Source organism: Ipomoea nil, unplaced genomic scaffold, assembly GCF_001879475.1.
Source record: "Ipomoea nil cultivar Tokyo-kokei standard unplaced genomic scaffold, Asagao_1.1 scaffold1834, whole genome shotgun sequence".
NCBI lineage: Eukaryota > Viridiplantae > Streptophyta > Magnoliopsida > Solanales > Convolvulaceae > Ipomoea > Ipomoea nil.
Genome location: NW_017618262.1, coordinates 1 through 135,536, shown reverse-complemented (window position 1 = coordinate 135,536; position 135,536 = coordinate 1). Strand labels below are relative to the sequence as shown.

At 33.9% G+C, this 135,536-nt stretch overlaps 9 protein-coding genes and 2 long non-coding RNA genes across 23 annotated transcripts; 7 read left to right on the top strand and 4 right to left on the bottom strand.

Moving 5' to 3' along the window:
- The first annotated feature begins 3,099 nt into the window (after window positions 1-3,099).
- On the top strand, window positions 3,100-5,556 carry LOC109193121 (calmodulin-7). The gene is made up of 2 exons (XM_019343944.1): window positions 3,100-3,268; window positions 4,824-5,556. Exons 1-2 carry the CDS (start codon window positions 3,193-3,195, stop codon window positions 5,195-5,197), a joined length of 450 nt encoding a protein of 149 aa, XP_019199489.1. The 5' UTR covers window positions 3,100-3,192; the 3' UTR covers window positions 5,198-5,556.
- An 8,362-nt stretch (window positions 5,557-13,918) lies between these two features.
- On the top strand, window positions 13,919-14,578 carry LOC109192803 (zinc finger protein ZAT2-like). The gene has a single exon (XM_019343510.1). It carries the CDS (start codon window positions 13,919-13,921, stop codon window positions 14,576-14,578), a length of 660 nt encoding a protein of 219 aa, XP_019199055.1.
- Window positions 14,579-29,269: 14,691 nt separating this feature from the next.
- LOC109193123 lies at window positions 29,270-32,815 on the bottom strand. Of its 4 annotated transcripts, none has more exons than XR_002056208.1 (6): window positions 32,623-32,815; window positions 32,389-32,452; window positions 31,972-32,259; window positions 31,340-31,397; window positions 30,773-30,883; window positions 29,270-29,867 (listed from the first exon to the last, which is right to left on the bottom strand). It is a non-coding gene; the product is annotated as an uncharacterized LOC109193123 (long non-coding RNA). The 4 variants fall into 4 exon arrangements; XR_002056209.1 differs by having other exon boundaries at window positions 31,972-32,247; XR_002056210.1 differs by having other exon boundaries at window positions 29,270-29,876; window positions 31,972-32,222.
- Window positions 32,816-46,181: 13,366 nt separating this feature from the next.
- LOC109192992 lies at window positions 46,182-62,983 on the top strand. The gene is made up of 3 exons (XR_002056183.1): window positions 46,182-46,192; window positions 48,369-48,371; window positions 62,871-62,983. It is a non-coding gene; the product is annotated as an uncharacterized LOC109192992 (long non-coding RNA).
- LOC109192989 (COP9 signalosome complex subunit 2) lies at window positions 53,431-61,190 on the top strand. Of its 2 annotated transcripts, XM_019343731.1 has the most exons (13): window positions 53,431-53,592; window positions 53,707-53,799; window positions 54,575-54,653; window positions 54,868-55,057; window positions 56,729-56,969; window positions 57,045-57,119; window positions 57,198-57,332; window positions 58,543-58,730; window positions 59,961-60,029; window positions 60,165-60,255; window positions 60,333-60,467; window positions 60,684-60,796; window positions 60,886-61,190. In XM_019343731.1, the coding sequence occupies exons 4-13, from the start codon at window positions 55,023-55,025 to the stop codon at window positions 60,974-60,976; spliced, it is 1,173 nt and encodes a 390-aa protein (XP_019199276.1). In that variant the 5' UTR covers window positions 53,431-53,592; window positions 53,707-53,799; window positions 54,575-54,653; window positions 54,868-55,022; the 3' UTR covers window positions 60,977-61,190. The 2 variants fall into 2 exon arrangements, with proteins under 2 accessions (XP_019199276.1, XP_019199275.1); XM_019343730.1 differs by lacking the exon at window positions 54,868-55,057.
- Window positions 62,984-81,205: 18,222 nt separating the features above from the next.
- On the top strand, window positions 81,206-85,947 carry LOC109192990 (CBL-interacting protein kinase 32-like). Of its 6 annotated transcripts, XM_019343737.1 has the most exons (15): window positions 81,206-81,455; window positions 82,184-82,193; window positions 82,464-82,673; window positions 82,792-82,854; window positions 83,118-83,189; window positions 83,317-83,424; window positions 83,554-83,634; window positions 83,899-83,952; window positions 84,040-84,165; window positions 84,249-84,338; window positions 84,521-84,643; window positions 84,748-84,855; window positions 85,095-85,208; window positions 85,329-85,460; window positions 85,586-85,947. In XM_019343737.1, the coding sequence occupies exons 3-15, from the start codon at window positions 82,503-82,505 to the stop codon at window positions 85,658-85,660; spliced, it is 1,317 nt and encodes a 438-aa protein (XP_019199282.1). In that variant the 5' UTR covers window positions 81,206-81,455; window positions 82,184-82,193; window positions 82,464-82,502; the 3' UTR covers window positions 85,661-85,947. The 6 variants fall into 6 exon arrangements, with proteins under 6 accessions (XP_019199282.1, XP_019199281.1, XP_019199279.1 ...); XM_019343736.1 differs by lacking the exon at window positions 82,184-82,193 and having other exon boundaries at window positions 81,206-81,453; XM_019343734.1 differs by lacking the exon at window positions 82,184-82,193 and having other exon boundaries at window positions 81,207-81,455; window positions 82,452-82,673.
- Window positions 85,948-86,465: 518 nt separating this feature from the next.
- LOC109192991 (protein kinase 2B, chloroplastic-like) lies at window positions 86,466-89,442 on the bottom strand. The gene is made up of 6 exons (XM_019343739.1): window positions 89,236-89,442; window positions 88,059-88,366; window positions 87,841-87,976; window positions 87,617-87,753; window positions 87,405-87,528; window positions 86,466-87,072 (listed from the first exon to the last, which is right to left on the bottom strand). Exons 1-6 carry the CDS (start codon window positions 89,294-89,296, stop codon window positions 86,687-86,689), a joined length of 1,152 nt encoding a protein of 383 aa, XP_019199284.1. The 5' UTR covers window positions 89,297-89,442; the 3' UTR covers window positions 86,466-86,686.
- A 2,658-nt stretch (window positions 89,443-92,100) lies between these two features.
- On the top strand, window positions 92,101-95,220 carry LOC109192986. 2 transcript variants are annotated; one of them, XM_019343725.1, is made up of 2 exons: window positions 92,101-92,597; window positions 92,714-95,220. In XM_019343725.1, the coding sequence occupies exons 1-2, from the start codon at window positions 92,516-92,518 to the stop codon at window positions 95,095-95,097; spliced, it is 2,466 nt and encodes an 821-aa protein (XP_019199270.1). In that variant the 5' UTR covers window positions 92,101-92,515; the 3' UTR covers window positions 95,098-95,220. The 2 variants fall into 2 exon arrangements, with proteins under 2 accessions (XP_019199270.1, XP_019199271.1); XM_019343726.1 differs by having other exon boundaries at window positions 92,531-92,597; window positions 92,689-95,220.
- Window positions 95,221-95,497: 277 nt separating this feature from the next.
- LOC109192987 (stomatal closure-related actin-binding protein 1-like) lies at window positions 95,498-102,367 on the bottom strand. 3 transcript variants are annotated; one of them, XM_019343729.1, is made up of 13 exons: window positions 102,096-102,367; window positions 101,324-101,617; window positions 100,816-100,944; window positions 100,090-100,182; window positions 99,855-99,995; window positions 99,457-99,525; window positions 98,886-98,969; window positions 98,140-98,320; window positions 97,909-98,025; window positions 97,684-97,742; window positions 96,763-96,897; window positions 96,263-96,412; window positions 95,498-95,881 (listed from the first exon to the last, which is right to left on the bottom strand). In XM_019343729.1, the coding sequence occupies exons 2-13, from the start codon at window positions 101,603-101,605 to the stop codon at window positions 95,843-95,845; spliced, it is 1,479 nt and encodes a 492-aa protein (XP_019199274.1). In that variant the 5' UTR covers window positions 101,606-101,617; window positions 102,096-102,367; the 3' UTR covers window positions 95,498-95,842. The 3 variants fall into 3 exon arrangements, with proteins under 3 accessions (XP_019199274.1, XP_019199273.1, XP_019199272.1); XM_019343728.1 differs by having other exon boundaries at window positions 101,324-101,622; window positions 102,100-102,367; XM_019343727.1 differs by having other exon boundaries at window positions 102,100-102,365.
- A 13,445-nt stretch (window positions 102,368-115,812) lies between these two features.
- Window positions 115,813-117,303, top strand: LOC109192802. Its single transcript, XM_019343509.1, has one exon. The coding sequence runs from the start codon at window positions 115,813-115,815 to the stop codon at window positions 117,301-117,303; it is 1,491 nt and encodes a 496-aa protein (XP_019199054.1).
- Window positions 117,304-123,841: 6,538 nt separating this feature from the next.
- Window positions 123,842-128,032, bottom strand: LOC109192801. Its single transcript, XM_019343508.1, has 6 exons — window positions 127,851-128,032; window positions 127,077-127,758; window positions 126,834-126,978; window positions 125,507-126,739; window positions 124,276-125,429; window positions 123,842-123,880 (listed from the first exon to the last, which is right to left on the bottom strand). Exons 1-6 carry the CDS (start codon window positions 128,030-128,032, stop codon window positions 123,842-123,844), a joined length of 3,435 nt encoding a protein of 1,144 aa, XP_019199053.1.
- Between the last annotated feature and the right edge of the window lie 7,504 nt (window positions 128,033-135,536).

Below are 135,536 nucleotides of genomic sequence, written 5' to 3'. Positions count from 1 at the left end.
GTATTATTGAAAACATTTTTTAATAGTATTAATTGTGATATTTAATTTATTATTAAAAATGATTTTCAATAATACTCAATACAATCATAGATTCTATCTAGTGTTATTAGAATGGTTTACAATAATAGTAGGTACCATTGAAAATCATTTGCAATAATATTTGGTAAAATCTTGGATTGTAACATATATTATTAGAAATACTCCTTAATTTCTAATAGTGCCAATTAGAATTAGATGTGTGCGTGTGTCATTAGGCTGCCCCAACAAAGTGGAGAAGCAACCTAGGAACACATGCTCATACCAAACAAAAGTCAAAGGGTGCAACTAGTTGAATTGACTTAGACACCGCACCTAGGGACTAAGCACCGGGTTAATGATTGAAATGAGAAAAAATGAGAAAAGAATGACAAAGAGGAAGGCATCACTCTTCTGCAGCGGATGGGGATATTGGCATTTTCCTAACTATGCTGGCATCCTTCGTCTCCGCCTTCGTGGAGGAGTGCTGCAGGAGTGTCGCGCTGAGCAGGCGATGCCGGGGATAACGTCGAAAGACAACGCCATTTCTTTAACCAGAGCCAGCCAAAGAGAACTTGTATGAGGAACACATTTCTCTTTAACCAACAATAAAAGAAAATATTTACAGAAATTTGAAGAAATTCATTTGGGACATACGTTTTTGTCAAAGTATGTCCCAAATGAGTTTTTCCCTATATTGTTCACTTTTTAAAATCATCACTTTTTTGTCACTCATTTCTAAAAAGTTCATATTTCAGTTTTTGACCCCTAAGCACCTACCAAGAGGTATAGTAGTGAGCAATCAAAGTACTAAGTCATAATTACACTTAGGCTACAATTATGTATTAAACGCATAATGATCCACAAAATCAACACATTGTAATATGAACTAATGGTAGTATAAATACCTGCTCACTTATGAGAAAAATGATGGAGAACCAACTTTAACTCTCTAGCAATTAAGAACATCCTCATTTGTGTGTGTGTTTTTTTTTTTTTTTTAAAGCCAAGATGGAGGGGAGAGATTCTGAGATGGAGGAGAGAGTGTGTAAGAAAGACAAGAAATTAAATTTGCACTAAGTTGAGTTTCTTTTTGTGGGGCCCGCTCGAAGAGCGGAGGGAAAGGGAATGCCAATCGGCGCGTTAAGCGCACTATGCACGCTCAGTCGCTCAGATGGCGCGTAATTAAGCATTTTTGTCCTAGCATTCAACATGTTTTTTTCTCCATTGCTTTTCTCTCTCATCTCTAGCCATGTAATCATGACAAAAATATGAAAAGGTCATCGCTATTGATGTCCTAGATGCCCTAAAGAAAACTATTCTTTAGTAAAACACGGAACACATGATGGACTTTTAGGCTATGTTTGGCAAACCTAGCTGACAAAATAGTTAAAAGATGAAAAGCTACAAGCTAGAAGCTGAAAACTGAAGAGTTGTTAAACTAGTTGATCATGCTTAAAAGTGTTAGATAAAATTAACTTTTTGATAAGCTAATAAATGTAAAAAAGATTTAAATGGACATCTTCATAAAATTTAAATAGGTTTAAATTTAAATAGCATTATGAGTACGCCGCTATATGATATCCTTCATATCGCAATTGATCAACCTCAGGGATGCACGCTACTATATGAGTACCATCCATACATCCAACACAATCCTAAATAATAATAATAATAATAATAATAATAATAATAATAATAATAATAATAATAATAATGCCAAAATGATTTTAATTGGGAGGGATAAAGGATGTCATTTATTTAAAATAATAAAAATAAATATAAAAAAAAGTTATGAAGCAACTAGACTCAATCTCATGACCTTCTATATGAGAGAAGCACTACATGCCAGAACACAAGGTGCTTGGCATGTAAATACACACTTCGTTATAGCATTAAATTTATTTGGTTGTTAACTCAACACTTTGATTTGACTAAACTTGTCAATACACACAATATAATCTTTATAATCTTGTAATGTCATGTTATCTTTCAAAAAGGTAATCTTATTGCTCAAGGTAATATCACATGAATCAAATTAAATGCCTCCCCTACGGTCCTACCCCTACCCCCTCCCTAAGGGTAATGCTTTCTCGTATTGGAAATGTTGTCACATCCTAATCTCGTCTAAAAATGTGTTTGTGTCATTTCATTTAAAAGGTAAAAAATGTTAAATACATTTATGGATTTTTTATAACAAAATAAAAGTAAAAATGTGATTTTTAGATCAAAATAAAAAGAAATTCAGTTATGGTAAAAACTTGAAAAATCAAGATTCCACAAAAAATATTAAATTTGCCCGTTATTATTATTATTATTATTATTTTTTTTTTTTTTTCTCTCCCTCTCTCTTCATTGAAGCTAAGATATACTATTTCACCTTTTTATAATTCCACAATTTTGGTGGAAAATGATAAGTGAATTTTTAAGAATAAAATTATTACCACATGTCTTAATTTGATTGGAGAAAAAAAAATTACAACTTATTTTTTTCCTTAATAAAAAAATCATGTAACTAAAACATATAAAATAGAAATATGTGGAACATTTCTCATTTTGGCAAGAAAACAATTGAAGAGGCCTAAACCCAACAAAATCACGAAAGCCAACTTAGATGTTTTTGTTTTGTTTTTTATTTAATTATTTGTTTGCATTTTAAGTGTAAACGTAACATAATCTATCTACTATATAATCTACAAAGTACAAAGTTCGAGAGCCAATAAAGTTAGGTTTCTGATAGAAATTAAAAAATATTAGTGTAATTGTTGGTTGAAATGAAAAGTTGATACGAGTATTATTTTAATTTTAATATTTTTTAATTATTTTTATTACTTTATTTTTTTATTATTAAAATTGTGATTTCGTGCCTAACTTATGAATTAAAAATGATCACGTATATAACTCAAGAATTGAATTTATACTATGAGTATAACTGAAGGATCAGAAATGTAATTTTTCTAAATATAATAATAATAATAATAATAATAAGAAAAGAAAAATAGCGTTGGAGAGAATCAGGTTAAGGTAGCGCACTAACACCACCACCACCCCCTTTGGAAAAGCTGCCCCTTATAATACACAATCCCTCATTTTTTCATCTTTCATACAAAACGCTTCTCATTTTCACCTCTTTTTTCTGGTCTCTCTTTCTCTCTATCGCTCTCTCGCGCGCTAACAATGGCGGATCAGCTCACCGACGATCAGATCTCTGAGTTCAAGGAAGCTTTCAGCCTGTTTGACAAGGACGGAGATGGTCAGCTTTCCTTTATATACCGCTATTGTGTTTCTCCTCATTTTTATGTTTGAATCCCTGATCCAACTCCTGCTTTTCTTTGACCTTCTTCCGTTTCATCTTTTCCTGATTATCTGATTCTGATCTGGGATTGCATGACGCAAAAAGCTCGGATTTTTTCAAATCTGTATCTCTGTTGACCTAGATTTTGCTTTATTTATGTTTTGATGATTCATTATTACGTTCATGTTTTTCGAGGGTCGCGGCATGGTTTATAATGAAATTGAGTTTATGGTCGATCAATTGGAATTTGGTCGCTGTGATGCATCTGCAGTAAAATCTCTCAATTGGGTTTCTCTCAGGTCTTTGATGTCTTTGGTTTTGACGGATGGGAATGTTGTCTCTTACTACACAAATGTATATGGATTTGTGCGCGATATTTGTTTTGGATCAAAGTTTGCAGTGATATAATCGTTTAAATGCGATTTCTACAATTAGCGGGCTCCCAACATTTAATTAGAGTTAGATAATAGTGACCTTGATCCAAATGTTTGGGGGAATAAGAATTGGATCCACATTTAGGACCTCAAATTTAACTATGTGCTTTATTTTAAGTGATGGCTTTATTTATTTATTTTGATTTAAAATGATTGCTATATATATGTATAGCTCCATAGCAATCCTTAAATTGTTATTATAGCCATTTGTGTGGTTTAATTTTCCAATTTTGGTGGATGTATGCTTTAATGCTTTTAATGTTTGGTTTTTAATTTACTTAATCATGTTGAGGCATTTTGGTAATAAATCTTTGTTTCATGGGGAAGGATTTTGGTAACCTCATAGCACCTTACTGCTATAAAAACATGGCTAAGTTTTTCCCATTTTAGAAAAAAATGTTTATATGTCTATGTCTATATTGTGTGTCATATTTGTTAGTACATTTATTATCTATTTAAGTATAAACTGTTTAATAAATGAGGAGTTTGTATACCATACTGCCCAGGAATATAAATTTGTACTGCTTGTGCCACGTTTCTGCGGATTATATTTCTTAGTTATAATGCCAATTTGGCATGCAACATAAGCCTAGGAAAGCCAATGCTTATTCCTAGGACTAGGAATATCAAATAGTTTACCTACAAGTTTGTATATATATTTGCTAATAATTCAGGTCATGGGCTCATGGCTCTGTGTTTGCATCTAAAGATCAAATTTGATAGGAATATTTTGATGCTTTAACTGTTTAGAAATGGACGTGTCTTATAAGAAAATCTTTTTTTTTCTTTCTTTTTTTTTTTTTTGGTGTGACATCCCCTCCCCCACCCAATAAGAATACTATAATTAGAACATTTTACTGTTGACCTGTTTGCTATATATACTTTTATCATTGATTCATTTAACTTTCCCTTTCGTTTCCTTTTTTATGTGAATTCCATTTATATTCTTAATGGTATGGAATTTAAAGTCTACCTTCTTCCTCCACTTTGAAAATGCAGAAAAAGGAAGAGCAGGGACATGTATTCTGTTAATTATAATTGTTTCAGGTTACAACTTACAAGATTATAATTTCTTTCAGGTTGCATTACTACCAAGGAGCTGGGAACAGTTATGCGGTCATTGGGGCAGAACCCAACTGAGGCTGAGCTTCAGGATATGATCAATGAAGTTGATGCTGATGGGAATGGGACAATTGACTTTCCAGAGTTCCTTAATCTCATGGCACGTAAGATGAAGGACACTGATTCTGAGGAGGAGCTGAAGGAAGCTTTCCGGGTGTTTGACAAGGACCAGAATGGGTTTATCTCTGCTGCTGAGCTTCGCCATGTGATGACAAACCTTGGTGAGAAGCTTACTGATGAGGAGGTTGATGAGATGATTCGTGAGGCTGATGTTGATGGGGATGGGCAGATCAACTACGAGGAGTTTGTGAAGGTCATGATGGCCAAGTGAGAACTGATCAAACCTCAAACTTAATCTTTAGAAGTAAAAGGGGTACAAAAGAGGGAAACCAGGGCAGCAGATAAGTTTGAGATTTCAATTCTTGTTAGGATGTTTCCTTCGGTGTTATTTAACTTTGTTTCCGTGCTTGCATGTGTTCCTATTCGCATTGTTTCCTAATGCTACTCTTGAGTATCTTGTTTGCTCTTTGCTATGTTCCTTGTTTTTGTAGATGGGGCTGTTAGTGACCTCTGGTATTTATTCCCCAATTATAGGTAGTATGAGCCTGCCATTGGAGAATTTGCTTGTTTTTCCTCATGAGTGACTAGTTTTGTTAATATTCTAAATTCCAATTTTTGCCTGCTCTCAAATATCATGCAATTTACTTCCCTTCCCCAATTCTGTTATCTTTTCAACTGCATACAAATCATGCACTGGTGGAAGAGGCATTGGTTTATGGTTCTCTCTTACTATGTGGATTGCAGTAAGTTTTTGATCCACATTGGAAATCTCTTCATCCACTTGGGAAACCATTCTCCTGGCCATTATTCTATTCTGGCAATGCACTACACTACATATTCTATCTGGTTCATTCATCTTTGCTAATTTTCAGTTTTGGTCACACAAGTTGGGGCATTTTTACCTACTTGACTATCATTTTTTCTATTCTTTTCTTTTCATTATTAGTCCTTTCAGTGAGTTTTTCAGCCACTTCTGTGCACAATGCTGATTTCAGGTGATGTTTGGCCAAAAAACTCGCCGGAAGGACTAAAGTTGTAAGAAAGAAATTTTGAAGTTGGAGAGACTAATACAGAAAAAAATGATAGCCAAGTTATATAGGTGAAAATGTCATTGGGTCAAAACTAATAAAAATAACTCTCTTCAATTGATGTCTACACTTTGGGTCTTTGGTTGAATAATGGGTTTGTTGAGACAAATCTTCAGAGTGGGAAGGCCTAGTTTCATTTCATCAATTAATGGGCCTTTAAGGCCCATGAATGCCCATTTCCATCCAAAGCATACATTTGATCATTTTATAGTCAATTATTATACCGTGAATCATGATCTACATTGTCAGATGAATTATTGATATATATGACCATTTTTAGTTTATTACATGTATTCTTTTTTGAAGATTTATTAGTACATTAACTAAATATAAACATATAGTTCATTAAAAATAAACATGTATCAGTGATCTACAATATAATTTTGAAAATTTATATGTAATTTATTCTTCATTTTAATTCTAGGTAGCAGGCAAATAAAAAATATAATGAATAAATAAATAAATAATTTTGTTGGGGGGTTTTATTAAATATAGGTGGGAGCCTATATATAGAATGATGAAATAATACAGGTTTTGTATTATTATGTACAGATTTAGGCAGAACAGTATGGTAGGAAGGAAAGAATCCTTCAATTTCAGTTTCAAAGGGAAAGGGAAAGGGAATGGCAAGAGAAGACGCAAAAGAGATGCACTGCGCCGCCAGTGCTCCATTTTATAAATTATTATATAATTGTTGTCCGCATGGACATTTTATAAATTATTATATAATTGTTGGGAAATATAAATTATAATTCTCCCCTTACCTTACCTACACATTTCCAACTTCATCGGTCTCTCAATAATCTGTAATTTGTATTCCGTTACTCTACTTAGTCTAGCCGCATACCCCAAAAAAAAAACAAAAAAAAACGTGTAATTCTCTTCCCATATCAAAGTTGTAACCATCTATCTTGTGAAAACAACATATGTATATATAGATATATTAATATTAGCGGCGTAAATTTCATGTCCGGCATTAAATCGTAATTTGCAATCTGATAAAGATACTTTCAATTGAACATGTGCAGCACGTAGATGCAAACACGCTTAAGAACATTCTCAATAGTTAGTTTTTTATTAAAGCACTGAGACAAGGCGGATCAACGCTAACCAACTGCGCCACCACCCCACAGTTAGCTTGGGAGAAGAATAGTTAGTTTTTTGCACAAATTTTAAGATGCCAAGTAGGAGAGGAGGGAGGGAAAAAAACAAGAAAAATGAGTTTTCAGAAAGACAAAAAAAAAAAAAAAAAGAAGCCATGGTAACGCGCTGCACGCGCCCGACTGGGCACCGTTGTTACGCCTCACCTGAGAAATGGCATGCCTTTTTCATATTTGGTGGGGCTCACTTCAAGACCAAAAATCAATTCTTACACGAAGCTCTCACCTCTTCTCTCTCCTCATTCTCTCTCACTTCAGCCAAAAATCTCCTCAAAAAATGAGCAAAAATCATTATTGTGATTGCTTTAAGAGCAACACCATTAATTTGGTTTTCGGGTGAGTTTTTGCAGGGACACTGTGCGGTAAATCATTTCAATTTACAATTTCAGTGGGGCCTACAAAGAATTGGTCATTGCAGGAGAAAAAATCATTAAAAAAAAAAAAGAGTTCCTCGCCCATTTGTTTAAAAGTCATGCTATCAGTTTTTTAACCTGCAAAAATCTTTCAAAAAATGCATAAATGGAGTTGCTCTAAGAGCATCCACATATGTGGATTATTCACGATTTTTAAGAATAGGAGTGCCAACATGGAGGAGAGAGGGGCAAGAGAGAAGGTTGAAGTTCACTCTGCAAGGATGTGGTTTTTTCAGAGATGTGAGACCCACAACAAAATTACTCTAATTGTGACAGCCACACATGAAGTTCACTCTGCTAGGCGCATTAGAGGCGCCGACAAAGCTTGCAAACTTACCTTTTAAAAAAAAAAAAAAAAAAAATCAGGTTTGTTTTTTTCTTTCTCTTCCTTCCCATATTCTCTTTCCTAATCACACTTACAAAAACTCCTCAAAAACCACAACAAAAACAATGTTGAAATTATAAAAAAAAAAAAAATCTGATTAGATGGCGAAACGCGCCCAGCTGGTGCGTGCAGTGCACACGCCTCGCTGGGCGCGACTTTGTTTTCCATCGACATTCAATGCTCAGTTAATTAAACTGCTGGGACCCACAAAACTTGATAAAACCAATGCCTTGCATGATGTACTTTTTTCCTCTCTTTACACATTCTCACTCATCCGCATCACTTTATATTTCTTAAAAATCTGTGTATAAACTTTGCATAATCTTCTGATGTAGATGCTCTAAGAGCATCCACAATAGAAAATAATTTGGGGAGAATGAAAGAACAAATAATTTTTGTTGAAAATAATAATTGATGTGGGGATGATTTAATGTGGGAAGAATTGGCCTGCAAATAAAAGAATTGGACTGCAAAAAAAAGAAGAAAGGAGCAACGCTGTGCGCGTTGGGCGCACAACAAGTCCACAGCCGGCCGCGCGCACTGCACATCAGGCGCGCCTGACATTCTTTTTTTTTTTTTTTTGGTTTTGGTTTTTTGGTTTTGATTTTTTTTTTTGTTTGTTTTTTTCTCCCCTCCCACATTCTCTTTCATAATCACTCTTACATTTCGACACTAATATCTCCACGGATAAGGATGCTCTAAGACCAACATGTAACTTTTGGCAGAATTTACTGGATATGATGGGCCCATGTTGATTGATGGAAAGTCATGTGGTGAATGCATTACTTATATGGAGTAGTACCCGGGGCAAATTAAACATCATAGTAGCCTTTTAGAATTACCTATAGGAAGTCATCTATCCCAGATTTGAGAATATGAGGGTTCAAGGTAATTTTGCTTATGACTAGGAACCAGATCAATCAAGTCTTAGAAGACACAAGGGAAAATGCAAAAAAGGACAAAGATCAGAAGAAGAGGTTAAGGTTAATTACGTTGAAGATGTTTAACTAGATTATCAGTTGAGCATGTACATTTTTTTTTAAAAAAAATCTTGTTGTATATGTGGACATACTAACAAGTTTGCTATTGAATGAAATTTCTTAAATTTTTGCCTAGTTTAAGTTTTCTTTCAACTTAGGATATATTGTCAAATTTCTTAAATTTTTGCCTAGTTTAAGTTTACTTTCAACTTAGGATATATATATTGTCAAACTCATACAGCTGCAATATAGTTAATTAAAAAAAATGATCTCAAGATAATTTTATTAAGGTTTTTTTTTTTTTTTTTTTTTTTTTTTTTTTTTTTTTTTTAAATAGCGTTAATTGAGCTAGTAGAGATTTTGTCATCCCAAAAAAAAGAAAAAAAAAATGTTAGAAATAAGTTTAAAATTAGATTTGGATGATACAATGTACGAGTTAGGATAGAGTTGGAAACCCCTAAAATTTCGTTGTAAAATTTGTCAAATCTTCGCAGAAATTTTAAAAAAAAAAAAAATTACGTGTGGCATTATTCAAATTTGTCTTCCGCCAATGGAAACTTTTGAAATTCAATATAAATAAGAGTGTAGCCAATGAAGAAAGATACAAGAGATACGAACAAGAAAGCAATCTAAGTATAGAGCATTCAAACATTCAAATGTATTCTTCAAGTCAAATCCAGTCACTTAAAAGACTCCAAGAGCTTCAAGCTAATTAATCAAGTTCTACTCAGTGTGTTTTAGTTTGAGGAAAATCAACTTTGGGTTGATAATGTTTTACATCCAAACACGTGGTCGGTTGTGTGTTAGTTTTGTGATCAAATCACAAGTTTGGATTCACTTGTAATTTGTACATTAGACAAGATTACTAGTGAATTTCCTCCTAAGTGAAAAAGAGATTAAATAGTGGAGTAGAGAAGTTACACTATCGCTGAACCACTATAAAACTTGGTAACATAATTAGTTTATCAGCTAATTACTATTAGTTTTTTGGGCTTGTTTGGTTAATGGCGAATCCACCAAAATTTGACCGAATCCGCCATTTTCAACGTTTTGACTTCGATCAAAACATTGAAATTATTATTTGACAAATGGCAGTTTGGAGCAGCGGATTTGCTCCAAACCACCAAGTTCCAACACGCTGCTATTAGTGACGTTTTGGGGAAAGAATGGTCTTTCGCCAAAACACCTCTATATATTCTTACAAAATATTTTTTTAACTATATATAGAGCGATTAAGGCTCCTTAATTACAGTAGCCTTTTTGCTCTTTAACATTAAAAGAGAAATTATGTTTCTCTTATATAGAGGAGCTCATTTGAGCTCCTCTTCTTGATGAGTTACCGATGTGGGATCAAAATCACACATCTGTAACTCCACTGTTTTTTTAATTATTTTTTATATAAATTTATTTTGTATAATAATAATAATAATATTATTATTATTAATAATAATAATAATAATATTATTATTATTATTATTATTATTATTAGGTCATTTTACATGTTAACCGCTAATCTAAACAGCTAATTTCACCAAACACTTTTTTTACAAATCGCAAACACAATTCGCTAGTCAAACCCACTAATACAATCCGCTATTTGTTAACCGCTACCGCTAATCGTTAACTGTTGATTGCCAAACAAGTGGCTTGGTTAAATAATCAATATGAGTATTAGTTTAATTAGATTTTTGTAACAACATATTGCTCCAAAATGATAAAATTCAAAATGCTGCTCAAAGTAACTTTTTAGTCATTTTGCATATAATCAGCTATCAACTAACAACTAATTTACCAAACAATTTTCTACAATCAGTTAATGCTATCAATTAGTCAAACTCACTAACCAAATCAGCTAACATATATTTACCAAACACCCCCTTTGTGTCTTTATTTTACGCATTTATTTTCTTGCATGCATTTACACTACTTGTCATTTTCATACCTACAAAATGTGCTAGTATGCCATAAATATTATTCGCTATGCACTATTTAGTTAAAGTTTCAACATAATATTTCTTAAGTATTATTGAGAAATCTCTATCTTAATTAATTAGTCAAACATTCAAGTTTGATTTATTTACTTTCTAAAAAGTTTTTAAAATCTTAATAAGTCTATTTATCCCCATACCGACTTATTCTTCTTAAGTGGCACCATCACTACTTCTACGAGTAGCAAAGACTTCCAAGCAAAAGAGATCTATATATACAAATACAATAGAAGTTTGAAAGTAGTAAAAGTTGATTAAGCATAGGCATGTTGTAGAAAGAGGAAGAGTAGCAAATTCGTGGAGTATTGTGAAAATCTGAACAAACTTTGTGCTAATTTAGTGATCATCAAAGCATAAGTTTGGACTCGTATTTTATGTGGTAAACAAAAGATACTAGTAAATTTTTCTTTTAGTAAAAAAAAAAAAGAGAAAAATGGAATAGATAAATTACACCATCTTCGAACCACTATAAAATTTGCTCTGTCATACTTTTACAATTTTATGCACTTTAATTTGTTGCTTAGCTTTAATTTTCTTTAGCATTTTCATTCGTACAAAACGTGCTTGTGTGTTTATAAAATGTTTTTTATTGTGCTTTAATTTGTGATAGGTTTTTCTTGACTATTTTGTTAAGTTTTCAACATAACCTTCATCATAGGTAATACCTAATTAGGTATTGTGAGAAACCCTAGACTTATTCTTTCAAAATTGGACCATCAAATTCTTTTTTTAACAGCTAACATTTCATTTTCAAAATTTCAAGTTCGTACTTTAAAAAAATTGAATTTATTTTATTGGAATCACAACTGAAATTTTGGAGTAATGAAGATAATTAATTTCTGGTATTATTGTAATTATACTAGAACTCTGTATATCTAGTATATATTATACTGAATGATATTAATAAAAAGTGATGATTTTCTATATATCTCTTGTTCTTCTTTCTCTACTTTATTTTATATTCTTATATTTATTATATTTCTTTCCAGAGATGAGAATGATACAACGATTCACGTGAGAATATGATTTGATTCACAATAAAATTGAATTAATATTATAATTTTGAGATCTTAATCTCTTTGAAACTATTTTTGTTAAGTTTTTTCTTTTAAAAAAAGTCCAAATTTGAGATCAGATATAGAAAATTATTACGGGGATAAGCTTTAATTAATATAATATATATAATTTTTTTTTTGAAAACAATATAATATAATTAATCAAACCCAAAATTTCGAAATTTCTCCGTTAGTCAAACATATTGTTATTGAAAATATACTTTTAATTAATATTGCATCATTAAATCCCATTTGACATTATGACTGTGCCTTTATTTAATCCTCAACTACTTTTTTTTTTTTTTTTTTTTTTTTTATTGACAAAAAATCCTCAACTACTAATTCGACTAATATAATGGCCTAGAGATGCTTGCCTCTCATTCAAATCCACTCATCAAAATGACCTTGTGATCGAATGACATGATGTGTCTTTTTTAAATGAGAAGTCATGGGTTTAAGGCTAGGGTGGTAAGATTATTAAAAAAAAAAAGTGTTATTTCATATTTAATATATATATATATATATATATATATATATATATATATATATATATATATATATATATATTACTTTGATGGTGTTATTTAAAATTTGTTTCATACTTTTTTTTCTAATTAAATCTCAAAAATTAATTTCAAAATATATGCTTGTTGGTAAAACTTCATGATACTAATACTAATCAAGTTGAATCTCGGTTCATTCAAGAGGAATTTTCAAAGCACACAAGGGTTTGATTGATAAGGTGTGAACTAGAATCGAATGTAATCTAAAATCATATTCCACATATTTGATCACCATTTTAAGAAAAGTCAAACTTTCTCCTTAACTACCAAATGAAGAGGTTTAATGGGCCTACAAAAACCACACACTTTATAGTGGCAAATTATTCTGTGAACCCGCATCTAAAATATACAATTTACATACTCAATGTTTATAATTTTGTAAAAGGTAAATTGTAAACACTAACAGGGCGTTTGGTTGGAGGGATTTTAAATTCCCTTCCCACTTAATTCCCACCTAATTCTAAAGGCCATTAAATTCCGTAGTTTGGTTGGAGGGAATTGCAATTCCCCCATTTTCATGAAATTAAAATCCTATGTCCCCCCTGGTATTTTAATTCCTGGGAAAAAAAGATAGTGATGAGTCAAAATTACCCCTTCCTTTTTTAACCTAAAATTAATATGTCTAACAACAATAATGGACATTTTTGACTTTATACTACTTATTCCCTTTCAATTCCCGTGTATACCAAACATTGGAATTGAAATTCCCAATAATTCTATTCCTATCAACCAAACACTAAAATTTAAATTCCCACTTTATTCTCAGTAATTCAACTCCCATGAAATTACAATTCATTTCCCACATAATTCCCCCCTCTAACCAAGCGCCCTGTAAGTATGTAAATTGTTAACATTGAGTATGTAATTGTGTATATTGGACTCGAGTCTCCATTACAAGGTGGACCCTGATCCATGGTATAACAGCTCGTTTATATTTGCTCCTGATGTGACTATTTTTGTCCGGTTAATTGTTTTTTTTTAATTTTAAATTTCAACTCACCATAAAATGTCACATCATGAAGTTGACCACTTGTGTGTGAGTGGTAAATGTAGGGGAGCGTAACGACTTCCAGGTCTAATACTCTTTGACTTTTAATTTAGTGAAATTTAATGTGATTATGTGTTTAAATCTGCAAAAAGACAAAATCAATTAATTCAATCTGCAATAAATTATGATGCCTTGTGTTGTGAATCTGTCCATCCTCCCAAAATCCACACGATTTTGTTTCAAGATTTATTAATTTTGTTGTTCCTATTTCGTCCTTTGGCCCCACCACACCCTTATATATCTCATTTTCTTCATCATTTGTGATATATTATATTCCTCATTTTGCTTTTCCTTTCATGCATGGAGACGATAATGGAGCCTCCATTTTTCTGCTTCTGTGGCAAGCAGTTCAGTAGTGGGAAAGCCATGGGAGGCCACAAAAAGGTCCACTCGCAGAAGCTAAGGAGAAGTAGCGAAGATGACGACGGTCCCAGGAAGAAGAAAAACCCGATTCCGAATCTGAACAACCTCAAAGGCGGCGCCGTCATCTCTGCAAGAACTGAAAATGGAAAACCTAATGTGCCGCCGAAGAAGCGTAAAGTAATAATGGAGGACGGAGATGAGAAGAACTCTCAGAGCACGGCGGCGGGGGAGCGTTATTTTTGCGGCGTTTGCGGCGTTTATTTCAAGAGCCATCGTTCACTGGCCGCCCATAGCGGCCATCACACTAAAGCAGCTCGGAAAATGCTCTCCAGTAAAGTCGATGAATCTTCTTCTTCTTCTTCTTCTTCGTCTGATGATGATCACGACGATGAAGATTATGACGTTAACGAAGATTCAGATTCAGATTCAGAAGAAGAGGCAGAATCTGAAGCGGAGAAGAGGATGGCGTTCAAATGCCCTTACGATTGCGAAAGGGTTTTCCGGAGTGGGAAGGCGCTGGGTGGGCACAAGCGACATTGCAGAAACAGGGCCGCCGCCGCAGGCGTCGCCGGAGGTCATGGCCGGGAAGCCGCCGGCGGCCGCAGATGAGGACAGAAATGGTGGTGGGGACAATAGAATTAATAGGCTTGGATTCGATTTGAATGAAATCCCAGATTCAGATGATGATGATGAATATAATGCTGCAGAATAGAGGTGAAGATCGATCAAGAAATACTAATTTAAGCTTTTCTCCTGCCGGCATTAATGAATAATGATCATACTTCTGAAGCTCCATATGTTGTTTGATTGAATATAATCTATATATGGAAGTGAGCTTCAGGAATATAATTATTGTTTCAAGTTTCAACCTCTCTTTACAGTTTATACTATGTGTTGAGTTTTTATATCAAGGGTATAGTACTTTGAATTAGTACTGGGTTAGACTAAATAACCAAATGGTATTTAATAGGTGAAAATATGGCAAAAGGCCCATTTTGCAATAGGAAAATACTACTTTGACTCCCAAGTTATATTCTCTATTTTTACTCTCTTATTAAAAATATTGATGTTAACATTTTCTTTAGGGCCAGAGGTGAAGATATATTATCATTTCTTACCACATATGGAATAAAAGTAGAAGATTATAAATTGAGAGTCCGTAATAAAACTCTATATAATAAGCCTAATCCGAGAACTCTTAACTACCAAAATTTCTTCAACTATCATATTTTTCATGTTGCTCACACGCTACCAATCATAAAGGTGATATTTCTTTATATACCGTCATATAGGGTGCTAAAAAAAAAAAAAAAAAGAAGAAGAAGGAGGCGTTGCCACCTCCGCTCAGATTTAGACAAAGGAGGTAGTGCCTCCCCATTTTTCTGCCAACCTCCTAGTTCAATTATCATTTGTTAAGATCAAACGTTTACCACTATTTCAAAAACTATACCTTATAGGAAATGCAAAACTTTATTTCTTTATATACCATCACATTTTCAAGAGATAGGGTGTTAGACTTGACATTTCCAACCTTCATCCAACAATTCCCTAACTACATATATGATGTTGGACATGGCCCTTCACTTGCCTCTGCCTAACACATGGCACTACTTCCTTCGTCTAGGGATGGTGAGGGAGGTAATGCCTCCATCATCAGATCTGGTCAAAGTGATCAACCTTGATCATATTAAACAGTGGATGCATTGTTTAATTTCATAATCAACTAAAAAATCTTAAATTCATTTCATGTCCAAAAGTTTTTTTTTAATTTTTTTTTATTTTTTTTTTAATTTTTTGTTTTTTAAAATAAATTTTGAGTCAAAAATTTAAAATCTAGAAAACTAAATTAAGAGTTAATTCTCTTTTTGGTCATACACTTATAGTGACTTAGACAATTTAAAGTCTATTTGGTAGAGCTTATTAGGAGTTTATAGCTTATTTTAAGTTATTAATAAGCTATAAGCTCGGTTTGTTAATGTTCTCAAAATAAACTTGTGATGAACACTGTCAAGATGTCTCCGACAGCGAAATTGTTTTGAAGGAGAATAAACTGAATTGACATAAATATCTCTCATTTAGACTAACTAACGAGATAATTGACGGAGGACCAAATTTGTCCTGATCACAATAAGTCTGTCCAAAAAGTGACAATTTTTTTTTATAAAGAACTAAAATTGTTCAAGCCAAAATCTAGGACCAAAAAAAGGAATTAACTCCTAATTGAAACTTAAAGTTTTACAGTAAAATTTCTTTATCATTTTCGCCGACTAATTCCCAGCTCCCTCTTCAGTTTTCTACTCCTGAGACAAATCTGACGGCAACAAGTGAACAACACATACCGGTAGTTGACAGTGCAAGAAAACTACCTTCAAAATTTTATTTTTCGGGTCTAAAAATGAAGATGCTAATGAAAATATGAACAAATTAAACTAATTAAATAGAATGTTAAAATTTATAAATATTTTGGAGTTTAGAAATTAGACATTGCGTTATTATTTCGGAGTTTAAGAATATTTTTAGAGTTTAACTATTTGTTAGTACATTATTTTTATTTATTAGTGTAATAGTTTTAACCATCAAAACTATTAAATAGTTAATATTCATGTATATTTAAGATAAGAAAAAAATATTTGTAAATATATATTTATATTTTTTATTTTCATATATATTTTGTTTCATACATTTTTTTTTTTTTTGAAAATGTTCTTTCCATCTTTCCCCTTTTCCTACATTTCTTGTTTCCATATACTAATTAAGAGCAAGCTCAACATCTTGAATTTTTCTTCAGATTTTTTAAAATCCAACAAGGAAATAGAGGAATTGAAAGAGAAAGTAGGGGGGGAAAAGAAGACAAAAGACAAAAATTAGTTAGAGTGGCCAACATCCAAAATTCTCATACCTTATAGTTGAATTAATAATCTGATTACCAGTTGCTTTATGTGGGTGGGTTAAATTAATACTTTGTAAGATATACGAGAGAGTAATATTAACTCACAAATACGGAGTATTAAACAGCTACATAAAATTGTGGCTAAGTCATCCAATTGGGCTGTTAAAAATTGAGTCGCTAAATTACCATATTTATCTTTCCACTATCCTATTGTATCAAGATGTAAGAGCTCTAGGTGTTAAGGAATTTCGCTTTACTGGGGGTTAATTGATGTTTAATTAGTTTAATTAAGTTGGTTAATATTCATTAATTTTTTATTTACTACTGTTTCAATCAATGTCCCAGTAAGGTCTAAATATGTGACTTCCTATTTGGAAGAGTTAGATCTCATTGAGCTACAAGCTTCTTGGCAATTGTTTCAAAATATTATTATAAGAATATATATATAAGTGTTGAGAAGAAGAAGAAGAATATATATAAGTATTATATTATTATTATATCATATGATTCAGAAGACAATACATACAATTGAAGCTTTTGAACATGTATTGCATGCTGATATGCGAGCTGTAAAAGGCAGGGATAGCGGCATCAAACTCCGGCCGGCGGGTGAACCACACCGCTGAGGCAACCAGTGCCACAAGTGACGCTGTCGGTGCCGCAAGCGGTCAGGCACGGCAAGGAGTCGAGCACGGCGGCGGCGGAGCACTGGAGGGTGCAAGCCATGGTAATCTGGCTACAGGTGACGAGGCACTGCCCTAGCTGCGCAGGCTGCGGCTGCCCTCCGCCTTGGTGCACCGTCGCCAGAAGCAGCAGCACCATTATTGTCGCCGTCGTTGTACTGGCAGAATCGATGTGAAGAAACCCCATTCTAGATTAACGATGAAAATGATTTTAATTAATTAATTAACTTCTGTGTGGGGTGCATGTGATGATAATATATATAAGCTGAGAATGGTGATTATATTGGTGAATATATATTATGCAGTGCTGTTCATTATAATGTGTATATAAAGGTGGTAAGGATGCAGGATTGCAGGCTTGAAGCAAGGAGTAAAGTGATGAGCTTTCTGTTAGGAGCAGCGTCATCTATGCATGTATAACGTGCAGCCCGGCCGGTGTCCCAGATCCAACGCTACAATTCATGCTCCATCTGGGAACCCAAACTGGGGGTGTTTAGAAATTAGAATATAATGGCCAATTAGCTCAAGTCTGACTTGTTAATTTGATCGGTAAAACAACTTTTTTTCTTAACTTGCCAATAAGCTGAAAATTAAAAAGCTATGTTCATTGCCTAGTTTATTGGTGTCAATTTATTGCATTTTCGTTTTAAAAGTCTAATTACTCGTAATATATAATTGTTCACCACACAAAAATGTAATATTATTTCACCTAATATAAGAGTCAGTTTGGCAGGGGTTATAACTTATTTTAAGCTACCAAGGACCTTGTAATCCATTAGTATCCGGTTGCTCCTCTATGTTGGAGGTCTATGGTTCAAAATGTGGGGCGAATTCTGGGTGCGAGGAAAATTTTGTGAGCGAAAAACCGAAATTTGAGGAATTTCTTTAGGTGGGTTACGTTAAATTAATGTTTTTTTTTTGGTACTAAATTAATGTTTACTTTAAGTTGGGCAATATTCATCAATTTTGTACTTTCTCTGTCCCATTTTGCCTGTCTTGTTTACTATTTATTGGTCAATCCAACTCTTTCTTTATTGCTTATTTTCTTTAATAATTTTTAATTATTTTTAAATTTGATTTTTTTATGTTTAATAGTTACTTTTAATGTAGTTTCTAAACATATAAATTTTATATACTAAAAATAAACTTAATATATGAAAAATTGAAGTAAAAATAGCTTCAGTCAAGCCTCGCTAACCGAACCAGACAAACAAAATGGGACGGAGGGAGTATTTAACGAAAATGCTTAACAGATTAAGTACAGACTAGGGGTGTAAACGAGTCGAGCTAAGTTTGAGCCTGGGTTGGCTCGAGCTCGAGCCCATTAAGGAAGGCTCAGTTCGAGTTCGACAATTGATGCTCGAGCTCGACAATTTTCGAACAGAGCTCGAGCAGCTCGATTGTTTGAGCTCGAGCTCAGGTTCGATGGGAATTCGCGTAGTTTCGTCTGTTCGTCGACAGCAGCTTCGTTCGGTCTCGACTAGTCGACTATTGTGCAGCACTACAGCAGCTTCGTCAGTTCGTCATCAGCAAAGGTGGAGCCTGGTGATAAGGGTCGTCGTCGTCGGTCGACAATCTTCCGATGTTTCTGTATCTTGTCTCTGTGTCGTTGTCGATAGTCTTTCATACTCCAGAGTTAGGACTTGGGTGGAATGGGGGCAGGAGTGCGAGACTGCGAAAGTAGTTAAGTAGAGTAAACCTTAGAAGGGAGTAAAATTTTAATTATTATTATTATTATTATTATTATTATTATTATTATTATTATTATTATTATTATAAGGCTTGCGAGCCGCTCGTCGAGCCACGAGCATAGGATATGTGAGCTTGGCTTGAGCTCGATAAGTAAACGAGCCGCTCGAGTTCGGCTCGAGCTCGAGCTGAGCTTTGACCGAGCCGCTCGCGAGTGACTCGACTCATTTACACTCCTAGTACAAACATAAAAGGAGGGTTAAAAATGTAAATTAATATGGGCATTTTAGACTATGCATTTGAATTGTTTCGGAATATATATTATTATACGAATATACATATTAATAGATATATTGCACATGGAGCCGAACCGTCCCGAAAAGGCAGAGTGCGGAGGGTCCAAGCGAACCTAGGGCTCCGAGGTAGAGCCCCGTGCTCGACCCAGGCCGCCTCAGCACGAGGTCTCGGCAGAGGCGTGTATGAGGCATCGGCATGGGGCCTCGGGTAGCCTGGTCAGCACGTGATCCAGGTCTCCGGACTGGGCATAGTCAAAGCAGAGACGCAACCGCTCTCCCGATTTAGGAGGGTGGTTAGGAGGACCATAGTGTATAAATGGCCTCCCCTTTGTCCCGTTAAGACACATCTTGTTCGATTGTCCTAAATTATAAGTCTGATAGTATTGTTCTACCATTGTAACATCTTGATAACGTTATTATCTAATACAATATTTGGTCCCCTACAACCCTACAACACACATTTGTCATATTTTCCCTAAGCACTTATACTTTCCTTTATTAATCGGGTTTGTTAATTCAGATCACTCGAGTTAATTAAATCCATCAGATATAAATATTAATTATATTATTTATTATATCATATATATGATTCAGAAGACAATACATATATAGCAAGCTAGTATTTGAACATGCATGCTGATATGCAACATAATGAACATATAAAAGACCAGCTAGCTAGCTAGTAGCTAGCGCCATGAAATTAAACTCCGGCCGGCGGCTCCGGCGGGTTAACACCGCTGAAGCAACCGGTGCCACAGAATACACATAAACTCATAACAGAATACACATAATCTAACATAATACATAATACACATAAACTCATAACACAATACACATAAACTTTTAACTGAATACACATAATGAGTTTGGTTAACATAATACACATAAACTCATAACACAATACACATAAAATTTTAACTAAATACACATAATGAGGTTTGGTCTGTTCGAATGGACGGAGTGACATCAGCATGACGTCAGCATGAAACGCGCACGTTTTGTGTCTGGGCATTACCGCTTATTAATATCAGTTTATTGCATGCATTTTCATTTTAAAAGTCTAATTACACGTATAATAGTTATCCACCACTACAGATATGTAATACTACGTCACCTAATATAAATTGCCTTTTTAATTAGTGCCATAAGTATTATTTTACGGGGATATATACTATATTACTTTTGTATATATTTTTTGAAATAGATGTATATTCGGCAGTTACACACCTAACTGTTAGTTACGTTGTATATATTACATTATTAAATTTTTTTAAAAAATTTAAGTATTAATGTATATACGGCGGTGAACCATCGTATATACTATATTATAATTTTGTTTTTATTTTTTCAAAAAGATGTATATAGTATACGGCGGTTACGTTATATATGAACCTAATCGCCGTATATACTACGTTGGATTTTTTTATTTTCTAAATATTAAAGTATATACGGTAGTTATAAGAGCAACTGTTGTATATATTATTATATTATTATTATTTTTTTGAAATAGATGCAATGGCGAAGACACATATACAATGCAAGGGGCCTTGCCCCCCCCCCCCCCCCCCCCCCCCCCGAATTTTATTTTTTATTAATATTATAAGATTTTTTTAATTTTTTTTTTTTTGTTGCCAATTAGCCCCCTTGTCCCTAATTACAGTGTTTGGTTGGGGGAATTGCAATGAAGGCCTCAATTAAAATATTTGGAAGGCATTGTAATTTTTATACTACTTTTTCCTTCACATCCCCAATAATTCTATTCATTCTTACCAAAGAATGTAATTTAAATTCATACGTTATTCATACCTTATTCTTTTCCCACCGAATTGCAATTCATTTCCTTCCTCCCAACCAAACACCTCCTTAGTGTAAGCTTTGAAAAAAGTTCATCTCCAAAAGCTTCCAGAGTACTCTTTACTCCAAAATTCAACCTCATTCTCATCCAAAAAATTCAGCTCCCCATCCCCACCCCCACTCCCATAGTCCCATCCAAAAGCTTTAATAAATTTCAACTCTGTTATAAACATATTTAGTGGACATCATTTGTAACGGATGTAACGGATGCTTTGATTGCTCATTATGTATATTTATATCCTTTGTAATGGACACACCATATATGATGGTGTGGAGATGAATGAAAAGATGATCCTGACCTTTCCCTCTCCACTCTCTATCTTTTATGTTTTAACACGTTATCAGCATATGATGCTCTACCCAATAGATTTTTGTTTATCTCTTGCGCCGTTCTTGTCTAGGGGAGCACTTATTCACGATATAGGATGTTGCACATCCATTATCAGTTTCGGATCGAAGATTCGCTCGCCAACACTGGAAACCTCTTCCACATGGCGAAATCCGGTGATAGCGTACCTTCCTCGTCGCCAAGGATTTCAATTATGCCTCCAGGTCAAGATCGGAGACAAGGGAGAGGCTCGGCGGAAAGCGGCCGGCGGCGGTCTTTGAATCGACGATCTGCTCCGGCCATCCTCTCCGCCTCGTTGACGCGCAAACAGAGTTGACCTCTCGTTGCAGTTGTTCTGCAACATCAGATCGCCATTCGCGATGATTTGTCTAGAAAACGGAGTGATCGCCCGGTGGAAGACGCATGCCAGACCCGTCGTTTTTCTGCAGCAAAGTATCACTGCCATCTGCCGGTTGTTTATGCTCGCTCTGTTCCAGTCGCCGGAGGCTGGTCATCAACCTGAGTAGCGGTGAAGGATCGTGAGAGTGAGCCGAGACCACCCCTACCAACAGTTCGACGATCGGATGGCTGTACTTGCTGCGGTTTCGAACCTTGATTACGATCGAATGATCACAAATCATTGTAAATCGCCAGGAGGTGTCGAACCTTGATTACGATCACACTGATCAATCTGATAGTGATAAGCCTGGAGCACCTGAGGCTGATCGCCGGTCGTTAGACGTGAAATTGCCGGCGGTGGAGCAGAATATCCGACTCTTCGCAGATCTTCCAAGAACCGCGCAACAATTTGATCGGGAGTTTCTTGGGGGACTGGAGGTCGACCGCAATAGATCCAGTCGTGCCGTCGATCTCCTTCGAAGCCGACGAGTAGTGGGAGGATGGATCCGATCCACCGCTGCTTCGCCGGAGGGGAAGACATCAACACCACCGCCGATCCGCCACAATTCATTTTTTGGCCAAGATAATACGCTGGCTTCAGGTCGTATTGGTGGCTATGATGATACCCTGAAGCAGTTGGCAGAAATTTGTGAAACTGGTTACTGGAATACTTCCAGCATACCTGCAGGGATTATAAGGTTGAATACGTGCAAACACAACCTCATCTTCTTCCTTTGCTAATCAGGTCCCTTTTTCTCAATTCTCCCTCTTTTAAAATGCTTAGATAACTGCTATGCTTTGCTGATGTTTTCAATTTATGCATGCACTTAAATATTCAAGCAGTATGCCCAGTTTTTTGCATGCACTAGATCCAAATATTTTCTCAATAGTTTGTGCTCCAACTTTTCAACGCAAATATGTCAGTTGATAAGGCTTTTGTTGTCATTACCTATCAATATATATGAGTTACCTCAATTTGTCAATGATAATCATGAAAGGTGCACTTTGTTATGAACTTGCTATTTGACACTTTGATTGCAAATTAGTCAAAGTTAACGCTTTATTCTGCTTGAGCTGTGCATTCTTTGAACTTGCCTATTACCAAAAGAAATTTGTTATATTAAACTGACTATTATTTGCTATAGGCCATATTTAATGATGAGATTTTTCTTAAATCTTAATCGGAATTTGTATAAATGCATGTAATTTTTGCCTAGAAATGAAGCACTTATTATATGACCGTCCCTGAAGGATCGTCTTGATTAACAAGTGATTATAGCCGAAACACTAAACATAGTATTGCCCAGAAGGCGAATTCATAGCGCTAGTTATATGATAATAGCACTATGACAAGTTATGTGACTAATGTCAAATTGATTTAATTCTGATTTGGAAGTCGATGATTATTTGTCCAAATTCATGCATATTGATGGTACTAGTCTTTATCATAAAATTATATGGCATGAGTCTTGAATCTTGAATATCTCAAATTTGAGTATCTGAACAAAATAATAGTGCATTTTTTCAATATAGTTTTGCCCAGAAGGTAAATCAAGAGCACTAATTTTATCTGTCACCTGTTATCTTGGCCCAAGCACTCGATTATAGATATTTGATCTAAAAGGATCTATAGACCCTAAGTCAATCCCTGAAGGATATTTGGTGTATGTTATTTGGTGTATGCGGGTCTCATTGTCAATGGTCGTATTGTACTCTAGTAGTAGTATATGACAAAATTATGCTAAGTGTTTGGTCATTGGGCTATTTTTAATAAGGTCTGGAAGACCCTGAATGTGGATTGATCTTTAAAGTGACTAATGACTTATGAATGAAGTTTGCAACTTCTATTTCCAATGCTATGATACTCTCCGAAAGTCAAAATTGACTCGCATCATGTTGGTTTGCCTGAAGCAAACAAGTTGTGTTTTTTTTACACATAGTAATCACTGCCTGAAAATTCTGACCGGCGCAGTTTGAAAATTAAATTCGTGAAAAATACTTCTTGAACTCCTTTTGGCATGAATTTTTTTCTGGAGAACCTAGACTCGTGGTATTTGATGTCTATAAAAATATTTTGTTAAAAATATGCTTTGGTTATTCCAGAAAAAATTGTATAGTTTTGGCAGTGTGCTGCCAATTATTTTTCTGCCTGGAGCAATGTTGGAAAAAATCTTGGGAAAAATACTTTTACACCTTGGATTGGCATGAAAATTTTCGTGTACGTTCTATACTTGATGAACTACATATATGTAAAATTTTGTGCCAAAATGTGTTACCATTTTTCCCCAAGAAATTTCTGAAATCCAGGTCACAATTCTGAAAATTTTTGCCGTTTTCAGCTTGTATATCTTGCTATTTTGTGATGTTTTCATGCTTGTATGAAACTATGAGATAAAATGAGAGCTTGCTTGGAAAAGTACTGTTTTTGACTCCCAAAATAGGAATGAATGGGCCCGGCAGCAAACATGTGCTCATTATTCTTCGGCGAACGGTACTTCTCTCATTTTTCTATTTTATGAATTAATAAGAATATCTCTTGTCATGTCATGCCTTGTGTGTACCAAATATGATGTGCATGACTAAATTGAGTTTTTGGTGTCCAAGACATAAGGGACAATTATATCACATATTGCATGTGCTTCTCTTTAATTGACAACATTTAACATATAATCTCTTGATTATGTTCATATAAGAGATTTTGTTATTTCTCTTGTTGGCAATTTATGATTTGCTATAGGCCATAGCTATTGAAATTCATCACACAACTTATAAGTGGGAAAATAGCATGAATTCTCAATATGGTTAGGTTGCACCTGTCGTTGCTAAACCTTAACTTGCATGTGGTAACAATTAAAGACTATGACATGTTTACAGTGCTAGTTTCTGCTATAGAAACTCTTTGACATGAGATTTGGGCATATGATATTTAAATTTATAGCCCTCATTTTTTTATATTTATTTGCCCAGAAGGTAGACTAAGGACTTTAATTCTCTAAGTCACCTATTAGGATGGACCTTGACGATAATTTCAAGACAAAAAATGGTCCACCTATCCCATCAATCCCCGAAGGAATGCTATGACGTTACTATGAGTCAAGTTCTTTTTACCCAAGTCTAACTCAATGCATATCACAAATCAATCCCTCAAGGATTGCTATTCCCCCTTTTTCACCTAGTACGTGGTTTCAGAAGTAACATTTCCCTATCTGCGTTATTTTATTTGCGCAGTCTATTTTATATCACCACCACAACGTACCTCTAAAAGGGCTATCAAAGAAACCCCCGTCTATTGATTAAATACCGAAAGCCCATGATAGGGGATCAATACATATAATTGGGTACGTTGACTGCATTCCTAATGAAGATTGTTTCTCGGCATTAGGGGGAGATAATATACTACTCCGTAGCTTTTTGGAATGCCAAGAAATTTCATAAGAATAAAAATATCTTCATTATTTAAATTCATGTACTAGTTAGATTGAACTGGAAGTTCAAAAGATAATCTATTTGCGATTTTAGCAAATAATCTGCCAAATACATCTATTGATCATAATGATTATAAAAGAAGTGACTAGGTCCTATATCCTTGGACCAAACATATCTATTGATACTCCTTGACACTAGAAGTGTAGGAGATCTATCGGTGAAAGAGATATGGATCATAATACTAGATCTAGTAAAGAAATATTGTCACTCTTGAAATAGCTTGAATAATTATGTCCTGCAGACGTTCGTCCAGATGACGAAAAAAACCCTGGTAAGACTTATGGGTGCACCAAACAAACGTAAAACTAGGGATGCGGAACGACCAGATCAAAATATCTTTGGGAAATGTTTAGAATCTGGTTGTTTTATAAATTGCCATTACATTTACATATATGGGATTTTTACAAAAAGGTTATAGTTGTCGACAACACAATTGCCATTACAAATTGCTCGTTATATAATAATCTGGATCCAGAGTTAGGCACCAGAAGTGCCATGACTATTTAATATATAAAGGAGCAATTAAGGCATAGCTCGACTCGCTAATATGAATAAATTCTCTTTATAACAACACACCATTAAGTGTTAACCCTGAAGGTTACAAATGGGTGTGTGCATGAAAGAGAAATAAGAATAACAAGGTGATATGATATGCAGCGAGTCTGTAGCCTATGGGTCCACGCAGAGACCCTTAATTGATTTTAGTCAAATATACTCTCCCACGGTAAATGGCATTAAGTTCCGCTACATAATACAATTGGCAGAATAATAAATTCAGATATGCAGTTAAATTTATCTTGAGAAATCCTTGATGGATTCATAATTCTCGAAATGAGGATTTTGAAGTATTATTATGTGTCATTATTTACTCTTTAAAGGGTTGCGAATGGAGTTAATATCCTCATTGAAGGAATAATATGTACCATTGTGTGCTCGATAAAGGGTTGATAATGAACTTATTTCTCAGTCAAGATTGATGGTGTAAACATCAATGAAATATATAAAGAGCTTGATAATAATGTCAGTTCATGTTTAAAGACTGAGACTTTTGAAATAAAAAGCTTGTGAAAACTATAAGTATTATCTCGACTTGAAGATCGAGTTTTTCTTTGAAAATTTTTTTATATACACTAGTCAGCCAACATCTAAAATTGCTTTTTCACATGTCTATATATGCATATAAGTGTCATGTTTTTATCAAACTAAAGGTTGCCTAATAATCTCTTGAAGCAGATAAGGAACCTTTTTGGACTCGAAGTCCCTTACTTCATTATCGTTGGAGCACCATTATAGAACCAGAAGTTCCATAATCGCAACATATTTGCGATGAAATTGCTAGCAAAATCTAGTGTTCCCCCTACAAATGAAGTACTTGAATAATGATTAACATATCCTCCGGTGTCTTCGAGATACAACGACATGACATTTATGTAAGAAACCATGATACGGTTTTAATAGGCTGCTTGGGTACTGGCTGTTTTGTTTGATCCCCGCAATGCCAAGTCCAAACTGGTTATACAAAGAATTTCCCTAAATGTTCAAAATGTGGACAATAACACTTGTGTTGCACAAATGTTATATGAGCTCCAGAAGAGCCATAAGATTATTAGACATTTACTCTAGTGACAATCCAGAAGATTTGTCCAATCCATTTCTTCAAATTTTTAAAATATATGTAGAATTGAAGATTGTTATCTTCAGGGGGAGACGGGAAGTACATTTACTCGAATCAATCCGGAAGATTGAATGTAAAATCCTGAAGATTATGCGTGAAGGCTATTGGTTGTACTCTTTTTCCCTTAGCTAAGTTTTTCCCACAGGGTTTTCTTAAGTTAAGGTTTTTAATGAGGCGACCAATACAATATATGTTTTACATATATCATGTACTCTTTTCTTCAACTAGGTTTTTTCCCACGTGGTTTTCCTAGTGAAGTTTTTAATGAGGCATGAATATATTTTCTATTGTACCTTTTCTTGTCTAGGTTTTTCCCACAGGGTTTTCCTAGCAAGTTTTTATCGAAGCATGATTGTGGACAAATAATGTCCAAGGGGGAGTGTTATATACATATTTAGTGGACATCATTTGTAACGGATGTAACGGATGCTTTGATTTGCTCATTATGTATATTTATATCCTTTGTAATGGACACACCATATATGATGGTGTGGAGATGAATGAAAAGATGATCCTGACCTTTCCCTCTCCACTCTCTATCTTTTCTGTTTTAACAAACTCCAACAAAAAGATCTTGCCTTTCTGACAATTATCTCTCTATCTTTTCTGTTTTAACAAACTCCAACAAAAAGATCTTGCCTCTCTGACAATTATCGTGATTGGCCCCCCGCATTCCTAAATCCTGACTCCGCCCTTGAATCTTTATATCTTCTTTATCTTTATCTTTATATATAATAAAGCAGAATCTTTTGGCCACAAGATTTTGGCTCCAATTCCCGCCAACACAATACTGTGTCGTTTTGGAGCCTGACTTTTGGGATGCATGTGTTAATTATGGGATAGATTTATTGTAAATGACTGAATTTAAAAGGAGTCTGTTCAACTGCCATGTAATCCTTGGAAGATGAAATGTTTTTATTAAACATCATGTCTCTTTGGGACTCTTTGGTATCCACAAGATTTGCATTAATTACATATTCTATAAATACCTCTTCTAATTGTAAACAAACCTAGCAGTTCATTTGTAGTACAAACACTGTAGCGGATATATATTAGAGTATTTTCCACTTTTGGTCCTATGACTTTAATGCCTCCGTCAATTTAGGTTCACAACTTTCGTTCCTGACATAAGTAGTGCTTGACTTTGATTTTGTTTCCACTTTTAGTCCTTCCGGTCATCTGAGTGACTACTTTTAATTGGAATAAATAAATTGTCGTTTATATTTATATTTAAGAGGGTAAATAAGTCATTTACCATCTCTTAAAAAATAAACAAAAGAAAAATAAAAATAAAATTAAGCTATGTAATTATCCTCTTCTTCCCGTATCTTTTGATTCTTCTCCCTCTCTTAATGGACGGCTCTGGTTCATGTATTTTTGAATCCCCTGTCCACCATTGCAATAGACTTGAAATATACTTCCTCCAATCCTCAGAACGTATCCTTGGACTTCAACCTCTTCAGTTACGCTTCTCCTGGCGACAAAAACATCTCCTTGTTCTACGTTACATCCCGGTTTCATTGGTTTCCAACCTCTTGAACTGTAACTCGACCGGAAATGGGTTCTGGTCGCCCAGTACAGGATTGCCCAATAATAATAACATCAAGTGCGGGTTTGAGATCTTTGTTACTATCACTCAAGAAGCTTTTGAGACTTTAAGTAATGCTTCTAGTATCATTCCAGTATTTTTGTATATATTGGAACGATATGGTGAGAGCTAAGGCGCATTGGAAATGGTGATCATGAAAATTGAAACAGTATCAAGAGAGCTCATCAAACCCTCTTCTTCTTCTTCTTCAAGATTCCATAAACTGTGTCTCCTTGATCAGATAGCTCCCCATGGCTATAATCCCAAAAATACATGAACTAGAGCCGCATGTGCGCTTACAGTAAGAGAGGGAGAAGATACGGGAAGAAGAGGATAATTACATAGCTTAATTTTATTTTTCTTTTTATTTTGTTTATTTTTTAAGAAATGGTAAAGGACTTATTTACCCCTCTTAAATCTAAATATAAATAACAATTTATTTATTTCGATTAAAAGTAGTCACTCAGATGACCGGAAGGACTAAAAGTGGAAAAAAAAATCAAAGTCAAGCACTACTTATGTCAGGAACGAAAGTTGTGAACCTAAATTGACGGAGGCACTAAAGTCATAGGACCAAAAGTGGAAAAAACTCTATATATTATTTACAGATACACTATAGCTCCAAAGCTTCATCATCATTGTCCCTCTATACATTCTGCGCATTCTGGGAGACGCTGAGGGAATCTGTGGAGTCGGAGCCAGGCTTTGAGGAGTTTGTCATATTAAAGATCACAGAGTAACATAAGCTCTCTGAGGCTACAATTAAGGGAGAAGCAAGAGCTCTCACAGAGCAACATAAGCTCTCTGAGGCTGCAATTAAGGGAGAAGCAAGAGCCCTGGCAGGACTACAACTGAATAAGGGGATCTCATTTGCGGATATAATAGCGGGTAAGCCTTCCACTTCTAATTTTGATTGAATAGCGAATGAATGTGTTTACTCATACTGATCATAGTGTGCACCAATTGATTGTATAAATGAAATGGGAATGTGGGCGTACCATTGACTGAATCTGCAAAACCTAACAATAATAATTAATACCTGCAAACTGTTTGTGAAAGGTGAATTCTACAAATAATTTGGTCAAGGAAGGGAAGATGCTACAATTAACAAATTAAAGAAGCTATGTTGCAATGTGCTGCAAAAAGAAACACATTGCTGCAAATAGAGGTAAATTCCAAATGCATACCTAATTTCGATCCTTAATTCAACTTATATGTTATACTTATTTCAATTATGGTTGTTACCTCTTATTGAAATCTTCTTTCTCATTTTACCATTTGTATGTTGAAAAAATTGCCAAACATAGAATAGATTGTTAGTTTCAATTTTTTAAGAAAGTTTTTCAGTCATAGTATATAAACATTGTGTTTTGATATGTATTGAAAAAAATATTAGTTTCTACATGTTCATTCTTTATTTTGTGATTTATATATAAGATGCATTATATACAAGTTTGAAATTATTTAAAAAGAATAGAATTAGCTATGCAAAGTCACATAGATATGTCACACTTTTTAGATCTCATGCTGCTATGTTTATCGTTACTAATAAAAACACTGTTCGCATCCACTAAGAATCAGAAAAAGCACAAGTCATTAGAGGACTTAATTTTGAAGACAGTCCTAATGTTGAGGTATTAATATCTATTCCTTTGTATTATTGTTTTCTTTATTGTTATAGGATTTCTTTGGGTTTAATGATCATGATTGTTCAGCTTGGTGATACAGTTTGGTGAGTCTGTCTTATAAATTTATTAATAGCTTATAGTTTACCAATAGGCAAGTAGTTTGTCACAAATTTGTGGCAGTACACATTGAACATCATGCCAGCAGAATGAGGAATGCAGAGCAGTCAATTACCATTGGAAGTAAGAGAAAGTATTCTGCTATCAATAGAGGTATGGACGAAATTTACCTGGAATTTGCTTCCTATTAAATTTGTTTTTCTTTTAACTTATAGCTTTTGCCATTTGGTAGAAGTGGATTATAATTGTCATTTTGCATTCCTGGCAAAGTGGCAAGGTTCCTGTGGATCAAAAAAATTAATAGCAGTCTTTTGGATTCATATTGTTAGTCTTAGAATCTGTTAGAAATTTCTTCTAAGAAATTTTTACAGATTTGTATCCTGATACGATTAGCTTATCTCTATTTAAATTAAAATATAATGTTACTTTATAAAATTCAAATCAATACCAAATACAAAGAGAATATAGAGAAATCCATGCGATTGTGAGAAAAAAATAATTTTATGGGTTTTGAAAATTGTATTTTTAGAGATCCATACATATAGATTGCATGCATGTTCACAAAAAAAAAAAAAATTGTTTAAAAAATAGCTTTCACAAATAAGTAACTTCATACATTTCTGAGAGAAAATAAATATATAACATCCGAAGATAATCCATAGAAATTCATATGAATCACATTCATGGTCAAGAGAAAGAAGTTGTAGATAACTGTTTGTGCAAAGATGTAAAAGTACCTCTTGGAACCCGAGATTTGAGTCACCGTAATCTGGATTGATGAAGGTTGTCCATCACCTATGTGCAAAGATGTAAAAGTAAAACTCTTAACCAAAAAAAATATTTGATACATGATTTCAAGTTTGCATTTAAAAAAAAGAGCACTAGCATCAGAATAAATATTTCATCATATGCTTGCGAGTGAAAATGAAATCATAGTGGCTTGGTGCATCAGAATGCAAAGTATATATGTCAAAACAAATTGTTTGGGCATAGAATGACATTTTCATCATATGCCTTGAACCTGGAAAAACAGTGTTAGATTCTCTCATCAATGTTCATTTAAAAGATGCCCCACATGACTATAATGTTTAATGTGGAGAAATATAACTGTCAAGGAAAAATGTATAGTCATCCTATAAATTACAATCAACAAAATTTGGCGCACTGATCATTCTGGCAGGACAACTAAAAAGCCAATGACATATATAACACTGAAATATAACTGCCCAGGAGTTACACAAGAGAAAATCATAGTGAAAAGAAAACTATGAGGCAAATAGTTGGCAAAGTGACTATTGGGACTATGAGGAAGCAGAACAGCAGCACCAAATGTATTTCACACATAGAACTTTTCAATTAAAAATTTTACCAGCAAGAGTCCATGTATTGATGATCTTAGAATTACAGTGTTGATATACATTGCACAACTTCGTCTGCGAAATTGAAATACTCTGATCGGATTATCTTTACAAATAATTAGTTATCTTTCAATAGTCACTAGAATAATTGATAGGAAAAATCTCTTTTTAGTACATTGTAATTAAATCTACAGACTTATCTGAGATATGAGACAACCAGGTAGATTGTTTGAACCTACGCATGCAACCAAATAATCCACACCTGCTAAGGGGAAATACACAGAAGTCTGACAAAATCCCTAGGTCAACATAAATTTAAAATGAAGCAATTTTTAGGTAAAATTAGCCAACCATTAATTTGCATGTTTAGATCGAATGCTTAAAATTCAAATTAGAAAATTGCAGTTTTAGATTTGACAACAAATTACCTCTGCTAAAGTCAGAAACTCTAAATTTGGAGTTTTAGATCTTCGAATAGTTAACATCCCTCACCTAAAAAATCGAAAGAAAGAATAAAACTTAAATTCAAGCTTATAATTCAATTTTAAAGCTGTAGATCGGAGAAAAAAATGACATTTAGAAACCCTTAATTGATAGTTTTAGATCTTCGAATACTTCAAATAATTTCACGAACAAAAGAAGAAACAGAATTAGTAACTTACAAATATAGATGCAAGACTTCATCTTCGCTTTTTCGCTTCTGAAAAATCTCTCAGGTAACGCAAACTCCGACTAGAGTTTCCAAATCGGTACTCGAATAATAGTCGAAATTGACTCAATTAGAGATGATGTAAGTAGATTACGTAGAGACGACAATGGATTATAGATTAAGGAATGCGAATGAAATGCGAATGAAATGCGAATACTCATCCTCATCTACCCGTTTCCTCATCTTGGGATTCTTTTATTATTATTATTATTATTATTATTATTATTATTATTATTATTATAATAATAATAATAATTATTATTATTATTATTAGAATAGATTATAATTATAATAATAATAATAATAATAATAATAATTATTATTATTATTATTACGGAGTATTATTATTATTATTATATTATTATATTATTATTTTTATTATTAATTAATAGAGAGTTGAACATGTAAAAGTTAAAAGTAGTGTTTCAACTGTTTATCATTAACAGGCCGTTTGGTTGGAGGGGGGGAATTATGTGGGAAAGGAATTGTAATTCCATGGGAGTTGAATTACTGGGAATAAAGTGGGAATTTAAATTCCAGTGTTTGGTTGACAGGAATATAATTACTGGGAATTTCAATTTCAATGTTTGGTATACATGGGAATTGAAAGGGAATAAGTAGTATAAAGTCAAAAATGTCCATTATTGTTGTTAGACATTAATTTTAGGTTAAAAAGGGAAGGGGTAATTTTGACTCATCACTATCTTTTTTTCCCAGGAATTAAAATACCAGGGGGGGACATGAGATTTTAATTCCATGAAAATTGGGGAATTGCAATTCCATGGAATTGCAATTCCCTCCAACCAAACTACGGAATTTAATGGCCTTTGGAATTAGGCGGGAATTAAGTGGGAAGGGAATTTAAAATCCCTCCAACCAAACGCCCTGTAAGTTTATAATAATTTATATTTTTTTTTTTGTTTGTACTCAATTTTAATATTTAATAATAAAATTATTGTTTTTAATATTTTCACAATATGATAACATTTTCAAATTTAGTTGTGTATTGCATAGAGAAAATGAACGAAATGTAACACTAACCTTTTTATTTAGAATTTTTAGACATATCTATAGATCTAAAAGTAAATCTCATATATTTTCAGATCTGTGTATACCCAAACATATTAAAACGAAAATTAGTCTTATTTAGAAACATAAAACCTAAATAGTTAAGTATCATCATAAATGAAAATCAATTAGTCTATCTCATGAATTACCGGTAAAATCATCAGATCTAGATAATGTATTTGAAAAATAAAAATAAAAAAATTAGTACAGAGATCAAACTAGGTCAGTACATGTTTTTTTTAATTATTCAATTTGTAATTAAATATAATTTTATAATTATTATTTACTCCTGTATAAAAATAATAAATTAAATTAAATTATAATTATTGCACACAATTCTACTATCCTATTATATAATAAAGTCATAAGATTTCGGCCAATCACATTGCTCCATTATCTTACTGCTTAAAGTCAACTTAAATTTGCCATATCAATTAAATAAAACTAATTGAATCCCAAGAAATTAACTTCGAATTTATAAGTAAAAATAGTCATTGCTAAAGAACTCAACTTATAGATCTTAGAAGTTAATTTTCCAAACTGAGTATGTTGTGAATTAATGAATGTTTAGAAAACTGAGCAATGATACAAACTTTAAAAATTAAGTCAACTTAAAAATTAGGCACAAATCAATTAAGTAAAACTCATTGCATTCCAAAAAAAAAAAAAAAAAAAAAAATTGATGAAAAATTGTAATTTATACATGGCTGCTTCTCGGGTTAACAATCCAGATGGTCTGAAATTATTGATAGTAAAAAACTCAAGTACAACTACTACATCAACCACTAGCGTTGTATATCATGAAGTTTTCAATAATTTGTAATTTTGTAAATCTTTCTTTTTTTAATACCATAACATTAATTTCAACTATTTATAATATACCATTTACACCTTTTTTTTTGTTCAATTTCCAAACACAGTTAATTTAGGAATAAGGTTCAAATTGGCCACTGAACGTAACCTAAAAATGCAATTAGGCCACTGAACACTCCAAACATGTGCAATTTCACCTGATAGCAGGTTACCCTCAATTTTAGCAGGTTATCTGCTTACGTGGCAGCTGAGTTGGCATTTTTAATAAATTTTAATTAATTTTTAATAAATTTTTATTAAAAAAAAATTTTTAAAAATAAAAACGACTTTATTTTATTTTTTATTTAATTTTTTCCAATTTTTAATAAAATTTATTATTAAAATTAATTATTAAAAATTATTTAAAAATTATTAAAAATGCCAACTTAGCTGCCACGTAAGCAGGTAACCTGCTAAAATTGATGGTAACCTGCTATCCGGTAAAATTGCATACGTTTGGAGAGTCCAGTGGCCTAATTGCACATTTTTTTAGTGTTCAATGGCCTAATTGCACTTTTTTTTTCGTTCAGTGGCCTAATTGCATTTCCAGATTACGTTCAGTGGCCAATTTGAACCTTATTACATTAATTTATATATTATAAATTATAACCTCATTATTGCACACAATTTATAATATAACATCCATAAACTTAATACTTTTCAATTTATATCACGTGCAATGCACTGGACAATTACTAGTAGATGTATATAAGGCGGTTACACACTTAACCGTCGTATATACTACATTAGATTTTTTAAAACTATTGATGCATATACTAGGGTTATACGGGCAACCGATGTATATATTGTAATATTTTTTCAAATAGATGTATATACAACATTTATACACCTAACTAACGTATATACTACATTAGATTGTTTATTTTTTAAATATTGATGTATATACGGTGATTATACGGACAACCGCCATATATACTATATTATATATTTTTTAATTTTTTTGAAATAGTTGTATATATGGTGGTTATACACCTAACCGTCATATATACTACAAATGAACTTTGTTTTTTAAGTATTTATGTATATGTGGCGGTTATACTGGCAACGACCGTATATACTTTATTATAAATTTTTTAGAAATAGATGTATATATATGTCGGTTTTATTCAAAACCTATGTTTTTTTTGAAAGTTACTAGCTCTATTACATTGTAGTATCTGTTCATATACTTTCTCAACCTACTGAAACACAAAGAACCAATAATGCCTCCACTGAGGCTCGAATTCATAATCTTCCAAATGGAAGTCCAACCTATGTAATATATATGTTTTTTAAATGTATAACAACTTAATTATACCCAAAACCCTCCAAACACACTTACAATTTTCAATATCTAAAAAACCTTCAAAAAATATCGCCATTGTTGCGCTGCTGTTGAGATAATACGTAGATTGCGTTTTGCTGCAAATATCCCATGGTATAAAAAGTGAACCAAACATAAGAATATATTTATTGCAAATGTCACCTTAATGAGATATAAATAATTAAGGACTCTTGTCATTACCCTATAAAATGATATTTTCACAAGCAACCAATGAATGACTCTCATTAACTATGTTCCTCAAACCGTTATTATTCTATTAAAGAGATAGCTCATGATATAGATCACCTACAACTCAACAGCTAGGCTTAAAGTGATCCCTAGTCTAAATTGATAGATCTATTGGTTTGTTGGGAATTTTAATCAAAATTTATTCCCAAAAATTCATTTACAATATTAACAAAAATAATTCAAGGTATGTCACACTCATATTTTCTTTAAAATGAATTCACTTCTTCATGATATATATATATATATAGTGCTAGGAGCATTGATGAAATTATTTCCTAGGATACAATAAATTACGTACCAATGTATATATTTGAGCACTCAAATATGAATGGTCTCGGTGAACTTGAACAAAGATAAATATTTAAAAATTTTTATGGAAATGTTGGCAAAATTTTAGAAGAGTAATTAAATAGAGTTCCGTAGGAGAGAAAACTAATATTTTTTGGGAGGTGTCAAAGGATTGAAAAAATTATGCTCAACAAAAAGTATTTATAGGAGAATATAATTCATTAGCATACAAAATATCAAATTTATCCTCTCAATTATGAGAATTTAAATCTACTTTGATCCGACTCAAATCAAAAGTTGACCACATATACTCATACACGCTGGTTATTGTAGTGTTTATATTTATTCAAATTTACATTTTTAATATCATTAGAACCGCCTAGATCGGAGCCTGACATCTGAATTGAATTGACTCCTGACATCAAATATGTTTTTTTAAAAGGAATATTTTAAATATGTTATGCCATGAAAAATGATATTAAATTTGGCAACGTAACGTTTCCTAGTCTCAACCAACCCTAGCTAGCTAGCTAGTTTCATTTTCTTTAATTTTTTTCCAATCATTTATCCTACATGACACTTTAAAAATTGTAAAAAAAAATACTTTTACTGATGTGATTACTCTAAAAGAATCATTTTTTCTCTCTCTCTCTCTCAATTTCTTAGCCCGCCACCTTACAAAAACCTCATAAAAAATAAAGAATATTAAAAAAATAAATAAATAAAACTTGTTAAAAAGAAATAATGTGGAGATGCAATATAATGCTCTAATAGGAGATGAGTTGGTCACCTCTTAGAGGATCAACCGCATCTTGAGTTCTTTTGGAGTTTATTTGCATTGTTGGCGGAAAGAGGGAATGATCATGACTTGGAGGAGAGAGGGAGGAGAAAAAAAAAACACACACACACATTTATAGTATATATGGTTTTTTGTGGACCTTAAGAAAACTTTAAAACAAAAATTGTTCATGTTGGTGTGCATTTTAATTAATTTGCACACTAGGTGGGAGCGTGCTTTCCGGCGACTTTTGGCCTCTTTCTACGGGAAATCTCGGCGACGATTCCAATCTGCGTGCATGGAGCGAGGATCGGTGACGGAGGCGGTCAACATATTGGGGAGACGGTGGGCTGACGTCGTCCTTGACGACGAGGAGGATGAGGTTTTCGTACCTCCCGGAGTGGCGGATGCTGAGCAGCCGGCTGCGGCAGTTCAGGTATGGCGGCTAGTTGGCAGGTTTTTGACTACTAAGCTTATTAAGACGGAGTTCATGAGCCAAGTCATGGCTTCGGTATGGCAGCCGGTTAAGGGGGTTCAAGTTTCAGAATTGCAACCGGGGCTTTTCCTGTTTGTGTTTTTCCATGTAACAGATATTCAATTGGTTCTTGAGGGAGGGCCATGGTCCTTTGAGAATCACACGTTTGTTTGCAAACAAGTTCAGGATGGGGTTATTCCGGGCACGGTACCGCTGGATACGGTTGATATGTGGATTCAGGTACATGACTTACCACTGGGTTACACATCTGACATCATTCTGGAGCAGGTTGGAAATTTCCTTGGAACGTTTATTAAAGTTGATGATCGATTTGCGAATGCGCCATGGAAAACATTCTATCGAATTAGGGTTTCCATCTCAGTTTTGAAACCGCTAAAACGACGTATGAAATTCATGAAGAGGGATAAGTCAACTTGTTGGGTTAATTTTAAGTATGAAAGACTGCATAATTTCTGTTACTTTTGTGGTATGATGGGGCATCTACATAAGTATTGTCTGAAAGCAAGGGATGCAGGGCTTCTGATTGATCAATATCCGTATGGTGAGGGCTTACGTGCGGGCTTTAAGAAGGGTCCACGAAAAGTGGGTGCGTCATGGCTGCTAGACATGAACGGCAAGCCTATGGCGGGATCCCCCTTGGATATTATGCCGACGGTGCGGGTTGAGGACCATGGTGATGCTACATCCGACCCTACACGGGTTTGTGGCGAGAGTGTTGTAGTTGAGGCTGCAACGAAGAGGAGGCGTGCGGATTTGAATGGGAATGATGAGAACAGAGTGAGGAATGGTGATGATGTTGTTATGACAGAGATCCAAAAAAACTTGTCTGCGGCGGGTACTGGTTCCCAGACCCGCCCATCATTATGAGTACCATCAGCTGGAACTGTCGTGGCTTGGGCAATCCACGAACAGTTCGTGAGTTAACGGACCTAGCGTCCCGTAAGAAGCCTGATTTTATTTTTCTTATGGAAACCATGGTGGAACGAATACATGCTGAAAGGATTCGTGTCTCCCTTGGTTTTGATGGTCTTTTTTATGTTAATCCAACTCCACAAGGCGGTGGTGGCCTAGCACTACTGTGGCGTAAGAATGATACGGCAAGTCTCTTGAGTTACTCTAAAAATTATATTGATATTGAGGTGAATATGCCCAGCTTTCCCAGATGGAGGATGACGTGTTATTATGGCTACTCCCAGCGACATAGGCGCATGGAGGCATGGGACTTGATAAAATCCTTCGCGCAGCGCTCTACTCTACCTTGGGTTATGATCGGGGATTTTAACGAGCTGTTATTTCAGCATGAGAAGAGGGGGGGCAATCCACACCCCGATAATCTCCTACGCGGGTTTGGGGAGACTATTGATCAATGTGGTTTGACTCAGTTGCCTATGGAGGGGTACCGTTTTACTTGGGACAAAGGGAAAGGAACATCAAATTGTATTGAGGAAATGTTGGATAAGGTACTGGTGTCTGATGATTGGCGAGAGATTGTGCCGGGGGCCAGGCTTGTTAATAATCTGATGCGGAAATCGGATCACTCCGCGTTATTTCTGAGTATTAATGACACGTTCCAGGGAGGAGGGCGAGGGAGGAGGGGCTTTCGGTTTCGGTTTGAGATGGCTTGGATTTATGATGATGGGTGCAGGAAGGTTGTGGAAAAGTCATGGGAGGAGGGAAGGCGTGATGGGGTCCAGGACTGTATAGTGCATTGTGGGAACCGGTTAACCAGGTGGGGTGGTGATCGGTATCATAAGTTTGGGGAGAAAATCATGCTCCTGCGAAATCAGCAACTGCGTCTGAGGGGTCGCACTGACTCTACTTCTTTGGCTGAATTCCAAAGACTGGAAGGACTTCTGTGTAGTATGGAGGCCCAAGAGGATGTTTACTGGAAACAGAGAGCTAAGCAACACTGGCTCAAGAATGCTGACGCAAATACAAGATTTTATCACAGGTACGCCTCTCATCGTAAGAAGAAGAATACTATTTATAAGCTTATGAATGATAATGGGGATTTGTTGGAAGGAAATGCTATGAATGCAATTATTTTGGATTATTTTACCCATATATTTTCCTCTGGTGGACCTGTGGATGGTGATGTGTTATTCTCTGGGATAACCCCCCGTGTGACCCGTACTCAGAATGAATCCTTATTACGACCCTTTGAGCTAGCTGATGTTAAAGAGGCTCTGTTTGCAATGGCCCCAGACAAGGCACCTGGTCCGGATGGTATGAACCCAGGATTTTACCAGCACTTTTGGGACATAGTTGGAAGTGATATTTCGACATTTACTCTAAACTGCCTCAATAATCGTGTCTTCCCCTCTGGTCTAAACGATACGGATGTGGTACTCATTCCGAAGAAGAAAACCCCTGAAATGATAACGGATTTTCGCCCTATAGCTCTGAGCAATGTGATTTACAGAATTATGGCGAAGATGATTACGCAAAGAATGAAACCATTAATGGCGAAGATAATATCGGGCTCTCAGAGTGCATTTATTCCAGACAGGTTGATTACTGACAATATCCTTGTAGCTGCTGAGGTAGGGCATTTCTTGAACAGGAAGCAATGTGGTGCTGTAGGATGGGGAGCACTTAAATTAGATATGGCCAAAGCCTACGATCGCATGGAATGGCCCTTTCTCCGCGAAATGTTATTAGCCCTGGGTTTTGATAGCAGGTGGGTTGAATTGATTATGTTATGTGTCACTACTGTGTCATATAATCTTCTGATTAATGGCTCTCGTAGTTCTCCCATTACACCCACGCGTGGTCTCCGCCAGGGGGATCCATTGTCCCCGTATTTATTTATTATCTGTGCAGAAGGGCTGTCAGTTCTATTGCAGAGAGCGCAAGATAGTGGATTAATACATGGATGCAGGGTTGCTAGAGGGGCACCTCCGATCTCTCACTTATTTTTTGCAGATGATAGCCTACTGTTCTTCAGAGCGAATACGCAGGAAGTATCTGAAATTAGAAATTGTTTGTTACTATATGAGAGTTTCTCTGGCCAAAAGATGAATTATCATAAATCCAGCATTTGTTATAGCAGAAATACGGGGCAGAATGATAGGGATATGGTAGCACAAATACTAGGTGTTAACCAAGCTCCAAGTTTCGGGAAATACCTAGGACTACCCTCCTTTGTGGGCAGAAATAAAAAGGCGGCGTTTGCATATATAGAAGATAAAATAAGGCAGAGAATTGGGTCCTGGAATAAGAGGTTGTTAACCCAGGCTGGGAAGGAGATCTTATTAAAAAGTGTGGCCCAGGCAATGCCAACTTTTTCAATGAGTGTCTTCCTACTACCTATATCTACTTGTACAGCTATTGAGCGGGTTATGAATCGGTACTGGTGGGGGTCAGGAACCGAGCGGGGCATACACTGGAAAGCCTGGGATAGATTGTGTGTCCCAAAGAAATATGGAGGCATGGGGTTTAAAGACTTAAGGGCATTTAATTTGGCAATGTTGGGAAAACAGGCGTGGAGATTGCTCACTAACCCAGACTCATTGGTAGCCAGGGTTTATAAGGCCAGGTATTACCCAAAGGATACTTTCCTAGAGGCAACTATAGGAAATAATCCAAGTTTCTGCTGGCGGAGCATTATGGCAGCTAAAGATTTAATATGTGGAGGTGTACGAAAGCGAATTGGGAACGGGGAATCTACCTTGATATGGGAACACCCTTGGTTACAGGATGAGATTGATCCTATGATTCATACGGAAATGCCACAACACCTGTCTGGAGCCAAAGTGGTAGGATTAATTGATCAGGATACAAAAACATGGGACCCGCACATACTAGCTGATATTTTCCAACCAGATGATATACCTAGAATTCAGAAAATACCGGTTGCCCCTGAGTATGAAGATATATGGTATTGGTATGATGATCCTAACGGTTATTATTCAGTCAAAAGTGGATATAGACGAATAGTTGGAAACTATGAGAACAATTCTAATGGGATTTTAGTGAATGGCTTACCCTATGGAAACTAAAAATCCCACCCAAATGGAAGACATTCTTATGGAGGGCTATTTGTGATATCCTCCCTACTACCAATAATTTGCTTATAAAGAGAGTGGAGATTAACCCGATGTGTGCCATGTGTGGAAGAATGAGTGAGGATACCATGCATGCATTAGTTTTGTGTGACTATGCACACTCCATATGGGCTAAATCCAACCTTCCAATCCCCATTATTATGACAAATGTTTTCCATGAATGGTTTAGTGCAATCTTGAATGTTCTAGACTTTGATGGAATTATTTATGCAGCTGCAATACTTTATCATTTATGGAGGGCGCGAAACGGTGCAGTGTGGGATGCCTGCCTACCAACGCCAACCAAGCTATTATTGACTGCAACGTCCACGATGAAGGCGTGGAAAATGGTTCACCACCGTGCGCCACAGCCGGAACGGGGCCAAGGAACCGCCGCTACTGCCCGTACCGCCGCTGCTGCCCATACCGCCGCTACTGCCCGTACTGCCGACCAGCCTCCGCTGCCGCCTACTGCTGGACCGACTGCCGCTTTTCCACCGCCGCTGCTGCCCGTACTGCCGGACCCGCACCATGGTGTATCACCATCACCGGTAAAATGCTACATGGACGCCAGCTACCACCACGGAACGAATGCCGCTGCTGTTGGGGCGATCCTCCTCGACGCCAACGGCCATTATTTGTCGGCTTTCACCGCCCCATTGATTGGATGCCACTCCCCGCTATCGGCTGAGGCTATTGCATGCAAAGAAGTCTTGTCATGGCTCAAGAGGCGGGATGAATTATCTATACAAGTATTCACGGATTGCCAAGTGCTACAGTCCTATCTATCGGGACCATCAATAACACCACGGTCATACCTGGGCTATGCTATCGACAACTGCAGAGCTCATATATCTACTTTTTCGTATTGCTCAATTATTTACATTCCTAGATTACAGAATTCATTAGCTCATACTCTAGCTTCTACAGCTTTCACGTTTGATACTGCTATGTACTGGGACAATGTCCCTCCAGACTCTATTTTACCACTTCTATAAATACAACCTCCAGGTTGACTTTCAAAAAAAAAAGGTGGGAGCGTAAGCTGAGCCTTTTTTTTTTTTTTTTTTTTTTTTTTTTACTTCTTCTATTTTCTCCCTCCTAGTTAACCTGCAAAGATTGTAGAAACAACCCCACTCTTTGGGTTGCTTAGTACCATATACCATGCTTATGAGTTATGCCCACTGACTTATATTGGTCTTTAATTTAACCTTAAATGTAATAAGTTTTAATATTAAGTAATTTTCATTTTATAATTAAATTAATTTTTTTTTTTTTTTTGTGTACAACATCCCGTATTCTCAGACCTTATAGTTAAATTGATAATTTGATAACCAATATATTGTTCTATATATGTTGGTAGGTTAAAATAAATATTTTTTAAAATATACGAAAGATTAACATCACAAATATTAAACAACTTCATAAAATCATGGCTAAATCATATATCTCTATACAATTGTAGTTAAAAATTGAGTCACTCAGTTACCGTGATTTACCATTTCATTATCTTGTCGAGGCGAAGTGTGAAAATTGAGAAATTCCTTTAGGCGGTTAAATTAATGTTTACTTTAAGTTGACTAATATTCATCAATTTTGTATTTAATAAATAGGCGCAAATGATTAAGTACAGACATAAAAAAAAAAAAAAAAAAAAAAAAAAAGGAGGGTAAAACACTACTGGAAATTATGAAATTTTCGACCACCTGAAAGTGATCTTAAATCAAGTCGAAAATCTTATTCTGACCACTTTTGGTATTCGGAAAAACCTTTGTTGTTATTTCCGATCACTTTTTGGTATCAACTTGATTTAAGATCACTTTCAGGTGGTCAGAAATTTCATAATTTCCGGTAGTGAAAATGTAAATTAATATACGCATTTTAGACTATGCATTTGAATTATTATTCGGAATATTCTTATACGAATATACATATAAATATTATTTTATTAATTATTATATCATATGATTCAGAAGACAATACATATATAGCAAGTTTTTGAACATGCATATGCTGATATGCAACATAATGAAACTATAAAAGACCATCCAGCTAGCGCCATGAAATTAAACTCCGGCCGGCGGCCCCGGCGGGTTAACACCGCTGAGGCAACCGGTGCCACAGCCGACGCTGTTGGTGCCGCAAGCGGTCATGCACGCCAAGGAGTCAAGCACGGCGGCGGCGCCGCACTGCATGGTGCAAGCGATGGTTCTCTGGCTACAGGTGACGAGGCACTGCCCTAGCTGCGCCGGCTGCGGCTGCCCTCCGCCTTGCCGCACCGTCGCCACCAGAAGCAGCAGCATCATTATCGCCGTCGTTGTACTGGCAGCATTGATCTGAAGAAACCCCATTCTAGATTAACGATGATGAAAATGGTTTTGATTAATTGATTTTAATTTGTGTGTGGGTGTGATGAGCTGAGAATGGTGAATATATATAGTCGATATGATTACACAGTACAGCTGTAGAGTTCATTAATGTGCATATAAAGGTGGTAAAGATGCAGAATTGCAGGCTTGAAGCAAGGAGGAAAGTGATGAGCTTTCTGTTAGGAGAAGCGTCATCTATGCATGTATAACGTGCAGGCCGGCCTGTGTATATATGTCCCATATCCCACGCTACAATTCATGCTCTACTTTGTAACTATAATATTAAATAAGTTTAATTTTAAGCGGAACTTGATTTAACTTTTAAGATCACAAGTCTGAATTTACCCAATGTATAGTCTCAGGCAAATTATATTATGCACCGCGGTGCATATATAATCGATTATGCACCGCGCGTCTTTTTTTTTTTAAATGAAAATAAACAGTGTTAGTTTCCGCCGTTTCGTACCCTTTTGCAAAAAGTAACTCTGTTATTCAGTGTCATTTTGTATACACTGCAGTTTCAGTTCAACACAACTACAGTTTCATTTCGATATAACTATAGTTTCATTCGATATTTTATAGACTCAAATATGTGAAAATGTTATTTAATTTTATTTTATATACATTATAGTTTCATTAAAACACAACTACATGATTATTTTGATATAATTACAGCTTCATTGTACAATATACACTCAAATATGTGAAATGTTATTCAGTTTCATTTTATATACACTGCAGTTTCATTTCACTATAACTACAGTATCATTTTGATATAACTGCAGTGTCAGTTTAGATATACTATAGTGTCAGTTGGTGTTTAATACACCAGACAAGCGGACTCCGTTAACTCTAACGGCGGGCCGTTTCTTTACTTAAAGAAACGGCGCCGTTTTTGACCGCGGTGCACATGCACCGCGGTCTATAATATAACGACTGATAGTCTTAGGTAGTAGCTGGCTCTGAATTTTCCGGTTATGATCACAAGACTGGATTGACCTGTGCACAGTATCGACAATATTACATATTGCTTTTCTCGATCCCACAACTTCTCATATAAGGGAGTAACTTGGTGTCATTATACCACAAGTTATGATTACTTAAAAAGACACAAATTGATATATATCTTAAATATGTTAGGTCATGTTAAATTTGGCAGCGTAACATTTTCTAAGTCTCAACCAACCTTAGCTAGCTTTCACATGCACCAAATCAAAGAACCGACCAGTAGCCTAATATCTGGCCGTTTGCCCTGATATGATGGATGCTAATGTGAATATGTGATAATAATTAAAAGTTACGGCCAAGTATTTTGTTGTCTGATGACATTAGTGTTATCATTTTACATGGAAGATCACAAGTTTAAGTATCATGTCAATTAAAGATGTTGGCATATTATAGATATATAATTAAATTATAGTCATCAACAGGCTAGCTATTCCATTCAAAAGAGGTACTTATAATTCATCGAAAAAGATTAATTACTGTGCCAGACGGTGAAAATCCTGAGTACACCTAAAATTATAGTCATCAAACAATTATTATTCTACTTTTGTCAACTAAATAGACCAGTATTCAAATGACACTATTCTCATTATTCATATATAAATGGTATTTAAGTTTTCAACACAAAAATTAAATATTTGTATTTTGTAATAATTATAATTTTTAATTAAAAAGCCAGCATAAACCCAATTTCCTAAGTTGGCAAAAATTACTACATTATAACATAATTTTATTATATTTTTCAAAATAAGCATAATATATATATATATATATATATATATATATATATATATATATATATATATATATATATATATATATATATATATATATATATATATATCAAAATTTCTACTGGTATCCGATATGATCCATAGTTCCCAATTACAATTTGAAAAAGGTTTGGATCGAGGAACACAAAAAGACAAATCCAAAAATTAATAATTAGTATGAATTAGGGGTGTGCAAACTTTGGATAATTTTCGGTAAACTGACCGAACTGATAAAGTTCGGTTAATCGTTTTCGAACCGAACTTTTTTTGGTTCGGTTAATGGTTAAAAGAATTTTAAAACTTCGGTTAACGGTTAATTCGGTTCGAAAGGTCGGTTAACCAAAGTTTTTAATATATATAAATAATAATATAAATATATATACTAATTTAAAGTTATGGATGTTTGGAGTTTATAATTAATGTTTTTGTATATTTTGTTATGAATTTATTATGATATGTATTTTATTTTAATTGAATTTATTATTTTAGGTGTTATTTTTAAAATTTTAAATTTTAATTTTAAAAAGTTCGGTTAATCGGTTAACCGACCGATTAACCGAAACAAATTTCGGTTCGGTGAATTCGGTAGAGCAAACTTCGGTTCGGTTAACGGTTAACGGTGAGCAATGACCTGTGGTCGCCTGTCACTTTTTTGCTTGAAATTTTTGTTGGAGTGTAGCGGATCTAATGACCTGTGATATTATGTCATTTACTGGTTTTTGGGTTTCATTACATCAAAATAAATTGTTGATGGTATAACTGCACCTTTAAAAAGTTGAAGGGGCTAATTGACTTATTAGCTAAAGTTCGAGGGTCTATTTGACCATTTTTCCCAAAAGAAAATAACAATAACTAGGGGTGTGCAAACTTCGGTGAAAATTCGATTAATCGACCAAACAGAAAAATTTCGATTTAACCGTTCTTTAACCGAAAAACTTCGATTTAGTTAATGGTTAAAGAATTTGTAAAATTTTGGTTAACGGTTAATTTGATTCGAAACTATTGGTTAACTAAAATAATCGAACGGTTAACCAAAATTTTAAATATATATATGAGATAGGTTGTTGTTTCAAACGCGTAATCCCAGTATTTAACTGGAACCGAACCTTGGGCTAGTAGAGTCAGACCGGTTTCGACAATGTGTTTATCCCGGCGCTCTACACGCCCGTTTTGCTCATGTGTATAGGCACAGGACTGCCTATGCACAATACCATGTGAAAGGAAAATTGCGTGCAGACGGCGGTATTCGCCCCCGAGGTTAGATTGAATAACTTTTATAGAACACGAAAATTGGCGTTCTACCATCACACGAAAAGCATCAAAACATTTATATATGTCTGATTTTAACCGTAATGGGTAAAACCAGCAACAACGGGAGTGATCATCGACAAATAAAAGAAAATAACGAAAACCCCCGGCAGAAACAACGGGTGTCGGGCCCCAAATATCGGTATACACTAAATCGAGTACATTATTGCTAGAATCATAAACTCTATCTAATGGGAAACGGGATGATTTCCCAAGCTGACACGACGAACACATTTGGGACGAACTCAATTTTTGTGAGGTGACCGACAACTGCGTAGAACACGCTCTTGGACTCGTGCGTGAGGGTGACCAAGCCAACGGTGCCAAACATCCGCCGACGCCCGAGCCGTAACAAACGCAATATGTGACCGAGACAATGACAGCTTGTATAAACCCCACGTGCTAGGACCTTTAAGGAGCACCATTTTGGTTTTGCAATCCTTCACAAGAAAGTAATTATGGTGAAATTCAAAGAATACATCGTTATCGGCAGTGAATCGATTAACAGATAATAATGGAAGTGAAAGATTAGGAACATGTAAAATATCAGATAAACGAAGAGATCTAGACGCGGAATACAGTGATGCATGACCAATACCAGAAATCCCCAAACCTGAACCGTTGCCTACGCGCAACACGTCGCCACCAACGTAAGGCTCGGAATGTGCCATCATGGTCGAGTCCAGCGTGGCGTGAGACGAAGCCCCGGTGTCCGGGAACCACGCATCTGCCGAGATTGTCACCTCATCACCGGTGACTGCCGAGTGAACATGTGGCGGTGGGAGACCGGAGTAGCGCTACCGGCAGTACAGAGCCGTGTGACCGTGCGCCCGGCAGACCTGACAACGTGAACCACCGCCTCTACGTCTTCTGTCGTTACCACAGCCTCCACGACCACGACCCTGCGAGTAGTTCGACTGCCGGTTGCCACCACTGCATTCATGGCTCTGCCGGTAGCCTCTGCCCGCCATCATCACTGTATGTCGACCGCCGGACACAAAATGATTCGAGGAGGAGAGGTTGTTTGTGGTGGCCGGCGGTGGTGCAGCGGCGGCGGTGACCGTCCGCTCACTGTAGTTGGTGGACATGGTTGGTAGAGAGAGAGTGAGAGAAACCTGGGCTTGCTCTGATACCAAATTGAAGCATGTGCTCCATCTCAACTAAAAGCCTAAGCTGATGGTTGGATTGCACATTAATGGCTATATGCTCAACACGCCCCCTCACGTGTGCGGTGGGTTCCAAGCAACACGTGGATCGTAGTCGCTTATGGGTGGCGCTGAGATTCGAACCCATGACCTTTGGTCTGGCTCTGATACCAGATTAGAGAATAATTTGCGTTGATTGAATGAATCGATCGTTACACAGAGATACAATAGACTTAGATGACTAGCCTAACTATCCCTATACATTAGCTAGCAGTTACTGACTAAATCAAAGTCTAACTAAACTAATATAATGTTACACTTTAATAATAATAACATAACATGTTAACACTATTCACAAATATTCCGAAGATGATGGTTATGTCACTAACTAAAGAGGGTCTAGGCTAACTTGCAGGATGCTTGAAGAGGCTAGAGGGTATTGAGCGTGGCAATCGTTGTTTTGGCTATGCATATAACTTTTTGTATTCATTAAACAAGCTTTAGATATTGGAACAAGTTTTATCTTACTACAATGTAACTAAAGTTTTTTTAGATGATTAGACTCTCTCTTTGCAAAGCACTTTTAGTAATAAAAGCTCCATTTCTCCTGTTATTTGAAAAGAGTAATGGGTATCAATTCTAGAAAGAAAATAGTAATAAAATCTCCATGCACTTTTAGAATTTTTTTTTCTTCAGTGAATTAGAATGACAATTCACTTATTTTAGGTTACGAAGTGTTAGATAAATAAAATCTGTCAAAGATGATATGCTATGTATATACATCTAGATTCCTATGGTTTTAGTAATCTGTCTTGAAACTGTCCTAACAATTGGTTTCATTACATTTTGTAAAAACCTAATTTACAGTTTTATTTATTTGAACAGTTTTTTTGACAAGTATAATTCTCTAATCTGTTATTTATTTAGAATTTCATGCCTTGTTTTTTTTTTTTTTTTTTTTTTTTTTTTTCAGTGTCATGAATGTATGACATTAACATAGATTAGGCAAATAGTGAAACTTTACATGGATTATGTGCACAAGGCTAATACTACATCATAAATTATCTCTATTTACAGTTAGTTTGTGTTATGTTTCCCCTTTTATGTTTTAGCTGTTTATCGCTCAGATCTGGTTAATTTTGCACGGTTTATAGTTAGTTTATGTTCTCAGTTAGTTTAGGGTTTAGGATTAATCTAACATGCATATGTATAGTTGTTTGGTTTTCTTGATCATAAAACATTGAAAATACAGTTATCTTTGCATTTTTCAGCATTATTCTTTATGTTAGAATGTCTATGTTTATAGATCATGTAGCACAACAATGCAATCCTGATTCCACAAATCCCTCTCTGCCTCTCCTTCTGCCCTCCTCCTCCTCAGTTTCAACAACTGTGTCAAAGAAACATAACTGGTGGAAGGAAAAATATGGGATCACCAAGGAGATAATCGAGGGACACCTTGATAAACATTTGTGTGATGCTGCCAAAATCCTTAAGGGTGAGCTTGTTATATGTTTTATTGCATTCGTACACACATATATATATTTATATATCCCGCCATTGTGCTTGCAGTTAGCAACACAACATTGAGTCGAGCCTATCGGGACTTTGGCATCCTTAAATGGCCACGTCACAGCAGGAAAAGATCCGATGATTCACAAGCTGCAAAACAAGATACACAAGCTGCTCCGAGTAAGAAGCGTAAGAGAGGTGTTGCAGATCTGCAAAGACTGTCAAGGTGAGATATGGAGAATTGAAAGTAGTGTTTGCACTCCCGCCCTCCTGGACTATTCAGGGTTTGCAGCAAGAACTTGAGTCGATTTTTCATATACCCGCCCACATATCGCATTGAGTATGAAGATGTCGTTGGTGATTGGATATATATACCGCGTGATTCGGATTTGAGTTTTTGTATGGGTGTATCAAGGGAAGGGAGTGAAATTCAGATGAGGGTCATCTTACAATCTTTACAAGCAGATCAAGCTCTGCCAATTGTTCCATCTACTGACATAGGTAGCGTAAATGTATGCCATGTCAAGAGAACAGCGAATCGCGTGGCTCACGAATTAGCTCGGGCAATCGGTTCTTCATCTGTCTCTGAAACGTGGGAATTCATCCCACCAGCTTGTATTTCTGGTCTGCTAAGTTGTTAATGAAAATGTTTGCGTTTGTTTCAAAAAAAAAAAAACTAATCTTTATATAATAATAATAATAATAATAATAATAATAATAATAATAATAATAATAATGAAATTAATATATGTTTATATAATTAAATATACATATGTGTATATTTATATATTTCACTTTTTTAATATTTAAGTTTTGATATACATTCATAGATATAAATAAAAAACACACATAATATATATATATATATATATATATATATATATATATATATATATATATATATATATATATATATTGATAGTATAAATTCCACATAAGGCGGTCAAGATACTAAAGAAGATCAAGTCAAAGCAAATAAAGACTTTTATTGATCAAGGGAGGACCTAATACAATCTAAAATGGCTATTCCGAGGGCCGACTGACTGCGGTCGGGCTGCTCTGTAAATAGCCTATTGATCGTCTCAAAAGTCCCCCACACTATAGCCGCCGCGGGTATTTATAGCCACTAGGCCGGACACAATTTCGGCCGGCCAGCATGTAACCCACGTAGCACCCACGTGTCTTCACCCAGCGAGCTCTGCCTGTCATCGTGTAACGTTGCCACGTGCTTCTTCTCGAATCTCTCGTTCAAGGGCCATCAACCGGGTGTTGTAGACATCGGTCGGGAGATATACCGGTCGAGTCCGACCGGCTTCCTTCAGGAATGTCCGACCTGTAAACCTGCACAAATAACAAGAAAAGACGTGGCATGCCGGTCGGGATATATCCTACCATATATATATATATATATATATATATATATATATATATATATATATATATATATATATATATATATATATATATATATATATTGAAAGGATCAGGTGCATTTGTTGCTTCCCGTGCAGATGTGCGGTGGATTAATGTGCGTGAGATTTGTACACAATGTGCGTGAGTGTTGTGCTTAATGTGCCTGAGATTTGTACTTAATGTGCGTGAATGTGTAAAATGCAGATGTCAACTTCTTCCCCATCCCCAGTAGTCATTTGCCCCCTCCCTGATGATGATGATGCGGAGACAGGCTATGGTGGTTAAGAATTATGGGAATAACACAACAGAAATCCACACTTAGCTACTGTGTAAATTTTACTGTGCATGCGTCATTTGTATAAACATTCAACTGCACTGAAGGTAGTTGATAATCCAGAATCCATGGCCAAATTGAAGGAAGAAGTAACAAGAAGATTGGGCGTTAATATGCGTGAGTTTCTGTTCTGCTTCCTTATGAGCTCGTAATTCTGAAATACTCACGCATATTAAGCACAAATCTCACGCACATTAAACACAATACTCAGGCACATTAAGTACAAAACTCATGCATATTAACATGACGCACATTAAGTACAAATCTCAGGCACATTAAGTATAAACCTCACGCACATTAATCCACCGCACATCCGCACGGGAAGCAACAAATGCACCTGATCCCTTCCATATATATATATATATATATATATATATATATATATATATATATATATATATATATATATATATATATATATATATATATATATATATATATATATATATATATATATATATATATATATATATATATATTATTGAGGGCATTATTGTAAATTGATCCATATAACCTAAAATATAACCCTGAACCAAACAAGGTAATATTATATTACACCATCCAAACCAAACACACAAGGTAATCTTACATTCCCAAAATCTCACATTACCTTCCAGGAGGTAATCCTATTACCTGGGGTAATCCAAGATTTCGTGAACCAAACGCCCCTAAGTTCAATTTTTTTTTACTTTCACATTAATATTCTTAGATTTCTTAAGTTTCCTTAATGAAGAAAACTGGTCCAGCAGACATCTTTTCACATTTTCAGACTCTTCAGTAGATTTAATCTTGTTATTCTGCTGAGTTGTTGTGACTGGACTATCTACTTCATCACCTTAGCTTGGGAGCCTTGTGTCAGAATAGTATATTGATAGAAAAAATGTGTAATGACTTGTCCAGTATTAGAGTGTACTCAAATTATCGACAATTTAACAGTAGACCTTTTTTTTCTATTTGCATTTTTTTTTTTTTGTTATTTGGTGTTGAATGTTCTCTTAAATATGGTATGATACTTGGAAAGTTACACCATTTTAGTGTGTCAGAATGAAATGTTTAGTATAAAGTAAATAGAAATGTTTAATGATAGTGCAAATCTATTTTCCATTAAGTTTTTTTTTTTTTTTTCTGCCTTGATTTTAATTCTATCTTGATTCTTTGATAATGTAGCCTAAACAGTCATGATAATTTTAGTCTTGTCATGTCTCAAACTGTACTATAATGGTATCAACTCTTGTTTAGTTCTTTCTGGTATCACAATGTACTATAGTGTTAGCTTTTGTCAGGTTAATTTGCATATTCTACCATGTTACACTTCAAATTTTTTAAGAAATGTAGAAGTTCTTATTGCTCCATTTTGCGTTTACTTTAATTTTCTGTCCTTGGTTATAATTCAAAAGATTCTTTGATGTACTTTCCAAAAATGTCATTCTATTTTTAAGTTTTGGTCAAGTCTTAGAATGTACTATAATCTTAGTAATTGATCTTTAGTTTTTGTTTTGGTTTAATATAATTTTTTTTTTTTAATTGTTGTGTGCAGTTTTAATTGCAAATTACTACATGTTGGACTAACTTATGTTTTATTATAAGAGAAATGCTGTGAGGTATTCAACATACCATCAAACAATTTGAAAGTTTTGGAGAAGAACGCTAATATAACAGAAATTTTCTTTTTATTTATGTGATTATAATGTTTTTACCTACTAATAACTAACATGTTTTTTAAGGTTAAGTCAAATTGATGGTGTTGAATAAAAATAAATCACACAACCCGTTTTTTACCCAACGCGGCTTTATACCCAAAGTTTCAACCCGCTGTATCTTGCCTTATTCTGTTATTACTCAGTTACTCCTACCGTCTTCTGTAGCTGTATTATACGGATCACTGTTTCTCTTCACCTTTCGGTTTGATATTTTCTTCGTCGAGTCTCGCTACGCTCTACACTAAATTCAACAATGAGTTCCGGTAAATCGCCCAAATTACCTTATCTTTTTTATCTGAATTTTTCTTCTTAGAATTTGATATGTAATAATTGAATATATAAATCCGCCTGTAATGCTTCTCTGGTTTATGCTACAGATGCGGATATGGAGGATTACGGTTTTGAGTACTCCGACGAGGAGCCTGAAGAGCAGGACGTCGATATTGAGAATCAATATTACAACTCCAAAGGTTTTTTTCTTAAGTTTATGCTTTTAGTTTTCTTAGCTTCAATATTCTGAAAACTGAAAAGTGTGAAGTTTGCTGTTAGGCTTTCAATTTCTCTCTGGTTATTCTTGTTTGGTGTTATTACGTGAAAGTTCCGCACCTGGACAAGTAGTGAAGTAGGCAACAAGTTATTTTAGCCGTCAGAGTGATTTTTTTTACGCTCAGGAGCATCGAATTATGTGAAGAAGAAGAGAGAAGGAGAGAGAGTAAGCATGCATTGTCAATTGGCAGTGCAGGCTTCCTCTGCTGCCAAGGAGTGATGGTCTGGTGATCATGTTTAGTGTAGAGGAATGTGGTCTGAGGGACACACAAGAAGGCAAGGCAGGTTTAGATAGATCATAAGGGGCTTTGTTGAAATTTGTACTTGCAAGGTTTTGTGCATGTCTTTCATGTTCTTTTTTCTTCTTTGAGTCATATTAATCAGTACTTAGCTTCTATAGTTATACTTGAAGCAAAAATATTACTCCGTATAACCTCATCAAAATCTGATTAATCTGTGAACAGTACCAATGGAAAAGAAATTGCAGAAGAGAAAATGTATGTTGGACTTGTGTTGTTCCTTGCTAGTGTTTTGACTGCAAACTAATAATTGATACATTAACCTTGCTATATCTGAAACCTTTTAAAAAAAACATATTCTTTATATTTGTATGTTCAACCTTTTTTCCTGAACCTTCTTTTCTCTTTTCCAAATTTAGTATTCCTTAAATTACTATTTTTGTCTGTGTTTTATTCATAGGCCTGGTTGAATCGGATCCAGAAGCAGCACTTGAGGGTTTTGCTGAAGTAGTTAGGATGGAACCTGAGAAAGCTGATTGGTGAGTACTGCAAACTTCTTAAGTTGTTTTTGGACTGGTTGCAACCTATTGGAGTAGTTGTTTTATAGGAGATGAATGAGTATAGTTAGAAGGCAATTGGGTCTTTGACTTGGGGGCTCGTTCTCTATGCTTTTTGAGGAAACCAAAATACTGCAGCATGTTTTGGGGTTTTCCGCCTTTATTTATTTACTCCTTTTTTCCTTGCTGTTTCCAGGACAGAGGGTTGGATTGCTTGAGAGATTAAGGAAAACATATATGTGAACATCTTTTATGGGATCTATTCTGCAGGAGGCTAATTCTCGTAGTATTATGAATAGGCTTTACCTCGAATTCATTTTCTATGTCATCCCTTAAAGATTGCTTGTATTGATGATGGAGTTTGCACCAGTTAAGTTAGTCCTTAAGTAATATGCTTTTTGTGTTTCTATAACATTTCGAAATAGGCTTGTAAGTCATGTAGCTTGAATGCTAATTGGGGTCCCTGATGCATTATGGGGACATGCTTACTGTTGAATTTGGAAGATGAAATGGCCTGGCGGGTGGAGAATAATACCACCCGCCAGTTAGGCGGAAGCAATATAAAGAATCAAGACTAGGAAATGAATATAAAACTGAAATTATATTGGTATATTCTCTCTGTTTCTAATACAGAAACACAGTACATATATACACAAAGACATAACTGTAAATAACTACCCAAGTAACTACCCATAACTGACACCTATTCATGAACATACACAATCCTATAGATAAACCTAACTATTTAGTTTTCAACACTCCCCCTCAAGCTGGAACATCTAGAAGTTCCAAGCTTGGATTAAAACATACACTCTACATTACAAATGAAGATTAAAAGCAGCTAGAGAATAACAGTGCTGGATGGCTTTGGAGGAACAATGCTATAAACAACCCTTGGGAATGAAGGCACCAGGGACGAAGCTTGTCACAAACTGACACGAACACCCTCACAGCAACATAAGTACTCTAGGATTTGCCAACAACAATCTTCATCACGAACGACAGAGCAAACCAATCTGAGCAGCAAATGGGAGGTAGTAGAGCCCACATGATTGTTGTATGAATACCGAGAAAACCACATGATTGTTGTTTATACCTCTTATAGGATAAGTGAATAACAAAAGAAGCTTCCGGAAATAAACAAGGTGCCAAACATGAAAACCCTAGGGACTAAGTATGGTATACCGAATATAAAGAAACAAATACGGTTATACCAAAAACACCCCGGAAAAAGGTTTGGCAACAAACCCAAAAAGCCTTCAAACTTTCACCAAAAGGTCCAAGGGCAAAACAACAATCTGGAATTTTCACCGGAGAATACATCACAAGGAAAAATACACCACAGCCAAATCTACGCAGATGGGGTTACGGGGTACGGACAGAGGTTTCTGGAGAATTTCGTCGGAAAATCACGCCGGAGGTGGGCTCACGCGCCAGCGCGTGAGGGAAGGTCGCCGGCGCGATTCCGAGAGTGACTGTGGTTGTAGATTTTGAAGCAAACCACCATAGATACGTTGGAATTCAAGAGGCAGTCTCAGGGCTACTGTTTATGCCGGAAAATATAAGGAAAATGCCCTAGGAAAGTGGCTCTGATACCATGTTGAATTTGGAAGATGAAATGGCCTGGCGGGTGGAGAATAATACCACCCGCCAGTTAGGCGGAAGCAATATAAAGAATCAAGACTAGGAAATGAATATAAAACTGAAATTATATTGGTATATTCTCTCTGTTTCTAATACAGAAACACAGTACATATATACACAAAGACATAACTGTAAATAACTACCCAAGTAACTACCCATAACTGACACCTATTCATGAACATACACAATCCTATAGATAAACCTAACTATTTAGTTTTCAACACTTACCAACAGAGGTCACAGAAGTAAAGAGGCGGCAACCGGAGAAAGCTTTAGTATTTTGATCTATTAAAATTTATTGACATTAGTTGTTTGAACATAGAAGTCCCACACTCCCACTAAGGATTCATAGTTTTTCCTGCTAGAAGTTTTCATCTCATCACTTCACCGACATTCTTCTCCATTGTTTTCAGGGGATTTAAAGCCTTAAAACAAACTGTTAAGCTGTACTATAAGCTGGGGAAATACAAAGAAATGATGGATGCTTACAGAGAAATGCTGACTTATATTAAATCAGCGGTAACACGTAATTACAGTGAAAAGTGTATAAACAATATTATGGATTTTGTTTCTGGATCAGCTAGTCAGAACTTCAGCCTCCTCCAAGAGTTCTACCAAACAACACTGAAGGCTCTTGAAGAATCAAAGAATGAGGTCAGACTATAGGTAGATCTTAGATGGAAGCAAATGTCCTAAAAAAAAATTATCATTCACTTGTTTGTCTTGCAGAGGTTGTGGTTCAAGACAAATCTAAAGCTTTGCAAAATTTGGTTTGACATGGGTGAATATGGGAGGATGAGCAAGGTGCTTGTTTTCAGGTTACATCAAGATATTATACTGCTCTTAATATGGATAGTGAATATAACGAATCTTTCTTATTAGATTTTGAAAGAGCTCCATAAGTCTTGTCAAAAAGAAGATGGCTCTGATGATCAGAAGAAAGGAACACACTTATTGGAGGTATATGCAATTGAGATCCAAATGTACACCGAAACTAAGAACAACAAGAAACTGAAGGTACATAATTATATCTCTTTTAGTTCCTCAATTTGATAGAATAATTTATTTTAGCACTCCATTTTCCTAATTTCTTTGAGTGGATATTGATGCATCTTCTCTTTCTTCTTATCCGTCTTTTCCACTCCCTGCTTTCTGCACTCCTTTTGTTGATATTGTGGTTTTCTAGAGATTCCATGGTTACACTGTTTTGTTTTACACTGCTTCATAGTAGAGTAAGTGAATCGCGATAAGAGATTTTGAGGTAATGGAGAATGAATGGTGTGATTAAGGGAAATAAAGAGTGTACCATGCTTATGCAATCTGAGTTGTCATTTCAAAATGCTTCTGAGAATTCTGGCATTGCTTTTGTTTTTACTTTATAGTTTCTATGCAAATAATAGTTGTTTATGAATTAATATGAAATTTATGTCATCTAAGTTCATAAATCATAATTAATTACACTCAGGAAGTAACAATATTTGTACTTGTTTGCTGGGTAGTATTGACATAGATGACATGACAATAGAGCATAAGGGACTAGCAGCTTCTATTTGTCAGTTTTTTTTTTTTTTTAATTTCTGCCAGGTAGGGTGCAAAATTGATATTGGAATATATATATATATATATATATATATATATATATATATATATATATATATATATATAGAGAGAGAGAGAGAGAGAGAGAGAGAGAGAGAGATTTGTAATACATCTTTGTCTAAGTGCTTAAGTCTCAATGTGACATAATGGTTTTCTCAAACTTCAATATTAGAAGCTGTTGACCTCTTCACCTTGGTTGCTCAAGGTTCACTTGGGTTTGGATACAAGTGCAGCTCTGTCCACAACAATTAGAATAAATAACTATTAGGCCAAGTATTCCTGGAACCATCTATTAACAGTTTTGTACTCCTAAGCCATTTCTTCGTGAATTGCCTTGTTTCATGCCTTCTTGTGCAATTTGTGTTTTACATATGGTCATGCAACCTAAGTGTTGATAGTGTAATTATATGATGATTTTATGAGTTGTGTATCACTTGTATGCCAACTCATTAACACATGACTTGGGTCGGGTTGGATTTGAAGTACCTCCGATGTAGCAGAAATTTGTATTCTGTGGGGGTAGCTCATTCTTAATTTCTGTGTGTACTCTTCTGATTTTTCTGAATGCCCAAATTGCTATTTTTGAGATTCAAGCAAACATGATTTTTTTATTTTTTTTTTATTCCAGGAATTATACCAGAAAGCACTGTCTATAAAGTCAGCAATTCCTCACCCACGAATTATGGGAATCATTCGCGAATGTGGAGGTAAAATGCATATGGCTGAGCGACAATGGGCAGATGCAGCTACGGACTTCTTTGAAGCTTTTAAAAACTATGATGAAGCTGGAAACCAGCGGCGTATCCAATGTCTAAAGTATGTATTATACTTCAGTCTTGTTTGCTTGAGTAGGCATATTTTGTGTGTATGGCATCTCTATGTTTGTGTGCTTCTTTTAGCATCTTCTCTCTTCAATTTAAAACAATAGTATACAGTGAATGTAATCTATGCTCATTATAAGAAAGAAGGTATATCATAGGTCTGCACTCTTGGAGACTTGGACAAATGAAACACTATTCCCTTCAGTCCAGAGCATCTCCATTTCAACTTTTCTCCCACTTTACCATCATCTTCTGGTTGTTAGGAATTTTGAATGGAATTCTGCTGGAAGGCTAAAAATCATTGCGCTTGTAGATGATGACCTGAGGAAGAATTTCAATGATAAAATAGCAAAGTTGTAGGATGAAAATAGTGGTACAAGTGATGATCAGTACATGCATTGAACCACTCCCCATGCTTCTCAAGACTTGTTGAATGCCTACCATTTGTTATTACTACCCATGACAGTTGAGTTAAAAGCATCTCAGGCAAGTTCTGGACATGGCACATCATGCCATGTTTGTAACACGAAAGCTTTCAATTATGACCACATTTACCTTTTGTTTCTATAATGAACTTGATGAGATTACTTGTACCAACTTAATTACTTTCTGATCAGTACCTTCCTAAAATGGCCATGTCCAAATCTACCTGTCTTTTGGTCAACTCTTCCTGTGGGGGCTTTTCCGTTATTTTTTTGGGTTGGATTTTCCCACTTTTCCTTCCATTTGTTATATGAGGTGCAAAGTAATATCCAGACTCCCAGCTGATGGGAAATCTCTGTTTGCCAGTTTTCCTTCCATTTGTTACATGAGGTGCAAAGTAATATCCAGACTCCCAGCTGATGGGAAATCTCTGTTTGCAATAACTGGCAGTTTTATTTCAGTCCAAGTCTTGCAGAGATTATAGTGCATCTTCAGATGTTTTTGGACTTTTAAATACTTTCGCTTTCATCTAAACTCTTTATTAAGGTCATTTCTCACAAATTGGAATAGATATCATAATTGTTAAATTGTAATTTTCCACATTTGCATCACAAGTATAGCTTTATGTTCTCTGACAATAACGTGATTACATGTTGGCTTGTGCAATTTTGGGGTTTTACCAATGCTCTTTCATCTATACAATACAAATACTTGGGTTTGATTTGAAATTTAGCTTGTTGGGCAATAAAATATATTCAAGCTATCTCTAAGAATAACTATTTTACTTCCTCAAATTCGGCAGATACTTAGTATTGGCTAATATGCTGATGGAGTCTGAGGTCAACCCTTTTGATGGCCAAGAAGCAAAACCGTATGTATTTAACAAATTTAATTTGAGCTATTTTTTATTTTCTCAAAGTCCACTTATCAGTGAGTATGTCTATGCTTGTCCACTTTATTGTGTGTTTATTAATGTGACCAAACTCTTCTGCGTTGTGCTTTTTAGATATAAAAATGATCCTGAGATATTGGCAATGACAAACTTGATAGCAGCATATCAACGAAATGAGATCCTGGAGTTTGAAAAAATTCTGAAGGTATTTCTATTTCACTATCTATAGTTTACATGTCTTCTCAATCTTATGATTTAAACTGATTTTGTAAATTTCTTCAGAGTAATAGAAGGACAATAATGGATGATCCTTTTATACGAAATTACATTGAAGATCTTATGAGGAATGTGAGGACTCAAGTATTGCTCAAACTGATCAAGCCTTACACAAGAATTCGGATCCCTTTCATATCCAAGGTGATTAGATAGAGATCAGTGTCCTCTTTTACAGTGAAGAGCTGCAAGGACATTCCATATTTGTTTTCCTATTTATCTATTCATTATTACAGTATTATTTTAAATACCACCATTCTTCTGATTTTTGTTGGTTTTTGCCTTTTTTTGCTATTCCCTTCTGGTGGGTGGATACCCAACAGGGAGATAGGTTGGCTTACACCGTATGTTGATATACAGGAACTTAATGTACCTGAGAAAGATGTGGAGGAGCTGTTGGTCTCGCTAATATTGGATAATCGTATACAAGGGCACATTGATCAGGTGAACCGGCTCCTAGAACGTGGTGACAGGTATGTAGACTTTTGAAGTGTAGTACCTGTCTATTCCAATGACTTGTTTTTCCACACTATATTTCACATTTGTAATGTTTTGCATGCAGGTCAAAGGGGATGAAGAAATACACTGCCGTGGATAAGTGGAACACACAGCTTAGGTCCCTCTATCAGACCGTTAGTAACCGAGTGTGTTAGTTTTTGAGATTTTTTGTGAGTATATCCTATCTGAAAATGTCACTCCTGGAAAAAACAATAGATTACAAACATTATGTTTACTTTTGCACCGAAGATGTTCATGGGTAGTGGAGAAGTGTCCATTTACAGAGATGTTGGCTCAAATCTAGTTTAAATGTTTTTGACAAATTTGCTTACCAAACAACTTAAAAAGTTAGAAGGTACTTCATCATTAGCTGTGTAAATTACCAAACTACTGGGGCAGGGCTGAGTTTTTGGTGTTCCCTTCCATGTGATCAGAGTACACGTAGCAAAGATAGAGTGATGGCTTCTGGAGGTGGGATTTTGACATTTTGTCAAGCTGTTTCTAACTCGAATATTATATGGTTGATTGTATGTCTACAGCTTGGCTTTATCTTTAAAAAGGATGAAGTGTGTGCCCTGATTCTACAAAGATGACTAGATTTCTATCTGCCTCTTCAACGGTCAAGTTAAGCTGGCCCAGACTTGTATAGTTGTATTTGCTCTTATCTCGAATAGTTGTTACTTTCAACAATAGCTCGTTGACCAATCCAAAGTAAAAATAGCTTTACTTCACTGGTCATCGTAGGTAAGTAAAACACATTTGTGATTTACTTGCTCAGAGTTCTAAGGGCATCCATATCAATGATTTTTGAGAGGTTTTTGAAGATGCTAAATTTATGTGGAAAAGAGAGAAGAAAAAGAGATTTTGTAGGAGAAGTTTGGTTTTTGCTGAAAAAATAAGACCCACTAGAAAAGCAAATAATCTCCTTGGTGTGCGTGAGGCGTGCCTAGCTGGGTGTGTGCACTCCACGCGCCCACTAGGCTCATTAATCTGTATATATTTTTTTATTATTTTTTTTTGCTTTTTAGATTTTGTTTTTCCTTTTCTTTTTATTTTGTTTTTTATCTTTCCTCTTATCTTCTCTTTTTCAGTCACGCGTACAAAAAAACTCATTAAAAATTAAACTATTAGAGATCCTCTAACGTAGAATAGATGAGGATTCTTAAGTTTTTTTTTTTTTTTTTTTTAATTGGTGGTCTATATTTTGCTCCTTTTTTTTTTCACCTCAAGGCTGAAGGCAACCAAGAATTGAGGAGTATTTTTTTTTTTTTGGGATTGGCAATTTGAGTGGTTGGAAGTGGAAATTAGGTGGCGATAGAAGCAGCATGAGGTGACGTGATGGGGGCCCAATCTGCAGTCTCTTTCCGCTTTTAGTACAAATGTTGAATGTTGAATTTGGCAGGCAAGAACGGACAATCACATGGACCCCTTGCCATGTACCACCAATCCTTAATTGGATAAACACCACTATCAATCATTGTCGTCTCTCACTCATTCTTGTAATTTACAGGGCGTTTCACAGTTGTTATAGGGTCTACCTTGCAATGTCTATTCTTAGTATTAGAATTGTGAACTTTTAGAATATAAATAGTATTTTGAAATTTTGGAATTTATGGATACAATAATACATAGTCATCACAAATTGTAAATTTTTAAAAGGTAAGTTTTATATCCTTGAACACAGGTCCACAAAATAATTTGCCGGCGTTTGATTGGCAAAATAAGGTATGAATTAAAATTACATTACTTGATAGAAGGAATAGAATTATTAGAAATGAGAAGAAAAGAAGTTATATAAAAATTAAAATGTCATTATATAATAATAATAATAATAATAATAATAATAATAATAGGAATTTAGTCATTTTCATGTTTTTTCTTTTTTCAACTGTTGCTGAATTAAAATTCCCTCAAACCAAGCAATGTAATATCACTAGTCAAAGAATTACCTTACGGAAAAAACAAAACAAAACAAAAACAATTACAATGTACCAAATTGGCTGTTATTCTGTTAACGGCCCGTTTGGTTTGCTGGAAAATATTTGAAAGGAAATGGAATTCAAATTCTATGGAAAACAAATTACCATGAAAATAGATTCGATTGTTTGGTTAGTGGAAAAGAAATTACTGGGGATATGAATTCCATTGTTTGGTTGGGTTTGGAATGGTAAGGAATTATGAATATAAAGACCAATATGCCCTTAACAATAATTTATACATGTGTAGTTAATAAATTTTAATGGGGGCAAAATAGTCTAATATTACTATATTTTCTTCCCAACTCATTTGAAAAACAAAATAGCAATATTTAGGTAGGATTTTCTTTTCCTTCACCTTTGGGAAGTCAAATTCCCATGGAAAAGATTTTCCATCCAACCAAACAAAGTAAAAACTACATTTTCCTACATTTCATGAAAAATCTTTTCCATAGAATTTGATTTCCATCCAATCAAACACCCCCTACGTTCATCTTCCTCGTCAATGTCGACTTATCTTAAATTCTTCAAAATTGTCATTAACTGCCTTTTAGTTTATTAATTAATCTAAAATATGTGGGAAGAGCGTATTAATCACTCGTTATTTCGCCTAACTCACTCCATTCTATATCGTTAATATATTATTTATAATTAATACGGAGTAATTAATATTAGTTTAATATTAAGATAACATGTCATATAGTTATGTAGTATGAATATTTGAAACTAAAAATTTTGTATATAAAACTGAAAATTTTATGTAGTATAATTTTGTTTTTTTTTTTTTTTAACTAGTATAATTTTGTTAATTTAAAATAATATTTGAATATGGATTCATCCCAACTTTTAGAATACTATAGATCATTTTGTTGATTATATTCAATTGAAGTTTTCTTAAATTTAATCTATAACAGATAGATATTATCCTACCGTCATGGGTTCGAGACGGTATTGACTCGTTAGATTTCAGTAGATTGAGAAGATATATATGAACAGTTACTACATGTAACAGGGTCATACTAAAAAAAAAAGTCTATAATAAGTAATTATAATTAATTTATTAATTAAAGATACATTATTAATATTAACTTCTAAAAGGCTGAACCCCAACCTTAAGGGTCCCCCACACTCCGACCCGACAGAGCATTTGGGAGGATTATTAATAGAGTTAATACCCAAAATGGTCCCTCGACTATGCCATAATTACCAATTTGGTCCTCAACTATCATTCTTACCCAATTAAGTCCTCAACTATGTAACTTTTACTCAATTAAGTCCTCAACTATACAATTCTTACCCAATTTAGTCCTCAACTATACAATTCTTACCCAATTTAGTCCTCTGTATTAATTTGACTGTTTGCTGACTGTCAAAAGTCGGGATAAAATTATAATTTTACAAGATTTCTCCTTTCTCTCCATTTAGCAGCGCCAAACCATGCAGCAATACACTCCGATTAGATTTCGATCGTCAAAAAATCGTTGGAAATCAAATTCATGGGCTATCCGATGCATAACCACTACTTCGATACTGACAGGTTTAGAACTCAACCGGAGCTTATTGCTACATGATTTGGCGCTGCTAAATGAGGAGGAAGGAGAAAACTTGTAAAATTACAATTTTATTTTCACTTTTGACAGTCAACAAACAGTCAAATTGACAAAGGACTAAATTGGGTAAAAATTGTATAGTTGAGGACTTAATTGGGTAAGAATGATAGTCGATGACCAAATTGGTAATTACGACATAGTCGAGGGACTATTTTGGGTATTAACTCTTATTAATATTAACTTGAATACACAAGGTGAGTACTCATCTCGTAATAGGTCGAGATAGATGTTGACCTTGTTTGGTAAATGGTTGTTAGCTATTAGCTGAATGAGTTAATTAGAGAGTATAACTAGTTGATAACATTAGCTGATTGTAAAAATGTGTTTGGTAAATTAGTTGTTAGATGATAGTTGTTTGGTATAAATTTTTTTTCTCAAAAAAATTCATTGAAAAAGTTGTTTTGAGCAGCTTTTTGAATTTTAACATTTTGAAATTACAAAAAAAAAAAAAAACACTAATTAATCAAACACTTATATTAATTTGTTAACCAAGTCAAACAATTAATAATAGTCAAATAAGCTAAAATTGATTGATAGACTAACTTTTTTTTTGAACTTCCAGGACTATGTGGTCTAATGGTACCCGGGTTGAACTTCCATTTGGAAGATTATGAGATCGAGCCTCAGTGGAGGCGTTACTGGTTCTTTGTGTTTCAGTAGGTTGAGAATAGAGCTAGTAACTTTCAAAAAAAGATTGATAGACTAACTATTTTACCAAATAGAGCAAAAGTTCCATTCAAAATTCAGTGAGTCAAAAATTATTATAGTCGATATTACACGTCTCACTGTCATCGATCTCTAATTACAATTTACTGTTGGCTTGAGTTAAGATGCAATGTATAACAAAGATGGATAGATGCACTTGATCCAGTTTGTTAAATGGTAACTTTATATATTTTCAACAACTCACGCACACTAAGTGATTGTACATTCGTGTACAACACAGGAACGAAGTCAAAAATTTTATTGAGGGACCGCGAAAAAGTAGAGACAAATTCAGAAATTTTTTCCATTAAAGGCGAAACATTAAAACAAAAGATAATTTAAAAAAAAAAAATACCTAAGAAATATAATTGTAAATATTGTTGAATATGGACAAAAAAAAAAAAAACACATCGAAACTTTATAAAAATATTCATAACAATATATGAAACATAATTAATTTGATAAAATAATTTGAATAGAAAACATATTATAAATTACATATCTCATTATTAATATAAGAGAATGTTATATACGAGTGTGTTAAATATTAAAAAAAATTGTAAAACTATGTTGATGCCAAAAGATTCAAACCCCTAACCTTTATTATAGCCAAATATATGCTCTACCAACTAATCTAACTCATTTATTATTGACATTTAACAGTTTTTGTATACTAATAATACTAAAACTTGTACTATATATACATACAAAAGCAGTGTTGCGAAAATTGCACCTAGGCGCTAGGCCATTAACCTTCTAAATATCTTAAGCAGTCCCAGACGCCTAGTAATTTTTTCAACACTATACAAAAGTTATATATGAGGTGGGAGGGACAGCTCCCCTGCCCCTTTAGCTCCGTCCGTGGTACCACATGGTAGGTAAGAATGTAAGATAATTAAATATATGTTTTGGAACGTCTAGAAACTTGTACACATTATTATTAACCACATAGTATTCATGTTCAAGGTTTTTAACATGTGTTATCGCTCCGCATAGTATGTACATCAGGGGCCATTTGTACCATCAAACGATTGTGATTTATAACAACTACTTATTTTTAATTCAACTTAATTATATAAAATATTATTAAACCAATCTATATTTTATACATATCATATTATTTTATTGAGTTGTTCATTATTTCACTTATACTAAAGGCTTATTAGTGAGAAAATTTATATGTTATGCCTTATTACAATTATACTCAATTATACATAATAATTATATACAGACCTTTAAATTTTATCAACAAAACATTTCATCTATCTCTTTAAAAATTTTATCAAACTTTACGGTATTGAAATTTATTTTAGATGTTTTAAATTAAAAAAAAATAGTTTTTAAAAGTCAATGATTAAGAGTGAAAATTTTTAAAATTGAAAATCATTAATGAAAAATGACTTTAATAGGTTCTTGCTTAAAACTATGCTTGGCATGGGTCCTTTTTGTAATTTAAAAAGCCTTCTCCGGAATTACTAGAAAGAAGAAGGATGTTAGCGCAATTATCCATATAAATACACACTGTACCCAATAAGCCAAAAAGGACAGAAATCCAGACCACGTGCCAACATTAGAATATAGCAGAGATTATCTATTATTTTCATTATTTAATAAAATTATAAAATATTAGTAATTTTTTAACTTTCAAATTGACTACCCGTGATTATTCGACTTTCAAATTGTTATCATCTCTGGTCTAAGTTAACCATCCATGATTCCTTACAAGAGGATCATGACTAGTTAAATTTTGAAAGTTGAAGGATCATGAGTGATTAATTAGAACTACAAATGTTAACAATTTGAAATTCAAAAAATTACGGGTAATTAATTTAAAAATTTAGAATTAAACGTGATAAATCGGAGACCTCATATGACACTAACTCTTTTTAAAAATTGACAGTTGATTTATTAGTTTTAATGTTTTTTTTTTCCTGGTTAGTAAGTATATACACAATTAAAACAACATTAGACTTAACTGACAATAAAAAAATATATATATAATATAATCTTGATAGGAACTGTTGATTTTTTTTTTTTTGGGTTAATTTGTATTGATTTTTTTTTTTTTTGAAAACAATTTGTATTGATATTTTTAATTGCAACAGTATTTGAAATTGACTCATTTATTTGTTTATAAGAATATTGTGAGGATTATCATATAAATTGCGAAATATAATATTCCAAATAATAATAATAATAATATAATATATAGACTCAATAATGGAGCATGCAAAATGATTGAGATGCGGGGAAGATTCGACGAACTAAAATAATTCAATAAGATATTCAACCTCTTCATAAAGTATATAAATTTCAATTCGATGGTGATATATGTTTTTTCTTTCATTCATAAAGTTTCCGGTCAAGAGAGTAATTAAATTATTTAATTAAACCCTTTCGAGGATTAAAATGGTAATTTCTTTATCTTTAAAATTTCGTCAATTTGATTTTCGAAAGGTTTAATCGATGAAATTTTAATAAATTCGATAATTAAATTAGTTAAAATTGAAAATTAAGAACTACATTGACAATTGAAAAATAATTGAGGGACCACAATAGTGATTTCCTCTTTAAAACTTATTGTATCTTATTATAATTGAACTTTTAAGTAACTTTAAACTTTCACTTATGGAGTAGTTGGGTCACTCTAATTGCAGCTAGGGGTGGACAATCGGTTAACCGAACAGTTTTAACCAAAGTTTTTAAAGGTTTAACCGTTAACTGAACCAAACTTTGTATTACCGAATTAATCGAACCAAAATTTTTTTCGGTTAACCGATTAACTGAAGTTTTTTAAGCTAATTTTTTTTTTTTTTTTGTTAAGAAGATTAAACTAAAGTTTTAAATCTTTAAAATAATACCTATAATAAAAAATCCATAAGAAAATATACCAACACAATAGCATAACAATACTACAAACATAAAAGCACAAACTACAAAGTCCAAACATCCATATATATTTAATTATTTATATATATTTAAAATTTTGATTAACCGTTTAGTTAATTCAGTTAACCGATAGTTCCGAACCGAAATTTTTCAATCCTTTAATCATTAACCAAATAGAAGTTTTTTGATTAAAGAATAATTAACCAAAATTCTTCAATTCAGTCGATTAACCGAATTTGAACCGAAATTTGCATACTCCTAATTGCATCTCCAAGTTAAAGAAACCTTTACCTTTCAAATGAAAGTTGTGAATCACTTCAATTCAATGAATTTTGCCTCGTGGTACTATATGTTGAATTTGCTTGGAGCATCCCAAAAAAAAAAAAAAAAAAAAAAAAAAAAAAAAAAAAAGAGAAGATGTCTTAGTGAGCAGTTCTATATAGAGTAGAACAAAGTTGTTGATTTTTTTGCCGACTTTATCATGTTAAACGATATAAAATAACTAAATAAGTTTTAACGGATAAATGTGGAAGCTATAGGATCGACATACCCCTACTAAAGTTGATATTTTCATTGGAGTTAATTTCGAATTTAATCATGTGACTAAATTTGTTATACTATTTAATATGAGTTTATCCTATTAACTTCTCATCTCAATTTTTCAATTCAAATGGTTATACTTTGATAATTATTTTTTCATTCACTCATTATCAACTTTGAACATACAATATATCGATTTTTTTTTATCTAATTTAAGAGAGCCCATATCCACATCGACCCAACCTAAATTGAAAGTGAAACTCACAAATATTTTGTACCACAAAATTACCACTCAAAATGTCAATTTTGTTAATATTTTTAACAACAACAACAACAACAATAATAATAATAATAATATAATAATACTAATAATAATAATAATAATAATAATTATTATTATTATTAAAAAATAACACTTTTGGCCCCTAAATTGTTTCACTTTTAGAAATCTAGGTCTTATAAATTAATTTAAAAAATTTAGCCACTCAATTGTTCAAAATATTACACTTTTAGCCCCTATATATTGTTATATAATTGTCAAACTCTATTAATATATGTGGTTATTTTTATTATTTAGAACTAATATTCATTATTCACTATTACAAATAATTTTTCACAGAGAGTGAAACTTTAACCATGAATGTTGATTTTAAATGATAAAATTAACCTCATAGAAAAGAGTCTGCTAATGAAATTTGATAAGGCTCAAGTGCCATTCCGCACCATGAACCAATAGCGATTTGCCATGCCGCACTATGACCTTTCATAACTGTCAATTTGATGAACAAACTAAATTTTTTTTGTCTTCTAGCATTTTTTACAGGTTTCCAGGTAAACCTAATGACATGAGCCGGTAATATTGACATGTAAGAATTTTTAATTATTTAAAAAAAAAAAAAAAAAAAACGACACCACCGTAGCCTTCGCCTCAGCTCTCTCATCCTTTTTGCTCTCTTTCTCTCTCGTTGTCCGGCGTCCCTTTCCGGCGAAGCAAGTAGCCAGCGACAATGGCCAGCTCCCCTCCCTTCTCGTGCTTCTCTCTTTATCCTCGCCCCCTCTTCCCCGTTAATGGTAGCACGGCGCCAGCAGCAAGGCAGATCCGATGACTCCTTCCTGTGAACAGATCCGACGATAGCAGTGAACGGCGGTGGTTGGCAGCGTCTAGAAGCAGCGACGGGATGAGCTCCGCCCTTTTCCCCTCTCCTCTCATCTGAACTGATTGTCTCCAGAAATTCTCTGTGTGTCTCTCGTCACAAGGAGTTCATTGGCAGCAAAACCAAAGCCAGTGGTATCGTGGATTCTGTTGTGCTCATCATTGGTCCAGTTGTTGATTTAGCCATGGATTTTAATCTGATTATAAAATCTTGTTGCCTAAGGACTCTGGGAATTCTTTGGGGGTTGGAAGTATACTGAACTGTTACTGTAGGAATTAGGATAATAGTTAATTGGAGTTGGTGGGAGTGATGATAGAGGCTGTGATTGAGGAGGCATGCTGGGATGTGATCTGGGACCAGGTGATCCATCAAGACTACTAACTTTTCAGCTTGTTGTTGAGGAAATTGTGGAGGAATATTCTTTCCCATATTTCCCAACTGTGGAGGCATCTGTGGGTTTATTCCAGAAGCAAAACGGAAACCCAAGTCGAAGCTTTTAACTCACAAAAGAAAAGAAGTGGTGTATTGGTGAGGAAGGGAGTTGAAACGCACTGGAAAGTATCATGTCAAAAGTGGAGAGATAAAAGCTTTACATGTAACTATGTAAGCCTGAGATGTGTTGCATTTGCTTACAAAGCAATAGCTACTGAATGTGGAATATTGAAGGAAGGAGACAATATAGATGGTCCAGTAGTCAATGGAACGAAGTTCAGAAATTACTACAAGAAGAACAAATGACAAAGTATTACTGGTTCTACACTTTCGTCATCTGCCAAGTTTTCAATGAGTTTAACGCAAGAAAGTTTCCGTCGGAGTATGGCCGTAGAAAGGCATGCATTATGTACAGAATCACCCCGACACTCCACACGTCCACCTTCTCACTATACTCTCTCCCATCAACACCTCCGGTGCCACATAGTAGGGCATCCCCGCCACCCCACTCATCGCCACATTCTCCTCGTACCCTCCGAACCACTCCGTCGATCCAAAATCGGCGAGGTTCAGGCTCCCGTGAGAGTCGAACGTAACAAGACGTTATCAGGTTTTATGTGGAGGTTGGAAAGGTTGAGAAAGTAAAAAATGGCTGCCATGTCATATTTTTAATATATATTTAAACAAGTCAATAAAAAACCATTCCACATCAGCAACTTACAACCGGAAACTTAAAAGCAACCTGTAAAAAATGCTAGGCGACAAAAAAATTTTGGTTTATGCATCGAATCGGCAGTTATGAAAGATCAGGGTGCGGCATGACATATCGCAATTGGTTCATGGTGCGATTTGGCACTTTAGCCATTTGATAATTATATAACAACATGGACTAAAAGTGTAAAATAATGAACAATTAAAGAATTAAATCTGTTCAAATCAATTAGCATGGACCAAAATTTTAAAAGTGAATTAATTCAGGGGGCCAGCAAAAGTGCTATTTTCTATTATTATTATTATTATTATTATTATTATTATTATTGTTGTTGTTGTTGTTGTTGTAACTCCAATAATAAACACACCTGCCTAAGGACTGAATCACTAATCTAATCATATCATTATAAGATGCTTATATAATTTAATTGGATAATGCATATTAGGTAATCCTAGGTAATCCTTACTACTTGTATTGATTTTGAACTCAATTATATTAAACTTGGGCATCAACCAAAATTTTTGTGTGTGTGTTTTTTTTTAATGTTTGATTGCATGGAATTGGAGAATTCTTTACTGAATCACTACTCTAATCATATCATTGTAAAATGCTTATATAATTTAATTGGATAATGCATATTAGGTAATTAGTCCTTCTTGTATTGATTTTGAACTCAATTATATTAAACTTGGGCATCAACCAAAATTTGTGTTCTTTTTTAATGTTTGATTGCATGGAATTGAAGAATTCTTGACCGAATCACTACTCTAATCATATCATTATAAAATGCTTATATAATTTAATTGGATGATGCATATTAGGTAATCCTTACTTCTTGTGTATTGATTTTGAACTCAATTATATTAAATTTATCTAATCTAACTCCAGATCTCAACAACGTTGAAAATTTTTTTCTCTCTAGTTTCTCTCTAGGGTTTTTGCGATTCCTACTAGGGTTTTCCTAGGTTTTCAACACCGATTGGTTCCTTTTGTCCGGACGATGGCCGGTGGTGATAACATGGATGTCGAAGGGCTGGGAAGGGAGAGGGAGATGGATGCGGATGATGAACGGATGAATGGGGAGTTGCCGGACGGTGCGGGTTTGCGTCGGTCGAATGAGGGGAGGCGGTTGGCGAAAGGAAATTTAGAAGGGAGGGCGGTTGGAATGGGCGAAGGAAATTTGGATGCTATGCGAAGAGAGGATGGGCTAGGGAGTGGCAGTGGCATGTGGCATGGAGGGGAAAGCTTAGCTGGAAAGGTGGGCAGATTTGGGGGGATTAAGGAGGGTAGTTTAGATGGGAGGGGTGTGGGCAGATTTGGGGGGATTAAGGAGGGCAATTTAGATGGGAGGGGTGTTGGCAGTAGGGGCGGCGTGAGGGAGAGGAAGGGGGGGCGGTTAGGCAGCCGGGAGGGGTGGAGGACGTGGCGGAGTTGTCGGATAGGTGGGCGGATTGGGCACTGCTGGAAGAGGAGGGTGCGGTGTTTATGCCGGGAGGAGAGAACGACGGGGATGAGGGTGACAGGGAGGATGAGGAGGAGACATGGAGGGTGGTCGGGCGGTTCTTGACGCAAAAGCAAATCAAACTGGATTTTATGAGACAGGTGTTAGCGTCAGTATGGCAGCCAGCGCGTGGGGTGCAGGTAACGGAGATTCAGAGGGGTTTGTTCTTATTTGTTTTTTTCCACAAAACGGATATGGACTACGTTCTGAATGGGGGACCCTGGGCTTTTGAGAACAATGCTCTGGTGTGTCGGGAGGTGGTGGACGGGGTGAATCCTATGGATGTGAAGCTGGACATGATTGATATGTGGGTACAGCTGCATGACATGCCTAAGGGGTACACATCTCATGCAATTCTGGAACAGGCAGGGAACTTTTTGGGCTCTTTTGTTAAGCATGATGAGCGGTTTGAGGGGGCACCATGGTTGACTTTTCATCGTATACGGGTGTCAATACCGGTTGATAGGCCACTGAGGAGGAGAATGAGATTGATGAAAAGGGACAGGACTACAACTTGGGTTAATTTCAGGTATGAGCGGCTGCATAAATTTTGCTATTTTTGTGGTTTTATGGGTCACTTGCATACGTTTTGCCTACAAGCTAGGGAGGCGGGGTGCCAATGGATAGGTATTTGTACGGTCCGGATATGCGGGCTGGTGGATCCCGGAGCGCTCCTAGAGCGGTTGGGGATAGCTGGCTCGTGCCGGTCGGTGGGAAACCACGTCCATTGGTGAAGCCACGGATGATTGGGGCAGTAGAAGGGGAGAGGAGAACTGTGGGAGTAACGCCCACGAGTATGTCTGAAGATGAGGTGGTGGTGGCTACGACAAAGCGTCGTAGGCATGGGACGGAGGGGGGGGGGGGGGGGGGATAGTGGAAATGATGAGGTAACAGTCGCAGCTGGTTCAAAAAACTTGTCTATGGCGGGAGCTGGTGTCCAGCCCCGCCCATCATCATGAGTACTTTGAGCTGGAACTGTCGTGGCTTGGGCAATCCACGCACAGTTCGACAGATTGTGGGCCTAGCGGCCAGTAAGAAGCCTGATTTTGTGTTCTTGATGGAGACCAAGGTACCACGGGTACATGCGGAACGGATCCGGGTTACGCTTGGCTATGAAGGTTTGTTTTATGTTGATAACGATGGTTTGAGTGGAGGAATGGCGCTTTTGTGGAAGAAGAATAATACGGTGAGATTTTTAAGCTATTCGCAGAGTCATATTGATGTGGAGGTAAGCTTGTTTAATAAGTTATGGCGCATGACATGCATTTATGGTATCCCCGAGCGTGGTAGGCGGGAGGAGACATGGGATTTACTTGGTACTCTCAAGACTAGATCCTTATTGCCCTGGGTGGTGATAGGGGATTTTAATAATCTACTATATCAGCATGAGAAGAAGGGGGGAAATCCGTATCCTAATAGTCTGTTACGGGGTTTCGGAGATGCTGTGGATGACTGTGGTTTGATGCAAATGCCAATGAGGGGCCATCAGTATACGTGGCAGAAGGGGAAGGGGACGCCGAATTGGATAGAGGAAAGATTGGATAAGGCTTCAATAACGAATGATTGGGGTCTGCTCAATGAGAATGCAATGCTAGAAAATATTCGAACTCGGGCATCGGATCATTCGATCCTATTCCTCAGTATTAATGCGATTTGCATGACAAGGAGAAGGGGACCGCGGAAGTTTAGATTTGAAATGGCTTGGCTATTAGATGAGGGGTGCAAAGGAGTAGTAGAAACGGCCTGGCAAGAGGGGAGAGCGGAGGGATTGCTGCACTGCCAACAGTTGTGTGGAAAAAAGTTGATGCGGTGGGGTGGAGATCAGTTCCATAAATTTGGAAAGCGAATTAACCACCTGCAGCGGAGGCAAGATGCCATACGGAATAGACGAGATTTGGTAGCTCTTGCTGAGTACCAACAGATTGAGAATACCATGAAACGAGTAGAGGCCCAGGAGGATGTGTTTTGGAGGCAGCGGGCCAAGCAACACTGGCTACGCGGGGCTGATGCGAATACAAAATTTTATCACAGGTATGCTTCTACACGCTGGAAAAAGAATTTTATTTCTACTATTAAATGTGATGCTGGTAATTGGGTGGAGGGGGATGATATGCATGCTGTTATACAGAATTATTTTGAAAATATTTTTGCCTCAAATGGACTGAGTTGTAATGATCCACTTTTTGGAGTCCTAACCCCACGAGTAACGTTGGAGCAGAATATGATGCTAGACCGCCCTTTTGAAACTAATGAGGTTAAAGAGGCTCTTTTTTCAATGTATCCGGATAAGGCACCGGGGCCGGATGGGTTGAACCCGGGTTTCTACCAGCAGTTTTGGGGGATAGTGGGAGGAGATGTATCTGGCTTTATAATTAATGCCTTGAATTCCTGTGTATTCCCTGAAGGATTAAATGATACTAACATTGTCTTGATACCGAAGAAGGAGATGCCTGAGACAGTAGCAGATTTAAGGCCGATCGCACTGAGTAATGTCATTTACAGAATTATGGCCAAAATGATAGCAAATAGGATGAAAACATTGATGGGAGGATTGATCTCAGAATCCCAGAGTGCTTTTATCCCGGGAAGGCTAATCACGGATAATATCCTGGTGGCAGCGGAGGTGGGGCATTATCTGAATAGAAAGCAATGTGGTATAGTGGGATGGAGTGCATTAAAGCTAGATATGTCAAAGGCCTATGATAGAATGGAGTGGAACTTTCTGGAAAGGATGCTGAATGTTATGGGTTTTAGTGAGAAATTGGTAAAGCTCATTATGATGTGTGTAACGACTGTTAATTATACTGTAATGATTAATGGTATAGAAGGGGGGCACGTAAAACCAACCAGGAGACTCAGGCAGGGAGACCCGCTCTCTCCATATTTATTTATTATTTGTGCAGAGGCTCTCTCGATGATATTGCAGTATGAACAGTTGGCAGGTTCAATACATGGGTGCAGAGTAGCAAGGGGGGCACCGCCTGTATCACACCTATTTTTTGCGGATGATAGTCTCCTATTTTTTAAAGCAAATATCCAGGAGGCAGGAGTTATAAGGCAGTGCCTTGCAATGTATGAGAAATTGTCAGGCCAGGCAGTGAATTATAATAAATCAAATATATGTTTTAGCAGAAATACCCAGGAGGCTGACAGGGCACAGGTGGCGAATTGCCTGGGGGTGGTGCAAGCACCCAATTTTGGGAAATATCTGGGCCTACCATCTTTTGTAGGGAGAAACAAAAGAGCTGTTTTTTCGTATGTGGAGGAAAAAATCAGGCAACGAATTGGTTCGTGGAGTAAAAAGCTACTCTCTCAGGCTGGTAAGGAAGTATTATTGAAAAGTGTAGCACAATCTATGCCTACCTTTTCGATGAGTGTTTTTTTGTTACCTGAGACAGTTTGTCAGTCAATTGAGCGAACTATGAATAAATATTGGTGGGGCAGTGGAAGAGAAAGGGGAATACATTGGAAGGCATGGGACAGGTTATGCATACCAAAAAAGTATGGCGGTATGGGTTTTAAAGAGCTGAGGGCTTTTAATATAGCAATGCTAGGTGAACAGGCATGGCGGTTTTTAACAGACCCAGAAACACTCGTAGCCAAAATCTATAAGGCAAGGTATTATCCCACAACTAGTTTTACAGATGCAACTATTGGTAATTGCCCGAGTTATTGTTGGAGAAGTATAATGGCGGCCCATGCAATGGTAGTCTCAGGGGTGCGAAGGAGGATTGGGAATGGACAGACAACCCTAATATGGGGACACCCGTGGTTACGAGACAATCCTAGCCCATTGATTCAAACAGAAATGCCACAACAATTGAGAGAGGCGCGAGTTGCAGGACTAATTGATTTACAGACTCATACCTGGGATCCGCATATTCTGTCTGATTTATTTATTCCTGAAGATGTGGAGCGAATAAATATGATCCCTGTTAGTCCTGAGTATGAGGACTCATGGTATTGGATGAGTGACCCAAAGGGGACATATACAGTAAAGAATGCCTATAGGCATATTGTGGGAGATTATGAGAATAATCCAGCGAATTTTGATAAGTGGATCGCAATGTGGAAAATAAAAGTACCCCCGAAATGGAAAACTTTTTTGTGGAGAGCCATATGTGATATTTTGCCAACAACCCTTAACTTGATATTTAAAAGGGTGGAGGTGGACCCAACTTGCCCTATGTGTGGTTTAGATCATGAAGATGTGTTGCATGCTTTAGTGCTCTGTGAATATTCTAGACTTGTTTGGAATATAACACAATTACCTATTATTAATATTGTTGCAGACTCGTTTACAACATGGCTAAAAGGGGTTATGACAGTCTTGACGGAGGACCAGATCCGGTTAATGGTAGCAGTATTATATTATATTTGGAGAACCCGGAATTCAGCTGTCTGGAAGGGATCAATGATGCGGCCTACCCAGTTGGCCAGAGCAGCCACCGTAGCACTGCAGGCGTACGGCACTGCTCATGTTGGCCGAACCAACCCGACACCGGCGACGGACCACGTGAATGGTCCAGGAGGGGGTGGTCTACGATGTTATGTGGACGCGGGTTTCCGGCACGACACGGGCGAGGCTACTTACGGCATGGTAATTATAGCTCCAGATGGCTCGTTTGTGGCAGCAAGGAATGGCAAGTTACCAATTTATTTTTCACCACTTATGGCGGAGGCTCAGGCATACAAGGAGGCTTTGTCCTGGCTACTTGAACGGGACACCACATCAGTAAGTTTACTCACGGATTGCATGGAATTGGCAGCGATATTCAGGCACCATCATGCGCCAATACATTCGTACGTTGGGGTCACAGTTGACCAGTGCAGGACGTTTATGTCGTTATTTAATCGTATTACTTTGGATTATATTTCTAGGCAGGTTAATTTACATGCGCATACTTTAGCTACGTTAGCATTTACTCAGGATCAAGCTATGTACTGGGATGCTATCCCACCTGACACTATTTCGGCTTTGATTCATTAATACAATCGCAAGATTGACCTTCAAAAAAAAATATTAAACTTGGGTATCAACCAAAATTTTTGTTTTTGTTTTTGTTTTTGTTTTTGTTTTTTTTTTTTTTTAAATGTTTGATTGCATGGAAGAATTCTTTATTGAATCACTAATCTAATATAATGAGTTGACACGTCATTTATTGTTATATAAAATGATTTTTTTCTTTAGCCAAGTAACATTTGAAATTAGCTACATAATACATGTTAGCTCAACGCTTTAGTTGGTTCTTACTCAGAGCAACAAGTAAAATATATTAATTATATAGATAATGATTTGACACACTATTTATCGTTATATGTTATTGTTATTATTATTATTATTATTATTATTATTATTATTATTATTATTATTATTATTATTATTACAAGACCTTTCATTTGCCTTATATTTATTTCATTATTTACGTTGAAGGTTATGAAGAGTTGTATGGATGTATATACATTCATATTGAAGGCTTAATAAAGGGATGATGTTGAATTCTTGAGTTCTATATCTTGTATTCTATTTTTCTATCTACTCTTCCATTTCATTTTGCAATCTTGTTCATACGTACAATTGGCCCGTTACCGTATAACAATCCCAGTAGGTTGGATTAAGGGAAGGCCAAATTACAACATTATATAGAATGATTTTCTTTAACGAAATGACATTTGAAATTAACTACGCATCAGAAATTTGATTTGTTCTTACAGGAACAGAAATTTAGGAAAGCAACAAGTAAAACATGTTAATTATACATATTTTTATTGTTAGGTATTTCAATTGTACATATTCTTTATTTAGTGATTTAATTATACAAATTGTAAAAAATAGAATGACTTATTTCATAGTCTTTTTTTTTCTCTCTTTTCATAACATAATGCATTATGTGGTACCAAAAAAATGAAAAAATAATAATAATAAAATGATAATAATGCAATATTTGTGTTGACCGGTCTAGCCTCTGTGATTAATGTTCAGTTGAGTCACCATGATTTACAACCTCCCACCGTTCTGTCGGGCCGGGGTGTGGGGGACCCTTAGGGTTGGAGTTCAGCCTTTTGGAAGAATGAAAATGGAAATTATTTTATAGTTATATATTTTGGTTGCATATGTGACTTTCTGTGCATCTCTGCCTCAGAAACATGGCAGAGCTTGGACCCCACCCCACCGTACTACCCACGTGGACTACTTTCCTACCAATTACTTTTGGCCCACAATTCCATATTCCATATTGTACATAATACCATTATTGTAACCGCCACCTACTAATAACCAAAACGACGTATATGCTATTTTCAGTCATTTATTTTCCGATTATTCTTTCTTTTTATTAAATATTGTCATTAATATTCTACTCTATTTTCAACTACGTATATGCTATTTTCAAGCATTAAATATTGTCATTAATATTCTACTCTATTTACTAATATTCTATTTTCAACTACGTATATGCTATTTTCAATCATGAAGGCTCCGTTTGGAAAACAGGAAAATGACTTCTGAAAAATGACTCATTTTCTAGAAAATATTTTTCTTTCCAATGTTTGGCTACACAACGGAAAATTGTCTTTGTATGTTTGGATCATTTTTTAGAAAATGAGTAGGAAATGAAAAGAATTGAATATCTCAAAATTTTAATTGTTTCATACTTTTGATAAAATCCTTATGTGAATAACACTCTTTTGACACACACACACACACACACATACACACACACACACACACACACACACACACACACACACACACACACACACACACACACACATATATATATATATATATATATATATATATATATATATATATTGGTTCCTGTGAGAACAAGTCTTCCCGTGCGGTCAGTGCGACATACATCATTAGGTATGCATAAATGCATCATACAGTGTTCGAGAATACACTGTTGCATGAGAACAAGTCTTCCCGGCCCGTCAACCCGCACGGGGCGGGCTATGGTTGCATGAACCCTAGCCTGCAGGTTTGGTGGGCCGACTCGCAAAAGTCCGTAAAAAATTAGACCCGAAAAATTTTGCATGCGTATCTCTTGGAAAATGACTTCTTCCAAAAAAAAGGAAATTATTTTCCCCGAAAACATACCTATTTTCCTTTTACTAAGACATCATTTTCCATTGAACTCATTACCCCCTCCCCTTGTAAAACACTGAAAACTCAAAAAACATTTTTTTGAAGTCATTTTTCAAATTTTCAAATGCACCCTAAATATTGTCATTAATATTCTACTCTTTTTAGCCAATAATACACCACTAAAATCAGAATCATACTTCTTCCCGGTTCTTCGTACATACCTGATACCACCCTTAAATGATTGATAAAGATTTTGAATAATTCAATTTTATTTCCAAATTTTTTTTACAAATATTGAGATCCATAGTAACATGCTGTAATTTTTAAAGCTTGTCTAACAAATGTAATTATTATACTTCAGGTATAATAATAGTGACAATAATAGTGACAATTATGGTCTGTTACTCAATGATGCACTTTAACTGAAATTCGACTGATTATTCTACAAAGGACTAAAATAAGGTAAATCAATCATTTTTTTGTTGTAAAAATAACTAGTAAGTGTCCCGTGCGATGCACGGACTATTATTAATTTAACAAATGAACAAATTACACTTTTGATACTATAACTATAGGGGGCGTGTTAATTTCGCTCCATGACTTTTAAAACTAACAATTTAGTCCTTTAACTATGTTTTTTTAATAGATTTGGTCCTTTCGGCCAAATCACCGGTGGAATTGGCCGAAAAAACTTAAACATTTTAAATTTTTTTTATTCATGAGGGCAAAATAGTCTTTTTACGTAAGCTGCTGCTTCTTCTTCTTCGCGTTCTTGAACTACGACTAACAGTTGCCTCTGCTTCCAAGAAAGAACAGCTCCAAGAATCAAAGCCCTAGGTTCAGAAGCAAGGTATGATTTTTATCCTCAGCTTTTTCTTCATGTTTACTGTGCATTTCTTGATTCATCTTCCCCAGATCACACAGTATAAAGCTCTATAAGAAACCTAAACTCCCAGAAATATTCTTCTCCCTATTCTAGCCACAACCATCCTCCTAATTCTAGCCACGACCAAAACATAATTGTAATATTGGTTGTGGTCCTGTGGATGGTGGTTTATTTATAGTGTTGAAGTAGCAGATGTAGATATTAATGTAAATATTGATTCTGAATTTTAAATTTATCTCCAATCAATTAATGTTAAAACATAACATAATTATTGCAATGTTAATTCTCAATTATGGATCAACAATTATTACTCAAATTAATTTTGTGAATTACTCTCCTATCCACTAAAGAGAGCACATTTTTTACTTGAGCTACCCAGTTGGGTTGTCAAGGATTTAAGTTGTTTATAGTTGACTAAATCAAGAAATTTGTGATAATCAAGGCAATGATCAGACTAACTTAATTGGGACTGTTCATAAAAAAAATTGAGTGATCTAATAAGAAAAACCACAATTATTACCCGGCACCAAATAAATTTTATGAGTTAAACTTATAACATTATGATTACCTAGAACGTGGCTAGGTTACTTGATAAATACTCTCTCTGTCAATTTTTATTTGTCGCGTTCGGTTAATGATGTTTGACTGAAATTTATAATTTAATTTTTCATAATATTTATTTTAGAATTAGTATGTAAATTTTATACATTTAGAAATTATATTAAAATTTAAAAACACTATTAAAAAATTTTAAAAATTATAAGAAAATACTAATAAAAATAAGTAAAGAAGAAAGAGTTAATTTGACGAATTGTCTAGACTATAGATCAGGGAGAGACATAGGTTGTCACATTTCTGCTTTTTTTCATAATTTTCAATTGTTTTTAAAGATTTTGTCTGCGGGAGTGGATCTGTGCAGGGCCATATATACACATGATATGATTCAGATGGGGAGATTGTTCTAATCGGATTAGTCCTGTTCCGCGTCGGGGCTGGGGATAATTTTGTTCTGCCCCAACAACTCTTCCAAAGGCCGGTTTACACCGTGCTTATCATAAAGCTCACCGCCACCAAGGCTCAAGGCAGTACCACCACCTTTCGTTCTTATCTGCCACACTCCCATCTATTCTCCATACAGTGTAAACCTCCCTCTCTTTTTTTTTCACTTTTTGAGTCTTTTCAAACCACCTTTTTGGTTTGGTGATGGTTGTACACCTGTGCTGATAACCCTTGGAATTGCTTGTCTGGGTTTTCGATCTTCATTCTTGTCTGGGCTTTGTTCCTCTTGGGAATTGAGAGTTGTGTCTTCCAATTCTTCCATTCTTGTTTGTGAGTGTTTCTAAATTCTAAAAGTTCTCTTTTTTAAGTATTGGGTTTTCTGGGTTTTGCTTTTGGGTCCCTTGAACTCTGATAAAAGACTCAAACTTTATTGCCTTTCTTGGTCTTGATCTTGATTTCTGCATTGCCTATTCTTGGACTCCATTTTCTTGTTAAACATCACTTTTTTTCTTTTTTCTTTTTTCTTTTGCACTAATTTCTTGGGGTTTTTTGAACTCAAATTGAAAATTTCCTCCTTTTTTTTGGCTGGATTGCATGATAGTGCTATTGATAGGGGATCTTTTTCTCTCTCCTTATCATTGCCTGCTGATTGTCCACATTTACAATAGATTCTTTGTTTTTGTTTTTTAAAATTAAATCTCTGTTTTTTAATCACTTGAAACAGTCTAAACTATTATGAGGCAATTAATTAATCAGAAGGCTGAGACATCTTGATTCTCCCCAGTGGAATAAACAAAAGAGAAATGTGTTATTGCTATTCAACTGCTTTTAGTTGAATAATGGGTAGGGGCAAATGGGCAATGTGAACTTCAAATCAACAGAGATTAGGTAGTTTATTATAGGTTTTGACTATCCCCAGAAAGGCTGCCAGGAAGTTTCATCAATTCTTTTAATCCCAATTGATCAAACCCATGTTGAATGTGGAGGACTTCTAGAAAAGAATTTACTTTGATTTTCAAGATTGTCAGCATTAACAGAAGCAAAACATGTTGTATTTTGTTGAACTTGTTATTAGCTTTTAGTAATTTGTTATATAATCAGCTGGAACCTGACAGAAAGTGCGAAAAAACATGCAGTTGCTGCTGTAGGAGTTGCGATTTTAACAAGACTTCACCAGTTTCTTGATCATGAATCAACCGAAAATCAAGCGTAAAGTTGGTAAATATGAACTCGGGCGGACAATAGGCGAGGGATCATTTGCCAAAGTTAAGTTTGCGAGGAATTCCGAGACTGGAGAACATGTTGCTCTGAAGATTCTCGACAAAGATAAGGTCCTAAAGCACAAAATGGCGGAACAGGTTAGTTTCTGAGCCCTCTATTTCGATATTTGTCTGCATAATTTATGTGACATTCTCACATTCGGGTTATTGATTGTAATGCTATGCTTCAAATGTGCTATATGCTTAATTTTGACAGATCAAGCGGGAAATAGCTACAATGAAGCTAATAAGACATCCAAATGTTGTTCGCTTGTATGAGGTATATATATTATTTTATGCTTGATTTCAAATGTTCAAATATATAAGGTTTCTAGGCTGTTTGGTTGGGGCAGATCTCGACATAATTTGGTTAGGAACTGTTATGTTGCATTATATAAGGTTCATCTGTTGAATACATATAATTTAGTCCGGAAATATGTTATTTGACAGAGAGATTCAAACTCGTTAAGTGGAAAAAATGAAACTTACATCCAACATTCTTTCCACCGTTTCATTGACACCTGTACTTCATTATACCTTCAGGTTATGGCGAGCAAGACCAAAATATTCATCGTTTTGGAATTTGTTACCGGTGGAGAGCTGTTTGATAAAATTGTATGCATATTCTTCCTTTTTATCCCCGTGATTCTGGCATTTTCAGGATGAAACTTGGCTATACACACAAAATAATGGTATAATCTCTGATTGGACTTACTCTTTACGTAATTTCTTGACTACAAAGGTAAATCATGGACGGATGAGGGAGGATGAGGCGAGGAAATATTTCCAGCAACTTATAAACGCGGTTGATTATTGCCATAGCAGGGGAGTCTACCACAGAGATTTGAAGGTTTGATACTGTTACTTTTGCATTGTTCGGTGAAATAGCTAGCTAGACAAGCGTCCTATTGCTGTTGCTCTCTCGGGGCCGGTTAATACATGACTATTTACGTCTTTCTGCATTCATTTGATTGTGCAGCCAGAGAATTTACTATTGGATGCTTCTGGGAATCTCAAGGTTTCTGATTTTGGATTGAGTGCTCTGTCCCAGCAAATCAGGGTAATTACATGATTATCCCGTCCCCATCGAAAAAATAAGAGAGAACATATGGGTTTATAAGGTCATGGGTTAAACTAGCTAATTGACTGGATTCAGTCTTTTAGTGTGGTTTGACCCATGTGTATTATATCCCAATTGAGTGACCTTAGCTCAATTTTTTAGATTATAACATGGTATCAGAGCCTGTCCGGTCCACGTTCAAGTGGTCAACTGGTTAGATTCAAAAGACATATGAAACTTAATCTGATTTACTGCGTTAAACAGGATGACGGCTTACTTCACACCACCTGTGGAACTCCAAACTATGTTGCTCCTGAGGTATAAACAACACCGGGATGTAAGAAGAGTGCGTCGTTTTTTTTGTTCCTTTGCACCTAGTCTTGAGTAATGAAGTTCCTCTCTTAGGTTTTAGATGATCAAGGTTACGATGGGTCAGCTGCGGACTTGTGGTCCTGTGGAGTCATACTCTTTGTATTGCTTGCAGGATACTTGCCTTTTGATGATCCTAATCTTATGAACCTATATAAAAAAGTGAGCATTTTTCACAATCTTATGCTAAAAATTCCAATTTTTTTTTGGTTAGTTTCACTAAATCTCTATTATGTGACATGCAGATATCCTGCGCTGAGTTTACTTGCCCGCCCTGGATCTCCTTCAGCGCCATGAAGTTAATTACTCGAATTTTGGATCCAAACCCTGTGACTGTGAGTGCATCTTTTTTTTTTAGTACTACTGACTCTGTTACAATGCAGTATCTATTTTTGTTGTTTCAGTAGAAAGTAAACCCTCTAAGACAAGGCCAAAAAAAAACCCGTAATTCACATTAGCATAAAATTTGATTTCTCCTTGCGTTTGCTTTTATTCATCGTGTTTTTATACTGTGCAGCGAATTACCATTCCTGAGATATTGGAAGATGAGTGGTTTAAGAAAGACTATAAACCTGCCGTTTTTTATGAGAAAGAAGACACAAACCTGGATGATGTGGAAGCTGTTTTTAAGGATTCTCAAGTGAGTTTTGTTTACAAAACGAGTTTACTTTCAGAGTGTACTTGAAACAATAACGGGATTTATAACTCGTGAAATTCACATCTTTTTTTGTTTAATTGTAACAGGAGCATCATGTTACGGAGAAAAAGGAAGAGCAGCCAACTGCAATGAATGCATTCGAGTTAATTTCTATGTCAAAAGGGCTCGATCTTGGAAATCTCTTTGATGAAAAGGTTTCTTCTATACTTATGCTTCTTTATCTATAATTTTAATTGAAAAACAATGCAACGTAAAACTCAAAAGCACGGAAACTTATTCTGGTTTTTCTCGAGCCTATTCTTATCCAAGCCTAAGGGAGATGCTGTGCTTAGTATTAGGATAGGAATAAGGGGTTATCTTTCGTTAATGTGGAAATTAGTGAATTAGTCTTCTTTATCCTTCATCTCCGTGATCGGTGATCCATTGTTCATAGGGATTCAAGAGGGAAACAAGGTTCACTTCTAAATGCCCCGCAAATGAGATAATCACTAAGATAGAAGAAGCTGCAAAGCCCCTCGGTTTTGATGTTCGAAAGAAGAATTACAAGGTAATGTGCAATTTGGACCACTCTATATAAAGAATATAGCTTGTGCAATATAATGTATACCTTTATCCTAAGATAATGGAAGAAAATAATTACTCTATATATCTTACGTTTTGTCTTTAGATGCGGCTGGAAAACATTAAAGCGGGAAGAAAAGGAAACCTTAATGTTTCAACTGAGGTATTCCAAGTTGCCCCCTCTCTTCACCTGGTCGAGGTGCGAAAGGCTAAAGGAGACACGTTGGAATTCCACAAGGTATGTGTTCCGTGATAAGCTCGGCAATTATAACTAACCATGATAGAATCAACTAGGCCAGACCACACTAAAAAGTTGAATCCAACCAATTAGCTAGTCTAACTCATGACCTTTTTTTCCTGCAGTTTTACAAGAACCTTTCTACTTGCCTTGAAGATGTAGTTTGGAGAACTGAAGAAGATATGCAAGAAACAACATAGAATTTGCCAACCATGATTGCTACCCATTTGTTTTCAGGCCTTGGTCTTCATTCTCTTATGTTCTATATTTATTTATTTTTGGTCTTTTATGGGACCTTTTTCTCCCATGAGAGAATTAGGAAATTCACTTTGTTGTTCCTTTATTATAGGCAGTGGAAAGCAGAGATGGCTCCTGTAGTCCTCCTGTTGAAGTGTTGATGTGAATTTTGTATACTGTGTATGCTTGTTAATGTGATTGATTGATTCAGTGATTGCAAATTGCAATTGTATACATGTCATGTTAAAGCGAATTGTTAATGCAACTGTAAGGTCGGAAAAGTGTCTTTCGTCGTGTTAAAGAGCTTTGGGTTAGATCTTACACTTCAGCAATCAGTAATGTTGCAGAAGTCGCTAGGTGCTAGTCGGGGGACGCTTAGCGCCTAGGCGGTGCTTATGTGCCACCTAGGCTGCCGAGTAATCCAAGTGTATTGTCTCCATATTTTTCACTTAGGGCTGTGAGTTATTAGACTGTAATAATTCTTCAAACTAGTCAGCTACATATATTAGATGGTTTGTTGAGTACATGGTTAGAGGAATATTATAAAAGAGGAGCAGTCAAGCAAGCAAAAAAATCACTCGACTGAGTTGAGCGCTGCCGATTCGGTCGAGTCGGGCACCAACTCAAATCGCCTCGACTTTGGGGCGCCTAAGCGGCTGTCTAGATTGATTTTTACAATACTACACTTGAGTAAGAGTAAAACTCTGATAGTGCAATTCGAACTGAATCCAAATTAGTCTTATATTATATTGGTGGTCATCACTCATATGACAAAAAACTGGACCATATCTTATCCATAATGTATAAAAGAATGTATACATACAGGGTCCTTTTGGTAGTTTACAGTAGCATTTACATTCCACATGTTACATCTAGTCACTAAATATGCATACATAATAGAACTAGAACTCCAACATAAAACTAAAACTAGTACAAAAACATTTAAAGTTTTTATCTGCTACCTAGGACTAGGAGTAGTGCAAATAGTACTATCTGGAGTTTGTGGGGGCTCTTACTGTCTTGTGAGAGTGACCCATCTTCTGTTGTGTTGCCCTAGATGCATCCTTTGGTCCTGGGAGGTGTTCCAGTGCAGCTAAAACATCTGCCATGGGTGGCCTTGCTTTTGGGTCTATGTGGAGGCACTTATAGGCAAGGGCAGCTGCAGCTTGGGCACCTTTCTTAGAATACTGACCACCCAACCTGGTGTCCATGATTCTCACGACTCGCCGGCTATCGTTTAGAGATGGTCTCGCCCAGTCGACTAAGGTTTCTTCGGCGCCCCCTACGCTCTCGTCGCCCAACGCTCGCTTTCCTGATAGCAGCTCTAACAGAACTACCCCGAAGCTGTAGACGTCGCTTTTTGGAGTCAAGTGACCTGTCATGAATCATTTCGTTTAGGTGTTTGAAGAGGTCTACTTTTGCTAAAAGCAGTGTTGCAAAAATTGCGCCTAGACGCTAGGCGGTCGGCCACCTAGGCGCTCTAGGCGGTCCCCAGGTGCCTAGAGGGCACCTAGCGATTTTTTCAACCTTGGCTAAAAGATTATGCAAATGCAAAAGAACCAGCAGGAGGGGCAACCCCAACCAAGTTGGTCGTACTGTTGACTTGGTAACCACCAGGTTACAAGTTCGACAGCCAGTGGGAGCGGTCTATTGACCTTCTTGGTTTGAGCCGAGCTGGTTTAAGCAGAAGTCGAGGAAGAAATTAACCTGTGGCTACATATTCGGGTGCAGCATAGCCTCGAGTTCCTACTACTCTAGTCGAAACGTGAGACTTGTCTCCAACAGGACCATCTCTCGCAAGGCCAAAATCAGAAAGTTTTGCGTTGAAGTCCTGCAGAAGTTCGATAAAAAGTCATGTAACTGAAAATGGAAATCAAACAACAGTGTCATTATTCATCGAAATCCATTGGCATATATACCGAATCAAGAAGAATGTTGGAAGCCTTAAGGTCACGGTAGATCACATTCGCATTGAGACCATGCAAGAAGGATAAACCTCGTGCAACATCAACAGCAATACGCATTCTAATAGACCAAGGCATTAGTTGAACTCCTTCTGCATATAGAATTGGAATATATCAAGGCACGATAACATAAACGTTTTATAGAAACAAGATCATCTTATAGATACAGATTTACTCACTCCGGAATAGATGGTTTTCCAAGCTTCCTTTTGGCATGAACTCGTAAACCAGAAGCCTGTTTTCAGATTCCAAGCAATACCCGATCAACCTCACGAGATTCGTGTGATGAAGCTGGCTTAAGTAGTTAACCTCCGACTGGTAAAGAAATAAAGTTCAATTACCATACAGAGCAAAGAAGTGGTAAACGAAAAGTTCATAGGGGCTTAAAGAAACATACAACCCATTCTCTGTGACCTTGGAAGCTTTCGGGCTTAAGTTTCTTTACAGCCACTACCATCCCGGTTCCCGGTCTGCAGGGAGTGAACGAGTTTTCATCTACCCATCCTTTGAAGACATAGCCAAAACCTCCCTCACCGAGAAGACTGTCAGACCGGAAATTCCTAGTCGCAACTTTTAGGTCGTTGAAGGCAAAAGGCTTGAGGTTACTTAAGGCAGGGGGATTGCAACTGGCCACGGTGCCATTGGGCGTTGGCTGGCTGGAATTGATGGATCCTTTCTTCTCAGATGGAGAAGATGTCTTATTCTCTGGAAGGCAAAGTGAAACATATAAGTATCTAATATAGTTTAAGCTGATTTTGACAGATGAAGATACATTGAACAGAAGTAAACACAAACACAAAAACAGCAGCATTCACTACTAGAAATTATGAAATTTCCGACCACCTGAAAGTGATCTTAAATCAAGTCGAAAACAAAAAGTGGTCGGAAATAGCAATAAAGGTTTTTCTGGATACCAAAAGTGGTCAGAACAAGGCTTTCGACTTGATTTAAGATCACTTTCAGGTGATCGGAAATTTCATAATTTTCAGCAGTGATTGGTGGACTGAAAGAGCTGCAACCAGTACAATATATGCACGCAATACGGGATACTTCTATGCACAAAGAGTCCAACCCAAACCTAAAATCCCCATTGTTCATAGCCAGAATCGAACCCCGACCCCTAAACAGCACAATACTGCTGGAAATTATGAAATTTTTGACCACTGAAAGTGATCTTAAATCAAGTTGAAAGCCTTGTCCCGACCACTTTTGGTATCCGGAAAAACCTTTGTTGCTATTTCCGACCACTTTGTTGCTAAAACCCAAATCCCTAATCATGGCAAGAACCAAACCCCTACACCCCAAACAACAACATTGGTGGACTCCTAAACAACATTCTGCACACAAGGATCCTAACTTAAACCCAAACCCCTAATCATGGCAAGAATCGAACCAAAATTGATCATCATTATATTCACACACACACAATCATCACTGCATGCAATTCAATAACTCAATATATAGAACAAAATTAAACAATCCAAGCAAGAGATACAAATTAAACAAATTTTTTTTTATGTGTAAACAGAAGAGAAAATGATTGCAGAGTTGATACTATACTATACTATACATACCAGCAAATAAGCTAGAAGAAGCATGAGCAAGCTTTGCTGGTTTGCCCAGGCAAATACCCATATCCAAAAACTTGGAAACTGAGGAAGAAGGAGGAGAGTAGAGAAGACAAGTCCCAGAATGGGATTAACTGTGAGCCCATTCTTGTTTCTTTATGCAGAAAGAGAGAGAGAATTGGTTGGGTCTTCAGTCAAGGTGCAGAAAAAAATTAACATCTTCCTTTTAATACGTTCACACAGACGCTTCTCCTTCTTGTCTTCTATTTAAAGAAAGAAATGGTCAGCCTTGGGTCCCACTCGGAGAATGTGTCCAGTTGTAGTTCTGCGACATAAACACGAGATTTTTTTTTTAAGGAAATGGTCATATAGGCTCCGAACATTACTCAATTAGGTTCTTAAAATTTTAAACGTTATAATTAAATTCTTAAACATATTATTTTAGTGTATTGGACTCAAAAATTGATTGATGACTTATAATTAATGCAGACCATATTCTGGCAAAAGACACTGGTTAAACGGTTGCCGGTGTTGTTTGATTGCTTTCTCCGGTAAAGGAGAAGGCAGACCAACTGATTTGGTTGCCTTCTCGTTAATTAACATTACAACAAATCCAACATTCATTTGAAATCATCAATGTGAAAAGCTTATTTTGTTATACTGGAAATTCATTTATAAAATCCAACAAATCCAACATTCATTTATAAAATGACTAATTTGTACTCTAATAATTTGACAAATTAAAATAATTTTTTTAATTTTAACAAAATTTATTAAGTAATTGATTGAAACAACCATGTTCAACATAATTAAAGGGGAAAAGTTATTGTATAGAGCAATAATTTATGGACTAAGTCTACACCACCACCACCACCTATTACTACACAAGCGCATTTTTCTCTTTATACCCCTTCTTCTCTTACACTTCCTAGTAATTCTACCACCAAAAAATAAAATTTGAATTCCTAATTTATTTTCACCTTATTCTTTTTTAATGGAAATACAATTCATTTTCCCCTTCCAACCGAATGTCCCGTAAAAATTTATTATTTGATATATCGCATAAAAATGAACTTTCAATGCACTAATAATAAACTTTCATTACACTAAAAATAAACATTTATCAATACACACATTACAATGTAGACCATGATCGATAGTATAATTTGCTTATCTTATGAGGATGGGTATTTGAAACAACCCGATTCATTGGCATCGATCTTTAATTGAAAAAAGAATTAAAAATTAAATAATAATAATATCACGTTAAAAATTGAATATTATAAGATAAATGTGAGGAAGAAATATTTAGATGGGAATGGGGAAATTTTGTCAAGTTTCCAGTGTCGTTATCGTATAGCTCAATTGCATTATTTTGACTGAGTAAAATGGTTGGGAATTTCGTTGTGTGTTGGACACGTACATTTATATATGGGGGGTTATGGTTTATTGGTTTACAGTTATACGTTGAGCAATGTTCATCCGGTTTATAAATCTATTGCGTAATCGCGATTTTTTGGAAGTATATATATATATATATGAAGCACTAACATTATGGAATATTTATTTTGAAAAGATTGTTAAACTATTTAAAGTATTATTTGAATTATAAAATTATTAAAATTGACATAATGACATTACGTTATGTGACTAGGTGGAGGCGTGTAGCCGTGTAGCCGCTGACATTTTTTTTTTTTTTTAATTTTTTTGATAATGGTGTCTTTGTCAAGATAGAAATGCCATGCACGAGGAAAAAAAAATTACAGAGTACTTAAAATTCTCCTTCCATTTGTCAAAAAAGCAACACTAAATTTTTATCTCGGTAAAAAAATCACTTAAAACCCCTAATAGGGTTGATCTTATGAAAATTTCGCATGCAATTTCTTCGTATGACAATGACATAGCTGTGACGTTACAAAGAAGTTGTTGACTTTTTAAAAAGAACAAAAGTCTAATAAATGGCCATGCCAATTCATAAGTTCATAGTAATAACTCGTAACAATTACGTTGTTTTTATAGTTTGGTGGCTTTGTTTTATTTTTTAATGTTTAATAATTACTTGTGGGAAAATTTTTTCATGTTTAATAATTACTTGTGGGAAAATGTTTTTTTTTGAATTATTTTATTATAATAATGGTTGACTCAGTCTTTAAAGAATAAAGACATAGTAGCATTTTTTGTTTATAAGGAAGATATATATACACATTACTTGCTTCAACTGAGGTTCAAATCTTTCACCTCCCACTTAAGAGAGTAACTAGGTATCAGTGGACCACACACATAGTATCATTTTGATATATAGTAGTTCATATATTATAACATACTCATCCTCCCGAGCTATAACCAGTAGTCCTAGCTCAAACAAGTATGTTTCTTAATTTTATTATGTATTTTCTTGATTTCACTTTGGATGTAAAGTTATTTGGCGATTTTTATTCTTTTTTTAATATACTAATAATATATGCACGATTGAATTATTTTTTGAGTGGAAATTTGTGTATTTTAATTTCTTGATTTCAAAAGCATTTCGATCTTTAATTATAGATTTTTTAAAAAAAAAAAAACATAAAAATATAGCTGAATAACTTACTTTGTATAAAAAATCAAAATGTCATTGTATTTAATAATATTTAATAATTTTGTTAATGGAAGACTAAAAATGATCATGATATAATAATAGTGTAATATTATGATCAAATGAGAATATTCTGATAAAAAATAACTATAAAAGTGAACTATCATTTATAAATCTATGATAAAAAATAGAATTAACTTGTTTTTAATAGAAAAATGTCATTTCTCTCATTACTGCTTATTTTATTATCTTCTAATGATTCCCAGATTCGACGTAACTTAAAAACAAGCGATTTGAGACAAGAATGTTCGTGAAGTCCGGCGATGACTTGGGTAGAGACAAATTCTCGTACCTGAGGGAGATCGAAGGAGAGAGAAAAGTAGAAGAGCTAAGATTCAGCATTCTTAGCTGGATAGGATTTGCATAGGTTGACTGGAATATAGAAACGATTTTTCTGCCGTCCTGACTTTACCTACTACTGTATGAAAACTGGAAATTCTGATTCCCGGTGTGGTGTTTTGCGTGAGAAACGAGACAAAGGAGGCGTCAAGCATCATTAATGATTATGTGATTATAGAATAGTAATAGGAAGGTAACTCACTCTCTCACTGTGCAATGCCGATCATGTGTTTGCTAAAAGGTCTGTTAGAACTTAGAAGACTTCAGATAAGTTAGGGACTTGCTTGCAGGGTACTATCAGCACAAGATACTATGTTGTGCAAATGTGGGAAACTTGCAAGATTGCATCTTTTCAGCTACCGTACCAAATTTTCATTGTTTATAGAGGAAACGAGTAAGCTTCTCTGACTATTCAATAATAAGTTAAAAGTTTGCTTAGTATTTGTTTCTCTGGGACTGGGATAAATGAAGATAAAACCTCTTAGATGTTCTGTTTAATACTTGTTGCAGGGAATCCTATCAAAAGACATGTAGGTGTCTCATTTTATTCGACTGTTCGAGAAGATTTGTGTAATAATCATAATAAGGATTATGGCAAACTGGCAACCGGTTTAGCCTCTTTGGTTGAGGAATCTTCTGTTCTTCGGGATGAAGAATCCAGAATGTCGTTAGCTCAGAACTTGGCAAGCTTGGTTGAGGAGACTTCTATAGTTAAGGAGACAAAACGGATGTCTAGGATGGAGCAGAAGAGGTTTCTTGAGCGGCAAATAAAGAAGAAGGTGAAGGAACAGTACATGAATGGGAAGTTTAAGGACCTTATGGCAAAATTGATTGGTGATCACAAGACTCTTCGGGATGCTTATGATTGTATTAGACTGAACTCTAATGTTGATCTAGCGTTGGATGGGGATGACTTGCCTTTTGAAGCCATGGCAGAAGAGTTATCTCTTGGACATTTCGATGTAAGTGCTAACACATATTCAATTGCAACAAGGGGGCCTAAGAAAGAAGTACTTATTCTTCCGAATGTTAAGCTCAGAGTTGTTCAGGAAGCTATTAGAATAGTGCTGGAAGTTGTTTACAGACCTCACTTTTCCAAGATTTCACATGGTTGCCGAAGTGGAAGAAGTCACTTGTCTGCTCTTAGATACATCTGCAAGGATATGAAGAATGCCAACTGGTGGTTCACATTACCCGTTAATAAAAAGCTTGACGATTGCATCCTTACTAAACTCATATCAGTGATGGAAGATAAGATTGAGGATCCCAGCTTATTTGCTATCATTCGTAGCATGTTTGATTGCCAGGTGCTGAATTTAGAATTCGGTGGCTTTCCTAAAGGACATGGTCTTCCACAAGAGGGAAGCTTGTCTCCAATATTGATGAATATATATCTTGACCTCTTTGACCGAGAAATGTACAGAATGTCAATGAGATATGAAGCTCTTGATACTGGACCGAAGACTGAAGAAGATGCAAACCTGTCTAAGCTTCGTAGTTGGTTTAGGAGGCAAATGAATGGCGGTGGTGCTGTAGAAGTTAATACCGGGGGATATTCTGGTGTTAGGGTGCATAGTTGTCGTTTTATGGATGAGATTTTTATTGCTGTGTCAGGTCACAAAGAAGTTGCTGTTGCTTTGAAGTCTGAGACGCAAGATTTCTTGAAGAATTCTCTCCATTTGGAAGTTGATAATGATATAGATATTTTGCCATGCGATGGGCATAATGGAATTCGGTTCCTCGGTTGTGTAGTTAAAAGAAGCCTGATAGAGAGTCCTGCACTAAAAGCAGTTCACAAGTTGAAGGAAAAGGTCAAGCTATTTGCGTTGCAAAAACAAGAGGCGTGGGATGCAGGGACAATTAGAATTGGCAAGAAGTGTCTAGCACACGGGCTGAAGAAGGTGAAGGAATCAGAGATCAAACATTTAGCTGATAATAGCTCTACTCTGAGCAAAGTTTCCCATTTCCGGAAAGCTGGAATGGAAACCGATCACTGGTTCAAAGTCTTATTGAAAGTCTGGATGCAAGACATAAATGCTAAAAGTGCAGAGAATCAGGAGTTTATCTTATCTAAACACTTGGTAGAACCATCCCTTCCCCAAGAGCTAAGAGATTCCTTTTATGAATTCCAGAAGTGCGTTGATGAATATATTTCTTCTGAAACAGCTTCAACTCTCGCACTTTTGCCTAATGCCGATTCTTCATCTGAATCTGCATTTAGAACTCAGATTATAGCCCCGGTCAACACCATTAAGAAGCGTCTCTATCGATATGGATTGACAAACTCTGATGGGTTTCCTCATGCATGCCATATGCTCATTTTTCTGGACCACAATCACATTATCGATTGGTTCTCGGGTATAGTTAAGCGGCTACTCAGATGGTACAGTGAGTTTGACAACTTTAATGAAGTAAAGTTCATTATTTGTAATCAACTAAGGATGTCTTGCATCAGAACACTGGCAGTGAAGTACAGAATACATGAGAAGGTGATAGAGAAAAAGTTCGATTCAGAGCTAAGCAGAATCCCTTCAACTGATGAGGTTGAGCTTGAGCTAACGAACGAAGCATCGACTTCTCAGACATCTGATAACGATGATTCCTTAACGTATGGAATATCGTACAGTGGCATATGCTTACTGTCTTTAGCAAGAATGGTGAGCCAGTCGCGACCCTGCAACTGCTTCGTTACAGGATGCATGGCTGCTGCTCCACGTGTATACACTCTTCATGTGATGGAAAGACAAAAGTTCCCAGGTTGGAAGACAGGATTTTCCAGTTGCATACATCCTAGTTTACATACAAGGAGAATTGGGTTGTGTAATGATCATCTGAAAGATCTGTTTCTTGGTAATATTTCACTTCAATCTATTGATTTTGGTTCTTGGAGATGAAAATTTGTACATCTAATTATAAACCATTCAATACCTATTCTAATAATCCTTATCCCAATTTTTTGGTTATGTTCAATGGATCACAATTTGTTTTTTGTTTATGTTAATAGAATTTTCAAGCTCATACCAAGGATATATGGTTTGACAATCTCAGTCAAATTGATCAGATTATTGTCTTGATAACTACAAAATTCCAAATTCAACTCCCGTTGAGAACTGTTTATCACATATAGACAACTTAAACTTATCATCTTATGCTTCGACAGGCAGGCTTCATCCATTATGCATCTTCAGGTTGCAATTGCAGATTTTCCCGTTTAGTGAAATTTTGAATTACATAATTTCAGCAATAAACAAAGGGAATTTTGAATTACATAATTTCAGCAATAAACAAAGGGACTAAAGTGATGCAAATATTGAATTTCATAGACATTCTCATATTAATCCCACTGTTACAAAGAAATACCAAACTACAAAATAGGTTTTAAACCCATTTATAGTCATCACATTCACTTGACTGGACTTGAGAGGATGAAAAAGGCCACAAAAAAACAAAAAAAAAAAAAAAAATGAATGGAGGCAAATAAAAGAATGCCTGAGATGATTGAAAATGAAAACAAAAACAGCAGGGCAGAGAAAACCCACATCATGATCATAGTCTAATCTCACTACAAGCATATAGATACACCATATATTAGACAATCAGTATAATTACACATTCTGAGAAAGGCCTCGGCTCTCGAGTTTAATGAGCAGTTCTATCCTCAGGCCCTGCGAGCGTGATCTGCACATTCAACGATTTTGTGTTAATAAGCAGTTCTACCGCGCTCCTTTCTTTTGCTTTTTAGATAAGCATAAACCCATATAAACCTGTTAGCAATTATTGCAAAAATCGCGCCTAGGCGGCTGGCCGGCTGCCAAGAAATTCGGCGGAATCGCCGTTCTAGGTGGTCGGCCACCTAGGCGCCAAGTAGCTCGCCGTGGACTAGGCGGCCTAGGCGGGATTTAACTAATTTTTTAAAAAAATAAATAAATAAATCAGCGTCTAGGCGCTAGGCACCCCCCAGGCGCCTAGAGGGCGCTTAGCGATTTTTTCAACCTTGCCTGTTAGTAATAAATCTTTTATCTTGTTCGACAAAGGGAAACGAAAATTTACAACACTTACATTACAATCGTATGCAAATCGTCTAGCCAGCATAATAGCTGCGTTTCGTTCACGCTCTGTTTCAAACACCAAGACGAAGGAAACACCCGTCTTTGCCTGCCAAAACACTGCCTGAGCAGCAGCGTTCCCGCCACCTCTAACTCCACAAAGCTGACAATGAGAAAACATATGACAAAATACGTTTAGAACAATGGCATACGATGATGTCAAAGGATGTTTGTTAAAAGTGTCCCTCTATACTAAATACTAATCCTTTTAGTATATGTGGCAACACGAATTTCCACTTCCCGGGATCTTATCACTAATTCAGACCAAGATATTTCCTGCCGGCCTCCATTTCTGAGTTTACTTATTGAACTCACTCAATTAAAGGGCCTCTTCAAATCCTTAATGACACGCCAAATCCCTTAGTTCCATCATGTAAAACTATATGATTAACAAAAATCTAACGGAAGTGAAGTGAAAGTTAAATTGGGAGAAAAGGGGAATATGATGAATACCTGCATTGAAGTGGAATAGTATTCTTTTGCCACAGTTGTCTTCCCTTTACAAAGTTTTATTCTCATCTTTCCAATGTGCAATACATGGATACACTGTGAAGGTTGATCCACACCATTCATCTGGACAATAACTACCTGCAAAAAACGACAATAACATACATGAAAATTTTGAAAAGACGTTTTTAGGTATTGATATATGACTATATGCAGGCAATATGAACTGACTCTCCCAAATGGGAGGTCATGGGTTCGAGCCTTATTGGGGGCGGTATTGACTTCTTGTGCTTCAATAGGTTGAGAAAGTAGATATGAACTGATACTACATTGTAACAAAGTCAGTAGTACTCAAACAATATGCAGGCAATAAGAACAATACAAATATTGAAGCCGACTAATGTGACTTGTTTAGTATGAAAATCCCAGGTAAAATTTTGGAAACACAATGGTACTTTTTTTTAGGGTGACAAGGGAAACCCGCAGCCACTACGCGAGGGTGGTCACTGGGTAAATCCAACCTTGTGACCCTAGCCGGAAAAGGACCACAAGAAGGTAAACCAACCTAAGTTATCCATAACTGGTCAACTCAAACCAAGAAAGCCAATAGGCCGCTCCCACTAGGAGTCGAACTTGGAACCTTCTGGTTACCAAGTCGACAGTTTGACCAACTTGATAGGGGTTGCCCCCACAATACTACTTTTTCAATAGTGAAAAGAACCTTCATTAACTCAGGAAGAGCTTTAATAGAGGAGTAACCGCATATTAGAAACTAGCTAGGTGCATCTTTTACGTGAATAAATTATATAATTGAAACAAGAAAACAAAAAAAAAAAAACAAAAAACAAAAACAAAAAACAAAAAAAAAACATGACAGGGCTACATTCCTTTATAATGTGAAAATTTTCCACAAAGTGGGCAACATACATTGAACTCAGTTTCATGCCTTCGCACCAATGCTTCAACATAGTTTCCCAGTCCAGCAGCTGTTATAGGAGAACAGTTATTTGAGATTATTCCTTTAATGCCCAGAAATACAGAAGGGGTTTGCATTACCAAAATATAACAAATTTAAAACTGAAGAACATTTATGAAATAAAATATTTTTTTCAATATATATAGTTAACTATATATTTATGAGCTAATAGCAACCTGGATCAATAGGACCAGTGGTTGACACGGTTAATATTTGGTCGTCTAGTGTCATATCAGCTTGCAATACCCGTCCAACATCATATGGCTCTGGTGCATAATTGGGTTTGGTAGCCCCTGGATAGTGGACAATTGGTTAATACTAGGAAACATGCATAGTTAAGTAATAATCCACTTTTTATAATTTTGTAACATGCTTTCAAGTGGATGGGAAAACTTGTGCTCAGATACCTGAAATAGGCTCCTTTTTGCCCCCTTCACATGCTAAGCGATACCACTGAATTGAAAATTCTGAAACCTCTGGAGCTACACTTGAACAGGGCTGAATTCGTAAATATGAACCCAGTGCTTCAGTTCCATCTATTTCATATAAGTTTTGAGCGTTCTCCTCGCCCCTCTTTCTCATTGCCAACTGAAGAAAAAACAAGTTATTATTTGTCAGAGAGCGATTTCATCTCCACCTTACAGAGCATTTATTGTATACTAATATGACTGTTGCAAAAATCGGTCTAGGCACCCCTAGACCGCTAGGCGACTGGCCGCCTAGCACCTAACTCGGCCGACTCAACCGCCTAGGCAGCCACCTAGCGCCTAACTCGGCCGAGTTAACTCGTCCATTTCAGTCGAGTTAGCCAAGTTAACCCGGTCGGCTCGGCCTTGCTAATTTTTTTTCATTATATATATATATATATATATATATATATATATATATATATATATATATATATATATATATATATATATAATATGACATATATACATTCACACACATGCACTGTTTTTTTTAGTTAGCTGTATAGGCGCCGTCTAGGCGCTACTCTACCGCCCGACTAGCGCCTAGCGCCTACTGCAACCATGCTAATATCTTAGCAAAACCACTTTTGTAGAAAGTATGAACTTGAGTCTTTATTAGCATATAAAGTAAGAATGAAACATATGCAGATGGTATTTAGAGGTTTGCAAAGAGAATACAAAACCTCTTTCTGAAGCTGTAGTGAATGCTTGGACTTCTCTGCAAGCTGAGCTCTCAATGCTTGAAGTTCATGTTCCATATCCATAACCTGTTCCAATGGAAAAAAAAAATACTGAACTGTGAATAATTCTTAAATCATTAATACAGTTGAAACTTAGTTTCATTTCAACGCCACCCATAAAAGCATGAAGAAAATTTCATCGAATGTGAAAAAATGAACATCATTCTAGTTCTAAGACAAAGCATAGGCATCAAGGTATTGCTACCCATCAGCAGATTTACAATTTCCAGAATTAGGTATTTGCTTCCTCGACAGAGGCTTATATTCCTACATTTTAGCATCATTTTCCGGAGAATAAATTAAATCATTTCACATGTACGTCCTACTAACCCTTCATCTTCATTGTCGCAATTCTTTTTAGTGAAACAATGAGGCCACAACTAATTCCTAGCCACACTTCCACACAAAGGTACTACTTGACAGAAATGAAGAGTAGATAAGCATATATTAGTTGTTGAAGGGGAACACTTTCAGCATCATCAAGGAAAAGATCGAGAAAAAATGACACCAATACCTTGCTAGGCTGATGCAGCATTTTGATACGCCTAGCCTCTTGAACTTCCTTCATCAATTCTTCCAAATCCTAATCACTCAACAGTGTACATAAATGTCAACGTCACGACTATTTAAACAAATCAAGGAATAAAAGATTGTTTGTCGATTTGTAATAATTTGAAATTCTACAAGATTATATAGCATGATTATAAATGTTACAAAAGAATAGTGCTAAAAAGGTCTTAATGTGACAATATATTAGGTCAAGTATTCTTGTTTATACTTATGTCACTGCAAATTGAGGTTTCAAAGGAAAATTTGAATTGATTTCAGGTAGTACTTGTAGTACTTAGGAGAGGTTGTGCCATATTATATGCGAATTCTAAAGTGAAATTAAAGGATGAAAATGTTAGTCACCTGATTTCCTGAGGCTCGGGATATTTGTTCAAACTCTTGAAGAGATTCTTCAACCCTCTGAACCGCTGCTCTTGCATTCTCAATTTCAGCCCTAGCAAAAGCTCTTTCTTCATCAACGAGTCTTTTAGCATCTTCTGAAGCCTGTGAACCAATTTTTCAATCAGAATTATTCGGATCTTGTGGCAATTCATGGTACCATACTTTTTTTATAGGTATAAACTATACCATACTCTACCTGCTTAAGAAAACTTGCGAGCTTTTTTACTTCTGTCTTTTCTTGAATCAATTCTCCTTCTCTCTCAGTTAATTGAAATGCCAAAGCTTCAACCTGAAAAAGTGCCGAGCATTGAAATGCAATTACTTTGAAAATTTTAGGAGAACTTTAGATCGAACATGAGTCTTGTCCATCCTCTGTGATTCAATGCTTCCAAGTCCTTTGGAGATAAGTGAAGGATCCATTCCAAATTTAAAATACTGACAAGAACATAAAACCATAGTCCATTGTCCAGAATTTAACAACACAAAAATATAAATAAAAGCATGCAGTCAACTAAGAACTAGAAACTCATAACTAGTTTGTTTGTAATAACACAAATTTCAAATTTACTTGAAGTTTGACAAATATCTCAAAACATTTCAGCAATAAGAAAATCTACAGTCATCTTAGAAAATTAAACACCAGGACAAAAGGATGCAATTTGGTCAAGCATACAAATTCTAACTTATCATCCCTGCATTTCGGTTGACTGCATAATGTGACCCTTTTCTGGACATTCATGAATTACCTAAATTTTCACCATAGCTATTAGCCGACCCACAAAACATTGTTGTCCACTACAACAGAGCAAACAGTGAGTATTATATCTGTCATTTCTATCCTCGAGGAGAACTTAATACACCACCTTATTAACTTAAAAAAAGTACTCCGTAATAATTACAATATAAGAGACTCAGAACTAACCATTGCAATAGCTTCTTCAACATCATCCTTGTTTCTACCTGCCACACGCCCTCTCAAAGCTTCAAGTGCATCTCTGAGCTTCTTTAAAAGAACATGTTTCTCAAGCGAAGCTGCTCCTTTGAGTCTTGCCTGGAGGCCAAAAATATATTATTTAGTATCACTAAATTCTTAAGGTTGTTGAAGAACATTAGAACTTGTCGGTAGAAATGTGGGCAGGAAAATGAAAATTATAACCATAAAAAGTTAACTTTACTCATTTACATCTCCCTATTTTTTGTTTTCTGTTAACAAAATCAGATATAACAACAAATTATATTTCCAGCTAGGTATTGACTCAACTGTGGGACTCTCACCCAATTCCTTATTCACTAAATAGGTGATAGGAAAATTACAGTGTTTCAAGATTAGAAATAGATTCATTTCAGATTAATAAAGGAAAACAGCATGTATGGAATCTTGAAATACAAGTACACCATAGCACATTTCTGCAAATTCAGTAAGTCAAAACCTCATCAGACAATTTGGCAGCAGCAGCCAGACCCTTCTCGAATTTGCTGGCCAGATCACGAACTGACAGTCGTTTTTCCTGGTCAAGCAACTGAGAAGTCTCTCGAGCAACCACCTCTTTCATTGAGAGTACTTTAGGATCCTCCTTCAACTCCATTGTCTGACTATTGGCTCCAATTTTGTAACTTGGAAACCGGCTCGAATGGAAAATCACATCAGCTGAAACAGGTGGCACTGCATCTTGTTGCATTGTATTGCCAAAATCTCGGCTTACCCTCGTCATAATTAAAAACCTCTACACTAAGTCAAATAAAGAATATAGTTAAAAATGGTAATACATTCTTCTTTTTCTAAATTAATTTGAAAATGACTTTGAAACTTCAACTTCTAAGGTGGGTCAGAAATCACCAACTGAATCTAAACACCATTTGGCAAATTCATCTGAGAAATGTTATAGCGACTCTGTAAAACTTAAACCCCATGATAAAAATAAAAGATTTTTACACAACCCAAAGCCTAAACTCCCTAAAGATACCATCTTTTACCCGCTGCCATACTTAATAAGATAATTGCTGTAAAAATTACCATGTATATATGTATGTGTAAAACATGGGTCAACTATTCCCACACAAACATTAAAGGAAACACCTTCTGACTTCATACTATTTCAGGACCCAAGAAAAGAGAAACCCAGAACCCTAACCGCAGACGATATACGGATGAAGAATGAAAGAAAAGAGGCAATAATACACTGAAGATAAAAAGGAGTGTACTTACAGATGATGTGTAACGGAAACAGAAGCAGAGGTGCAGTTTTAGCTGATCCTTTTGGTATTCGTATGTGTTGTGAGCTGAAAAAAATAAATGGAAATTGTTTGGATCAGCCTGCAGGTCTACCGTCTACGTTTGAATGGCTTGTCCGGGAGAGAGAAAGTGTGAGGAGAGAGAGAGAGAAAGACTTTGTGAGTACGCTGATATGAAGTTTGTGTGAGAGAATATATGCGCAGAAATAGAGAGAGAGAAGAGAGAGAGAGAGAGTCTCGGATGCTTTTTAAAAGTTAAGTAAAGAAATGGCCGCCCCCGCCCACCCCGGCAAATTACATTATTATGACTTCAATTTACGTGAGAGTCACAGTTTAACTGAACATGGAAAAATGTTAAATAATGCTTCACACCAGATTAGAACCATGAGAGGGGTCACACTCAAATTAAAACAATATTGTATCCATCTTATTTTATTTATCTTATTCGATTAACGATACATTGACTAAAATTATTTTAAGAGTTAATTATCAAAATGTTCCTTGATTATAGCGAAATTATCAATTTAGTCCTTGATTTTTTTTTAACCAATTAAGTCCTTCAACTTTAAAAATTTTAACCAATTTGGTCCTCCGTTTGTTTGACCGTTAGTCAACCGTTAACTTGAGACCAAATTTGATAATTTCACTATAGTCAAGGGACCATTTTGGTAATTAACTTTAGGGATGGACAATTCGGTTTAGTTTTCTCGAAGCGAATTGAACCGAACCGAACTAGTTTGGTTCGGTAATATACCGAACAACCGAACGGTATTGGATTCTTGTATACAGCACGGTTCGATAAAAAACCGATTTGAATTGTTCCGTAAAAAATTGAACTGAACCGAATACAGTTTGATTTTTTCAAAAAAAAAAAATATAATAATAAATAAATAAATAAAAAGTAAATCTAAATCCCTTGCTGCTTGCTCTGCCGTTCAGCTCATATTCTCACGAGTATGTCTCGTAAGAGTTTTATTTGATTTCTTTATGGTTTGTTATCAAAAGTTCTATATTATGTGTTATGGTGTTTACACAGTCCATATCCAAAGTTTAATATATAACAAAATACCAATCCAAAGTTCAAATGGTATTCGGTTCGGTTCGGTTTTTACCGAACAATTCAGTTCGGTTTGAATTTTTACCGAACCGTTCGTTATACAAGAATCTATTATCGTTTGGTTGTTCGGTATATTACCGAATCTAACTAGTTTGGTACGGTTCGGTTTGAGAAAACTTAACTGAATTGTCCACTCTTAAAGTTAATTACCTTAATAGTCCCTTGACTATAGCGAATTACCAATTTGGTCCCAAGTTAACGGTTGGCTAACGGTCAAACAAACGGATGACCAAATTGGTTAAAATTTTTAAATTTGAAGACTTAATTAGTCACAAAAAATAGTCAATGACTAAATTGATAATTTCGCTCTACTCAATGGACAATTTTGATAATTAACTCTTATTTTTAATTCAATTAGGCAGCTAACATCCATATATAGATTGAAGAATGTCCAACGACTAAGATAACATCAGAGTTCGTTATGCTTTGCAGATTATATGCTTATATATGTGTTTTCAAAAAAAAAAATATGCTTATATATGTATTATACTGAATCGTAATAGGAACAAGCACACGAAGCACAGAGGTGCTAGGAAACGTGCACTTGCCTTATTTGTAACCATTTTGTATGTTATAATAACTCTAAAATAGATAGTATAAACATTATCTGTGTAAGAGCATCTCCAACCTATTAACACCAAAACACCAAAAATCTCCACCAAATGTCACATCAAAGAGAATATTCTCTACACCAAATTTTATTCATCTCTAACCCATTACACCAAAACACTAAATTTTTAAGTCAAATGTTATTCTACATTAAAATAATATGCTTTCTCTAATTTTAAAATTTTATTAGTTCAAATTTAATTAGTTTAATACAAAATATAATTGTTAGTGTAAATAATAAATTTTTAGTAATATTATTTTTATGTTGTTGTTATGTTTAATTTATTTTAATTTTTAATTAATCTATATTCAATATTAGTCTTGTTTTAATCGTCTTGATGATATCTTTCAAATGATATAATTTATTTATAATAATATAACATTTATGTTTAAGTATTTAACAAAATATATAAAACATACAAACAAAATAAAAGATATGAAAGGAATTAATAAATAAAAGCAAGGGCAAAAGAGGAATAAAAAAGATGTTCAGGAAATGCCGTGGATGAACAGAGTGTTGCGGCGCGGCACTGTTCATCATCGCCAAATTTTTTGGCGTTTTGCCGCTCCATTGGAGCCTCTTTCCGCCAAATTATTTGCCGTTTTGTTGATATGCAGTCACGTTGGAGATGGTCTAATAGAACAAAGGGAGGATGAACTTGAATACATTTCACTCGTAAACTTTGAGAGCTCCAAGCTAAGCTAATCAAAGTCATCATCTTCTTCTACATTGATACTGGCCTATTGACTTTACTCCATAATTAATAAGCTCAAATTATACCAATGGTTCTATGTTAGAACCATATTATTCGTATTTACACTAACAACAATACACTCAAATTAAACGACTTTTTAGTTACTTTAATTGTTACTCAAAATGTACAATTTGTTAAATAAATCATTAAATTTTATGGGAAAAAATTCCTTATATTAGAATAACAACGGTGCAAGTACCACAAGTTTTTAGTTATTTTAATTGGGTCAAATCATGATTTTTCCTGAACAAACTCCAACTATATGAGGAGCTTATCAGGTTAATCTTTGTTCATATCGTGTTGACCCGATTAAAGGGTAAAATGCTAGCACTAAGGAATGAGTCGTGAAAGTACACGCCACTCAAGACAATCAATATGGTTATGTTTTTTTTAGGCACAAGTGTCAAATAGACTCATCAACTACTGTGAAGTGCTCAATTCCCACCACGGATTAAATTAAGTGTCAAATAGGCCCATCTACCAGTTAAATTTGTTCAATTAACTTTTTTTTACAAATTACCAACAGGTTACCTATCTATTAATTATTAATAAATAAATAAATAAAATAAGTAAAAAAAATTAAAACAATTAAAAAAAAAAAGATAATAGTCATCGGCTGTCCGGCGAGGACAGCCGGTGGCTGCCCATTCACATACAGCCGTGGCTGTCCAGCGAGGACAGTCGGACAGCCACGATTGTCCAACTGAGGTCCAGATCTGGACCTGGAACGAGTGGCCGCCGCCCTCTTTCCAAACGGCCATGGACGTCCCCAGACAGCAGGGCCGTCCATGGCCGTTTGAGGTCCAGATCTGGACCTCAGTTGGACAGCCGTGGCTGTCCGGTCCTCGCCGGACAACCGGTGACTATTATCTTTCTTTAAAAAAATTTGTTAATTATTTTATTTATTTATTTATTTATTAATAATTAATAAATAGGTAACATGTTGGTAACCTGTAAAAAAAGCTAATTGAATAAATTTAGCTGGTATATGGGCTTATTTGACACTTAATTTAGTTCGTGGTGGGAATTGAGCATTTTACAGTAGTAGATGGGTCTATTTGACACTTGTGCCTTTTTTTTATAACAAAATATAATATGGTATCATGTAATACGATTCTACACTACATTAGTACAACATATAATTTTAAGTTGTTTAATATGTTTAAAGTGGAATTTAAAATATTTGTACATAATAAGGTCGGTTTAGTTAATTAACATTGTACAAATAGCAGTACATTGACTTGGAAATGTGTGGAGTATATGTTTTATAACTTTTACTCCGTATTTAGTTGTTAAAAGAACAACATATATAAATGCGGATAATATTATAATATTTAATAAGTTCTACTTTAATTTGGACGGCTAATTGTGGTATATATACTCCTTTGACTTCTTTTTTTTTTTTTTTTTTTGAGGGGTACTCAACTAAGGCTTTAGTATTTTCACCAAGATATATTCTTCTGGTATGCCCATACATCATGAAACAGATTGTGTTTACGTATATGAGTGGATTATCATATTTACTCCAACTAGTATTTGCACCCGTGCGATGCACGGAATGGATTTGTTGTAATATATTAAGAATATATGAATCGATATATAATTATTTAAATTAGAACATCAAATATTATATAGTGCAATTAAATGTATGGTTTGGATCGTTTATATATTTTGATGTTATCATTGCTTGAATTTTTGCAAATAATTGCTCAAATTAATAGCTAATGTCTAGATGTACGCATACAGTGCTATAACTTTGAAGATTTTATTTATCATTGTTTAGAATTTTCATAAATTAAAAAAATGTGCTCGTTCTCTAACAACTCAGTTATATAAATTAATTGGTATCCTTATTCATTTGTATGGAAGATATATTTTTTTGTCTAGATATATAACAATTTATTCATTAAAAAAAAACTTAATACTAGTATTTGCGCCCGTGCGTTGCACGGAATGAATTTGTTATAATATTTTATAAATGTTTAGATCGATATACAATTGTATAAATTATAACATCGAATATTATATAATATAATTGAAGAATTGAGTTGCACCGATTATGTTTTCTAATGTTATCAATGCTTGAATTTGAGTAAATAATTGCCCAATTAATAGCTAACGTGTAGATATACGCATTCGGTGCTGCAACTTTAGAGATTTTATATATCAGTGTTTAGAATTTGTATTAATTGGGCTAATTAGCTCGTTGTCTAGCAATTCAGTTATAGAAATTATTTATACGGAAGATATATTTTCTATGTAGATATATAGCAATTTTGTCATCTTTATATATAAAAAACCATAATATCAATGACTTGAATTATACATTATTGAAAATCTCTTTGTAGACAACATTGGTAGTAGTAACACAATTTTATCCATCCTCGTCTAGAGTTAAAATCTCCAAACCATCAGGATGGGTGACTCGGGAAAAAGTCACATACAATTAACCGTGATTAAAGACTGATTTTTTCAGTAATAACTCAACGTGAGTTAGTGTTTGACCCTGACTTTTGTTGATAGTCGTGGCATATGCGAGCATCAACATGAGTTGTTTTCGTTAAAACTTGAAGGGCAATCTCGTATCAGAAGGGTGAAAGACATTTTAATTGAAGATTTTACTTTTATTAATAGTATAAATATAGATTGGTGTCAATAATAATTAATAAATTATTATTTCCTTATAAAATTACATAAAATTTCAAATGGATTTTCTCATTTATTACGCAGAATTTGTTTCTGTTATTCTTACAATTATAATGGTTTAATTATTCTTAGAATTTGATAATCATTTTTCTTTTTTAAGTTGACTTTAATTTGTGATAAAAATTCATTAGATATTGGTTAATTTTCATATAAAATTTTGTTACCAATTAAGCTTTATTAATTTTTTTTTATCAATTAATTAATATTCACATTAATGTGGGCGGAAATGTTGAAGATGTGAATTTTACTTTTATTAATAGTATAAAGTAAATAATAATTAATAAATTATTATTTCTTTATAAAATTACGCAAATTTCAAACAAATTTTCTCATTTGTTACGCAGAATTTGTATCCATTATTTTCACAATTATAATAATTTAATTATTCTCATAATTTGGTAACCATTTTCTATTTTTATGTACATATTGACTTTAATCTGTGGTAACAATTCATTATATATTAGTTAATTTTTATATAAAATTTCGTTACCAATTAAGCTTTATTATTTTTTTACTAATTAATTAATATTCATGTTAATTTGGGCTGAAATGTTGTAAATGAGGATTTTACTTTTATTAAAGTCATTTCACTAAGAACCTGGAGCTTGTGGTTGAGTGGAAGGGACACATCCATCCTTATTAACCAAAGGTGAGCAACTTTAAATCTCCAGGCCAAAGCATAAATGATATTGCAATAATTAATTTATTTATGATCATTGGTTCACATATTTGATTTATTTATTTTTTCTTTAATTATTCTCGTTGTAAACATAAATGATATTGCAATAATTAATTTATGATATTTAGCAAGTTGTATTTTTTTTAAATATAAAATTTTCTCATGTTTAGGGATTAAAAAATATTTTAGAATTATTTTTTATTAGTAAGTAATTTTATTTTTAAAATATTTTTCAGCAACCCAAACACTCCATTAGTCTATAATAAAAAAATAAAAAATAAAAGTTATTTCATTAAGAAAATTAAAACTAATTAAAGTAAATCTAATCATGCTATATTTATTTGTAACTGTATATTAATTTCATTTTGAAATCAGTGGTTAACATCTTTGAATTATTTATTTTTTTTTCAACTATTATAAACAAAAATTATGATATTTATCAAATTGTATTTAAAAAAAAAAACATTTACACATGTTATGAGGGATTAAAAAATATTTTAAATTATTTTTTATTAGTGTGCATTTTTATTTTAAAATATTTTCCAGCAATCCAAACACTCCCTTAGCCTCCCATCAAAAACGGATAAAGAAAAGTCATTTCATTAAGAAAATTAAAACTAATTAAAATAAATCTAATCATGCTACATTTATTTGTAACTCTATATTAAGTTTATTTTGAAATATTTGGTTCACATATTTGAATTATTTTTTTTTCTTTAACTATTATAAACAAAAATTATGATATTTATCAAATTGTATTTTTTTAAAAAAATATAACATTTACACATGTTATGAGGGGTTAAAAAATATTTTAAATTATTTTTATTAGTATGCATTTTATTTTAAAATATTTTGCACTAATCCAAACACTTCCTTAGCCTCCCATAAAAAATTGATAAAGAAAAGTCATTTCATTAAGGAAATTAAAACTAATTAAAGTAAATCTAATCATGCTATATTTATTTGTAACTGTATATTAATTTCATTTTGAAATCATTGGTTCACATATTTCAATATGTTTTTAATTATTATAATTTATAAATAGAAATAATATTGTACTAATTAATTTATGATATTTATCAAATTGTATTTTTTAAAAAAATATAAGATTTACACATGTTATGAGGGATTAAAAAAATATTTTAAAATTATTTTTTATTAGTAAGTATTTAAAAAAAAAAAATCACCAACTCAAACACTCCCTTAGTCTCCATAAAAAAACTGATAAAGAAAAGTCATATCATTAAGGTAATTAAAACTAATTAAATTAATTGTAATCATGCTATATTTATTTGTAACTATATATTAATTTCATTTTCAAATCATTGGTTCCCATATTTGAATTATTTTTTTCCTTAATTATTATAAACATAAATAATATTGTACTAATTAATTTATGATATTTATCAAATTGTATTTTGTAAAATATAGTGTTTTACCGGGAAAATTTTTTGTTGTTATGAATTTAAAATTAAAATAAAAAAAATAAAAAGATGTTAAAATGTACAATATAATAATATAGTTGGATTATTATATATTTGGTCAAGTACCTATTTTCATAACATACAAAATTAAATTTTAAATATTGTATGGTTAATATAATCTCTAATCATGTACATATTTAGATAAATTTATAGAAAAAATTTATAAAATTAAATTGATTTATTCCAAATGGTATTTCATATATATTATAATTCTAAAAATATGAATAATAATAATTAAGAGAATTGTACTTAAAAATCAATAAAAATGTAAATTCTAAATTTTGTATGAATAAATATAAACTCTAATCAGAGGCATATCATTATCTTCTCCATCTCTATCTCTATAATAAAATATGAACATTTGGACTTCTCAATACTTGCCCACATTGATGTCAAACAATTATGTTTGTAAGAGGAGCATTGCTCATCTTATACTCAAGAGCTCATCTTTCCAAACATTTTCAATGTGGGATCAAAATGATCCAGCATTATTTACAAATGGAGCCCGTGGCTCCCTTTTGTCTTCTTCTTATTATTTTTAATTTTAAATTTAATTTTATTTTGTATATCGTTTTGTTTGGATTATTATTATTATTATTATTATTATTATTATTATTATTATTTGTAATTTGATTATTGATAAATTCGCCAAAATTATAATAAATTCGTCATTTTAACATTTTAACTTTAATCAAAACACCAAAATATATTATATAATTTGCTCCAAACTGATAAAAACTGATACAACACATACATTTTGGGTTAATCTTCCACAACCCCAATTATGTTTATAAGAGTCTAGGTTTCAAAAAAAAAAAAAATGTTTATAAGAGTCTCATTGCTCCTCTTATATAGAGGAGCTCTCTCTTTTCAAACATTGTAAATGTGGGATCAAAATGATCCCACATCATTTACAAAGGGAGCCGGTGGCTCGCCTTTGTTTTTTTTTTTTTTTTTTTTTTGGTTAATTTTAATTTTATTTTGTATATAGTTTTTTTTTGAATTACTATTATTATTATTATTATTATTATTATTATTATTATTGTTGTTGTTGTTGTTGTTGTAATTTGATTATTTGGCAAATTCGTCAAAATTTTATCAAATTCGTCTGTTTAACATTTTATATTTAATCAAAACACCAAAAATATTATTTAATAACTTAGCAATTTGCTCCAAACTGCTAAAAATTAAAACAACTCATATACATTTTGGGTTAATCTTTATCAAACCCCCTAATAAATTAAAAAAAAAAAACTAAAATAAGAAGCCATTAAGATAAGGTTTCTTAAATAAGAGCCTTTTGATACGTAGGGCTTCAATAAGTTGAGAAAGTTTACATGTTACAGGGTCAATCGAATAGTTATGTTGTGGAACCGCAAGGTGGACACATTTCTATGTTTATAATTACTAAACTATATGTTCATTATTATAAAGCTATATATTCATAATTTTTGAACTTCATATTCATAAGTACGTATTTAACTCTATATTTATAATTACAGAACTCTATGTTCATAGTTACTGAACTATATGTTCATAATTATAAAGATATATATGCATAATTTTTAACTTCATATTCACAATTATTGAATCTCTATATTCATAATTACATAACTATATGTTCATAATTATGTTCACAACACTATGTTCATAATTATAGAACTATATGCTCATAATTTTTGAACTATATATTAATAATTATGAACAATTTTTGAAATGTGTCTACATTGCAAGGTGGACACATATCCACAACATAATTTGTCAGGTTAATAGTAGTATAGTACTAAAATTATTAAAAAAAAAAAAAAAAAGAAGAAGTCTTTGGACTTCTCAATACTTGCCCATATTGATGGGCAAGCAATTATATGTTTGTAAATGCCCCTCTTATATAGAGGAGTTTAAGAGCTCATCTTTTCAAACATTTTCAATGTGGAATCAAAATGATCCCACATCATTTACAAAGGGGAGCCACCATTGTCTTCTTCCTATTTTTTTTTTTTAATTTTAAATTTATTTTGTATATAGTTTTGTTTGGATTATTACATTTGTTGTTGTTGTTATTATTATTATTATTGTTATGTTATTATTATTGTTATTATTTTAATTTTAATTTTATTTTATTATTATTACATTATTACATAGGATTTTTATTATACTTGAACAATAATATTATCAATTATATTATAGAATATAATACCATACATAATGTTACCAATTATGTAATATTACCAATTAATAGATTTTATTTAATTTCCATTTGACATTTACTTACCAAATAAGCTTTACTACAAAAGTTTGGGCGGGAAAATGAAATAGGATGATTTTGTTGTTGTTTTTTTTTTTTTTTGAAAAGGGATGATTTTGTTTTTATATAATATATATATATATATATATATATATATATATATATATATATATATATAGATTAATTATTACCCTAATACTTAATTTATAATTCTGATTTTAAAATTCTTCTTATTATTATTAACATTAACATTTGATTAATTTTATAAAAAAATGTAAATTCTAAATTTTGTATGAATAAATTTAAACTCTAATCCGACGCATTTCCTTATATGATTGTATAATTCATTGTATATACACATAATATTTATTAATATGTATATAGAAAAGTTCTATAATATAATTTCATTAACTATCATTTATATTGATAGATTTATAATTAAAAAATTACATTTAAAAATTTAAAAAGTTGCATTTAAATTTTGCATGATTATTATAGTGCATAATTGTATGTATGATTATAAATATTCATGTTTTGTTAATTTAATAATTTCATTTCTTTAATTATATTTCATATTTTATTAATTGTAATTTAATGAAATTGTTACAAATATTTCTAGGGAAGAAATCTTATATTTCTCAATTTCTTTAAATATATTAATTATAATTACCAAATATTGTGGCAATTACCATAATAATTTCATTAATTATATTACTTATATTAATTATAATATTTGTAATAATCTCTTCCAAAATTTAAATACATTACCATAATAATCACACAAAATAATGAAAGAAAAATTATCAAAATAATCACCTTTAATAAAAATAAGGTAATTATATTAAAAATTAATTATATATTAAGGTAAGTATAATTTATGTCATGTCAATAATATTATACATTAAGTATAAAAATATATATGTATATAAATTACCATAATAATTACACCAAAAAGGTAACAATATATAATTATTAGGTAATAATATTAATAATTAATTATTAAGGTAAGTATAATTTATTAAAGAGGGTATATAATTTAAAAAGTAAATTATTTATTAGATTACCTAATATAATTATCTTACTAATTGATTCCATGCTACTATGTATAATTCATATATTTGAAAACTTTTTAAATCAAAATATCTATTAATTACCTTAATAATTAAAATAATTGTTAGTCAATCAATTTTCAATAGTACTAAAAGTATTATTTGAATTTTTATACAAAAGATATAATATTATTAAATCTAAATAATTAAAAATAATGTGTCCACATTACAAAAGATTTTATAATAGTAATTTTTATTGCATAATAGAATTTGGCAATTATTAAACATTGTTTACAATTATTAAACATTGTTTATGGTAATTATTGTATGACATTTAATACTAAAATTATTAGGTAGAACTTTTATAATTAAGGTATAATATTCTTAAGGTACAATATTGCTTGTATATGGTTTACCCGTATTAACCATCATTATATTAAATTAATATATAATTCTTTTAGTATAATATATTATTAAATCTAAACATATGATTAATATTTATTCAATATTATTACGGAAGTATTAGAATTATAAATTTTACTCCGTATTAAATTTTAAATGGCTTAGCATATCGAAGCAAATATGGTAAGTCAATAACATTATTTTACATTAGTAAAGTGATTTTACATTGGGGGGAATGTCAGATGAAGAATAAAATCAAAATAATACTCTATTAAAAAAAACCACAGTACTTAATCATTTTTTTTCTTAATAAAAAATTTTAATGGCAAGAAAAACGTCTTGAAGGGAGAGACAAACTACTCTCTTATTACAAAAATGTACACTTTAAAGACGGAGAAATTGAATTGAAACAAAGTCCAACGCTTTGATCTATTGACAACTAAAAAATGCTTTTAATTTCATTTTGGTTTTTATTGTATTCTTAGTATGCTTCCCTCTGTAAGTCTATATCTATTTACATATACACATAATTCGTCCCTCGATCACAAAACTTTATCATCTTGATGAGCAAGGAACTCTATTGCTTCCCGATCAATCTTTCTAGATCCGTATCTTCTCCACAAAAATAGACAAACAAAAAATATATATATCAACATTTTTTCTTATGAACCACTTTTGTTGTTTAAAAACCATAAAATACAAAAAATAAAAATAAAAACAAAACAAAACCCAAAAAGAAGAAAAAATAAAAGAAACTAAGATGATGAAAACCTCACCAATGCAAATCACGTATCAACCTCAACTGTGGAAGATTACAGGATGATTAGAAGTCTATTGCTTCCCGATCAATCTTTCTAGATCCGTATCTTCTCCACAAAAATAGACCAAAAAAAAAGAATATATCAACATTTTTTTTACGAACCACTTTTGTTGTTTAAAAATCAGAAAATACAAAAAAAAATAAAAACAGAACAAAACCCAAAAAGAAGAAAAAATAAAAGAAACTAAGAATGAAAACATCACCCGTGCAAATCACGTATCAACCTCAACTGTGGAAGATCACAGGATGATTAGCAAAAATCAATGAAATAATTAACCTTAGTTGGGGTTGTGTATGGTCATATAAGGTGTATTTATACACAATGGATGAGATCAAAAGGGTTTAGTATTGAAATTATAAAATGGTAAGAGATCTCAAGAAAGGTAAAATCTTTAATATTATTGAAATGCCATATTTGTCTAAATATTTGATATTACAAAAATGCCTCTAAGTTTTGGGGGGAAAACTTGGCTAGGAGGATTTTACTTTTATATATATATAGATTATAGTATACTCTGGAATGGCAAGGTTTGTCTAGTATATGTCACGATATTTTGTTCATGGTAATAAATATTAGGAAAAATGTTAAATTAGCCCCTTAAATCGAGTGGATAGTGTAATTGGGCTCTCTAATTTTTTTTTTTTAAAGTTTCATTTAAGTGTCTTAAATCGGTAAAATTGTTCAATTAAGTCTAACATTACTTGTTTATCAAGTTAAACATATAATGTATTGACACGTGTCGTTTTTATTTTATTTTATTTTTAAAACAAATGTTTTTTTATTTCTTAAAATTAAAAATATTATTTATTATAAATAAATTAATTAATTAAAAAAAAGTCACCGGCTGTCCGACGCGGACAACGGTTGGCTGTTTATTTATTTATAATAAATAATATTTTAAGTTTAATAAATAAAAAACATTTGTTTTAAAAAATAAAATAAAATAAAAAAGACATGTGTCAACACCGCATAGGTTTAACCTGATAAACAAGTTAATTTGGACTTAATTGAACAATTTTACCGGTTTAGGAGACTTGAATGATTTTTTTTTTATTTGTTACTTAAGAAATTCAATTCCACTATCGACTCGACTTAGGGAGGCAATTTGACACTTTTCCCTAAAAAATGATGATGAAGACCCGAAGAGGAGCCGGCTAGGTTATGGGTGAAAATGAATATAATTTGTATATTAACGGAGAATATAATTTTAAACGGAAAAATTGACCGTGCATGGGTATTTAAGGAAGGGAAATCATATAATTAAAGATAAATTTAAAAATCTCAATAAAAATTATAATCTGAACAATTTAAACCATTCATTTCATTTAATAATTTGACGAACATTTTTTTTATTACTCATTATATAATATATACCTAACTTTATTGGCTGAGAAATAGATAGATAGAGATAGATAGTAGATAGAGTATATATAGACTATATAGTAGATAATTAACTAAAACTTAATAACTACGACTTATAATCAGTATAATTAATAATCATTAAGATCTTATTAAATATATATGCTAATAATTAGCTACATCATAGGAGGGCATTATTTGCATATGTTGAGCATAAATTGGGACAGAGGTTTGGATCATGGAACAAGAAGTTGCTGTCTAAGGCTGGGAAAGAGGTGCTCTTGAGGAGTGTAGCGCAGGCAATGCACACCTATACAATGAGTATTTATTTACTACCTACGACTTTGTGTATTGCCCTTGAAAGATTGATGAACAGGTACTGGTGGGGTCAGGGTGGCTCGCAGGGAAGTATACACTGGATGTCCTGGGATCGTGTGTGCGTCCCTAAGAAGTTTTGAGGTATGGGTTTTAAACGATTACATGAGTTTAATATTGCACTGTTAGCCAAGCAGGGGTGGCGGCTTTTAACCAGTCTGGAGTCCCTTGTGGCTCGTGTATTTAAGGCCAGGTACTATTCTACTTCCTCGTTTTATGAAGCCACAATTGGGGGTAACCCGAGTTATGCGTGGAGGAGTATTTTAGCAGGTCAGGCTTTGCTAAAGGCGGGTTGCAGGCGCAGGATTGGTAATGGTAGGTCCACCAGAGTTGTTAATCATCCGTGGCTGCCTGATGTTGTTGATCCCTATGTAGTCTCAAACCATCCAGGTTTGGGGCAGGAGCTTCTGGTTTCGGACCTGATTGATAGTACCACCAATGGGTGGAATAATAACCTGCTGGATGAGTTGTTTGCCCCACGAGATGTTTTGTTGATTAAGCAGCTTCCTGTGAATTTGAATTGTGATGATGTCTGGTTTTGGGACAGGGATCTGAGGGGTTGCTACTCGGTTAAAGATGGCTACAGGAGGATGGGAGAGGTCAACGGCCCGTGTTTGCCTGCATGGAATAATTTATGGAGTTTACAGGTCCCCCCTAGATGGAGGATATTTATGTGGAGAGCTTTGTCTAACATTCTGCCCACTCTTGATAATTTGCTTAATAGAAGAGTAGAGTTGATTAATATATGCCCAGCGTGTGGTGTGGGGGAGGAGAACATCATGCATGCTTTATGTACTTGCCCTTTTGCTTCACAAGTGTGGAATTTGTCACATCTGCTAATACCTTCTTTTGATAACAGGAATTTCGGCCAATGGACTGATCTTTGGCTTGGTAGCACAAGTACTTATAGTGCTGAGGCACGAGGAAGGATTTGTGACTTGTTATATGACATTTGGGCTGCAAGGAATGAGGTAGTTTGGAATGGTTGTTTGCCTATGCCGTGTATGGTGGTCAGGAGGTTCACAGTGAAGTGGATTTCTTGGACTACTGTGGAACACCAAAGGGGAATCACGCGCAGAGCCCATGATGGTCCCAGTTCGGCTGCTTTGTTGGATGATGGTGTGGTCTGTCATGTTGATGCAGGCTTCAATGGGCCGACACAGGTGCCGGCATACGGTTTTGTAGTGCATGAGTTGGATGGAACTTTTGTGGCGGCAAGAAATGGCCCTCTTAATTGCCCATATGACCCCCTCTTGGCGGAAGCAATGGCTATGTGTGAGGCGTTATCATGGCTCAGGGAGAATGGATACTCGAGGATCTCAGTGTGCTCCAATAGTCTTGTCTTAGTTTCTAGTCTTAAGCATGCAAGTTCATTTCGTACTTATTTTGCTTATTATTTGTTAGCTTGCAATCGTTTGTTATCTTCTATGGCTAGATCAGTTGTTATTCATGTTCGTAGGGATGTTTTACAGGATGCCCATGTTATGGCTAAGCATGTAACTACCTCTCTGGTGCGAACTATCTGGAGGGATTTACCCCCTTCTTTTCTTGAGCCTAGAATGGCTAATGCAGTATAAGTTTGTTGGCTTTCAAAAAAAAAAAAAAATTAGCTACATCATAATCATAATAAATCGTATATAATAAAATAGTAAATCTAAAAAAATGAAATAACTAACGGGGTGTATTCAGTCATGACTTTCATAGAGTTTTAAATACTTTTATAAACTTTAAAAGTTTGGAGGTATTCTATTCAAACTTTTAGAGGGTCTTTAAAAGTCTGCCGGTATTCAATCAAAATTTTTAAAGAGTTTTTAAAAGTCGTGTGGTATTCGATTGGGACTTTTAAAGAGTCTTTAAAAGTCATGTGGTATTTAAAAAGTTATGAACTTTTGTAGACTTTTTAATTTTAAGACTTTTGTAAATTTTCCCTTCTCAAATATAAATAATTGAAATCTAACCATCAACCCCAAGATTTCAAATTTTCTTTCTAAAAACTTTGAATGTTTTCCCTCTCTATTTAAACTCTATTTTATCTCCCTATTTAAACTCTATAAACCTATCTAAATTCAATAAAATTATTTGTTCTTCATTATCCTATATTTTCCTCATACTTAAACTCTACCAATTTTTCTCTCCCTCCTAAACTTTAGAATCTTCATCTAAAAATTCAAAATAATATTATTTTTAATTCATTATTGCTTGTTTATATTGATTTTTATTGTTTTCAATGAATTTTTTTATCTCTAACTTTCTATAATTATTCCTAAATAGATGAACAAAGCAAATTTTTTATGGTCAAATTTTGTATATGTTTCATAATATTCATATGAATACTTATATATTTTGATTTTTATTCTTTTTATGTTTATATTCGTAATATATATTTTTCATTTTTTTTAACAACAGGTTACTACGAATAGCGAATTAATGTTCGCAACTAAATTTTGGGGTTGCAAACAGTAGCACCTTGTTGTTGTTTGCAGTCTCAAATTGCTATTGCAAATAATAGTTCTTTGCGTGATACCTAGCAATATATCAAGTATAATTATATATATATTATTAATATTAGATTTTTACTTTTTAATTTTATGCAACTTATAATTATTTTTTTAAATATTTTATTTGATGAAGTCTTTTATTATAAATTTTATGGTTCAATATTGTTATGAATTTATAATGAAATAGTTTTTTTTTTGTTGATGTCTATTAATAATATATATATAAGTAATTAGCATATAAGTTTCAGCATACTATGGATAAAAATAATAATGTTGAGAATGTTGATGTGAGTGAAGAACTATATAATAAGAAGAATTTTATGATATATTATAAAGAGTAAATACCCAAAATAGTCCCTCGACTATAGCTAAATTCACAAATTGGTCATTGACTTTCAATTTCAGCCAATTAAGTCCTTAACTTTGTAATTTTGACACGATTTGGTCCTCCATCTATTTGACCGTTTGATGACTGAGATCAACGATCTCCAGCAGAACCTTCAGCTCTCATCGGAGCACGTGGAGGCCTCTAGGATGACGTTGCACTGGTTCGGAAACACGTCGTCTTCTTCGCTCTAGTACGAACTCAATTACATTGAATCCAAAGGGAGGATGAAGAAAGGCGACCGGGTTTGGTAGATTGCTTTCGGTAGTGGATTCAAATGTAACAGTGTGGTCTGGAAATGCAACCAGAACCTTAAAAAACTGACGATGGACCATGAAATTACATATATATCCTCAAAAATCACAATCAACAAACAGTCAAATAGACAGGGGACCAAATTGTGTTAAAATTACAAAGTTAAGGACTTAATTGGTTGAAATTGAAAGTCGAGGACCAATTTGTGAATTTAGCTATAGTCGAGGGGCCATTTTGGGTATTTACTCTATTATAAATGTTTTGTAAGAAAATCTACTATACTAATAAGAGCCCAAGAGAGTTAGGCCTATAATGGACAGAAAAAATGGCTGTCAAATTTTTTAATCAAATAAATGGCTCAGATTGATCAGATTTTAATTTTTACTTAATACTAGTATTTGCGCCCGTGCGTTGCACGGAATGAATTTGTTATAATATTTTAAAAATATTTAGATCGATATACAATTGTATAAATTATAGCATCGAATATTATAAAATATAATTGAAGAATTGAGTTGCACCGATTATGTTTTCTGATGTTATCAATACTTGAATTCGAGTAAATAATTGCCCAATTAATAGTTAACGTGTAGATATACGCATTCGGTGCTGCAACTTTAGAGATTTTATATATCAGTGTTTATAATTTGTATTAATTGGACTAATTAGCTCGTTGTCTAGCAACTCAGTTATAGAAATTATTTATACGGAAGATATATTTTCTATGTAGATATATAGCAATTTTGTCATCTTTGTATATAAAAAACCATAATATCAATAACTTGAATTATACATTATTGAAAATCTCTTTGTAGACAACATTGGTAGTAGTAACAGAATTTTATCCATCCTCGTCTAGAGTTAAAACTATCAGACCATCAGGATGGATGACTCGGGAAAAATTCACATACAATAAACTGTGATTAAAGACGAGTTGTTTTAGTAATAACTCAACGTGAGTTAGTGTTTGACCCTGACTTTTGTTGATAGTCATGGCATATGCGAGCATCAACGTGAATTGTTTTCGTTAGAACTTGAATGACAATCTCGTATCAGAAGGGCGAAAGACATTTTAATTGAAGATTTTACTTTTATTAATAGTATAAATATAGATTGGTGTAAATAATAATTAATAAATTATTATTTTCTTATAAAATTACATATAATTTCAAATGAATTTTCTCATTTATTACGCAGAATTTGTTTCCATTATTCTCACAATTATAATGGTTTAATTATTCTCAGCATTTGATAACCATCATCCATTTTTAAGTACACATTGACTTCAATGTGTGATAAAAATTCATTAGATATTAGTTAATTTTCATATAAAATTTTGTTACCAATTAAGCTTTATTAATTTTTTTTTACCAATTAATTAATATTCATATTCATTTGGGCGGGAATGTTGAAGATGATAATTTTACTTTTATTAATAGTATAAATTGGTGTAAATAATAATTAATAAATTATTATTTGTTTATAAAATTACGCAGAATTTCAAACGAATTTTCTCATTTGTTACGTAGAATTTGTATCCATTATTTTTATAATTATAATAATTTAATTATTCTCATAATTTGGTAACCATTTTTTATTTTTATATACATATTGACTTTAATCTGTGGTAACAATTCATTAGATATTAGTTAATTTTTATATAAAATTTTGTTACCAATTAAGCTTTATTATTTTTTACTAATTAATTAATATTCATATTAATTTGGGTTGGGATGTTGTAAAGGAGGATTTTACTTTTATTAAAGTCATTTCACTAAGAACTTGGAGGGGTGTGGTTGAGTGGAAGGGACGTATCCATCCTTATTAACCAAAGGCAAGGATTTGATCATTGCCTTTGTGAATTGAGCAACTTTAAATCTCCAGGCCAGCCCTTTCACCCAAAAGAGGGGCATTAGTCACTTTATCTAATCATATTATATTAATTTCATTTTGAAATCATTGGTTCACATATTTGATTTATTTATTTTTTCTTTAATTATTCTCGTTGTAAACATAAATGATATTGCAATAATTAATTTATAATATTTATCAAATTGTATTTTTTTTAAATGTAAAATTTTCTCATGTTTAGGAATTAAAAATATTTTAAAATTATTTTTATTAGTAAGTATTTTTATTTCTAAAATATTTTCCAGCAACCCAAACACTCCCTTAGTCTCTAATAAAAAACTGAAAAATAAAAGTTATTTCATTAAGAAAATTAAAACTAATTAAAGTAAATATAATCATGTTATATTTATTTGTAACTGTATATTAATTTCATTTTGAAATCATTGGTCCACATCTTTGAATTATTTATTTTTTTCTTTAACTATTATAAACAAAAATTATGATATTTATCAAATTGTATTTATATAACATTTACACATGTTATGAGGTGTTAAAAAAATTTCAAATTATTTTTTATTAGCATGTATTTTTATTTTAAAATATTTTCCAGCAGGATAAACACTCCCTTAGGCTCCCATAAAAAAAATTGATAAAGAAAAGTCATTTCATTAAGAAAATTAAAACTAATTAAAGTAAATCTAATCATGCTATATTTATTAGCAACTGTATATTAATTTCATTTTGAAATCATTGGTTCACATTTTTCAATTATTTATTTTTTTCTTTAACTATTATAAACACAAAATTTGATATTTACCAAATTGTATTATTAAAAATATATAACATTTACACATGTTATGAGGGGTTAAAAAATATTTTAAATTATTTTTTATTTGTATGTATTTTTATTTTAAAATATTTTTCAACAATCCAAACACTCCCTTAGCCTCCCATAAAAAAAAACTGACAAAGAAATGTCATTTCATTAAGGAAATTAAAATTAATTAAAGTAAATCTAATCATACTATATTTATTTGTAACTGTATATTAATTTCATTTTGAAATCATTGGTTCACATATTTGAATTTGTTTTTAATTATTATAATTTATAAACAGAAATGATATTGTACTAATTAATTTATGATATTTATCAAATTGTATTGTTTAAAAAATATAAGATTTACAAATGGTATGAGGGGCTACAAAATATTTTAAAATTATTTTTTATTAGTAAGTATTTAAAAATAATAAAAATTCCACCAACTCAACACTCCCTTAGCCTCCCATAAACAACTGATAAAGAAAAGTCATATCATTAATGGAATTAAAACTAATTAAAGTAAATGTAATCATGCTATATTTATTTGTAACTATATATTAATTTCATTTTGAAATTATTGGTTCACATATTTGAATTATTTATTTTTTTCTTTAATTATTATAAACATAAATTATATTGTATTAATTAATTTATTATATTTATCAAATTGTATTTTGTAAAATATAGTGTTTTACTCGAGAATTTTTTTTGTTATTATGAATTTAAAATTAAATTAGACAAATAAAAAGATTTTAAAATGTACAATATAATAATATAGTTGGACTTTTATATATTTGGTCAAGTATCTATTTTCATAACATACAAAATTAAAATTAAAATATTGTATGGTTAGTATAATATCTAATCATGTACATATTTAGATAAGTTTATAGAAAAAATTTATAAAATTAAATTGATTTATTACAAATTATATTTCATATATATTATAATTTCAAAAATATTAATAATAATAACTAAGAAAATTGTACTTATAAATCAATAAAAATGTAAATTCTAAATTTTGTATGAATAAATATAAACTCTAATCGGACGCATATCCTTATATAATTAAATAATACATTGTATATACACATAATATTTATTAATATGTATATATAAAAATTCTATAATATAATTTCATTCATTATAATTTGTATTAATAGATTTATATTTAAAAATTTAAAAAGTTGTGTTATATTTTCAGTAAAATATAAACATATTCATTCGTTTTTCTTAATATTTCATTTCCTTTTGAGTATATTCATTTCTTTTTTTTTTTCCTTCATAAAAAGAATTAAAATTTATTTCTATTCATTTTTCCTAATAATTGTCGATTAATTGGTCTGATTTCCATGTCGATTAGGATATTAATAACGGATTTCTGTTTGAAATATTCATTTCCTTTCTGATTAAAAAATAATATAATTATAAAAATATAATTACTGATTATATTTCTAATAAAATATTAATATATTCATTTCATTTTTCCTTCATAAATAATTAATATAAGTATAATAATTATAATCATATAATTACTGATTATATTTTAAATGAAATATGAGTATATTCATTTCCTTTTTCACTCATAGAAAGAGTTAATATTCATTTCCATTTCTTTTTCCTTCATAATTTTTTCCTAATATTTCATGTGGTGGTTACTAATTTTTTCGTAGGGAAAACGGTGTTATATTTCCAATAAATTTTTAATATTAAATCTTTTTTTCATTTGGCTTGATTCCTGTGTCTATTAGTAACAAAATATTAATAATAGATTCTCGTGAGTAAAATTCATTTTTTCTGTTCATATTCATTTCCTTTTTCCTTCATAAATAATTAATATAATTATAATAATATAATTACTGATTATATTTTAAGTGAAATATGGATATATTCATTTCCTTTTTCATTCATAGAAAGAGTTAATATTTGTTTCCATTTCTTTTTCCTTCATAATTTTTTCCTAATATTTCATTTGGTGGTTACTAATTTTTTTTTGTAGGGAAAATTGTGTTATATTTCCAATAAAATTTTAATATTAAATCCTTTTTTTCATTTGGAATGATTCCCATGCCTATTAGTAACATAACTAGTAGTTGCACCCGTGCGATGCACGGTCCTATTATTATGTTGAAATATCATCAAAATTGTTTTATTCATTATATAGGTTGAATAAGGTTATAGAAGTGAGAAATACAGAAAATATAATATTTTATTGATAAGTAAACTAAACAATTACAAATTATTAAAGATTTCTTTATAAACTACATTTTGGGTCTTGTTTATAAGACCTCTAGATTCCCCACAAATTAAGACCTTAAGACCATCCGGATTACTGACTCGAGATACTGCAACATATAATTGGCCATGATTAAAAACAGGTTTTTTTCAATATCAAACCCACATGTGAAAGCGTCTGACCTTGACTTTTGTTGATTGTCATTGCATATGATAACATAAGCGGGAATTGCTTTCTTTGAAACTTGAAAGGAAGTCTTGGGTCCGAAGGAGTCAAAGATAGTCTGGGTATCAGAACCTTTGTACCTGCGTTATTGCCAGCTATGATTTTCCCCTCAATAACATGATTTCCCAATTGTGTTACTATTAACCGAGTACCATTGCACAACCCCATCGAGTGATCAATATTTCTCAACAGCATAACTGGAGTTCCAATTTTCAATGTTAAAGAGTGGTTTGGTACACCTGAGCACCTCAGACTATTTAAAAACTCTGTTGTGTGTACCTGAGATTGCATATCAAAGTTTGTCTCAGCCTTGCAAATAGAATCACAACTCAAATATGTCCTTGATGCAGCTTGATTAATACCATTCATGTATTCATTGACCTCGTCAACAACATCCAATGTTGGAGCTAAAATAGCTCTATCCTCTAATTGTCTTTCATCCATGTTGCCAGAACGGTATCCAGGGAATGTGTTTTCCACAATTTGTTTTATTGGATCAACCTCATTCTGTAATACAATGGAAGACGGCATTATTATATTGCAATCAACATTGTTGTCTTCACCAAGATTACCATCACCTAAATCCGCAATCCACTTGGCAAAACTATCTAACTTCTCCAAATCATCTTCATCACTAACACCGCGCAATCTTAAATTCTTCGTTAGACGAAGAACTTCACAATTATTCCACAAGTAAGATGAATTAATGCTGGCTTGTATTATATCTTGTCTAGTACCTTTGGGAATAACTGGTAGGATTTGTCTAAAGTCTCCACCCAACACCACAGTTTTCCCTCCAAATGTCATTGTTGAGCTCCTTGAATTTTTGAACCGCATTAAGTCTCGCATTGTGTGATCCAATGCTTCAAAGCAATGTTTGTGCATCATCGGAGCTTCGTCCCAAATTATTAATTTGGACTTGATTATCAATTCAGCAAGCGGACTGCCTTGCTTTATGTGGCAGGTTGAATCTTCATTAACAGCAAGCGGTATGGCAAATCTGGAGTGTGCAGTCCTACCGCCAGGCAGCAGCAAAGAAGCTATTCCGCTTGAGGCTACATTAAGAACTATCTCTCCTTTGGACCTTAAAGCAGCTGAAATTGTCTTCCACAAAAATGTTTTTCCGGTTCCACCGTAACCATATACGAAGTACAATCCACCTTTCTCATTTTCAACATCTCCAATCACCTTATTATATATGAGTAGTTGTTCATCAGTTAGTTTCGGATGCAATAAATCATGTAGATGCATTAGAGCTTCCCTATCATATGACATTTCCTCTAACAACAACCTATTACCACAAATCCAATCATTGTTTCCATCTGGCATTGGCATTGGTGGGTAATCTGATAGAGATTTGTTCCAAGCATTCAACAATTTCTCCATTTCAAGCAGCGCAAAATTCTTTTTTTGAGATTCATTCATGTTTAAATCTACAAAATAAAAGACAGATGTACGATGTAAGTCTTTTAAACAGCAATTTTAATAATAATATTAAAATAAAATATACCTGGGACTGATAGGTTCCTTCTATAAACATATTCAGCATCATCTGATAAGAATGGCCAAACCATCTCCCAAACATTTTCTGGTTTGGCCATCGAACTGGATGTTAGAAGTGTAACAAACAACTTCCGTAGAGAACTTGCTAAGGACCACGTTGATGCCTCCGTGATTGCATCAATATACTCTTTATCATCTTCAATTAATCCCCGGGCATAACACGCATCTCTAAAGGAATTGTATTGAACACCATCCACCTTTTTAATCTCATCAAATGAAGTCGGTCCACGAACTATATTAAGTAAACACCTAAGATAAAAGATCTCACCAGTATTTGGTGGCACATAAAAGATTCGCCCAATTGCCCAATTTCTTTGCCTAGGTTGCCATTCTCTTTTATCACTCTTCCAAACAAATTTTGTTGGCATTTGTGAATAAGTCAACTCCCTCCCTGCTGCATACTTTTTATTAGCTTCAAACCAGGCAGTAAACATGCTTTGAGCTACTGTTGGTCGATTCACCACATCATCGACCAAATCATCGTCATGAAAAATTATTGATTGCTCATTGGGAAGATGGAAACTCAAACGTTCAACAGATGGGTTCCTAAATTGTATGTCAAAGCCAAAAATCCTCCACGCAGCCTCAGGGGGTGAAATATATCTACAGTCATAGTACATTTTGATTTCATCTACAATTTTCCCCGTAGATTCTTCCACCCCACTATTGTAGAATTCAGCTGTTACCCTATCATTCCCTTTGTTGACGTATTTGAATAAGTACTTAATTGATCTAGATTGGTTGCACCACTCCACATTAATATGAGCCTTGTACTTCATAAGCAAATATCTATTGTGTGGCACAACATATCTACTATCAAGGTTAATACCATTCTTCCGTACTGTACGACCATTATCTCGACGTCGATATATTGAATATCCATCAAAATCCACTGTTGAGTTTTCCACAAATTTTTTGGGGAAGTATTTAGAGCAAATACCATTTTTCATGCAAGGTGAATTCTTCCTCGCTGCACCACATGGACCGTGAATCATAAATTCTTCTACTGCTTTATAATACTCAGGGTCGCACAATTGACTTGGAATCTCAGCAGATATGATCATGTCAATATCTTTAGGATTAGGATAAGAGTTACTCTTGCTCAAGAATATCAAAATGTGTGCATGTGGCAATCCCCTTTTCTGAAATTCAATGGTATAAATAACTGCAAACACGGGAACTGTGAAATTAGACCCCAAATAAATTGTCTATTTTTTTAAGCCTACAAAACAATTATATGCAAAAAATTACATTTATTAAATAACAAAATTTACCTGCATCCACCAGTCCAAAAATCTTCTCCTTTTTAATATCTTTTATCAGTGCATTTAATTTCATTTTAAACACACGGCAAACTATATCTGGCCTATCTTCAGCTTTCAGTTTCCTTGATTGTAAAAATCTTTCTATCTCAGGCCACTTAGGATTACATGTGAATGTAATAAATAGACTTGGATACCCTATCCATCTACAAATCGCCATTGCATCTTGGTAATTTTGCACCATATATCTCGCACCTCCTGTAAAACTCGATGGCAAAATAATCCGCTTTCCTTGGCAGTAGGATCTACTTCACCACGTGTTAGTGCATCTGTCAAACATTTGTATGATTCACACCTCAATGACTTTTGATGCGACCTAATATAAACTAACCGTCCTGATTCTATCATGGTATAAGCATCAACCAAATATTGTTGAAACAATCGTCTAGCATATAGCAATGTTGACATTTCATTGAGCCGATCTTGCAAACGGAATGAAAAATACTCTCTTGGGCTAATTTTAGTTCGTGCATTTGAACTCCGGCCTTGCACATTATTAAACTGTATATCGTCCCTGTATCCGTCCTCACCGTATGGAAATAGTAGTGGATATTGCATTGGTAGATATGCTGGATTTAGTTCAGTTATTCTTTGAAAATGACCCGCTTGAGACTCCACCAGTATATCTCTTTCTCCCATGTTTGGATCCAAATCACCAACAATCAATGCCGCAACCTCCCCAACTTGTGGCAAGTTATATGTCCTTGCATCCGTGGTCCTTTTACCAATGAGTTTTATTTTAATATCCACTCTTTGATTACTTTCCATATTTGTTTTCGCCATCCTAAAACTCTTGACTAAAACATTATTTTCATCTAGTGCATCCTTGATGTCTTTCACAATTTCACGATGAATTGTATTTGTTGAATGATCATCCCTGTTTGGCAAGAAAAAAAAGACAATTTCATAATCTAAATATATAAGCAACAATGCTCATTTATTTAAATTAAATAAGCGTACATAACTTACCCCAATAAAGTTAGACGATTGTCTATCTCATGTTGTGTATCATAAATATACAATTGAGCAAACTTTGGTCGTCCACCAGACTGTGGTAGTAAACTACCCATTAAGTGAAAGTTTTGTCCATATAACCTAAAAGTCGGGGGGGCACCACCAGTGTTAACAGTCCTGTCAATTTTCCCACCCATGGATGTAAAACAAACATATTGTTGAATGACCGAATATTCTTCAAGAAATGGGTACTCTTTTGGTCCTGGTTAAAGAACAACTGCCTGATTGCCATAGGTGGAATATTAGGAGGGGACAACTTTATCTTGCCATGACTGCAACAAAGTGAATATTTTGGATTTCGAACACCGCTAGATTTATTAACTCGCTCCTCTAACCAAAACATTGCTCCGCAGTGTTCGCAAGAGTACGTTTGATCACCCAGATCGTTGTAATAATCTAACCAAAAAACAAATGTTAGTACTCCAAATTTAGATAATATCTACAATTAATTGTATCTATACTCACGATCTCCAATTGTAGATTTTGATGGTGTATCATGGACCACACTATTAAATGCTGACATCAAACCACGTTGCATTGAAACATCTGGTGATGAGATATTGTAATCAACAACGCACGACCTTGTTGTTTGATCTAAAAGATGAAATGAAAGTTTAATATTCATATATGGATTTATAACAATCTACTTTCTAAAAAGATTTATCATGTATATAGAAATTTTACCATTTGTATGAATATGCCAAGGTCCTCGACTTTCATAGGACACAATAGGGTTACTTTCGAGCACGTTAGCTTGCGATGTCGTTGATTGAGTAATATTTTGTAAAACTATTAAAAAAAAGGTTTGAAATCTCAGATCCAAATTCAAAATATATAATATACAAAATTAAACAAATATACTTTTATTGTAGAAAATTGTTTAGAAAGACCTCTAATTTTTCCGTTGGCTAAACGTTTTTCAGTCTGAGATGTTGAATTAACACATGTCAGCTGAGATCTAGCAGTTGCCGATTGTATTGCATACGAACACTCTAAACAACAAAATTACAAAAACCACACGTTAATATGTATAATAAAAATAATTAAAATAAAACTCACTATACCAACAGACTGACATTTCATTTAAAATGAAAGCACTAACCATCCAAAAAAATTTACACCCGGATTTTTGAATGTTGCATTTTATGTTCAATAAAACAATAAATTAAACAGTTAATCATAAAGCAATGCATATGGGTTACATTTGCCACATTAAATACACTAAATTATAGAAAAAGTAGAATTTTTTTTTTTATAATTGCCCAAATTCAAATACTCCAAACATAACACTCTAATCATTTACTATAAATTAAGCATATTAAATATATTAAACAGTAAAACATATCCAATAATGAGAACAATTGGCAATATTTAAAGATATATAATGATTCATACCATTGTATCCGTTGAAAGATTGTCCTGAAAGAGTTCTGTAGTGTGTACCAGTTAGACGGCTATTATTTTGAGGTGTTACATTGACACACGTAATCTGAGATGTACCACTTGACATTTCTATTGTAATTGAATTGTCTAAAATAAAAAAATCCAAAATGTTAACATTATTATAGTACACTATATATAGCACCGACATTGCAATATAGAAAGAAATTAATTACCAAAAATCGCAAATCGTTTTGGCGTGTTGAATGTTCCATATTCCGCACCATCATTTTCTAACATACAAACCAGAAAATACTTATAAACCAATAATTAAATAAGTAGTAATATGATCATCTTAGTAGATATAGTTAAAATGTACATGCTTATTTAACAAAATTGATTTAACAAACAATTGTATTTAACAATAAATTAAATGAAATACAATGTTTTATTTAAATATAATAAACACAGTAAATAAACCAAATTTAACAGATATGAATATCGTACTATAAAAAAAACATATGTACATATAAGCATACTAAAATAGTATATTTCACTACCAATATAGAATTTAACCATAACTTAAAACTCTACCTCTCTTTCTCACTATATATATATAAAGGTATATATATATATATATATATATATATATACCTTTAAATACAGCAAATCATTCCCATATACGGAGTATATACCAAAAAGGAGTATATACCAATACTATATATATATATATATATATATATATATATATATATATATATATATATATATATATATATATATATATATATATAAACGTATGAGTCAACTGTGGAAGGGTCCAGAAATATGCTTTCTGGACACCCTTCGTCACCACGGTCACCGTTTCCTGTCTTCTACCTCTCGCTCTGTCCATTTCTCCCAAACTCTATCTATCTATTGTATAAATCCAGATTCGATAGACGCTAATGGCGTCGAAAGCTTGAATATGATAATGTTCGCAATTTTCTTCTTGATTAGAGATCCGACGCAATTGTGTTGGGGTTCGATTGATAGCTACAGAATTGGGCCAAAACCCTATATCTACGGTGAGGCTTAGTCGTTTCTACGAATTCAATCTACAGAAACCCTCAATGAGTCTGAGTGAGCTATGGATGAACGCAGTCGTTGACATTTGCAATTGCGTCCATGTTGAAATTAGGGTTTTCAAATCATGGAGGTAAATCATCGAAGGACTGTAAGTAACCTTCGTACTCACGCTGACCTAATCTCTAATATTTTTGCCCCAAAAATTTAGATGTAAATAGAATTTCAATTCGATTTATGTATGGTAAACTGCATGCGTGTATTGTTAGGGTATTGAAGTAAGAAAACTTGCATATTATTATTATCTGTTGCACTTGATTGTTTGAAATTTCAGGCTCTAAATTTTAGCTTTCCTAGAATTGATGATGAATAATTAGTACAAAATTAACCGTACTGTATGCTTAACCTTGTTCTACAGATTTTAATTCACCACTTTAAATAAACACAAATTGATAACAGGATACACAGTATGAAATTGCATGATAAGTTTTGATGAAACCGTGACAGTAATATAAGTTTTGATGAATTCTGATCAGTAACGTACCTTTATTTGAAACTGTATCCTTCCTTTTGGTGCCGATTACAGTTGATTTTGTTAACTTCTTCATTGATTTGAACTGCTCAGTGCTTTGTGAATTCTTTTTTGACAGTAGTGAGTTTATTTGAAAAGAAAGGTGTAATTGAAAAAGAATGGTGTACTTTGCATTTAAATGTGAATATCTGACTATATGTGAGTGGAAACCATTAAAGGAAAATGAAATTCCCTAGAATTTGCTATTACTTTATTAATTAATGATTACATCTATTGGGAAGCAGAAAAGACACAAATTTAAAAGATTGGATTTATTCCCAGATTTATCCTGCAATATATTGTGTTGAAGTTTTGATTACAATTCCAAAACATTAATAGATGTGTATTTTGTTTTCCAATTTGGTTAGCCAACTTTTATTTTTGGCTGCTCAGTATAATTTTCTCTTTATTTTCTGTTTTTGAATAGACTTCAAAACTGTTATAACTCATTTACTCAATTTCTAACACTTGTTTGCAAGCACCTGGCACATGATGATAGTAATATCTGATGCACTTAGATTTCAGAGTTCCCATGATTCTATGGCATACTATTAAGCCTTTTGGAGCATGAAACAGTAGCACATTGAATTAAAGTTACAAATGTCAGTACAATACCTTTTTTTTAATCTCAGTTTATTTCTCTTATTATCTTCTGTTTTTGAATAGACTTAAATTCTGATATAAAAAATTTCCTCATGATCTAACATTTGTTTTCAAGCAAATGGCAAATGATGATATGAATTTCTGATGCCATTAGATTTCAGAGTTCAAATCTTGCCCTAGGAGGACTATTAAACCTTTTGGAGCATCAAACAGTAGCAAATTGAATTTCCTTACTGCGAAAGACTACAAATGAAGGAGTTACGTTGTGCAAACTTAATTAGCTAAACCTTGTTGTCCAGATGTGTAAATGTTGATCTATTTTCTGTAATTTATTAGTTAGTGTCCTCTTTGAATGAAATGAAGGTTGCACACTTTGGAATACAATAACAGTTATAGTTGGAGATAATTAGTCATTATAGGAAAACAATTCATGTGTACCTCCATGATTTGATTCTATTTGTTTAGTGTTATAGTTCCGATAACTATACATTTTTTGTTAAAAATTTCAGTGTACTGCTTTATTCAAGGTTTTATAATAGTAGTTGACTAAGAATTAAAACTTCACTACATGAAAAGAGTTTACATATTTGCTTCTATTCTGTTTAATTGGTCTATTATTCAACTATTTGATTGAGCACTAAACTCTTTTCCAATATCTGATAAGAGTTTACTTGAAGTTAAGTAAATCCAGCTTACCTTTATTTAGCAAGGACAACTTGACTTTGAAATATAATTTTAGTCCTTATTTGTGATATTAGATAAAGATGTTTTCCTAAAGATAACTTTAATATGAAAATTTAGGAAAAGCAATGTATTTTAATTTGGTCTGTCTTTATCTTCCATTTATATTTGAATTTGAATTGTACTTGCATTTATAGTCCTATGAATATTGTGTAATGTCCTGAAAAGCCACTAAAGCTCAAATGGATTGATTGGAGTCAAATATGTGTATAAGGTATGACATGGTTATTTACGTTTTTTTATTCATTCAAATAAAAGAAAATCAATACAGAGATACAGTATTGGAACTGATATAAGTACAATTCATTTCTTTCAGGTGGACTGAAAGTTCAAGGAACAAAAGGGGACAACTACTATTGCTAAAAGATAAGTACATTATTTTGATCCACTGCCAGTAGCCTTCATTATCATACTGTTTCTTGTGCATGCTAACTGATCTCTGCTTATCCATACCTGAAATGATTTAGGAAAATAGACAAAGCATAGAATAAAGCATAATAAAGTCACTTATAACAGTATCATAAGAAAGCACTTATACAAAGTGCCTATTTTCTATGGCATACCTGCAATGATTTAAGAGAATAGAGAATCCATCAAATAAAGCATACAAATTTAGAAATAAACAGTAGCATAAAAAAGCACTTATAAAAAGTGCTTAATGTCTAGGGCCAAGCAGCATGAATATGTACTTGGAGTACATATTATAAGAATCCTGTTTAGAAAACACCACCAATTAGAAAATAATATGTACTTAGGAGTACATATTATAAAAATCCTGATTACAACACCATAGTGCCTGCAAATCACCAAATTCCAATAATCTTTGTCCATCATTTGATCACAGAACAGTACATTAACTCTTCTCCTGTTTAACAAAAGCATTCTTTGTTTTCTTTGCATCTCTACTGGATGAAAATTGATCCAGTAAATTCCTCTTGGATGACACTGACTCCAGTAGCTCTCCTTGTTCCTCCAACTTTTTTTCTTACCCAGAGTAGGATTTGGACTGCTTGCCTCATCACCCGATTCAGATTCCTGTTATAAATAACAACCATCAGTGAGTTAGACTCTTAAGAATCCAGTTTTTTTCAATCAAGGGACCATAACCAAAATACTTACATCAGACCCTGCATCTTGATCATCTTCATTTAGCATTCTAGATAGCTGATCTTGATCATCACTTAAACACGGGCAGTAATGATCAACTAAGTCTGAATCATGCGCTATTGCAACCACAGGTATAGCTATTGCTCTATTCTTGAAGTGATCATTCTTAACAGAAATCTTGAAGACCATAGCCTTATTACGGACCTCTTCCATACCAGTTGGCAGAGGAGACCCATCCTGGCAAAAAAAAAAAAAAAACAAAGTGTTGAAATAGAAACACTGTATTGTGTAGTCCTTTTTTGTTGTGTTAAAACATACCGCCGAGTATTTGCTCCTTAAATCAAAAGCCGTCTTTCCCACAATTTCAGAGCACTCCTTGTCCACAACAGAAAGGAGCATCAGTGGTCTTATCTCCTACCCTCACAATCAGCCTGTACCTTAGGTTTCCCTCCTGCCATGTTGTACCACAGCTTAGGCATTGTAGAGCCCCATTCTTCAAATGCAACTTTCTAAAGCATCCCTCACTCCGGCATGAATGGTAATACCAATTTGTAGTACTCTCCACAGAAACAATCCTTCCAGGAATCCAGTAGTAGCCTTCCTGTTAGTAGAGAATAATTAAAATTGAAGTTGAAGATTTAGGAATAAAAAGAAAAAAATAGAAGGTTAAGATTTTGAGAATTTAAATTGTACCTCGGCTCTTTCATACAGATCTTTGATAGTTGTTACTATCATAGGAGATTTGGAACTTTCAGCAGGATTGCCATAGGAAATGTGAGACACAGTTTGCACACTTAGAGGTGGCCTGGTATCCACTTTCAAACTGCATATTAAAGAAAAAAAATATTCAACTTGTTGATCTAGATTACATGTTTCAAAATCAGTATTGTGTGTAATTACCTGTCTTTAAATTCATGGAATTCTCTGCAAGGATGATTAAACCATAACTGGGTTGCATTGTAGGAGGATGAAATTCTGAACTCATCTACAAATTGAGAAAAAGATAAGTGTTAAAAAATATTGAATTAGATGTTAATGAATAAGATATCATGCACTTACTATCCACTTTTTTTTGCTCTACACAGTTGGAGTAAAACAATCAAAGGCCCTTCCACGTGTGTCTTGAAATAATGCATGGCTGTAGCAACATGTTGATCCCAAACAGTACACTTAAGACGATTGCCCCTAAAAGTGAGATGAACAGATTGTAAGTAGATCAAATATATTGTACTCTCTAAATTTATAATGAGTTGATGGCTTAATGATAGTTTGCTTATAGAATATAACCACTTACTGCAAGTGTAACTACCCTACAACTAAAGGTGGTCTAATTGATTCTATTAAACAGTAGACTGCTCTGAATCTGTCCTACTGGGATAATATAGTGAAAAACCACCAATTTCAGTTTTGACTTTCAAAAAGCACAAGACTTGCATTGTGAAAAAGATAAGTATCTTTTGCAAAAGATAGTCAAATTACTTGATATCCAATTATTAGTTTAATAACATTTACTTATACGATTTTCTTCTACAATGACAGATTTTAATACATATTATCAGTATGGTATTTTCAAATAGCAGAAGACTATCAATGTGAAAAAGATAAGTATATTTTGAATTATAGCCATTTTATTAAAATTGCTTGATATACAATTATGATTTGACTAACATTTTCTTATAGGATTTTAGTCTACTATCACAGATTTTAATACATAGAATGATTATGCAATTTTAGTTTTATAAAATTTCAGTGAAATACAGGTTTAATTAAAACACTGATCAAAGTGAAAAGAGTGAAGGCACTAAACAGTGGCCTGGATTCAATTCTCAGTTTTATAGATCTGTACAGAAAAGTATATAAGAAAAAACACTTACTGCCCATCTTCTATGAGAAAATCCACCAACTTAGAAGGAAATCCAGCAACAATCTCTTTGGGAGTGTAGTACTCGACCACTTACCAATGACATCTAAAAGTGAAAATGAGTTAAAATTGAAAACAGTATAAAGACATAATAGGATATAGAATATAGGATATATTATAGAGAAAAGAAGTAATAGACCATACCAATGAGATGCTTTTCAGACACCTTGCCCTCCATTAAGTCAGTAAAAGACTTAAGCCTAAACATTAGTAAGGGAAAACCCTTGCGTCTATGTCTCTCCACAATAGTCTC

Excerpts from the sequence above, each read along its gene's own strand:
- LOC109192991 (XM_019343739.1), bottom strand. The coding sequence starts at position 89,296 with ATGGGTATTTGCCTGGGCAAACCAGCAAAGCTTGCTCATGCTTCTTCT. Across the intron at positions 87,754-87,840 it reads GGAAAACCATCTATTCCGGA|AAGGAGTTCAACTAATGCCT; the intron begins GTGAGTAAATCT and ends TTCTATATGCAG. Across the intron at positions 87,073-87,404 it reads ACCCGAATATGTAGCCACAG|GTCACTTGACTCCAAAAAGC; the intron begins GTTAATTTCTTC and ends GATTCATGACAG.
- LOC109192989 (XM_019343730.1), top strand. Across the intron at positions 53,800-54,574 it reads TCAATATTACAACTCCAAAG|GCCTGGTTGAATCGGATCCA; the intron begins GTTTTTTTCTTA and ends TTTTATTCATAG. Across the intron at positions 57,120-57,197 it reads AATATGGGAGGATGAGCAAG|ATTTTGAAAGAGCTCCATAA; the intron begins GTGCTTGTTTTC and ends CTTTCTTATTAG.
- LOC109193121 (XM_019343944.1), top strand. The coding sequence starts at position 3,193 with ATGGCGGATCAGCTCACCGACGATCAGATCTCTGAGTTCAAGGAAGCT. Across the intron at positions 3,269-4,823 it reads GTTTGACAAGGACGGAGATG|GTTGCATTACTACCAAGGAG; the intron begins GTCAGCTTTCCT and ends AATTTCTTTCAG.
- LOC109192803 (XM_019343510.1), top strand. The coding sequence starts at position 13,919 with ATGGAGCCTCCATTTTTCTGCTTCTGTGGCAAGCAGTTCAGTAGTGGG.
- LOC109192986 (XM_019343725.1), top strand. The coding sequence starts at position 92,516 with ATGTTGTGCAAATGTGGGAAACTTGCAAGATTGCATCTTTTCAGCTAC. Across the intron at positions 92,598-92,713 it reads ATTGTTTATAGAGGAAACGA|GGAATCCTATCAAAAGACAT; the intron begins GTAAGCTTCTCT and ends TACTTGTTGCAG.
- LOC109192802 (XM_019343509.1), top strand. The coding sequence starts at position 115,813 with ATGGGTTTTAAACGATTACATGAGTTTAATATTGCACTGTTAGCCAAG.
- LOC109192801 (XM_019343508.1), bottom strand. The coding sequence starts at position 128,032 with ATGGGTGGGAAAATTGACAGGACTGTTAACACTGGTGGTGCCCCCCCG. Across the intron at positions 126,979-127,076 it reads GCCATCGAGTTTTACAGGAG|TGGCCTGAGATAGAAAGATT; the intron begins GTGCGAGATATA and ends TGTAATCCTAAG. Across the intron at positions 125,430-125,506 it reads AAGGAACCTATCAGTCCCAG|ATTTAAACATGAATGAATCT; the intron begins GTATATTTTATT and ends TTTATTTTGTAG.
- LOC109192987 (XM_019343729.1), bottom strand. The coding sequence starts at position 101,605 with ATGACGAGGGTAAGCCGAGATTTTGGCAATACAATGCAACAAGATGCA. Across the intron at positions 100,945-101,323 it reads CTGCCAAATTGTCTGATGAG|GCAAGACTCAAAGGAGCAGC; the intron begins GTTTTGACTTAC and ends TTTGGCCTCCAG. Across the intron at positions 97,743-97,908 it reads CACTGGTCCTATTGATCCAG|CTGCTGGACTGGGAAACTAT; the intron begins GTTGCTATTAGC and ends CTCCTATAACAG.
- LOC109192990 (XM_019343736.1), top strand. The coding sequence starts at position 82,503 with ATGAATCAACCGAAAATCAAGCGTAAAGTTGGTAAATATGAACTCGGG. Across the intron at positions 82,855-83,117 it reads ATGTTGTTCGCTTGTATGAG|GTTATGGCGAGCAAGACCAA; the intron begins GTATATATATTA and ends TTATACCTTCAG. Across the intron at positions 84,856-85,094 it reads GAAATCTCTTTGATGAAAAG|GGATTCAAGAGGGAAACAAG; the intron begins GTTTCTTCTATA and ends CATTGTTCATAG.